The 141,728-nt window shown below is 38.2% G+C and overlaps 1 protein-coding gene across 1 annotated transcript; it reads left to right on the top strand.

Moving 5' to 3' along the window:
• The first annotated feature begins 43,009 nt into the window (after nucleotides 1–43,009).
• Nucleotides 43,010–119,651, top strand: prep.L (prolyl endopeptidase L homeolog). Its single transcript, NM_001090845.1, is given in 15 exon segments — nucleotides 43,010–43,197; nucleotides 44,578–44,652; nucleotides 45,455–45,588; nucleotides 46,960–47,090; nucleotides 49,629–49,838; nucleotides 51,347–51,468; nucleotides 63,473–63,575; nucleotides 73,026–73,217; nucleotides 79,450–79,647; nucleotides 84,956–85,059; nucleotides 101,412–101,548; nucleotides 108,279–108,373; nucleotides 113,945–114,076; nucleotides 116,587–116,743; nucleotides 119,128–119,651. Coding segments are annotated over 15 exon segments (2,139 nt in total). The 5' UTR covers nucleotides 43,010–43,143; the 3' UTR covers nucleotides 119,423–119,651.
• The last annotated feature ends 22,077 nt before the right edge of the window (nucleotides 119,652–141,728 follow it).

Raw genomic sequence — 141,728 nt, forward strand, 5'->3', positions numbered from 1 at the left:
GAAGTCGTAGTTGAAGGTCGAAGTAGCCAATTCGATGGTCAAAGTAGCCAAAAAAATACTTCGAAATTCAAAGTATTTTTCATTCTAATCCTTCACTCGAGTAAATGTGCCCCTGAAAGTGTATTAAACTGAATAAACATGTTTAACAGCTGTTGTTGTTTTCCCAAACATTTGTACATAGTTCGGAAACTGAAAGGGACAGGGGAGTGTTTGGGCATAATTGGAGAGTGTATATATTGGATCAGGGATTTAACCATGCATGTCAGTAGTATTTTTTTATTGGTGTGCCATATTACATGTTGGCAGGGCCCATCTCCCAGGGAGCCCAGGAGGCCAATAATTGGAGTCCATTGTGCTAAATTTACGAATACGAATCCACTAATTCACTGAAAAGTGAAGTTTCATACCGGGCATCGAATGCTGGTGACTTTTCGCTAGCGTTACTTCGGCTGTGCGCTCATTTCATAGCGAAGATGCGCTAGCTAGTGATCTTGCTCTTAGGTCAAGGAAATTTAAAGTTGTATGGACGTCTTTATTATAAATGTTGCTGCAAATGGTTTCTTACCGGTTTATATTACACATGTCCAGGGAGTTAATATAATGCCCTACACATGAGCCCACTGTTCCATATGTTAGGAAATGTCTGGAAAAAAACGGTTCCCCAAAAAAGTTTGTTAGGTCTTTTGCAGGCAATCACTCTGAAAAAAGGAAAAGTCGCCAGCGTTTTTTGAACTTTGATGCATTTTCGGCTCACAGAATATGATGTAAGTGACAGAAGATTGAGGAAGATCTAGCAGCTTTATAGCACTTGTCTGGTCTGAGGTGGCGAAGGCAACTCTGGCAAAGGGGTAAATTTGTAAATTTGCGGAGTAACGTTCGTTCGCCAGAGCGAAAAGTCGCCTGGCGATAGAGTGCGAATGACCAATATCGACGGTCTGTTTCACTAGCGAATTGGCGCCTAAGCCTGTTAGTAAATTGGCGATGTGCTTGCGGGTGGCAATGCTGGCAAAAAGTCGCTAGCGTTAGCCACTTCACTCTTTAATAAATCTGCCCCATAGTCTATTAGAATACCATGCAACAACTTATTTAAATAGGGATACATAGCTTAAGCAAAATTTTCCTGCATTTTCATTACCCATTTTAGGAAGATTGTTTTCTAAATACCTTATATTAAAGCAAAACCCCATTACGGTGTTACATTTGATTTTGAAAAATACACTTTCATTCCTGAAGTGTCATGATGATAGGTCAGAGATTGTTCTTGTTATGGTATAATAGCGCCACCACGTGGCTTCAGGTTGATAATTCTACAGTAATTCCTGGATGTAGTAGTAGTAGTCTTGCATAGATTTGTGCTGTGCTGCTCTTGGAAAGGGGCATAAGTGATCTAAAATACTGTATACAAATCATCCCATGACTTCCTCTTCTGCATTTTATGTAATTGTAAAGACTGGGTTGTGCACTAAGATCCATTAAATAGTAATATAGCATTCCTACCTAGACTTTTCATTGAGTTGGTGGCTTCTCATCAGGACTGGAAAAGCAACTTACAATATAGAAAGCATTTCTTAGTCATGCCAGTAGGGATGAGAAAACGAATGCCCTTGTGAACTGAAATTCTGTTTTTGAGATCACCAAGTTATTTAGAAAGGACGTGTTTCTAATTAACATGTAACAAGCTCAGCTGTATTCTTCTCCTTCTATGTCAGTCCTTGTTGAAGCATGTTCAATTAAGAGTGACTTGACACAACCTCAGCAACTAGTACATAAAGATGATTCATCCAGTGAATTCAGTGTCATGTGGCACCCTAAAGGTTTAATTTAAAAAAGGTGTCTCACTTTGGATCTTCCCAGATTTGCAAAAGGTGACTATGACATTATTCAGAATAGTTCTTACATTTACTGTGCTTAATTGGATTTACTTACTACAGATACATAACACTACTTTTCATAGTAAAGTTGCTGAAATCTATGTTTGTTTTATTAAAGGGGTGGTTCACATTTATTCAGTATGTTTACAGCGGGAGATGAGATGACCGATATCAGCAAAAGACTTGGATATCGGTCGGCTAGTCAATTGGCAGGTCGGAAAATCAGCCATTGTTTCTACCTGATATCTGACAATTCAGCTCTAAATGTCTGTAATGAAAAGGAATAATCTTTCCTGCAACCAATTGTAGGAAAGAGCATAATTGCGATGTTTATGGCCACCTTAATTCTAAGCAACTTTTCAATTGGCCTTAATTTTTCCTTTTTTTTTTTTATATAAAGTTTTTGAATAAGTTTCCTCCTTCTTCTGACTCTTTCCAGCTTTCAAATGGGGATCACGGTCCCATTTAAGGCTACATATGTATTGTTAGCACTGCTTTTTATTACTGACCTTTTTATTCAGGCCCTTTCCTATTCATATTCCAGTGTTTTGCAGGCAGGTGCAGGTAGGTGAGCCCAAGGCATACCACTGCTATTTTCCCAGGATTTTGATGTAAACTTTAGTAAAATATCCAGACAAATAGCAATAGAGCGGGCAGTCAGTGCTCAGTGATTGGAAAATATTGCTATGTGTCCTCTATATAATATATATCAATCCTCAGACTTCTCCCTCATCTCTGTATTACCACCCTCAGCCCTTCTTAACTTATTTGCCCTCCTTCATCCTCCTTCAGTTCTCCTCTGTCCATTTCATCCCTTCTCTAATGTGCTCAGACCTCCACCTTCAGTTTCCCCCTCGCAAGAGAATGTTTGGAGGGACTGGGCTTAATGTGCTGAGTTCTCTACACCTCCCTCCCACCCCGTTACTGGCTGCCTGTGTGCCTGGCCCGCTTGCCTGTTTGCGGTGGCAAATTAGAAAGCAGAAGGGGCCAGGTGAAGGAAATTCAATACAACAGCCCCCTGTGGCCCAGGGCCCCCCACCAGGGTCTGCTGTATGTTAGTTAGTTATGCCAGTGTTCATGGCTCTTGTGTATTATTCATAAAGTTAATAGAAACTACAGTATCTCATCATATTATAAAACAGGGCATACATTATTAATTATATAATAATACAAAAGTTTCAATGAGTCACATGATAAATCACATCACTAAGCACCAATTATAGCCATTGACATCACTAAGCATTATTTATAAGGATATCGTTTACAGGATGTTCATGGATCTTGTTTTAGGAATAGGTATGAATCCCGTGAAAATCTTATCCTTCATTGGCATAAAAAATTTATTTATTCTTCGGGTAGAATAATGACACATTTAGAGTACAAGCTGTTGTTCCAATAGGCAAAAAAGCTTACTCTGTGAACTTTTTCTCTACAATGTTAATCTATAGCATTTTCAATAATCCTTTAATGGCACTGTCACCTTCGCCTCCCAAGTCAACAAACAAGGGGATTTATGAGTCTAGCTCTGAAGATACCTTAACTAATCTGCTACAAATGAATCCCTCACCTTATGACTCAGAAGATGAAATCTTATCCAAAGACATTTGAAAAAGGAAAGATATGCCAGTGTTCAATAGTATTCAGTTTTTAAAAAAAAAAAAAAAAAAAAGTTCACTAAGAATGACGATAAGAGCAAATTGGTAGAGGTAAGTGTATGTTCAACATGTATGTATGTACTTTTACCTTTAAGTTAAATATTATAAGGCCCTGTTCTTAGCAACTTTTCAATAATTCTTAGTTTTTGAATGATTTGCCTTCTTCTGCTTAACTAAAAGCAATATTACTCAAAACCACACATTTTTTTTAAAATAATTTGCAGAACAGCAAATTGTCTCAGGGCTGCTACTGCCATGAAGCAAGGTGAGAACCTTACCTCGGGTGGCAGCGAGTAGCTAGTTACCAGGGGAGACGAAAAACTGCCAAAAAAAGTCCGGGCCCAGATGGCTTCACTGTATCTTATTACAAAATATATAAAGAAAAACTGCTACCATTTATGTGCTCAGCATTCAATAGCATTTCTACAGGCAAAACCTTTGACAAGTCATCACTAGCAGCACCACATTACTCCTGAAGTCAGACAAAGACGCCACAGACCCAGGCAATTATGGGCCCATTTCACTGATAAATATGTACATTAAACTATTGGCGAAGATTCTTTCTCACAGAATTCTGACCTGTCTCCTCAGCTTAATACATCCAGAACAAGTGGGATTCATCCCAGGATGAGAAGGTAGGGATAATACCAACATATTAATCAATCTACAATTTTGGGCCAAAAAACATAAAATTGAGAATATGCTTTTATCTACTGATGCAGAAAAAGCATTCGACAGAGTTAATTGGATATTCATGTTCACATGTTTAAAACACCTGGGACTGGGACCAAATATGTTAACATGGATTTCGGCACTATACAATAACCCCAACGAGGCAAGGATGCCCTCTTTCCCCCACATTATTCATACTATCCTTAGAATCCTTGCTATGCCACATCAGACTAAACCCACACATAACAGTACGTGTACGTGATACACAGCATAAAATAGCCACATATGCAGACGATCTGCTGTTCTTTCTTACCAATCCCATAACATCCATACCTGCACTCAACCAAGAGTTCCTCAAATATGGAAACCTAAGTAATTTCAAGATAAATTTATTGTCAACGGCTCTAAATGTCTTTATTCCTGATACAATGATGCATGTCCTGTCCATGGGTTTTCCATACAAATGGACTCCACGAACATTTACTTACTTAGGCCTCCAGATCACTAAAGATACCTCAAATTGGGCTGAGCTCAACTTGAAACATGTAATATCAAAAATCAAAAGAGACTTGAACAATTGGAAAGATAAACCTATTTCATGGTTTGGGAGAATGAACATAGTAAAAATGAACATCATGCCTAGAATCCTATATATCTTTCAAACGCTTCCACTACAGATAGGAGATACGCAATTGAACCAAATACAAAAAATAATAAACAATTTTGTATGGCAAGATAAAAAGGCAAGAATTATTTACAAAACGTTGACTAAAACCAAACGACAAGGAAGAGTAGCTTTGCCGGACTGTCGAACATACTACTACTGATCAGTTTTATTAAGAATAATAGATTGGTCCCACTACGCAAATATAAAACTATGGGTGGAAATTGAACAACAATCAGCATACTTCTATTTATTGCACTTACCATGGATAGACCACATATATAGATGACTGAAACACTCAGACCACCCTCTCTTATCTAACACCATGACGATATGGGATAAATGCCGCACAAAACACTCGCTCACCTTTTATCCATCGCCTTTAATACCCCTGATAAATAATCCTGCTTTCCCTTTTGGGTTACAACCCAACACAATTCAATCAAACGGACCACTTAAAATACACGCAAATATCTCACTACTTTCACAGCTTGGGAGGCACACAAACTTTAGGTGGAGACCTTACCAAATTTGAAACAGCCTGCTCACTACACGACATGTAATTTCTCTGTTGTACAAAATGCTATAACCTCCAACTAAATGGGAGTCAGTTTCATTTATAAACAGATGGTCCAAAGATTTAAATATCCAACTAGGAGAAGTACAGATTGAAAATATTTTCTCTAAACTACTTAAAAAAATTTTGGGAAGAGGTATGCTCACTGGCTAGTCAGATCCTGGGGGTCACTATACCTGTAGACCCTTCACAAGTACTGTTATTCCACAATACACAACCAATTGCAACTTTCAACTCAGGCTTAGAACCACAACCAATTGCAACTTTGAACTCAGGCTTAGAACCACAACTGCTGAATGCAGCAAAACGTTTAATTCCGCTACACTGGAAAACCACAAATATCCCCACCATAAAAGACTGGTTTAATATAATCACAGAAATATATAGATTTGAGGAAATTTCATCCTACAACCTGGATCAATTTGCTAGATTCTCAGCTGTCTGGTTACGATGGCTTCTATTCAAAGAAACGGATGTCTACAAAGCATATCTATAAAAATGATCAAGTCCCGCTTCATCCTGCTGCACTCCTTTACCCACCTATCTATCTTTATCTTCTTCCCCATTCACACTCTCATTTCATTCCTCACAATACATAGACCTCTTCTGTAGAGAGTAGTACTGACACTTGGGCATGCTACCAACCAGGGTAACTTTGTTAAACAAACTTACCTGCAATATTGTGATGATAACAAATATGTTGATATTCTATTTTTTATTAACTGTATTGTTAATGCATTTAAAGCTTTTTATTGTTGGAAGTTTACAATAAAGCTTTTTGAAATAAAAAAAAATAAAAAAGCTGCCAAAAATGGAAATTAGGCTTTTCTAGTGCAGGGAGCTCTCTCTAGGCTGGTGATGCCCCTCCTTGACTTGCGCTAAAGTGTGGAAATAGTGAGGGGGGGTGGTAGCAGCCCTAAAAATGGCCCTGCACAACTACAACTCACTAAAAGTTTATTTAAAGGTGAGCTAACTTTAAGTAGACTGCAGGTTGACTAATTTTACATGCAACACATCACACCTACACAGAAAATTAAGATAATTATGTACATTTCTGTTAATTATTATGGAGTCATTTTGAGATTTGCATAGTAGATACCACTGGCACTGATTGTTAATATTTATGAATGACTTGTGAGCCACCCTTTATAATTTGTACTGCACAATGGGGACACCAAAAAATGTAGTCATTGGTGCCAATACCATTGTTACACACGATTCCTCCTTCTGCTCTGTTCCACAATCCACTGGAGGAGCACATGCAACTTGGAGTTACACCTCTCCATAAGTAGGAAAACTCAGTAGGCATTTCAGCAAACGATCAAGGTAATGTAATCCTTCTTAGTCCCTGCATCCAGGTCCTGATGGGCGTGTGACCCTAACACCTTGTTGCATAATAAGGTATGCCTCCTCCATGCAGCAACATTATCATTGTTATTATTTATTATGTGCTGCTGGTAGTCAGGTAGCTGTAGCAACATTTATCAATCACATTCATGTGTTGTTGATTGTTCTGTTTTTGGACAATGTATTTAGTGCTATGTGCTAAAACAATAAATGAATTCTAGCATTGGATCAGCTGTTAGTACTAACTAACTAACTAACCTTGCCACCCAGGTACTTATTGAGATGTATTTATGCCCACCAACATTTAGAAGCAATAGGCTGACCAAAACCAGTAAGTAAAATTTGTGTCTAGACAAAAAGTGGTTTGTTGCAGACTATTAGGCGGAACAAAATTGAATAAACATTATTGCAGTGTGCTTCATCAATGGCCTCTGCAAGATTATTACAATGGTCAATGTATAGCATTGTATAATGTATATAACTTGATCATAATAGGTGCTATAGAGTGCAGTAAACCTAAACAGATGCAGTTGATTAAAACCCTCATAGTTTCCTTCACCATCATTATATAATTAATATTGAAAATGAACTATACGATTAGTAAAGAGACAGCTACAGTCTTCATGAAATATATACTTCAGATTTAAGGCTAATAGATTGTAAGCTCTTGGGGCAGGGACCACATCCCAACTGTTTACTGAAAGCTCTAGGCTCTTAAGCAAAGATGCATCTATTTTTACTATATAACTTAATAAAAGATACCGCTGTGTGGGTTCACACCTTGTACAGCACTGGGTACAATTGTGGTGCTATATAAAAAATAAATACAAACATGCATACAAGACCTACCAAATGGCTTGCTTATGCCCACAAAAAGTCAGAAACAGTGTCAGATTCAAAATAGGTCACTCCGATCCCTTCAACTGATCTGAGAGTGACCTGAGAGACTCGAAGAGACGGATTTTTAAGGCATATCTTTACATTTGGGAATTTCTTTGCAAGATGGAGATCGAGGAAGAAGATGCAGGTATGGACTATCACTTGAAGGTTTACAAGGAAAAGAATGGATGCAAGAAAGATCATCCTTAAATGTATGCAAAGATGCTACAGATGCTACAGATGCATCTTCTTTTGTTGCGGTGAACAATCTCAGTACCATTTAATTAAGATGAAACAACATGGGAAAAATTACTGTGTATTTCAGAAGATAATTCTGAAGAAGAAGATGTCATTTTCTATAGAAGCCAATGCATTTTCAATAGAAGCCAACGTTCCAGATCTGCAGATAATGATGGGTCCAGTTCTGCAGAAAACAATTGGTCCAGTTCTGCAGAAAACAATGGGTCCACTTCTGCAGAAAACTATGGGTCCAGTTTTTCAGAAAACAATCGTTCCAGTTCTGCAAAAAAAGATGGGTCCAGTTCTGCAGAAAACAATGGGTCGAGTTCTGCAGAAAACAATAGGTCCAGTTCTGCAGAAAACAATTGTTCCAGTCCTGCAACAAAAGATGTGTCCAGTTCTGCAGAATACAAAGGTTCCAGTTCTGCAACAAAAGATGGGTCCAGTTCTGCAGAAAACAATAGGTCCAATTCTGCAGAAAACAAAGGTTCCACTTCTGCAACAAAAGATGGGTCCAGTTCTGCAGAAAACAATAGGTCCAGTTCTGCAGAAAACAAAGGTTCCAGTTCTGCAAGAAAAGATTGGTCCAGTTCTGCAGAAAACAATAGTTCCAGTTCTGCAACAAAAAATGGGTACTTGCTTATGGCCACAAAAAGTCAGAAACGGTGTCAGATTCAAAATGGGCCACTCCCTCGAAGAGACGGATTTTAAAGGCACATCTTTACATTTGGGCATTTCTTTGCAAGATGGAGATTGAGGAAGAAGATACAAGGTATGGACTATCACTTGAAGGTTTTACAAGCAAAAGAATGGATGCAAGAACGATCATCCTCAAACGTATGCTAAGATGCTACAGATGCTACAGATGCATCTTCTTTTGTTGCGGTGAACACTCTCAGTACTGTTTAATTAAGATGAAAAGACATGGGAAAAATTACTGTGTATTTCAGAAGATAATTCTGAAGAAGAAGAAGATGTCATTTTTGATAGAAGCCAATGCATTTTCGATAGAAGCCAACGTTCCAGGTCTGCAGAAAATGATCGGTCCAGTTCTGCAGAAAAGATGGGTCCAGTTCTGCAGAAAACAATGGGTCCAGTTCTGCAGAAAACGATGGGTCCAGTTCTGCAGAAAACAATGGTTCCAGTTCTGCAAAAAAAGATGGGTCGAGTTCTGCAGAAAACAATGGGTCGAGTTCTGCAGAAAACAATAGGTCCAGTTCTGCAGAAAACAATAGTTCCAGTTCTGCAACAAAAGATGTGTCCAGTTCTGCAGAAAACAAAGGTTCCAGTTCTGAAACAAAAGATGGGTCCAGTTCTGCAGAAAACAATAGGTCCAATTCTGCAGAAAACAAAGGTTCCAGTTCTGCAACAAAAGATGGGTCCAGTTCTGCAGAAAACAATAGGTCCAGTTCTGCAGAAAACAAAAGGTCCCGTTCTGCAGAAAACAAAGGTCCCAGTTCTGCAAGAAAAGATGGGTCCAGTTCTGCAGAAAACAAAGGTTCCAGTTCTGCAACAAAAGATGGGTCCAGTTCTGCAGAAAACAATAGGCCCAGAGCCTGGTGGTATTTTTACTGTATAACTTAATAAAACGATACCGCTGTGGGTTCACACCTTTTAAAGCACTGGGTACAATTGTGGTGCTACTGTATATAAAAAATAAATACATGCATACAAGACCTACCAAATGGCTTGCTTATGCCCACAAAAATTCAGAAACGGTGTCAGATTCAAAATAGGCCACTCCCTTCAACTGATCTCAAATTGATCTGAGAGACTCGAAGAGACAGATTTCTTTGCAAGATGGAGATCAAGGAAGAAGATACAAGGTATGGACTATCACTTGAGGGTTTTACAAGGAAAAGAATGGATGCAAGAACAATCATCCTCAAATGTATGCAAAGATGCTACAGATGGTACAGATGCATCTTCTTTTGTTGCGGTCAACAATCTCAGTACCGTTTAATTAAGATGAAACAACATGACTCAGAGGGAAAATTACTGTATATTTCAGAAGATAATTCTGAAGAAGAAGAAGATGTCATTTTTGATAGAAGCCAATACATTTTCGATAAAAGCCAACGTTCCAGATCTGCAGAAAATGATGGGTCCAGTTCTGCAGAAAATGATGGGTCCAGTTCTGCAGAAAACTATGGGTCCAGTTCTGCAGAAAACAATGGGTCCAGTTCTGCAGAAAACAATGGGTCCAGTTCTGCAGAAAATGATGGGTCCAGTTCTGCAGAAAACAATGGTTCCAGTTCTGCAAAAAACGATGGGTCCAGTTCTGCAGAAAACAATGGTTCCAGTTCTGCAAAAACGATGGGTCCAGTTCTGCAGAAAACTATGGTTCCAGTTCTGCAAAAACAGATGGGTCCAGTTCTGCAGAAAACAAAGGTTCCAGTTCTGCAACAAAAGATGGGTCCAGTTCTGCAGAAAACAATAGGCCCAGTTCTGCAACAAAAGATGGGTCCAGTTCTGCAGAAAACAAAGGTTCCAGTTCTGCAACAAAAGATGGGTCCAGTTCTGCAGAAAACAAAAGGTCCAATTCTGCAGAAAACAAAGGTTCCAGTTCTGAAACAGAAGATGGCTCCAGTTCTGCAGAAAACAATAGGACCAGTTCTGCAAAAAACAAATGTTCCAGTTCTGCAGAAAACAAAGGTTCCAGTTCTGCAACAAAAGATGGATCCAGTTCTGCAGAAAACAATAGTTCCAGTTCTGCAATAAAAAATGCGTCCAGTTCTGCAGAAAACAAAGGTTCCAGTTCTGCAACAAAAGATGGGTCCAGTTCTGCAGAAAACAAAAGGTCCAATTCTGCAGAAAACAAAGGTTCCAGTTCTGAAACAGAAGATGGCTCCAGTTCTGCAGAAAACAATAGGACCAGTTCTGCAGAAAACAAAGGTTCCAGTTCTGCAGAAAACAAAGGTTCCAGTTCTGCAACAAAAGATGGGTCCAGTTCTGCAGAAAACAACAGGCCCAGACCCTGGTGGTATTTGTACTGTATAACTTAATAAAACAATACCACTGTGTGGGTTCACACCTTGAACAGCACTGGATACAATTTTGGTGCTATATAAAAAATAAATACATACATGCATACAAGACCTACCAAATGGCTTGCTTATGCCCACATAAAAGTCAGAAACCGTGTCAGATTCAAAATAGGCCACTCCCATCCCTTCAACTGATCTGAGAGAGACCTGAGAGACTCGAAGACACAGATTTTTAAGGCAAATCTTTCCATTTGGGAATTTCTTTGCAAGATGGAGATCAAGGAAGAAGATACAAGGTATGGAATATCACTTGAAGGTTTTACAAGGAAAAGAATGGATGCAAGAACGATCATCCTCAAATGTATGCAAAGATGCTACAGATGCATCTTCTTTTGTTGCGGTGAACAATCTCAGTGCCGTTTAATTAAGATGAAACAACATGACTCAGAGGGAAAATTACTGTGTATTTCAGAAGATAATTCTGAAGAAGAAGATGTCATTTTCGATAGAAGCCAATGCATTTTCGATAGAAGTCAACATTCCCAATCTGCAGAAAACGATGAGTCCAGTTCTGCAGAAAACGATGGGTCCGGTTCTGCAGAAAATGATGGGTCCAGTTCTGCAGAAAACAATGGTTCGAGTTCTGCAAAAAAAAGATGGCTCCAGTTCTGCAGAAAACAATGGGTCGAGTTCTGCAGAAAACAATAGGTCCAGTTCTGCAGAAAACAATAGTTCCAGTTCTGCAACAAAAGATGGGTCCAGTTCTGCAGAAAACATTAGGTCCAGTTCTGTAGAAAACAAAGGTTCCAGTTCTGCAAGAAAAGATGGGTCCAGTTCTGCAGAAAACAAAGGTTCCAGTTCTGCAACAAAAGATGGGTCCAGTTCTGCAGAAAACAATAGGCCCAGGTCTGCAACAAAAGATGGGTCCAGTTCTGCAGAAAACAAAGGTTCCAGTTCTGCAACAAAAGATGGGTCCAGTTCTGCAGAAAACAATAGGTCCAATTCTGCAGAAAACAAAGGTTCCAGTTCTGCAACAGAAGATGGGTCCAGTTCTGCAGAAAACAATAGGTCCAGTTCTGCAGAAAACAAAGGTTCCAGTTCCGCAGAAAACAAAGGTTCCAGTTCTGCAACAAAAGATGGGTCCAGTTCTGCAGAAAACAATAGTTCCAGTTCTGCAACAAAAAATGCGTCCAGTTCTGCAGAAAACAAAAGTTCCAGTTCTGCAACAAAAGATGGGCCCAGTTCTGCAGAAAACAACAGGCCCAGACCCTGGTGGTATTTGTACTGTATAACTTAATAAAACAATACCACTGTGTGGGTTCACACCTTGTACAGCACTGGGTACAATTTTGGTGCTATATAAAAAATAAATACATACATGCATACAAGACCTACCAAATGGCTTGCTTATGTCCACAAAAAAGTCAGAAACTGTGTCAGATTCAAAATAGGCCACTCCCATCCCTTCAACTGATCTGAGAGAGACCTGAGAGACTCGAAGAGACGGATTTTTAAGGCAAATCTTTCCATTTGGGAATTTCTTTGCAAGATGGAGATCGAGGAAGTCAGGTATGGACTATCACTTGAAGCTACAGATGCATCTTCTTTTGTTGCGGTGAACAATCTCAGTACCGTTGACTCAGAGGGAAAATTACTGTGTATTTCAGAAGATAATTCTGAAGCTGAAGATGTCATTTTCGATAGAAGCCAATGCATTTTCGATAGAAGTCAACGTTCCCGATCTGCAGAAAACGATGGGTCCAGTTCTGCAGAAAACGATGGGTCCGGTTCTGCAGAAAACGATCGGTCCAGTTCTGCAGAAAACAATGGTTCCAGTTCTGCAAAAAAAGATGGCTCCAGTTCTGCAGAAAACAATGGGTCGAGTTCTGCAGAAAACAATAGGTCCAGTTCTGCAGAAAACAATAGTTCCAGTTCTGCAACAAAAGATGGGTCCAGTTCTGCAGAAAACAAAGGTTCCAGTTCTGCAACAAAAGATGGGTCCAGTTCTGCAGAAAACAATAGGTCCAGTCTGCAGAAAACAAAGGTTCCAGTTCTGCAACAAAAGATGGGTCCAGTCCTGCAGAAAACAAAGGTTCCAGTTCTGCAACAAAAGATGGGTCCAGTTCTGCAGAAAACAAAGGTTCCAGTTCTGCAACAAAAGATGGGTCCAGTTGTACAGAAAACAATAGTTTCATTTCTGCAACAAAAAATGGGTCCAGTTCTGCAGAAAACAAATGTTCCAGTTCTGCAACAAAAGATGGGTCCAGTTCTGCAGAAAACAATAGGCTCAGTTCTGCAGAAAACAAAGGGTCCAGTTCTGCGGAAAACAATAGTTCCAGTTCTGCAACAAAAGATGGGTCCAGTTCTCTGCCGACACCAAAAAATGAACGGAATTCATCAGTAATTTAATAAAGTATTAATAGGATTTCAACAATTCCTAGTACATGAGAATTACAAAAAATAGGTTTCTGAATATCGACTAGAAGCGATCAGTTTGTATATTGCACATAGCGCTAATAAAAAAAACCTCTCCCAAATGGCAACAAATAAAAAAACAAAACAAATATAAATCTATACACACAATCTCCCTTAAAATAACCCAGTCATTTTTTCAGGAGATTTTAACCAAGTGTTGGATGGGAAGGATAGAACGGGGAAAATCAACATATATGAAAGTTTATTTTTCAGGAATTTGATTAAGGAAGCTGGACTGATAGACCTAGCAACATATGATGGTAGAAATAGCTGTCATACATATAGATGCAGCCCAAGGAGTAGCAGGATAGACTTTGTCTTCATAAAAAATGGAGAAGTCTTCTCTGAGTTTAGAGAATTTATAGTGGAATTTTCAGACCATTTGGGATTAGCCTTTCATTATGGCGGAACAGGAGGTATGGGAGTTGGTAACGGCCTTTGGAGATTAGGCAAAGAATTACTAGAGGAGGAGGAGGTCAAAATGTATAAGTTGCAGGTTTCAAAAATTGATTTTGTTTTTGATTCTGTTGCGGAATGGTGGGACTTGGCTAAGGATTCTTTCCGGACCTTTTTCGCTTCTACCTCTTTTATGAAAGGGAGGGCTAAAGAAAAAGAGAGTTGGTCTTTAAAAAGGAAACTTGAGATCTGTGTTTCGGCAGGGGAGGAAGGGGAAAAAGTAAACTGGCTTAAGTATTTGTTGAGACAGCATTAGTACAACCTGCTTAAGTCCATGGTTCTGGAGAGGGACTACAGAACTTTGGTTTCCCCGGACCCTTTTCAGAATTGTAAGGAGACCATTAAGAGAAAGCAGGTTGAGAGCCTTTATGACTCCAATTTAGAAGTATCTAGGGAGGGAATCCTGGGGGTTGTAGAGACTTACTATGCTGACCTTTACAAAGAAAAAGCTTTGGATTGGGAAAAGATCCAAGCTTTCCTAATGGCAACCCCAGTATCAGACACTAGGAATTTGGACATTCCCATGTTGATATCAGAGATAACAGAGGAGGAAGTAAGGCAGGCAATTGAAAAATCTTTAAAAAATGGGATATTTGTTCAGAAGATTTAAGATCCTTACTAGGAAATCTTTGTATTGGAAAACGATAGACCTTCACTTTGCCTCTGAAATTAGCACTAAAGATTGTCCTAAGGAAATGTTAGAAGTATAAAGTATGTGATAGAAGAATGTCAAAACAGTTTTGGGACACATCATGGCTTTCCCTACAAGGCAAGATGTTTGTAAGAGCAAACATGAAACATCTTAATGTTACAAACAGAGAATGTCCTTGGTAGTGTGAAGTAGAAGAAACTCAGCAACATTTTTAGTAGATTGTCCAGTCTCTTGTTCTCTAACGAAAAATGTTGCAAAGCATCTAAAGCTGAATCTAGTAAAAAATCTAGACTTCTCAGAATTGTCTTATGGAATAGTAAAAAAACAGAGAGTTGGAAAAAGAAATAAAGCCACTTTATATACAGTATTATTATTGCAGTAATGCATTATCATTTGTGTCAAATGAGATGCAGGCTGACTACTGGGCAGATACACGTATCAGTCAAAACAGTTACAGAACCAATTTGCAGAGACATTGTTTTCATAAAAACTAGAGAATCTGAAATTTCAGAAGCTCAAAAGAAAATGTGGGAAAATCTATAAATTACTATGACTTTATATCTGTTTTGATGAATCATGTGATTGATTGAAATGTACTCTTTTTGTACCTTTGTTTGAATTTCTGGTTTATGTTTATTGTATTATGAATATTTTAAATAAAATACCCTCACACAAGATAACAGCTGCCTGGTAGATCTAAGAACAACACTCAATAGTAAAAACCCATGTCCCACTGAGACTCCTTCAAATACATTGAGAAGGAAAAACAGCAGCCTGCCAGAAAGCATTTTGCAGGCACAAGTCACATGACCAGGGGCAGCTTGAAATTGATGAAATGTCTAGACAAAAAGTCAGAAACCTGGTTGTTCTTTAGTTATGATGTTGTAACTATGTTTAGTTATTTGTGGCCATGAGAGTTGCTGAAATGTTTTTGGATAAGTACTAGACAATGGCAGTCCTAACTGAAGCTTGTATAGGGAGCATGGCAGAGACAGTGCTTTTCATTTTTCCAGTGAAATAATATCTCTGCTTTTTGCAAACCTCACGGTTATCACATGCTTTCTGGTTGTGGTATTGAAAAAATTCCCCTGGTTGTCTTGAGTTGAATAGACCAAACATAACTCTTGCATCTTGGTAAATAATGCCTTAATCCGTCGCGCTACTCTGTTGTAACTTGTTTTCCATGGTTTCATTAGCTACTATTTACATTCTAATATATATATAGATAGTAAGAAGTTTCAGGATTACTAAATTATCGGGAGATGTGGGTGGGGAGTTACCAGGTTTCTTTTGCATCTTAGATAAAAACAAATTTGGTTTGAAAAACAATGAGCAAGAATGTAAAGTACAGTTTGAATAAACTGTACTATACCTTTGTTAAAGGGAACTGCTCCTACGTTACTCAAAATATGAATAACACTTATAGGTATAAACATTCCAAAATATGGATTTTAATGTTTTTCAAAAGTAGGAACTGAAATTGTATGTGCAGTTCTTGAGGGGGAGTAGATTTCCTTTAGAATACTATAATGACTATCCCTTCTGCAGAACAGGAAATTGTGCTCAAGCTCCTATTGTATGGCACTTGTAAAATACAAAATTTGTCCTGAAGAGATCATAAAATTATCAAAAAACTACAACTTTCCATTTATAAACATTGCAATGTACTCTTCCAAATGTGAAAATTAGGTCAGAAGCAATATTTAATATCCTAAATAAATAGATAATGTCAATGTTACATAACGTCAAATTCCTGTAACAAATTTTAAATTCTGTTTAAAATTCATACCTGTGATACTTGATAGTAGGTGAAGGTTTGCTTTCATTTCTAAATAAAAGGTAAAGCAGTAAATGGGTATTGCCGGCATACTTTCATTAAATTAAATGTTTCCTGGGACGTACCCTTAAATTACCTCTGAGTGTCTTAATTAGTTTAGAAATATACAAAGCCCCTTTTTTTTGAGACAGGCAAAATGAGAAGAGATAAGAAAGAAATCATAATACTTTGAAACAGAGGGGTTTTGGAGAAGACACTACTGGCCATTGAATGAGGGTACACTGAGTCCTGACATAAGGACATTGAGGTCTTTGTGATGATAACAGGAAAAACTCTGTAAAAAAAATCTAGAAAGAGAAGTGGTGAGGGACACATGCCAGAAAGGGAATTACGGGTTAGACAAGTGCAGGGAATGGGGAAAGAATGATGAAGATGAAGGAGTCCTGGAAGTGATTGTTGTTTCAAGAGATGGCCCTGATATACTCAATAGAGAGCGTGGCCAATGACCTTTAAAGTTACATGGAGTCATCTTACAGCACCTGTCACTCTTAAAATGTAAAGTTAATGTCCCACTTCTACTAGCAACAAAGATCAGCCAAGGAACTTATCTCTCTCTCTCTCTCTCTCCCTCCCTCTCTCTCTCTCTCTCTCTCTCTCTCTCTATATATATATAATGTTTTTTTATATATACATATTTATATATGTACAATAATAAGAATAAAAACAATGCTAACTAACTCTGAAAATTAAGAAGATTTAAAGAACAGACAAGATCTCCACACCAGTCCCAGACCATGTAAAATTAATCTCTTTGTCTATACATTTTGAAAACTGTTTTCCTTTTTTTCTATATTAATTAAACAGTACCTTGTACTTGATCCTAACTAAAATATTATTAATCCTGTGAATAGAAATATACATTTGACAGGAATGCACTTCAACTGTCTTCTTTACCATCACATTCATTCTGTATAACGTATTAACATAAGTTGAAAAGTGTAAAAGAAGGTTATGTGGGAGGCTAGACACATGTGCAGTAGGCAAGTTTTTGTAAAGAAAATTCCTGACAAATTGAGAATTAACTGAAAAGAATCAGGTGTCTATGAAAATGACAGATGAGAGGAGGATGTTTCGCCTTTTAAGCTTTTCTTGTGTGTAGGCCATAACGTAACCTTATGTCCGATACCACAAATGAATCATTACTTTTTTTCCTTTATATGTACTATCCAGTAAACCAGTACAGGTATGGGAAACCTGTTATCTAGAAAGCTCCACATTACAAGAAGGTGAATTCCCATAGAGCCCATTTTCATAAAATAATTCATTTTTAAAAACGTATTTCCTTTCTCTCTGTACTAATAAAATGGTAACTTGTAGTTGATCCAAACTAAGATATAATTTCTAATTGACAGAAAAACAACCCTATTGGGTTTCTTTAGTGGCACATTTATTAAAGGTCAAATTTCGAATTCATGTGAGTTTTTTTAAACTCTATAAAATTCAAATATACTTGAAATTCGAATGGGGGGTTATTTATAAAAATAATCTCAAACTCGGACAAATTTGACCAATTAGAAAACTCGAATCAAACCAAAAAAAACTGTCATGAAAGCTACTAAGATGTCCAAATTGGCCCTGAACCTCTCCCATTGACTTATAAATGAATTTGGCAGGTTTTAGGTGGTGAATAGTCGAATTTGAATTCATAAAGGGCCAGAGATTGATAAATTTCAAAAAATTAATTCAAAATTTTTTTAAAAAAAATTTTGAATTCAATATAAATTATTTACTAGTCAACTTTTACAGTTTGGACCATAAAAATTTGAATTAAAATTTTCAGTTTTTTAATAAATCTGCCCTCTAATTTTTAAGCATTCTAAAGGCATAGTGATCCAAATTACGGAATGATCCCTTATCCAGAAAACCCCAGATTCTGAGTATTCTGGATAATAGACCCCATACCTGCATTAATCTTAATATTATATATATTTTAGATAAAGCATGCAATAATACCTGTCTTGATTTATAACAAGGCTGTCAAATTTCCATCTGTTTATAGACTCCCAGGATGCACGAATGAGTGGGGTGCTGAGAGTTTGGTTACACAGCTTCTGGCAGGTGGATATATCTGGAATGTGTGTGTATATAGATATATATATAGATATATATATATATATATATATAGATATATAGATAGATATATATATACACCTTGTGACAATTCTTTGATTATGGCTATGGTTATGCTCTATGAGAAAGGCTAAAGCATTGATGATCCCCGCTTCAGGGAACAGTTATATCAAATAAGCTGTTCAGCACTTTTAAAACATCACTCCTAGAAACCCTTGCCAGCTGGTGACATTAATGACATTCAGAATCATTACACATTTATTATTCTACAAAATGTTTTACTGCTCCACTTTATGGCCAATGATTTGAAACATGCGGCCCTTTTTCTTAAGAGCCCTGATTTACTCAGGATTCCACATGTTGTAGCTTATTTTCAAAGTAGCAGGAAAGAAATGTATTCATTGTATTTGTGGTGGTGGCTAATTTAATTTGCTTTGATCATCCTTGTGCACCGGAACAGCTTTCCCAGGTATGCAGAATGATGTGGCCTTGCAGTAACCTCTGTTTTGTGAGAGTAAGACAACTTAATTAGGCTTGACGATACAGATGACCCTTTCAAGTTCTGTAAATTGAGCTGTTGCATCTTATCACAGCTACATAGCTATTAATATGATGTGCACAACAAAACAAGAGAGAAAGGGTACTTGTTTATTTCATGTGTTTTTCAAGGTAGCTAACTTCTAAACCCTGAGGGCGGAGCTAGGAAACAATGAATGGGCGTGACAGTTTAGCCCAGCAAATTTAAATTTATAAACAAAAAAAGGACACCGGTGGGCGAAGAAGAAAGAGATGTGCAATAAAAGAAATTGGAAATTAGATTCTTTGTTCCAAAACAAAGAGTGATGTTGTGTTGACATTTTAAAATAAAATATATACAGGTATGAGAAACCCGCCATCCTAAAAGTTACGAATTATAGAAAAAGCATCTCCTATAAACTCCATTTTATACAAATTTTAAAAATCGATTTCCATTTTCTCTGTAATAATAAAGCAGTGCCTTGTACTTGATCCAAACTAAGATATAATTACTCATTATTAAAAGCAAAACCAGTCTCTTGCATTTGTTTAATAGTGATTTTCTTAAGATATGAAGATCAAAAATGATGAAAAGATCCGTTATTCTGAAAACCCCATGTCCCGAGCATTGTGGATAACAGGTTCCATACCTGTACCTCCTCACTGAAAAAAAAAAACGTAGCTTGATTTTTTTTGTTTGTTTATTTGGAGTGCCAAAAATCCTCCAGTAAGAGATGATCAGAAGAAGAGAAGAAAAGTCCTTCCTTGAAAAAAGAAGATGCTAACCATTGATTAGAAACATTTTTTTTTAGCAGAATCTAACTGCTATTCAGTTTGCAGCTAGTCCCCTACAGAATGGCTGCATTTTATAGATGATGACTGATAATCTTAGATGGATGAAGAGTAAAATGCAGGTTGCAAGAACAAGAATAACTAGCATACTGTAGTTTCCTTTAAAAGAAAATTTGCACTTTGTTTATTGTTCTGCATGTTAAGCTGTGAGGTGCTCCTACAATGGAATGCCAAGTGTTGCATCTTGGCAGGATGGGGTGCAGCACATCGGCTTCCCTGGGGTACCCCTAGATTGAGCATTATTTATAACTTGTAAGCTTGGTAACACTGGGGGGGGGGGGGCTCAAGAAGAAAAACAAATGGTGGTTAAAAAAAAGACATTGCTGTTTTGTAGAGCTTTGTGGATATAGTATCTATAAGTGCTGTTTTTCACAGGGAGGAAATAACTTCAAATCAAGGCCTAACCTGTAATTTTACATACTTCAGTTCTCTCAGCTTCTGTCAACTGTGTACTACAAATGTCCTTTCATGTATGAGAAACCTGTATTTTAGCTGCAATTTTCCTTTGATTTGTTGACCTTGTTGATTTATATGACCTTTAGTATTGCTAAATAGTCTACATGTTGTTTTTTACTGTTTAAATACTATAAAAAGCAGGATGCTGCTCCTTTTAAATGATGAAGAATTATTCGTGGGTTCTAATGTTAACACAATTTTGCCAAGAAATCGCTGTCAAATAAGAAAGATGAGCTTTGTATTGGAGTGCTTAAAGAAGAAGGAAAGCTACGGAGGCATTTTATTGGCAATAGATTAGCTGAATAGTGCAGGCTAGAATGCAGGCTAGAATGCAGGCTAGAATGCTATATTTATTCTGTAGAATGTTTTACCATACCTGAGTAAAAAGCTATAGAAGCTCTCTGTTTGTTTAGGAAAGCAGCTGCAGTATTAGCTTGGTCACTTATAGCTTGGGCTCAGATTACAGCAGAGAAAGGAGCAAACTGAGCATGCTCACGCCTGGGGTAAGGAGGTTTAAGATGAATGCAGGAAGTCTGATACAGAAGCCCATGTATATGACTTATCGAAATAATCCACATTTTTCAAAATGATTTTCTTTTTCTCTGTAACAATAAAACAGTAGCTTGTACTTTATCCCAACTAAGATATAATTAATTCTGATTGGAAGCAAAACCAACCTATTGGGTTTATTTAATGTTTACATGATTTCTAGCAGATTTAGTTATGAAGATCCAAACTATGTCTGTTATCCAGAAAACTCAAGGTCCCAAGCATTCTGGATAACAGGTCCCATACCTGTATTAAATCTGATTGTTATGATACTGAGCAACAGATCTCAGCAACTCTGCCCTGATGTACAGGAAGAGGCACATGCCTAGGACACAACAGCAGTGGGGTGCTGGGCGCAAATCTTTTCTGTCTGTATATCCCTAGGTTTGCCCCCTTGGAGCTCCAAATTTCCCCTCGCTGCATGGATATTTGGTGCACAATTCACTGGGTGAGGGAGGGAGTGGGCAAGGTGTTGCATGGTGGGGAGGCAAATAAGGCAGGGGCTAGCCTTGGGAATTATCACCTGTAGGCATTGGTCCTAAATGGCGCAGCCTAACAATGTAGGACTCCATGGCATCACTCTCATGACACTTTAACTAAATCACTAATCACAGGTAATGCTATATAGATTCTGTTGGTACAAATAATAGTACTGTATTTAGGGAACAATGGACAGCCCCAATTTATAGCTATTGACAGCACAGACATATTTGTAGGATAAAAACAAGATTTCTTGCACCTACTTTTCATTAGTATAGAAAATGTTACTTATTAACTATTGACTGAATTGTCCTGTTTGCTCTCACACGCCGTTTCCTCATTTCCTACAACAGACATCTCTAATTCATAAAGTTTTATGACCCACTCTAGAATTATGGGTTCTTGATAAAGTGATGTCCTTGCACATTACACTTTGCAAAAAGTAAACAAAATCTTTGCATTCTCAAAATGGAAACATGCTGCATGCTCATTTTTAGGCAATTAAACTGAAGGTCACTTTTGCTTGGGATCAATGAGTAACTACAATGCATACAAGTGAGGGGGAGATATGAATGTAATTTTCACTGAAAAACGTGCGGCATGTCAAAGACTGACTCAGGTTTTGCAACAAGCTCCTACCTATTCAAATTGAGATATGATTGTTTCATGAAACACAGTGTCATAAATTGACTTAAAGTAAATGAGATACCCTTGTATAACACACATTTATACCTGTTATAATAATGCTAAAAATACTAGAAATACTAACACCAAAAATCAAACCTTCTTTTGCATGTAACATTGTCTTTGCATACTATTTATAATTTTGCCTTAAATGTATTTGCCCAATGTTTTCATAATACCTATTATCCTCCATGAGGTTAGGAACTTCCAGTAACAATTATTCACAAAAGCAGACAGCAAAAAACATAACATAACCTATGGTTAACTTTTAGGGGCATGTTTGCTAAAACTCTAATTAATCACATTTTTTTATGAAAACAAATCCTACCAAACTCCCTTCCAAGATTTTAACAAATTTTTCAATAATTTTGCTCCAAAAAATCGGAGTGATTTTATCAAGTTTTCGCTGCACAAACTTGACTTTTTCAGGATTATCGGCCAAAAACCAGCACTTCAGATTATCCAGCGCAGATCACAATGTCAAGAAACAACTGCCGGAACATCTGCCATTGACTTCTACATGCCCTTGATAGTAGTGATGTGTAGGCCAGACTAAACCCGCGGGACCCCCGGGTTCGAACCGGCTCTCTGAGAATGTTACCTCGTGGTATAGGGGGGTGCAATAGTGACGGTCATTGCACCCACAGCGGAGACGCCCGCCATGTTTCCTTTCTTCGCTGCAGTCCGGCTGATTACTGCGCCGTTCCTGGGTGTGATTTCCAAGTGTTCTGATCTGTTCTCGACCCTGCCTATCCCTGACCTTGTCCAGTCTGCTGCCTGTCCTGACCTTTGCCTATGTTTTGACTATTCTCTCGTATCCTGCTTTGTACTGTGATTTTGGTGTGTTTGACTCGGCTTGTGACCTCGACTACTCTCTTGTCTCTTGAATCTGTACTGTGTCTCCTGATTGGTATTGACCTGGCCTATTCTTGACCACGCTCCTAGTTCTCCATTCCAGCATTCACGTTTGGTTCCCTTTCCTGCTCAGAACTTCCTCCCTGGTCCGCGGAGGGCTCCTCCAGAAGCAAAAGGTGGTCCTTATAGGCGGAAGTGTGAGTCGCGACTGGGACCTTGGCACTAGTTTTGGGTTTGGGACTCCTTTTATAACAGTAAATGGGCCAGACATGGACGCTGAAGGTGCTAACACTTTCTTTGCCACCACAGAAGCCATCCTGGTAAGTTTACTTCAGCGTCTCAGAGAACAAGAGTATAAGCAGGACCAGATAGTCCAGTGCTTGCAAAGACTGTCGGCAAGATTGGACACCATCCAGCAACAACCTGTTGCTCCTCTGGTAGGCTTCCCACTGCACCATCCTTTAACACTATGATGGAGCCAAAGCTTCCCTTCTGCGGAGACCGAAGCAGGTTTCTTGCTTTTCAGGAGCTTGTAAGCTCCACTTCAGCTTTCTACCCTACTCCTTCTCTACAGAGGAGTCAAGGGTTAACTGACTGCGAAATTTGACCCCAGTTTCCTAAGGGTAGAACGTATCCTCTCTTTCTCCCAGAGTAGCAGGCTATGGTGGAATACATTAAGAAAAACCTGGAGAGAGGGTTCATAAGGCCCTCGTCCTCTCCTGCAGAGGCAGGTTTCTTTTTCTTAAAGAAGAAAGATGGGGGTCTCAGGCCATGTTTAGATTATAGGGGTCTTAACAAAATCACGATGAAGAAGGGTACCACTTCTCAAAACTTGATCTTAGGCGCGCGTATAACTTAATTCAAATCAGGGAAGGGGGACAACCTTCAGCACTCAGGATGGGCATTATAAGTACTTAGTAATGTTCCTCGGTCTATGCAATGCCCCAGCTATCTTCCAAGAATTTTTGGGTCGGTATGTCGTGTTATATTTGGACTACATTCTAATTTATTGATAGTAGTGATGTGTAGGCCAGACTAAACCCGCGGGACCCCCGGGTTCGAACGGGCTCTCTGAGAATGTTACCTCATGGTATAGGGGGGTGCAATAGTGACGGTCATTGCACCCACAGCGGAGACGCCCGCCGTGTTTCCTTTCTTCGCTGCAGTCTGGCTGATTACTGCGCCGTGTCCTCTCTCTTCCAGGTTTGTGCACTTGGGTCTTTATTCGGCACAAAAGCTTCTGACGTCATCGCACCGGCGAGAAATTTAAAGGTGCAGGTGTCCTTTGTGCATTGCCCAATGTAAGGTCTATTTTCATAGTTCCTGGGTGTGATTTCCAAGTGTTCTGTTCTCGACCCTGCCTGTCCCTGACCTTGTCTAGTCTGCTGCCTGTCCTGACCTTTGCCTATGTTTTGACTATTCTCTCGTATCCTGCTTTGTACTGTGATTTTGGTGTGTTTGACTCGGCTTGTGACCTCGACTACTCTCTTGTCTCTTGAATCGGTACTGCGTCTCCTTATTGGTATTGACCTGGCCTATTCTTGACCACGCTCCTAGTTCTCCATTCCAGCATTCACGTTTGGTTCCCTTTCCTGCTCAGCACTTTCTCCCTGGTCCGCGGAGGGCTCCTCCCAAAGCAAAAGGTGGTCCTTATAGGTGGAAGTGTGAGTCGCGACTGGGACCTTGGCACTAGTTTTGGGTTTGGGACTCCTTTTATAACAGTAAATGGGCCAGACATGGACGCTGAAGGTGCTAACACTTTCTTTGCCACCACAGAAGCCATCCTGGTAAGTTTACTTCAGCGTCTCGGAGAACAAGAGTATAAGCAGGACCAGATAGTCCAGTGTTTGCAAAGACTGTCGGCAAGATTGGACACCATCCAGCAACAACCTGATGCTCCTCTGGTAGGCTTCCCACTGCACCATCCTTTAACACTATGATGGAGCCAAAGCTTCCCTTCTGCGGAGACCAAAGCAGGTTTCCTTCTTTTCAGGAGGCTTGTAAGCTCCACTTCAGCTTTCTACCCTACTCCTTCTCTACAGAGGAGTCAAGGGTTAACTGACTGCGAAATTTGACCCCAGTTTCCTAAGGGTAGAACGTATCCTCTCTTTCTCCCAGAGTAGCAGGCTATGGTGGAATACATTAAGAAAAACCTGGAGAGAGGGTTCATAAGGCCCTCGTCCTCTCCTGCAGAGGCAGGTTTCTTTTTCTTAAAGAAGAAAGATGGGGGTCTCAGGCCATGTTTAGATTATAGGGGTCTTAACAAAATCACGATGAAGAAGGGTACCACTTCTCAAAACTTGATCTTAGGCGCGCGTATAACTTAATTCAAATCAGGGAAGGGGGACAACCTTCAGCACCCAGGATGGGCATTATAAGTACTTAGTAATGTTCCTCGGTCTATGCAATGCCCCAGCTATCTTCCAAGAATTTTTGGGTCGGTATGTCGTGTTATATTTGGACTACATTCTAATTTATTGATAGTAGTGATGTGTAGGCCAGACTAAACCCGCGGGACCCCCGGGTTCGAATGGGCTCTCTGAGAATGTTACCTCATGGTATAGGGGGGTGCAATAGTGATGGTCATTGCACCCACAGCGGAGACGCCCGCCGTGTTTCCTTTCTTCGCTGCAGTCTGGCTGATTACTGCGCCGTGTCCTCTCTCTTCCAGGTTTGTGCACTTGGGTCTTTATTCGGCACAAAAGCTTCTGACGTCATCGCACCGGCGAGAAATTTAAAGGTGCAGGTGTCCTTTGTGCATTGCCCAATGTAAGGTCTATTTTCATAGTTCCTGGGTGTGATTTCCAAGTGTTCTGTTCTCGACCCTGCCTGTCCCTGACCTTGTCTAGTCTGCTGCCTGTCCTGACCTTTGCCTATGTTTTGACTATTCTCTCGTATCCTGCTTTGTACTGTGATTTTGGTGTGTTTGACTCGGCTTGTGACCTCGACTACTCTCTTGTCTCTTGAATCGGTACTGCGTCTCCTGATTGGTATTGACCTGGCCTATTCTTGACCACGCTCCTAGTTCTCCATTCCAGCATTCACGTTTGGTTCCCTTTCCTGCTCAGAACTTTCTCCCTGGTCCGCGGAGGGCTCCTCCCAAAGCAAAAGGTGGTCCTTATAGGTGGAAGTGTGAGTCGCGACTGGGACCTTGGCACTAGTTTTGGGTTTGGGACTCCTTTTATAACAGTAAATGGGCCAGACATGGACGCTGAAGGTGCTAACACTTTCTTTGCCACCACAGAAGCCATCCTGGTAAGTTTACTTCAGCGTCTCAGAGAACAAGAGTATAAGCAGGACCAGATAGTCCAGTGTTTGCAAAGACTGTCGGCAAGATTGGACACCATCCAACAACAACCTGATGCTCCTCTGGTAGGCTTCCCACTGCACCATCCTTTAACACTATGATGGAGCCAAAGCTTCCCTTCTGCGGAGACCAAAGCAGGTTTCTTGCTTTTCAGGAGGCTTGTAAGCTCCACTTCAGCTTTCTACCCTACTCCTTCTCTACAGAGGAGTCAAGGGTTAACTGACTGCGAAATTTGACCCCAGTTTCCTAAGGGTAGAACGTATCCTCTCTTTCTCCCAGAGTAGCAGGCTATGGTGGAATACATTAAGAAAAACCTGGAGAGAGGGTTTATAAGGCCCTCATCCTCTCCTGCAGAGGCAGGTTTCTTTTTCTTAAAGAAGAAAGATGGGGGTCTCAGGCCATGTTTAGATTATAGGGGTCTTAACAAAATCACAATGAAGAAGGGTACCACTTCTCAAAACTTGATCTTAGGGGCGCATATAACTTAATTCAAATCAGGGAAGGGGGACAGCCTTCAGCACCCAGGATGGGCATTATAAGTACTTAGTAATGTTCCTCGGTCTATGCAATGCCCCAGCCATCTTCCAAGAATTTTTGGGTCGGTATGTCGTGTTATATCTGGACTACATTCTAATTTATTCTTCTAGTCTAATGGAGTATCGTGCTCATGTGCAGGAAGTGTTACAAAGGCTAAGGCAAAACCAGCTGTACGCCAAACTTGAAAAGTCCCGTCCATGCATTTCCTAGGGTATATTATTTCCAAAAGGGGCTTAGAGATGGAGGCAGCTAAAGTCCAGGCCATCTTAGATTGGGCCCAACCCCTGTCTATTCATGCTATCCAAAGGTTCTGCCAACTATTATAGTCAATTCATTAAGAATTTTTAGTAGCCCCTGTCACTGCCCTTAATAAAAAGGGGATTGAAATTTCATCATTGTCTCTGTATTTTTCCCCTCCATTAGCCGCACTGTAGTGTTTTCCTGAATGCAAGATCTGTTTCTACCAGGTGGACATTTTCTATCGGCTACATATATCCAGCCATGCCTGATGACCTTGCTCAGAAGTTTTGTTTTGTAATGTAACTTTATTAACAAGTATATGTAATCCTACTCATACATATGCATAATATCACTCACTCATATGCATAATCCCACTCATACATGTAATCCCACTCACTTGTATGCATAATCCCACTCATACATGTAACCCCACTCACATGCATAATCCCACTCACTCATATGCATAAACTCACTCATACATGTAATCCCACTAATACATTTAACCCCACTCACTCATACATGCAAATCTGGTCAATAATGTTCCTAGTACGTTCTTGGCAGATAGAGCCCTTGCCTGCCAGCATATACAGTGTTAAAGTACAGGGCTCCATTGAGAACTTCAAACGCAGGTAGTACAGTACTCTTTGGGGAAGCAGGTCTTTGCACTTTGCTTTGGAGTGCAGAGATTTCCTGCAATTTTTAGTGCAGAGAAGGATGCAAATGCAAAACACAGAAGTGATCTACCATGTTTTTTTGCATGCAAATGTATCTACTGCAAATGCACCAGACTAGAACAGGGGAGGAAGAATGAAAATGGTGTTGTAGTGCCTATCATTACACAGTAAACTTGGGCTATAGTGTACAATGCCAGTATATGTAATAGGTGAAGTACATGTGTGCACATTTTATCCTGTCAGAGGGTAATCAAAACAGCAAGTGGATCAGATGCATGTGGATGTGCATGCTTATCGGGGTTTTTCAGTCTGATTTACTTACAAGACACTTTTCTCCTTGCCCGCAGGCTATACATAGCAGATTGGAGGTTATAGTAGAATAACTTGACAATCTTTAGATAATTAAATCCAGTGAATTCAACCAGTTGAGCACAGGAAGAAACACACACAACTCTTTTAAATGGCCCTCGTAGTGACACAGGCCCATGTAAGCACCAAACACAGACTGTTGCATTCCACCTGCATTCAGAGTTTACATGTGTCTGTAGCATGTGATGATTCTTGATGAAACACTCAAAACTGCACATCAAATGCATAAATAATACTCCAGTGTATGAGCCCTAGGAGAGAATTTTCTCTAATTAGACAATCTGATTAGTAATACTTTTGGTTTGCTATATATTATAGTATAGCCCAAACACACAGAGATTTGTTGCCTGTGGTAAATCTATCCTGCCACTGGTGACAAGTCTGCCAAAAATGCTTTCACTTACCTAAAATACATTATGCAGCAATCCAAATGAATCCCAGTAATATTGCCTTCTTTTGCTGATATTAAGCTGGATCACCGCTATGATTTTTTGGCAAGGAGAAAGCATTTTCTTTCTTATCTTTCCCATAGTAGACATTAACTACAGGTATGGGGTGCATAATCCAGAAACCCATTATCCAGAAAGATCTGAATCACAAAAAGACTGTCTCTCACAGACTCCATTCTATCCAAATTTTTAAAAAATGATTTCCTTTTTTCTCTGTAGTAATAAAACAGTAGCTTGTACTTGGGTTTATTTAATGTTTACTTCATTTTCTAGTCGATTTAAGGTATAAAGATCCAAATTCTGGATTCACTATCTGGAAAACCCCAGTTCCTGAGCACTCTGGATAAAAGGTCCCATACCTGTATCACAACAAATCTCCATGTGTGCCAGTACTACGGTAATTCTGATTTTGGCCAATATGTACAGGGGCGATTCTGGCTATAATGCCGCCTGAGGCGGCCTTCTTTCGCCGCCCCCACCCCTCCCCACGGCACTAACCTTTATAGCGCCGGAGAGGGCAGGGGCGGTCCGCGACGCTTAGTGCAGAGAGCGCAATAGCGCTCTCTGCACTAGAAGAGCCGAATTTCCGGTTTGAAAACCGGAAATTCGGCTCTTAGTTACCAGGAGCGGCATTTTTGCCGCCTGAGGCGAGTGTCTCAACTCGCCGCATTGGTGGAGCGCCCCTGAATATGTAATAGTAACCTACTTTTTGAAACCATAAAAAAAATCCCTGTAGCTGGTATTGTGTGTTGTTTGTGTATAAATTAGATTAAATAGCAATTTTATTAAAAGGAAAAAAAATATCACAGGCTATGGGGACTGACTTCTTACAGAAAACAGGTCAGTTTAAGTACTAGCAGCATTGTGTGCATATAAGTGGTATTCTCTGGTACAAGCAAAGGTAATTCCCCTTGGACAATCATTGATGCACAAACTGACAAACACGTAAAATTCACTATTGTCCAACAGGCAGTTCTTCTGCTATTGCCTTTTAATATTATTACTTTATATCCTGATATTTGCACAATTATCAGAAATCCCTTACTATATGTGAAAAGAAAAAAATATCAATGCAAAGTCCTTTCCAATTCTCTAATCAAACAAATATATATATATATTTTCCTTCATTGACACAGGTACACAGGAGTTGAAGGTTAATAATAAATCCCAGGGCTGTCTGGTATAATGATTATAGAGTAATTAATAAGAGAAATCCTCTTACTTCAGCAAATACTGCTAAAATGTAATGTATGTGACACAGGCAGAGTTGTGTTTGGAAAGTTAAAGTGTAGAGTCATTTGAGTATAGAATACAGACACAATAAGAACACTCTGTTAAGGTGATGTTGAATTGCTCATTTATTGGTACTACTTGTTGTTCAGAACATATTCCATTTTAAGTATCATGTGAAAGACATACTCCATAAGCAAGATGAAGACACCCTCTCAAGACTTATTCCCCTCTAGAAAATGGAGCCTGTCCAGTAACAACTTAACCCCCAAACACTGATGGGCCAATTCATTAACGTCGAGTGAAGGAATAGAAGAAAAAATACTTTTTTCGAAGTGTTTTTTTGGCTACTTCGATCATTGATTGGGCTACTTCGACCTTCGACTCGAAGGATTCAAGCTAAAAATCGTTCGACTATTCGATAGTCGAAGTACTGTCTCTTTAAGAAAAAACTTCGACCCCCTAGTTCACCACCTAAAAGCTACCGAACCCAATGTTAGCCTATGGGGAAGGTCCCCATAGGCTTGGCTAAATTTTTTTGGTCGAAGGATAATCCTTCGATCGTTGGATTAAAATCCTTCGAATCGAAGTATTTGCGCAAAATCCTTCGACTTCGATATTCGAAGGATTTTCATTCCCAGTCGAATATCGAGGGTTAATTAACCCTTGATGAATTTGCCCTTGAGAAATGTCAGCTGAGCCCTGTCCTGCCCTGTGAAAGTGACTGAGCTCTCCCTCCACATGAGACTATTCACCAGCACTACACAAGTAGAAAAATTACATTTTCTCTTCACAAACCCCATTATAACACAGCCACCCCCCCCCCACACACACACACAAAAGACAGAATTCTCCCTCTTCACATGTCCCACACAAGTGACAGACCTTCCACCCAGCCGACTTTACCTTCCCTCACACACAGACACTCCATGAAGCCCTCCTCCCTTCATGTGGATCAGTCACAGATCACTTGTCCCTTCACACAGCAGCTCCCTCTTCCCTCCTTCAACCCCACACAAGCCTGTGCCCCCTGCATCTTCCTCTTCCCTCCTGTGAAAATGACACGCTGTCCTCCCAACACACACACACAGAGCTAAACATTCAAGTCAGCCCCTCCACATAAGAAACATCACCGTGCATACATACTGCCACACTAAGTCCCACCAGGGACTCACACACTGGCCCAGCCCCGCCCTACAGAGCAGTGTCTATGCAAATTAACCACACTGACTAGGGATGAGAAGCAGACTGACAGGAGAATCAGCCAATCAGAGTTAAGCTTCAGAAACTGCTGCATGTGTGCACTTCCTGTTTCTGCCAGGAGTGTGTATGATGTAAAATAAGGAAGTACAACAGTCACTGTAGCGTTTTTGGGGGTCGGCGACCCCCCCACAGGGGGCCCATGATGAAAGGACCCCATCTGCAAAGGGATCCATCTGAGGTGAATATCTCATCAACTGCACATTTTTTGTTAAACATTTATATGGCAAAGCTTGTTATTTTTACATGAACTGTTAAATTTTTGAATGTTATATGAAGGTGAACAACCCCTTTAAAGCTGGCTAGAGCTTTACGACAGTCTTCTCCTCCTTCTCCAGTTTCTGTTGAAGGGCAGCCTATTTGGTGCAAAGATTGGTGGATTCACGTCTTTCTAGGGGTAAGCTGCAGTATTTGGTCTATTGGAAGGGCTATGGTCCTGCGGAGAGGTCTTGGGTTCCAGCCTCTGATGTTCATGTTGACCATCTCAAATGTCAGTTTCATGCTAGGTTTCCTAACAAGCCTAGGGGTCCAGTGGCCCCTCTAGAGGGGGGGTAATGTGAGAATGTTACCTGGTGGTCTAGTGGGGGTGCAACAGGGTCTTTCTGGTTTTATTCAGTGCAATAGCTTTTGATGTCATCGCACCGGCGCGAAATTCAAATATTTAAAGGTGCAGGTGTCCTTTGTGCATTCCTATGGGATTTTAAGATTTATTAATAGGTGAAAAGGTCATAGTTCACCATTTGATAAAAACATTGCTAAAAATCTCATATGAATGAAAAGAAAGTGGGTGAGTTTTTCTGTGATGAGCTCTAAATTCATACTTACTTACTTTTATTTTGCTTTTCGGCTAAGTGATAAACGGTATATTCTGAAATCCCACCTAGTTTTTGCTACTTCAAAATAGGCCCTGGCATTATATGTACTGAGGCCCAAACAGCCTGCCAGAATCTACAGATTGTCAGTCTGGGCTTGCTGTCATTGTATCCTGTCTGCAGTGCTCCCGTAACTGCCTTCTTCCTATGCCTGCAATTTTTCCCCCTGCTTGCTATGACTTTAGGTCTACAATCCTCTCCTGCCTGTATTCCTATCCTACCTGTGCAGTTCTCTACTACCAGCCCTCTTTTATTGTCTGCAGTACTCTTCCCTCATATAACCCTCTCTCCTGCCTTAAGTCCTTACCTGCCTTTCTGTCAAGATGCTATCCACTCTTATAATTTCCTAGTCATCCCCAGGCAGCATATTTAAAACACACGGGTTTGCTCCGCTGACAGCATGAACAGAAGAAAACGTCCAACTCATTAGCATAAATACATCCCCACAGCCTGTCTCACACATCTTTGCTTTTCTTCTGGCAGCTGACTTGGAGTCGGTTGCGCTCACCAGTCCCATGTTGGATCTGATGTGCAGTTCTGACAGATTCTCTCTACCCGAAGCCCTAGCTGTTAGCAGCCTCAGCTGTGTGTGCAGGAACCGGGGGGTTAGTTAGCCTGTTGGCTAGTCTAAGCATGGTGCCCTATTATTTTTCAGTCCGATCAAGCAGATTTCAAAATTAGCACTGAGCTGAGCTTGTGTGGTGCCCCTAAACGTGTCACATCCAGAGCTTCAGGGTGAGGGTAACCTACAGTGCTTCTACCGCCTTTCTTACTTCGAAAAGATCTTCCATATTGTTATAATGTTGTATTTATTCCTCCGTGGAAGAGCCAACTTCTAAAAGGGATAAACATCATGGGAGAGAGGATAAGAGAGGCACTAAGATTTGTAAATCCTGAAATAATCCTGCTGTCCAGAATAAAAGATTGTGTCAGGAATGCCTGAAGGATTATGTTTCTAGAGATTTGAATAAGAATCCCGCAGCTGTTTCTGTTGTCCAGTCTGACAATACTTCTGATCATACTTCTACATCATCTTTTTGGCCAGTGGATCAGACTACAATTAGACAGTGGATGAGAGAGGCTGTTTCAGAGAGTATTAAAGCTCCTTCTGATGGTCGAGATCCAAATTCTTAAACTAATGCCAAGATTAAGATATCTTCAGAGTATGAAGGAGAATGTTCCCTTTCTGAGGAAGATTCTGAGAAAGTCTTTGTACCCCTTTGCTTCAGAAGATTTAGATAATTAGCATCTACCATTGGGATAATTCCCCAATGGTAGATGCTATTGTAGCTTGCTTGTCTAAGAAAACTGCTTAACCAATTGATATTTTGGCATTAAAACATCCCATGGACAGACAAATGGAAACAGTTGTTTATGACAGCAGGAGCTGTCTGTAAACCCGCAGTCTCTATTATATTCCAAAACTACTGTATTTTGATCTGGGCAGATAATATTGAACAATCAATTGCAGAAGATTCCCCTAAGGAGAGGATTTCAGAGGCTCTCTTAGATCTGAAGAAAGTGGCAGAGTTCTCTCTTGAGGCTGCTGTGGATCTTGGCTCGTAATATGTTGTACTCTGTGGCTGGCCGTCGAGCTTTATGATTGTGTTCTTGGTGTGCAGATCCAGTTTAATAGCCTCAGAAAAAGATCATCCCATTTTTTTCCAAAACATCATCCAGTCAGGAAGTGGGAATGGATGCCTTTTATCAGAGCTGGAAGAATTCTCCCCTAATATACAAAGTTTTGAGGAAGATATTATGCTCGCAGGTGGAGTTTATAGTCATAATCAGTAATGAACTTTGAACCCCTGAAGTTACCTTTGATGGAAGATTTAGTAACTCAAGGCCCTTCTCTTCACCCAAACCTTGGCAGTCTCAATCTTGCGGCTTGGAGGTTGAGAAGTCCAGACTAAAAACTACATGGCTGTTCTTTCCAGTTTATTAATACTCTTATCAAGGCAAGAAGACCTGGAACTGCTACCACTTACCATAAAATTTGGGATTGTTTTTACTTTTGGGCCAAAGAGCAAAACCATAATCCTTTAGCACCGTCTTATTTTCTACCATTAGGGTTGGAGTTCGGCTTGAGCTTAAGTTCTCTGAAGGTTAGGATATCAGCGTCTTCGGCCATTTTAGGTAAAAGATGGGCTGATGGTCTATTGGTGGAACAAATTTTCAAGGCTGTTGTCAGGTTAGGGGTCTGTTAAAAGATCCTCACCTCCAAGGGATTTGCCGTTGATATTTTCTGCCCCTGCTTTAAATAACATTAAGAAGATTCCTCTTTGGTGGTTATCCTTGAGTATTTGTGGTGGCCTTAACATCAGCCAGAAGAATAGGAGAGTTACAGGCATTATCAATGGAGCAACCCTATACTGTCTTCCATGAGGAAAGGGTAATTTTGAAGCCAGTTCCTTCATTCCTACCAAAGCTTGTCTTGAGTTTTTATCCCAATGAACCGTTAGTTTTACCAACTACCAGCAAACAATCAGTGGAGTGCCTTAGATGTGAAGAGATGCCTCGAAATTTATATTCAGAGAACTAAGCCACAGAGGAAGTCGCAAAAACTCTTCATTATACCAGCAGGCACAAGGAAAGAGGAGGCAGCAGCTAAAGCCACGCTGAGTAGTTGGATTGTGAAATTCATCATAAGAGCCTACAAATAGCACGGCAGAGATTCACCTAGAGCTGTCCGGACATACTCAACCAGAAGTATCGCAGCCTGTTGGGCAGCAGAGGCAGGTGTATCGGCAGAGTCCATTTGTAAGGCAACTACCTGGGCTTCTTCTAAGTTCATTAAACACTGTAAGTTAGATTTATTTTCTGCAGTTGATGCACAATTTGGGCATTCAGTTTCTCAATAATAAAGAGTGCACATTCATGCTGCCCTTGTATTTGGTATTACCTGTGTGTTTTAAATATGCTGCCTTGGGATGACCAGGACAGGGAAAATTGATTAATACTTACTGTAATTTTCCTTTCCTGGTCATCCCAGCAGCATGCCCATCCAACTAATAGTTGTTCTTTGTTTTTCAGCTTTAAACTAAGACGCGTGAGACAAGCTGTGGGGAGGTATTTATACTAATGAGTTGGACATTTTCTTCTGTTCATGCTGTCAGGGGAGTGAACCCTGTGTTTTAAATATGCTGCCTGGGGATTACCAAGAAAGGAAAATTACGGTAAGTAATTCAGAAAATGTATGATCAGAATGTCTGACTGACAGGTGGAAATGGGGAGAAGGCGGCAGGGTAAGATGACTGCAGGCTGAAAGGGGAAAATTGTTTCATACTTACCGTAATTTTCCCCTTTCAGCCTGCAGTCACCTTACCCTGCCTCCTTCTCCTAGCTCACCCATTTCCACCTGTCAGTCAGACATTCTGATCATACATTTTCTGAACTGAATTATATTTTGTAAGAAATCTGCATAATGTCAGTTTATTTTTTACGGTGTAATAACCATAGTTTGCTAATTTATGGAAAAATCATTAGCTTTTGTATATATGAATCCATATATAATAATCCATACTAATAAATGCACATTTCATTCCACAAAGTAATATTTAATATTCTGTTTAGACTTTAGGTAGACAATGGGTGTTTCTAAAAGTAACCTTGTGCAAGGAGTTTATACATAGGTATGGGACCTGTTATCCAGAATGCTCAGCACCTGCGGTTTTCAAAATAATGGATCTTTCCATAATTTAGATCTTCATACCTCAAGTTTACTAGAAAATCGTGTATACATTAAATAAACCCAATAGGCTAGTTTTGCTTCCAGTAAGTATTAACTATATCTTAGATTAGATCAAGTTTAAGGTACTGTTTTATTATTATAATTTTTAATAATTTGTATTATTTTGATCAAATGGAGTCTATAGGAGACATCCTTCCCATAAGTTGAAAGTTTCTGGTTAATAGGTTTCCTGCTTATGGATCCCATACCCGATTGGGTTGCTCCATCCTGGTGAAGGGGGCAGAGCATTTCTTAAAAAATACTATTATCCTGCACCTCCAGAGGGCAAAACTATTTTTATGTGATAGTATCCTCTAATGATATAGTAAATGTACTATATGTAATTATTTGCTGCCATCTACTGTAAGAAATCAGAACTATAGTGTGAGAACTTATGATGTAAAATCACCTTTTAAAGGGGTTGTTCGCCTCTGAATTAACTTTTGATGTAGAGAGCCTAAATAGAATGAGAAAATAATAAAAAGTAGCTATAACAAAACATGTGCAGCCTTACAGAGTATCTTTTTTAAGATGGGGTCAGTGACCCGATTTGGAAAAAATCTGAAGAAGATAAAAACTATAAGAAATAAAAACTAAAACAAATAAATAATGGAGACCAATTGAAAAGTTGCTTAGAACTGGCCATTTTATAACATACTAAAAATTAACTTGAAGGTGAACTGATATGAGCTTGCCTCAGACGGCACTTTACCAGGGGAGAAAAATCCCACCCCTTGAATTTTAACTGCCCTGTTTTCATATTTTTACAGAAAATGTGTCTTTTATTGCAGATAACGTAATATGTTTACACATCAATCTTCCCAAGTATCTTTGAACCTGCATGTAGATTTTGTATTATATTTACTTGGTGCCACATTATGCACAAGGCTCCCTATGCTAGTGACTAGGGCCCTACAACTTCTACATGCCCCATCAGGGCTAGGAGACCAATTTACAGCAGCATGATAACAGGGAAATCTTTAGGAAAGGTCCAGGAAGAAATGAATTCCGACCTATGGTCTCTGAGATTTTGGTTTGTAGTTACACTTCTGAACAACTGAAGGGACACAGGTTAGCACAAATGGGCCGATTTATCAGTGGAGTTAAAGGTTGTGTGAAATAAATGGCATATTTATAAAAGTGTATTTAGGGGATTTTTTTTTATCATTTATCATCATCCCTTCAAAATAACTGGTCACACTATTTGTAAAGCTGTGTATTTCCTTCCTACATTGCTCAATCACAGTGCTTTACACCAATATTTTACATCCCTTTAGAGCTGGCAAGTCTAAGGGAAAACATTAGGCTTCATAAAGTATTCTACACAAGGGTGGTTGAGAGGGCCAGGACACTACCCCAGAGAAAACCAGAAATTCGGCTCTTAAAGTACCAGTAGTGGCATTTTTGCCACCCCTAGTACCTAGTGGGGCGCTGCAGTCTGAGGCGAGTTTCTCAACTTGCCTCATTGGCGCAGCACCCCTGATTCTAATGGAAGAAGCAATGTACTAATTGTGTAAAACTCTGAGATTTTAGACTGGGCTACACCATTGGGCATTGGCCAATCAATGCTCAGCTTTGTGCATATGTCAGATTTAATATGGAGAGTGACTGCATTACAATTCAAATTGTGACTACAGATTTGATCATCTTCCACTAACTATAATATCAAACAATAATACAGCCTTACATGACCTCACCATATAAAAAGGCACTTTTAAATTGTTAAATAATATATAAACAATATATATAATTCTAAGTAAATAATTGTTATGTGTTAAGGCTGCTGGACCATATATTAGATGTTCAGAGTGAGGAGGAAGCAGGAATTGTGGCACAGGCAGAACAGGTACTGTAAAACAGGCTTACACTTCATTGGGGTACAAACAAGTTAAACAAGGCAAGTTAGGTTGGTACATATAACAGGCACTGGAAAAGGCAGGGCAGGCAAGATATATACAAGAAAGAGAAAAGAAGTATTATGACAAAGTTGCTTTGGATTATGACTCACTTAAGCAAAATGGAAAAAATTTGAAAAAAGGCTAGTGTAAAAATGAGCCCTAAGCAAGATAAATGCAAATGGAATACTGAAAGTTGTGCTTGCTGCCAGCTTTTGCTTTGGTTAAATTGACAAATACCTGCTTTGGATCAATTCCCATTGATGTGTCACAGGCTTGCCCAGCATTGCAAAACACTGCTTTTTTGGGCAGTAACAGCTAATGCAGGGTGTTTCCTGACACCTTTACAGTGGAATCAGTGTTTCATACATGTAATGCAACAAACTCGGTAACACCTTTATAGATACTAGGTAAGGTAAAAAGAAACAATAACTGCATATTTATATAAGACAAATATAATGGAAAAACGGTATAGTGGTCCTTCAGAGGAACACAAATCAATTAATAATATTAGAAACAATACATTTTTATTTTGTTTTTCTTGCTAAGAGTGTTGCTGAGAGATGCTGGACCTCAATACTAACAGGAGCTAGATGTGTTTCACCCAGAATTTCGGTATTATTGTGCCTTTTCCAAATTGATGCTGAATTTCTCAAAACACATATTTGTACTGTTGTGTAATGTCTTGAAAATAAACCATATTGTTGTTAGAATATTCTGTTGGATACAACTGTGTATGTACTGTACATGAGCTTTTCACAGTAAGGCTTAATAATGCTTTCTTGTACCTGTGCTTTGTGACCCATTTAGATGAATCGAAGTGACAAATATGAGCTTGTTAATTTATGCAAATCTGCTCAGAAAGCTTTACATAGTGTCGATCCTGCCACCTCTTACAAATATAATGATCTGCCTGCATACTGTGACTTTCTAACAATGACTCAGACATCGTATAACTACAATTTAAATATTAGGCAAGTGGCACAAATACAAATAGCCCACAGTTCCGGTTTGAGTATATCCACATCTCTAATGAAGAGTAGGTATGGTAGTTTAACTGTCTTATAAATAGTAAATTGGCAAATGGTCATAGTAATTAGAACCCTTAGGTAATGCAGTGGTTAGGCCATCACTCATTTAGATAATAAACAAATTCTCTCAAATCAGTCTCATTAAATTAAAGCATTAATTTTAGTGCTGTTTGCCTTCTGTGTAAAATAACACAGTTTACCTCACATAAGAAATATCTTTTTATTAAGCCATTTAAAAGGGATGAATAACAAGACACAATCCCTTCCAGTGGCAAAATTGGCAGCCTGGAAACTACTTACCCCTGAGTATTTGTAGGGCGTTATTTTCTATATTCATCAATATTGATACAATTATACAGAAGAGTTCCATAAATATACATCATACTAATAAATACCAGAAATTCCTTGGGTACAATTACTTTAAAAAAATAAATGCCATAATTACACATATTATACTTACATAAGTCTCCTGCTCACCCATCTATTCCAAATTAAATAAAAATAACTTGATTTCCTTTTTCTTTGTAATAATACAACTAAGATATAGTTAATCCTTCTTGGAGGCAAAACAATCCTTTCAAAGCTGCTCTTAAAGATACTTATTCAGTTAAGAAACATAAACTCTAGGTTTAAGATTTGCATATTTATTAAAGACATTATTATGACAAGGATACAGTAACAAACAGAAACCTCTCAGCTATTGGCTACTACTATTGTTCTCTAAAATATAAAAGAAAAGTCCTTAAAATGCTAATTTCCTGAAAACTTTATCACACTTTTATTATACTTTATTATTATACTGTGCAGAATAATCAGTAATGCTTTATGAATATATGAATTGAAGATCAGACCGCCGCTTGGCACACATCCTCTGGAGTCACTGAAGACCAGAAAACCCACAAAGTTGCAGCTGCTCTGGTGGAGTGAGCTCTAATTGATGTTCTGGCAAACTGAGAGACTTGTAAGCTACGTTAATACAGGAGGTAATATATCTTGCTAAAGCAAATTTGGAAGCAGGAGCACTTTTTTTGGGACCACACTCCATTCAATGCTTCTGCAAAAACTCGAAGTGGCCGATTCACTAACTTCGAGTGAAGGATTCGAAGTAAAAAAAACTTCGAATTTCGAAGTGTTTTTTGGGCTACTTCCACCTTCGACTACGAATCAAAGGATTCGTAGTAAAAATCGTTCGACTATTCGACCATTCGATAGTCGAAGTACTGTCTCTTTAAAAAAAAAATCGACCCCCTATTCCCCATAGGCTTGCCTAACTTTTTTTGATCGAAGGAATTATCCTTTGATCGTTCGATCGAACTATCTGCGCTTAATCCTTCGACTTCGATATTCGAAGGATTTTAATTCCTAGTCGAATATCGAGGGTTAATTAACCCTCGATATTTGACCCTTAGTGAATCGGCCCCTAAGGTTTTCTTTTATTTAAGGTGAGATCCCAGCCCTAGTCCATACATTTTCCTTTATCATGTTTATCAATGTATCATGATCAGTCTTCCTTCCTTCCTCTTATGCTGTCCCTTGTCTTCCCTGCTCCATACTACATTCTACCTCCTCCATCACTATAGTATAATATTCAACTGTTTATCCCACCCTACAATGTGTCAACCATCTGGAAAAAGAAAGGGGTACTCATAAGTCTGCAATCCAATCACAAATCCTTTATTATGTATTGCCATTATGAACCATCCAATCCCTGTAACATACATATGTCCACCCTTTGTGAGTTCTGACTGTAATCATACATAAGATTGAATGGAGGAAAGCTGACAATGAACACAACATAAAATGGCAAAAAGGGGACCATACATGCCACATTCTTCGGTAAACCTATGCAGAATGGAACCCCAGGCATTCATATTTAAGATGTTCTACCTTAGTGCCTAATGATGTGTGGAGATAACTACATTGTGGAAGCTTTCAGACTACTTTCTAAAATTTCATCAAACGCCAAACTTTAGGAAAGCTTTGTGGTTTGTGACAAAAAGACATATTTACCCATTTTGGATCTGTGTAAAATGTGTACTTTCTAAAAGTAGATGGTTTTCTGCAGTAACTAAAAAGACTAGATCATATGGGAGTATTTTGAAATACTGAAAAGGCATTCACACTATTAAACATCAGGGCTCATTCACTTATGTAGATACAGTGAGCACATGTGCGCTTTGTCACAAATCTGAATATGCCTGAGTTGCTTCCGGTGTTTCTTATGTGAGTGACATCTGTGACTGATTTTTAGGACCAAGTGTGCAACGCCTGATTTGTGCCAGCCTGCTGTTTCAGAAGAAAAATGTATTGTAACCTTTCAACTATTAACCAATAAAGGAAAACATATATATAACTTTAAAAAAGTCTGTTTTTTTAATTTTATTTTTGTTTATAATTTGTATGACACAATAGACATTGTTGCCTGTCATATGTGATTCCGGTTTTCCGCTGTAATTCCGCCTACAAGGGTATGGGGGGGGGGGGAATAATTATGGAAGGCACTGCATTAGAAATGAAAAAAAAGCATAGTGTTACTAAGCTCTGTGCATGGCAGACACACATGGCTTAATATTTTGAAAAAAGTAAGAGCATGTTTGTGGCAATAGTGACCGTTGCATATGGAGGTTTTTAAGGTGTTCTTGACTTCCTATAATAATTGGTAATCTTTCCATGAGTTTTGTAATTAGTGTGTCCCCAGCAACTTTCTAGATATGCCACTGTACTAAATTATCCAAAACAAAAAGCACTTGGATACTCAAAAAGTGCCCTATCTCTTGTGGGTTTATGATCTAATTGACACAACCGGTTTGGTTGCATTCATGCTGCTGATCACATTCATTCTTCTACTGGATGCACCAAACAGTTGTCTAGTGCTTACTGCAATGCTTGCTATAGGGTTCTTTTATGCTACTGATTTTATTGAGTCATTTGATTTGAATCAGCTTCTGACCACTTAGAGCACACTCACACCTAATGTGGCATGAGCGGTAACTTATTGCTGATGCTGAAGCAGTGGGTGGTTCACATTCAAATTAAATTTTGATATTCTGTGATATTCTGAGGGCAGGGTCGGACTGGGCCCAGACCCACTCCCTGCACTCCTTCTCCTTACCTCCCTCCCTGACCCCGGTTGTACTGATGTGCTGAAAAGAGTTACGTGCACACATGAACAGCGGGGCTTGTTGGTGGCAGAGAGGACTTTGTGGCTGGGGACCCGGGGGATGGTGTGGCGGGCCTGAGGCTGCAGGCCTGGTGGGCCCTGGGCCCAGTTAAAGTCGATATGCCCCTTTAATACAAGAGTTACTCCTTGATAAGTTTAATTTAACACTAGAAACCGTTGTATATAAATATGAAGCACAGAACCCTAAATTTAACCCCATGTTTTGTTGTGGCTCTCTGACACTAAAACTAAAGCAACAAAATGCTGCCAGAAATGTAATATTTAGGACTGAATCGTCTCTACACTATGGGGCAAATTCACTAAGGCGCGAAGCGCCGAACGCTAGCGTTAATTCGCTAGCGTTTGGCATTTTCACTACTCCGCAAATTCACTAACGAACGCTGGCGTAGTTTCGCTAGTGTTACTTCGCAACCTTACGCCAGGCGAATCTTCGCTAGCGACGAAACTACGCAAATTCACTAACTTGCGCAGTGTAGTGAACGCTACCTTTTACGCTAGACTTCCTTCGCCACCTCAGACCTGGCGAAGCGCAATAGAGTAGATAGGGATTGTTTAAAAAAAAGTCAACATTTTTTCTAAGTCCCAAAAAACGCTGGCGTGTTTTCTACATGATGGCTGATAGGCTGAAAAAGATCGAAAATTTTTTGGGGCTCCCCTTCCTCCCCCCTACATTTCCTGACTCATGGCAACTTACCTACACAGTGGGCACATGTGTAGGGCAAAATAAAATTTATATTTGCAGATTTGAAGGTTTTCTAGGCATTTGTAGTGCAGATACGTGTTTCTCCATTGAAATTTGAATTTCGCGCCGTATGTAAATTAGAATTCGCTAGCGCAACTTCGCTTTATATAGCGAAACAACGCTAGCGCAACTCCGCAACCTTACGCTACCCCTGTGCGCAACTTCGCATCTTAGTGAATTTGCCCCTATATGAGGGAAGTAGTACACATTTGGAAAGTACGTTTAAATGTGTTTTTGTAACAAAATGTCACGCGTTTTCCCTTCCAGTCCCTCATTTGCATATGCAATTTCGGCAGTAAATTCCGTATCCTGCTGAAAAAGGCCGAATCATGTGTCGGCGCATCCCTATAAAAACAGAAACCAGAAGCTCAAAATTAAGATCCCTCAAACAAATCTGCATTTAAACTCCCAATAAATAAATACATTTACATAAATGTAATAAATAATTTTTTTTTTTTTCAGGGATTTTTCTTTTTGCTGCGCTCCCATTGCTTTCACGTCGCTCTGCTCCTAACAGTGAGATGGCCCTACTCCCCTCTGGCAGTTTCTGTGAACGATTTCTCAACTCCTGCGTTTGATTGGTTCGAATTCATGCGCTGGCCTTGGTGCCCAGCAGGGGTCGCTATGCATTGTTAGCTTAACACTGAACTTGGGCTGTACATCTCTCTTTATTTAACGAGGATGCTCTGCGCTCGCAGCTCCTCTTACCATTCCATCCGGCAGCCACTAAGCCACCTGTATCTCACAGCGAAACGAGTGTTGCCTGTCACTGTCTCTGCAAGACTCCTGTGTCACGCCGTTGTCTTCCCTCGCCCGTCCCTGTGCTCTGCCAGTCTCAGCATCTCTGGCACCATGCCGCAACAGCAGAAAATACAGTACCCAGAAGCCGCCCGGGATGATTGTGCAGTGAGTGCAGCCATGCATATTGTCAGAGAACCCATCTCCATTTGTTTTATTCACTCGTGCACAAATAAGCTTTAATTCCTTATCTTTACATTGATCCCCATCTGGAGCAGAGCTGCATGATTTCGCTTTAAATGTGTTTTTAGCGACTTCATCTTCAAGCAGTTTTAAAACTACAACTCCCAGGATTCCCCCTCCCGGAAGTAGCCTTTCCCATCCCTTGTACACATACATTGACTGATAAGCTTTACTTGCTGTGACATTCCTATCTGTCACATAAAGCTGCAGATTTGTCCTGCTCTTAGCAGCATAAATATCAACTCAGTGATGATTATGCTACACTATTCAGTGCTTGAGTGAAGCTGTATCTTCTTGTCCACAAAATGATGTGTAGTGCTTTCAAGCCTTTCTTTCCTTCCCCTAAAGTACTTTAAATATTAAAATGTTGTCAGGCTTCTACATATACAGGAATGTGTTTTTATATATATATATATATATATATATATATATATATATATATATATATATATATATATATATATATATATGTGTGTGTGTCTTTGTACAGTAGAAACCCCTTTTTACATTTTTTTTCAGGAGACCAGGAAAAAAAATATGTAAAATCCAGGAAAATGTAAAACCAGGGAAGTCTGTTAAAGTCACCTTATATTCAAGTACTGAAAGAATATAAGCACAGGAATCCGTTTTACTTTGAGATACAATATTCACTGTGTTAACAAGGGTTAAGTATTGTAGTGTTAATGTTACACTATGGGGGGCATGTGCAAGGCCTCTCTGTCAGTCACATACACAACCTAAAGCAATAAGTGATTGGTGCAGGACTGTATAAGGGGCAGACTAATTGGAATTGACCATTTACAGGCCGAACCATGGCAAAATATACATCTGGTTAGTATTTTAAACCACTTTATTTCACAAATAACATTCATTGAGGGAAAAAAAAGCAGTTTTTGGGTACATAAGGACAAAATTTTGATGTAAAATCCAGGAAAATGTTACTTAAAATCAGGGTAATGCCCCCATTGAAATGCATTATAAAGTGGTGGGACCATTCATAAAAAAAAAATGTAAAACATAAAATCAGGGTACTTAAAATCGAGGTTTCACTGTATTAATAGGTACATATCCTATCACAATTCACACTCCATGTTATGACATGGAGATACTCTAATACTAATGCATGCAGTATGCAGTGTATATGTATATTTGTGTGCAGAAAGAAAAGTATAGTAAAAATGATATAAATGAATGATATACATTGTAACGAAATGCATGTTTTGCAAGCCATTGTTAATCACCAATAAAGCAAACGATTACCAGGTAAAGTATTGTTTACAAAAGCAATATGTGTTTGTTTTGTAGGTTGACAACTATCATGGTGTCAAGATGTGTGATCCATACAGATGGTTAGAAGACCCAGACAGTGAGCAGACAAAGGTAACATTTGATACTACATTTTTATGGTACAATATTCAACAAGATGTAGGCATAGGGGCTGATTTATGAAATATCAACATGAACAAAAAAATCTGGTGTCTCCTATGTTTTGAGATTTGTCAAATCAGAAGCTCAATATTAAGATCCTTTTTTCTTCTTTTTTTATGCACACATGTGACCAACATGTGACTGCATTGTTTAGGAACCCTTAATTATGCATATGCATCTATGCCCAAGTGAGATCCTAAGAGGGAGACAGGAAGTGTACTCTTCAAAACTCTATTTTTCTGTAACTGCCGTAGACAGAATATTCATGACTGAATATAATAAATATTTATTGCATTTGGACAGATTCATAGTATGTTACATTTTCATAGTGGCGTCCATGTCCTCTATTGTTTGTTTAAATAGTTAACTTTCAGTCTCTCAACCTGCTTAACTCATGAGGAAACTTCGGGTGACTTTGGAAAACAAATAGCTCCGAGTGCCATCCCGCCGGCAGTTTACATTTTAGTTGGCGGGGAGATAACATGTTTTACAAACAGTTGTCCGTAGCATTAATTTTGCCTGTAACTTTTCTTAAAGGAAATAAATATATAAGTTGTATGTGACCTTTAAATGAGCAGTGTGGCGCTGCGGGCTTTCACCTCTCCATGTTTAATAGGGCTGTACATTGCCGTTTCATATACTGATTCCTATGTAATTTAATGGAAACAATTTGCCATCTTGCCTCTCAGTCAGTGAAACCACCTTTTCAATTATGTTTGTGCTAAACAATCTTATCTTCTTTCATGTTTTTTAGGCATTTGTTGAAGCCCAGAACAAACTTACAATGCCACTTCTTGAGCAGTGCCCAGTTAGACGTCTTTTTAAGGACCGTATGACAGAACTCTATGACTACCCAAAGTATAGCTGTAATTTCAAGAAAGGAAAAAGGTAATTGTGTATGTTTGTTAAGATGGCCAATCGCAAGCTGTGCTTCTGTTTGAAGAGTGACAGCATGGGATCCTCAAAGCAACTCTCAAAAAATCTGAAAATAAAGATTGTTCAATAGCATGGTTTAGGGGAAGGCTACAAAAAGCTATCTCAGAGGTTTAAACTGTCAGTTTCAACTGTAAGGAATGTAATCAGGAAATGGAAGGCCACAGGCACAGTTGCTGTAAAACCCTGGTCTGACAGGCCAAGAAAAATACAGGAGCGGCATATGCGGAGGATTGTGAGTGGTTAAAGACAACCCAAAGATCACCTCCAAAAACCTGCAAGAACATCTTGCTGCAGATGGTGTATCGTCTACAATTCAGTGCAATTTGCACAAAGAACATCTGTGTGGCAGGTAGATGAGAAAGAAGCCCTTTCTGCACTCACGCCACAAACTGAGTCGCTTGTTGTATGCAAAAGCTCATTTAGACAAGCCACAGTGATTTTGGAACAAAGTGCTTTGGACTGATGAGACAAAAATTGCGTTATTTGGTCATAACAAAAACCGCCTTGCATGGCAGAAGGAGAACAGTGCATTCCAAGAAAAACACCTGCTACCTACTGTCAAATTTGGTGGAAGTTCCATTATGATGTGTTGCTGTGTGGCTAGTTCAGGGACTGGGGCCCTTGTTAAAGTTGAGGGTCAGATGAATTCAACCCAATATCAACAAATTCTTCAGGATAATGTTCAAGCATCCGTCACAAAGTTGAAGTTACACAGGGTTTGGATATTCCAACAAGACAATGACCCTAAACACACTTGGAAATCTACAAAGTCATTTATGCAGAGGGAGAAGTACAATATTCTGGAATGGCCGTCACAATCCAGACACTCATCAAAGGCTATAGGAGGCGTCTAGAGGCTGTTACATTTGCAAAAGGAGGCTCCACTAATTATTGATGTAATATCTCTGTTGGGATGCCCAAATTTATGCACCTGTCGAATTTTGTTATGCATATTGCATATTTTCTGTCAATCCAATAAACTTTGTCACTGCTGAAACTTCTTTTTCCATAAGGCATGATATATATTAAAAGGAAGTTACTACTTTGAAAGCTCAGCCAATGATAAACAAAACTCCAAAGAATTAAGAGGGGTTCCCAAACTTTTTCATATATGCTGTTTTTTTATTTTTATTAATTTGGATAATTTTCTGTTTTTCTGTTTAATTTGTTTAACCCCTAGTGGTTTCTATTTCTTATAAATCATATTGATAGTTGACACCATAGACAAGGTGCGTTAAAAAAACAAATGAATAAAAGATCAGAAGTTTGTGTAAAAACTTGTAAGGTATAATGATGTTTACTTTCTTGTCTCTCACCCTGCAGATATTTCTATTTCTACAATTCTGGCTTACAGAACCAACGTGTGTTATATGTACAAGACTCTTTAAAAGATGAACCTAGAGTTTTCCTTGATCCCAATACATTTTCTGAAGATGGTACAGTAGCACTGCAAGGTAGGTTGTTGTCTACCAAAAGCAATTTATTTTTTATATAAGTTTAATAAAAAGACTTGGATTCTTCACCTTTCTAACAGAAAATTGTATAGATATGCTTATAGAGTAACTCTGGTTCAGTTCTTAAAGGATAATTACAATTGATACAAAATTGATCCTCAAGGGATCTTCAACCAAGACCTTTATCTTTATTTGGGTATATTGTTCAGTGAGTTATGTATATTCAGTTTTTCTGCTGTATTAATATTATTTTGGTTCTCTAAAGAAACCTGGAATTTGTAGTTTTACAACTGCTTGAAAGCTTCATAGTGGAAAACCATAACTATCATACATGCATGATATGTGAATGAATAATACTGTAAGCTCACATTCAATAATTCTACACTAAACTCTTTGTCTAGCTCAGTGCTGTCCAACTTCTGTTGTACCAAGGGCTGGAATGAGTCAGGCCTAGTGGTGGAGGGCCGATACTGAAAGCCAGTGTTTATCACTCACTGTTTTTAAACCACACTCACTTTAAACCACACCCATGTTACCCCCAGAACTTTTAAGACCATGTCCACATTAATGGTGGTAGCACACCAAAGGGATATTGGGGATATCACTCATGTGAAACAAGTTTATTTTGTCATATTAAGACCTACCCTTAAATGCATATGCCTTCTCCCCTCCCGTGGATAGCACAGCTCCCCAGCACATGATTAAACACCCTGGGTCCCCCCCAACAGAATATTTCTAAATGCTTACAAACCCTCACCAGACTCACAGAGCATGGCACACACAGACAGAGTAGGGCAGGCAGAGTATGGTACAGGAAGCATAAGGCAGGCAGTGTATGGCACACACATGCAGAATTGGGAAGGCAGAGCTTGGCACACACAGGGTGCATAGGGCAGACAGAGTATGGCACACACAGGAAGCATAGGGCAGGCAGAATATGGCACACACAGGGAGCATAGGGAAACTTAGAGTATGGAACACACATGGAGCATAGGGAAGGTAGAGTATGGACAAATACTACTTTCCCTTGTTTGTTAAAGGTAGAGTATGGCACACACAGACAGTTTAGGGAAAGCAGTATAGAGCAGGAGACTGGGAAACCTATCCGGACCACTCAAAGATGAACAGTTCATACTGTGCTACATACAGTGACACAATTCTGGTTCTGAGGTGTGAACAAAGTGGGCACTTTCAGTCTGGGCCGGAGATGTGAACAGTACAGGGCTTTGGGGGTGTGAACAATGGAGGTTTTACAAGTGTGAACAATGCAGGGGGGATTCAAGGTTTAAACAATTTGATCTTAGTGTCTGAATTTGAGGTGTAAACAATGCAGGGGCCAGTTGATTTTAGTACCGATACATTTTAAATTTTACACAAGGTTAGCAGTCACAGCCAGTAGACTTTCATGTGTGAGGGGGGCACACAAAGGGGGGGTCGCCAGTTGGACAGCACCGGTCTAGCTTATTAACTTAGTTGGTAAGTTATAAGCTAAATAAGTTAAAAGAATATGTCTTGTGCTGAACGAACAGCTTGTATTTTAATCACAATTAATAATGTTCTTTTTCTTGCCCTAAACAGGGTAAATTGATTTGAAGCTAACACATGTTTGATTCTTGCAATGTAGATAATCAGACTACTGCACCAGTGTACAGAAAATCTCCTCCCCATAAACAACTTCTGCTAACAAACCAGTCACCAAATGGGAAGGGTCAGCGTTGCATACCAGTATTCTAATTATCTACCTCACAAGGGCCAAACATGACACAGCTTCAGTTTCTCCGTTTGGCCAAAAATATAACAAAAAAAAAGATTAAAAAATAGACAGTGTGTTCCTGTACTTATTGATTTAATTCATATTCAGTGGTATACTTGGGGTATACTGGTTTAGCATTTGCTGTTTTTTTTTTTTTCTGGCACCTTGTCTTGACTGAACAGCAAAAAGTGGAAGCTCTGAGATAAGATGCCCCCTGCCTAGTGCATATGGCATGGATAAGGGCTATGAGACAAAGGGTACTCAAATGCCTGTACTGCCCAAACATTAGTCAGAATATCTCAAATCACCTTATCATGCAAAGTATGGTAAATGGTATTGGTGACAAGTAGCTTGTGCTCAGACCTTCTTTCTTTACCACAGTGTTTCCCCATACTACCCAGATTTAGAAAGCATACATGATATTTCAGCCTTTAACAGTAGATGCACTTATCATTTAGAATGAACAAAATTGTTTTAAGACAATCCATTTTAGATTTCATTTCTTCTGTCATGAGATAAGGTAAGAATTTCATTTTGTTTTGTCAACCAAGTATGTAATTGTAGAATTTTAATATTACAATTGTAATTGTAATTTTATAGGACTTATTCACAGGGTATGAAATGAGTTCTGTCCCTATGTTTTATTTATTTTTTGCTTGTGTTCACAAGCAAGCCACACTCTTCTGTATTGTCTCAGGTTTACACACCTATCCTTTTAATTGTTTGTTGTGGCCAATAGATAATCCTGACAACAGTTCATACAGTATTTGTTTATTTTATTATAGGCTATGCTTTCAGTGATGACGGAGAATATTTTGCCTATGGGTTAAGTGCAAGTGGTTCAGACTGGGTCACTATTAAATTCATGAAAGTTGCCAACCAGGAAGAGCTGCCGGATGTTCTGGAAAGGGTCAAATTCAGCTGCATGTCCTGGACCCATGATGGTGTTGGAATGTTTTACAACTGCTATCCAAAACAAGTGGGAAAGAGTGATGGTAAATTAGATTTTTATATACAAAGCAAAATATTTACATGGACGTCTCACCTGCTTCACTCGATGAGAAAAGCGTTGTATTTAATTTAGACAGCCCTTTGTTTAAAGTGGTTATTTACCTTCCGCACACTTTATTAAATTCAGGTTTTCAGTACATCTGAAATAAAGATTTTTTTTTTAGTTGCTTTAAATTTTTAATATATTTTTTCCTTATTTTAAATGTTAGGGGCAGACAGATTTATCAAGGGTTGAATTTCAAGTTCATGGGAGCTATTTTAAACTCCCATGAACTCGAAATTCAACCAACTGCAAATTTTTTTTTTTTTAAAAAAACACATTTTTGGTACTCGCGTGAATAGGATCAACCCGCAAACTCTAATCGAATGCGAGTTTTTCTAAACAACTTGAATGTTGAGAAGGCTGCAAACAACTCCAAATGGATCCCAGGACTTTCTCCATAGGTTAAAACAACTATTCAGCATGTTTAGGGGGCAAATAGTCTAATTCAGGTTCTTTAAAGGCCAGTGTAAAATATATTTTGAAAACTCAAATGGAATTTTAACAATTCCCTAGTTGAATTTGACAGTTTTTGGCCCTAAACAAACCCGAAAATTCGAATTTCGAATTTTCACTTCGACCCTTGATAAATCTGCCCCTTAATGTACTCTTGTGTTTCAGTCTGGCAGCTCAGGCAATAATCCAGGTGCCGAATCTGAACTGTTAAAATTTGCTACATTAGTTGATACATTTCTCAGTGGCATCTGTGGAATATAGCAGCTATTGTATCAATGGTAGCAGCTGCTCAGCATGGCCATAGATAAGCTCTGTATCAGCTAATGTTTTAAATAAAAACAGTTCACAGAGTCAATGAACCCCCAATGCAGAGGTGCTTCAGCAAGACTAGAGAAGATGGAAAATGAAAATTTAAACTTCAGTTTTAGAAAAACAAAGTAAAGCAATTGAAAGAAGTCTTTTTATTTTTGTGTACTAAATTAAAATGTATCTTTATTTCTCAGTTTTAGTTAAGGGCAAAATTCACAACTGGGAATGATTTGTGCGTTGTGACTTAATATTACAGGGGTAATAATAATAATAATAAACCCATTGAAAAGGGTTTGGTTGCGTCTATGAACAGAATGCATGATTTTTATTTTCATTTATTTTCTGTTTGCTTACTTACAATGAAGGGAAAACCCTGGCTCTGTTTTCTGTTAAAATACATGACAAAGTCTTGTCTAGCTTTATGTCCCAGATTCTACTTATGCACTCACAAGTCTTACGGGAAGAACCAGTGTATTTAAAATGCTTATTTAAATCTACAGTACTATTGGGTTGGCATCCCAAGCAACAGATTTAATTAGGATTGTGAAAAGAGGGAGATGAGCAATGCTTGCAGAGGCAGGAAAAGAGAAACAATAGACTTATAAATTAGACATTTAAATTGTACTGTTCTGCATGGCCAAAAATAATATTACTTCTACGTTTATATTGCATTTTCTCTATGTGAAGGAACGGAAACCTCTGCCAATCTGAACCAGAAACTTTTTTACCATGTTCTGGGGACGTCACAGTCTGATGATGTTTTATGTGCTGAATTTCCAGAGGAGCCCAAGTGGATGGGAGGAGCAGAGGTAGGAATTGGGTACTTTACTAAAGCCCTTTGTGTGCACTATTTATCCACTTCAATAATGTTGTTTTTTATACATGGCAGAACATGTGATTAACTTAAGAATTGTTTTTATAGTAGACTGATAATATTTATGTAGGCCCTTCAATATAACACCTGCACCAGTCTGCTTTATTTCTTTGCCCCACAACAGCCTCTAAGACTGCTGTCTGTATTGTTATGCCTCTCCATTAACTATTGGAGAGTTCAGTTATCAAAAGGAATAATGTTTCAAGGTACTGTAAAATAAACCTTCACACTAAATCCAGATAATTTATATTGTAAATATTTTAAATCTTACCATATTGGCATATACATATCAGTAAATATTGCCTTTTTTTTTTTTTACATCTTTTACCCAGAGCTACCATTTTGTGACCTGTGTGTGTGTCTGGGTTCTCACTCAGAGATCACAACAGGAAATAATGCAGCTCTGACGATAATAGAAACGTGTAGGATTAAAAAAAAGAGACCTTTCGCTGGGTGATCTAGGATGTTTATGTGCCCTTGGTGTGGGTGTGAGCAAAGTGAATTGTATGAGCCAAGGGGCAGCCCTAAGTACTTAAAATGGCAATTTTATAATTAGGATTATCCAATGGCACGGACTACTAGAAAATGTTATATTTTTATGAATAGCTTTAGACAAAGCAGTGCTTTACAAAGAGGTATAGGTTTCCTTTATAGAATATTATTTGCTTGCAATGGTAATATAAAATAGTAAAATTCAGTTTTGTAATTTCATAAACTTTATATAAAGTCCCACCACTTTTGTCCCTGGCTTTTTTTTTTTTATAGAGATAGTTGTTTTAGATTAGCATGCTGTATCTGTACTGTAAGAAGTAGAAATATTATTGCCATTCATTTCATTATTGCAGCATGTTCTTCCAACATCTTTCTGTGAATTCTACATTGTTTGAACCCAAATTTGGAAATTTTTAACTTTCTGAAAGATGCAATACTTTCAGTTAATCAGCAGAGGGCACTAAGACTAAAAGACATTTGGTTTCTGAACTGCTTAAATGAATGATGTTATGAAGTGATATTTTCCTTTTCTTTTTTTACATACATTGTATATTTGGATATAATTCATCAGAGGCATATGTTTTATGTTGGCTCATGTAGCATTTGTACCCTTGTAAACCCTTATTCTTTGTTAGTCTTTATTTATACCTACTTCTCCCATTCACCATTGTGCTTCCAAACACCTTGACTCCCAACTATAAATAACAAAGAGTGCAACCTTTGTTTGTTTGGCAATAGTCTTCATAATGATTGCAGATATTTTATATTGTCTGTAACGCTGCAGTGTTCCTATCTGAAAGCAGGCACTATAGGGGTGACCTTAATTTGCTTATTACCGTACTTGGGTTTTTTCTGTATCATGTGCCTGACAAACTGTGACCTCAGCTGTTGTGAGCTCCCAGTAGATCATACGAGGAGATGTGGAAAATGTTCAAGGTCATGTTCTTCTAATGTTTGTCCTTGTCTTTTACCTTGCCCTAGATTCATAACCAAGATGTTATTTTAAACGTAGCAGTATTTCGGTTGAGAATTAGTTAGGGACTTTTAGGATATCTCAATAGAACAGTGCTTTGCATTGGTTTAGTTTCAAGCAGGTTATTATCATTTATTCTTTATAGCTTTCCCAGTTATTTTATTGTGAGATGCAAAATAATAAAGGACAAAATTGGTCAATTAAAGATGTTCTTTTGTTCCCAGTTTTGATTGCTGAGTTTGCTTATATGTTATCTGATTTATCTTTTTCTGTGTGTTCAAACTCCTTGTCAGAGTTTGGTGTTTGTGTTTGGATGCATGGAGGGCCTCGCCAAGGCATGGAGGGGAAGTGAGCAGTTGTGATTTATAGTAAGCAGTTACCAGAGCGGACACGATCACGAATGGCATTGGCTGAATGACTGGAGTGCAAGTATAATTGCAGTGCTAATTGGAAAGTGATGTGCTGTAGATGAAGCTGGGTATGTGTGATTGGGGAAAGGTCAGCTTTTGCAGGATATGACAGTGGAACTATGACTGTAATGTTGTGAATGGAGAACTAATGGCATTGTTATTGGTCTGCAGCCCATAGCTCATGGCATTTAAATGTCGTCAAGGTGACTGATACTAACTAGTAGCCTCGCTTTAAAAGGATCACTTGATGCTACAACTGGTTTAAACAGATATGCCTGTTCATGTGCTAAAAAGAGATATTGGCTAACATCTACACTGAGTGAATTAACAACCATGGGCATTTTGTACAGTAGGGGCATTCTGCTTGGCACATATATACCTTTATTGCATCTACAGTACCGGACAATTCTCTTGGATTGGATTTTTAATTGGTGAATTGAGGGTGTTCCCCTTTAAGAAATATATACACATGCAATTTGAAATAGTATAGGCCAGGGTCGCCTTCAGAAATCACAGGGCACTGTACGGCAAAATTTTCTGGGCCCCCGAGCCCCATATCTCGCCCACCCCACTGCAAAAAGGCCACACAGACAGAGCTAAAACATTAAAACCCCACCTAAGTTATAAAAAGCCATTGGTTGCCAGCCTTCCCCCCCCACACACATGGTGGTCACGTAAAAAAAAAATACTGATGGCGTGGCCCCACCAAGTTTTAAAAAGCCATTGGTGGCTTGGGCCCCCCAAATTTTATAATCCTGGATTCGGTGCATCCATAGTTATTTTTAAAGTTTTGTAATCATTGATCTGTCATTACAGCATGTTTTTCCTGGGCAATATGCATTGGTCTCATCAGTGCCAAATATGAGAGTGTAGCAAGAAGTCAAGAACATAAAGAGCAGTCAATTAGACAAACAAAATAAAAAAAAGGAAGAGTGAGGGAAAGAGAGAGCGGAAGAGGCGGAAGGGATACTGTCGCATATCATAATGATACTAGAGGCCACATTTTTAAAGATCCCAGAACATTTTTCCTGGTAGAGGTGGAGGAGACAAGCACATTGTCACATTTGATCCCTAAGTTAAGTACGTTCCTTTAAAAGGAAAGCTTCTACCCACCTTTTAATGTATCGAAAGGGAGATAATAGTTTTTTTCGTTTCTGACCTTCCAGTGTGTCTAGGTACAGGTATGGGATCTGTTATCCGGAAACCCCTTATCCAGAAAGTTCTGAATTACGGAAAGGCTGTCTCCTATAGATTCCATTATAATCAAACAATCCAAATTTTTCAGAATGATTTCCTTTTTCTCTGTAATAATAAAACAGTACCTTGTACTTGATCCAAACTAAGATATAATTAATCCTTATTGGAAGCAAAACCAGCCTATTGGGTTTATTTAATGTTTACATGGTTTTCTAGTAGACTTAAGGTATCAAGATCCAAATTATGGAAAGATCCATTATCTGGAAAACCCCAGGTCCCGAGCATTCTGAATAAAGGGTCCCATACCTTTATCATAAAACAGGGAGCCATTTAGATTCTTTGCCTTATAGTTCCCAAATCCATTGAAGTTGCAATTGGGGATTGCTTTGTGGCAGTCCAACATTCCAAGATAGTTTTAACTGTTAATACAAAAGTGGGTTTGGGGTATAGCCCTAATAGTATTTACGGATTTGTTTGTCACAATGTTGCCCAATAAAACTATAATTTGTACTAATACTGCATCCCAAAGAGCATTTAACTTAGTACATGGCCATAGGGCATGTTCCATTGTACAATCAGAGTGTTTGCATTTTGTTCAGTTGGGTGTATTCACTAGGCCTATTTTGTGTGCTACCTTGGGTGAGATGTATGACCTATGAAGAGGTAAGGTTACCAGACTTTAAGAGCGAAATCCAGGGACAGGGTAGAAAATGGTGGCGCATGTAGTGCCCACTGTGCAAGAGATGCCCCCACTAACCACTCCCCATTTTGCAAATACACCCTCTGTGAATATAAAATGAACGCAGTGGCAATTCTGTGTATAATTCCCCCAGAACCCATAGTATGATGGCACAGAGATTATTTCATGTATACATACCATCAGAATTCATAGCAAGATGGCACAGAGGAAATTCCATCTATAAATACCCCAAAACTCATAGTAGGTTGGCACAGAGATTATTTCATGTATACATACTCCCAGAACTCATAAAGTAGGATGGCACAGTGGTGATAGACACTTAATTATGATAGACACTTCATTTTTAGTGATAAGACACCCCAAGCAGCTCAAGTCATTAGTGACTCCCCAGTATGGCATTCCATGTATAAATACCCTAAAACTCATAGGTGGATGTCAGAGTGGCAATTCCATGTATAATACACCCTTAACCCATAACAGGGAAAACTGAGGCTAAAGAGCCAAATTGCAACAAGATAACAGTGATAAGGGAGGTGGCATGCAGACAGAGTAAATAGTAAACACCATTAAAGGGGAAGGAAACCTAGTCGGCGCAAACCCCCCACCCCCCTCCCGTTTGTTGCCCACCCTCCCTCCTCCCCCCTGGCCTACCCGTTTCGCTGGGCAAATGCCCCTAACTTGTTACTTACCCTTCTGCGCAGGTCCAGTTCAGGGAGTTCACAGACGACATCTTCTTCCACGCGATCATCTTCGTGCTGTGAACGGCGTTTTGGCAAATGTGCAGTAGGATCATTTCGCCGGTATGGATCTACTGCGCATGCGCCAAAAGTCACGCACATGCGCAGTAGATCGTACCGGCGAAATGCTCCTAATGCGCATGCGCCGTTCAAAGCAGGAAGAAGATCGCGTGGAAGAAGATGTCGTCTGTGAACTCCCTGGACTGGACCTGCCAGAAGGGTAAGTAACAAGTTAGGGGCATTTGCCCTGCGGGACGGGTAGGCCAGGGGGGAGGAGGGAGGGTGGGCAACAAACTGGAGAGGGAGTTAGGGGGGTTTGCCCCGACTAGGTTTCCTTCCCCTTTAAGTAGCAGGAAATAGTAGTTTTTTACCTTTTCTCTCTCTGTACATTTGGGGGGGGGGGCGACAGTGGGAATAGCATAGCAGCAGCAGAAAATCCTCTCCCTCCCCTTCACTAGCAGGAACCATTTGGGCGGAAAATTCAAAGCACTGCAAGCTTTTCCCTGTCGGGCTCTTCAGCTTCCGTCTCACTTCGGCTTCTGTGCCCCCTAGAAAGGTCTTACACGGACAGGCCCTGCTTTACTGAACTTCTCCACACTCTGCAGGTACGCGCACACACAGGGACTTTTAACTGTGCATGTGCCAGACGGGAATGGTTCTTGGAGTTGTTTCTCCATGGGGACCTAGCTCCTGAAACAGTACGTAGGTATGAGAGGTTGATTCATATTTTTTTTTTTGTTATAATATTAGTGTAGGCAGCCATCTCCGGTCATTTTGCCTGGTCATGTGCTTTCAGAAAGAGCCAGTGCTGCACTATGGAACTGTTTTCTGACAGGCTATTGATTCTTCTACTCAATGTAACTGAAGGAGTCGCAGTGGGACATGGATTTTTACTATTGAGTGTTGTTCTTACATGTACTAGTGTCAGGGAGCCGGGAGCCCCCTCTGGGGAGTAGTCCGGATCTAGGAGGAAGCCCCTCAAGAGGGATCAGGGTCGTGGTATCCAGGGGTTAGGCAAGAGAATAATCAAAGTCCAAGCACAGGTCAGAAGGCAGGCGGAATACAAACAAAGTCCAGGGCAAGGTAGGGGGTCAAAGGCAGGCAGAGTAACAGCGAAGTCCAGGTCCAGGCAAGGGGTCACTCCAAGGAATCAGGCAGAAATAGCAGGGAAAACAGCAAGGGAACCCAGGAATCACTTAGGGAACAGGATTCTATTTTCAGGCGCCATCTTGGCGCCTCAGGCGTCCTTTTATCTTTGAATTTGGCGCCCTTGCGCCAGCGTCAGCGCGCCTGCGACCGTCACGCCATGCTGGCGTCACAACGCCGGCGTCGGAACCCACGTGGGTTGCCTGGGCGCCGCCATCTTGGATTCTTCGCCGCCGGGAGCGGACGCGACTCCTCGCGCTCCCGGCGGTCTTGACAGTACCCCCCCCCTCACGGGGGGCCTCAGGACCACCGGGACTTGGTTTCTGGGGAAACTTGGAGTGGAAGTCTCTTACCAAACGAGGAGCATGCACATCACGGTGTCCCTCCCAAGAGCATTCTTCGGGGCCAAAGCCCTTCCAATGGATGAGGTATTGAAGGGACCCTCTGGAGATTCTGGAATCAAGGATTCTCTCCACCTCGAATTCTTGTTGACCCTCCACAGAGACGGCAGGAGGAGGAGATTGGACACCAGAGAAACGGTTGGAGACGGTGGGCTTCACCAGGGAGACGTGGAACACGTTGGGGATTCTCATCTCTGGTGGGAGTTGAAGTCTGATGGCTACAGGGTTAATTATCTCCAAGATGGGGAACGGACCCAGGAACTTCGGACCCAACTTGGGAGATGGCACCTTCAAGCGAATATTCCTGGAAGAGAGCCAGACACTATCACCCACCTTGTAGGGAGGAGAGGGCCTTCTACAGCGATCCGCGAAAGTCTTGTGGACTAGAGCACTCTTCTCCAGATTAGACTTGGTTGCAGCCCAAATAGCAAGCATATGGGCTGCCAGATCATCTGCAGCCGGGACGTCCGACAACACGAAGTCCTGAGGAAAGGCTTGAGGGTGCTGTCCATACACCACCATAAATGGAGACCTTCCTGTGGAGGAATGACATGCATTATTATGAGCAAACTCTGCCCACGGGAGGAGGTCAGACCAATCGTCCTGGCAAAGAGACACGTGGTTCCTCAGGAACTGTTCTAAGGCTTGGTTCACACGTTCAGCTGCCCCATTCGTCTGCGGGTGGTAGGCAGACGAAAATTGAAGTGTTATTCCCAAGTCTTTACATAGGGAACGCCAGAACTTGGCGGTAAACTGGGTGCCTCTGTCGGAAACGATCTCCACCGGGAAACCATGCAGGCGGAAGATGTACTTAATAAAGAGTTGGGATAATTCCAACGCAGAGGGTAACTTCTTCAAAGGGATGAAATGGGCCATTTTGCTGAAGCGGTCTATGACAACCCAGATCACAGTATTCCCACCGGAGGGAGGAAGTTCGACAATAAAGTCCATAGAGAGATGCGTCCACGGACGAGAGGGAACCGGCAAAGGCTGTAACAACCCGCTGGGGCGGGAATGGCTAGGCTTAGAAGTGGCACAGACATTACAAGCAGCCACAAAGTCCTTTACATCCTTGCGGATATCAGGCCACCAGACTAGGCGCCTCAAGAGTTCAAGGGTCTTGGCCGGACCAGGATGTCCAGCTTGCCTGGAGCAGTGGGTCTGTTGCAGGATGGCCAGGCGAAGTTCTGGAGGGACGAAGGCCATGCCAATCGGAGTATCTTGAGGAGCCGAGGACTGCCCAGCCAAGATCTGGTCGGCAAATTGGGGATACAGAGAGGCAATGATCTTGACTGGTGGAATGATTGGTTCCTGCCTCTCAGGGTCACGGTCCACCGGAGTGAAGCTACGAGACAAGGCGTCGGCCTTCAGATTCTTGGAACCTGGGCGATAAGTCAAAACAAAGTTAAATCGAGAAAAGAAAAGGGCCCACCTGGCTTGTCTGGGATTTAGCCTCTTGAGGGACTGTATAAACTCCAGATTCTTGTGATCTGTGTAAATCTGGACAGGAATTTCAGAGCCCTCCAGGAGGTGACGCCATTCTTCAAGGGCAAGCTTGACTGCCAAGAGTTCTCGATTTCCGACATCATAGTTCTGCTCTGCGGATGAGAACTTCTTGGAGAAATACGCACAGGGGTGCAATTTTCCATCAGTGGAGTGTCTCTGAGAAAGGATAGCTCCGGCTCCGACTTCTGAAGCATCAACCTCGATGCAGAAGGGTAGTGCAGGATTGGGATGTCGGAGAACAGGAGCGGACGTGAAGGCCTCTTTCAATGACTGAAAGGCTTCTATGGCAGATGGAGGCCACAGGCTGGGTTTACCCCCTTTCCGGATGAGGGCCAGGATAGGTGCAATGCGGGAAGAGAACCCCCGGATGAACTGTCGATAATAATTAGCAAATCCGATGAATCTCTGGATTGCCTTGGTACTCAGTGGGAGAGGCCACTCCTGGATGGCCGACACTTTCACGGGGTCCATCTCAAATCCCTCTGGAGAGATAATGTACCCGAGGAAGGGGATCTTGGATACCTCAAAGACACACTTCTCCAACTTGGCGAAGAGAGAGTTCTTCCTCAGACGAGAGAGTACCTCCTTCACCTGGGAGCGATGACTTTCAAGGTCCTTGGAGAAGATCAGGATGTCGTCCAAGTATACGACTACGAACCTTCCTAGGAGATCTCGGAACACATCATTAACAAACTCCTGGAAGACGGCAGGAGCATTGCATAGGCCGAAGGGCATAACAAGATATTCATAGTGCCCATCCCGAGTGTTGAATGCCGTCTTCCATTCGTCACCCTCCCGGATGCGAATGAGGTTGTAGGCCCCCCGGAGATCCAACTTGGAGAAAATCTTTGCTCCTTTCAGCTGGTCAAAGAGCTCGGCAATCAGGGGCAGGGGGTACCTGTTTTTCACGGTGATCTTATTCAGGCCCCGATAGTCTATACAAGGCCGAAGGCCTCCGTCCTTCTTCTCCACGAAGAAGAACCCAGCCCCTGCAGGAGAGGTAGAAGGGCGGATAAACCCTCGCTGGAGATTTTCTTGGATGTACTCCTTCATAGCGGTAGTCTCTGCAGGAGAGAGAGGGTAAGTGAGCCCTCTGGGGGGCATGGCTCCTGGCAGGAGTTCAACCGGACAGTCATAGGAGCGATGTGGGGGAAGGAACTCTGCAGACTTTTTACAAAACACATCGGAAAATCCCTTGTAAGTGGAGGGCAAAGTCTTTAGTTCCGCAGTGGAGACATTCACCTTCTCGAGGGGTTTTGGCGGAAGGCAATGTTGCAGGCAAAATAAACTCCAACGAGAGATCTGCCCAGTGGACCAGTCTATGGTGGGGTTATGCAGACGTAACCATGGAAGACCCAATATTACTGGAGTAGAAGGACAGGGGATGATGAAGAATGAAAGTTTTTCTTGATGCAGCGCCCCAACTTGTACAGATAGTTCCGCCGTGAACATTGTGACGAATTCAAACTCCAGGGGTTTGTCATCTATGGCGGTAATTCGCAGGGGTGAAGACAATGGAAGCAGGGGAATCTTCATGCGTTCGGCAAAGAAGGCGTCCATGAAATTGCCATCCGCTCCGCAGTCGAGGAAGGCCCTTTCGAAGATAGACTTACTTGCCAGGTGAATCTGCAAAGGAAGGAGAAGTCTGCGTGAATTTTCTTGATACTTCTCCTGAGGCCCTCGAGTGATGCCCCCTACATGAGAAACCTGAGACATACCTCGGGGTACAAAACTCTTGGCTTTGGCAGGACAGGCGTTAGCAAAATGGGAATGCCCACCACAGTACAAACAGAGCCCTGCCATACGTCTTCGGAGTCTTTCCTGCTCGGAGAGGCGAGCTTTTCCTACTTGCATAGGTTCCTCCAGGGGAGACGTGGACACATGAGTCACAGGGACAGCGGGTGCTTGCAGAATCGGCCTTTGAAAGCGAGGGGCCAACATGGGAGAAAATCATCTGCTGCGCTCTCTCTCCACCTGGTGTTCTCTGAGGCGGGTGTCCACCTTAATAGATAGAGCGATCAGTCCTTCCAGGGTGTCAGGAGTCTCTCTGGAGACGAGATCATCTTTGATGCGGATGGATAGGCCTTGGTAGTATACGGCCTTGTAAGCGTCATCACACCAGGAAGTCTCCGCCATCAGTGTTCGGAAGTCTATAGCGTACTCATTGACACTGCGGCTTCCCTGCCGGAGCTGCAAGAGACGGGCAGGGGCGTTCGTGACCCGACCTGGAGCATCAAAGACTATGCGAAAAGCTTGGAGAAAGTCTTTTAACATCATAAGTCACCGGGGAATTCTTCTCCCAAAGAGACGTTGCCCACTCCAGTGGCTTGCCTTCCAATCGAGACATCACATACCCCACCTTAGAACGCTCACTTGGAAACTGTGTGGGTTGGAACTCAAATTGAATTTGGCACTGTGTGGCAAATCCCCTGCAGGCTTGTGGATCCCCACTAAAGCGAAGGGGAGGTGGAATGCGAGGCTCACCTGTCGGGTAGCTTGCGTTCATAGAGGCTGCCGCCATGGGGGAATCTCCAGTAGGTGGAGCAGCGGAGGGCGCAGAAGGCACTCGAGCAAGCAGGACATCAAGTGCTTGCCCAATGCGAACCTGCTGGTTTTCGTAGTCCTCCATGCGGGATGCCAGTCCGCGGAGTGCTCGTCCGACATCAGGTGTGGCTTCCTCAGAAGGATCCATGGCCCGAAAATAATGTCAGGGAGCCGGGAGCCCCCTCTGGGGAGTAGTCCGGATCTAGGAGGAAGCCCCTCAAGAGGGATCAGGGTCGTGGTATCCAGGGGTTAGGCAAGAGAATAATCAAAGTCCAAGCACAGGTCAGAAGGCAGGCGGAATACAAACAAAGTCCAGGGCAAGGTAGGGGGTCAAAGGCAGGCAGAGTAACAGCGAAGTCCAGGTCCAGGCAAGGGGTCACTCCAAGGAATCAGGCAGAAATAGCAGGGAAAACAGCAAGGGAACCCAGGAATCACTTAGGGAACAGGATTCTATTTTCGGGCGCCATCTTGGCGCCTCAGGCGTCCTTTTATCTTTGAATTTGGCGCCCTTGCGCCAGCGTCAGCACGCCTGCGACCGTCGCGCCGTGCTGGCGTCACAACGCCGGCGTCGGAACCCACGTGGGTTGCCTGGGCGCCGCCATCTTGGATTCTTCGCCGCCGGGAGCGGACGCGACTCCTCGCGCTCCCGGCGGTCTTGACAACTAGAGGCTGTTATCTGGTTACCTTCCCATTGTTCTGCTGAAGGGCTGCTGGGGGACTAATGTTTTTTTGAAAAAAAATGTTTCCCATGACAGTATCCCTTTAAAGTATATAGTGTTTTTCCCCCTATCACCAACTATGCATAGCTATTAACCTGCAAATATGCAGAGACGTGGCTAGAGAAAAACTTACCGTGATTCTATCAAGTCCAAAGTACAGTACACTTGTTTGGTAGGCCCAATTAATCTTTCCTTTGCATAAATTGGTAATGCACAGTCCTATTAACTGCAGTGACCTTGCTAGTCATGAATATTATTTTATTTAATGGGTACAGGTGCTTTAGATACCAACTGCAATAATGTGCAAGAAGCTTCATCTGAAAGAACAGACTTTTTAATTACAATTTGGAATAGCTAATCGCTTACATCCTTACTGAATTTATACAGTTTATATGTACATCTCCTCTGCATCTGCTAAAACCTATTTTTTTAATAAATACATTTTTACAGCACTGTACTATTTTGCTTAAATATGTGTAATCTTTCAGACGTAAATACATTATTTTTATAATCTTCTTTGATTCTAAAATCTTGCACAATGGGCTCTTTTTTCATGGCTTGTCTGAAAGTCAGGTGTTTGGCAACACCCTCAGTTGTTTATGTGTTTAGACAGGGTGTCGGCTTCACCTCCGGTTACACTCTCACAGGGATGGAAAATAGCCAACTGCAAGAAAATGCCAAGAAACGTTACTCGTGCATCAATAGAATGCATGGAAATGTTGTATTGTTTTATAGTGATGGGCGAATTTGCGCCGTTTTGCCGGAAAATTAGCGAAATTCGCGAAGCGGCGCCGGCGTCTTGTTTTTGACGCCAACGCCAGTTTTTTTGACGCCGGTGCCCGTTTTTGACGCCGGCACCCGTCCGTTTTTTCTAAAAAAAAAATTTTTGACGCCGCGAATTATCGCGGGCGTTTCACGAATTTATTCGCTGGAGGCGAATCGCGCAAATTCTCTGCGAATTCGCGCCTGGCAAATAAATTCGCCCATCACTATTGTTTTATACTCCTCTGGTGCATGAGATCACAGGAGCATGCATTAAACTATTAATTTGCCCATTCGTTATACATTTTGTATATATATATATATATATATATATTCTCATTTATAATTTTAGGTTACGGACGATGGACAGTATGTGTTGCTCTCCATTAGAGAAGGCTGTGATCCAGTAAACCGACTCTGGTATTGTAAACTAAACAAGAATACTGGCATTACTGGTAAGTTACAGTATTCTTTGTCACACCCATAAAAGTGTCATTTTCAAGAGATTTATATGAGCAGTTTTCATTTTTTTTTAAAATGTATTTGGTGCAAATGTCTATCTGAAGCAAATTATGTAAAGTCCATTTGTACGTCAACAAGAGGATACCGTATCCCTGTTGATGGTTTGACTTCTAGGTTTTTTAGTTTAACATTTGGAGGCCAGTACTGAGTCTCGCAATAGTTTTAAGAGTTAAACATGCATTGTACTGTCACCTCATAAAGAGCTGGAAGTCTTACCCTTTGGAATTCATCATAATTTCGTTTTTAAAATAGTTGTAGGTAATGAAATTTGTGATTTTTGTGTATATACACGTATGGGATCCTTATGACCTTGAATGGCTTTTTTTTAACTTTGTGAAGTATTGACTTTTTGTTTAATAAAGCACAACGCAAACAATATAATTAGTGTTACAACGTGATGCCATGCACTGTCACCAAAATGCTACCCCTTACCCTGCTCCTTGTGCCTGTAAAAAGAATATGTTTAAGCTGTGCCACGTTATTTCTTGTATTTGACTGGGCACATATGCAGAACATTGCCATAATAGACATGGGAAGACTCATAATGCCACTGCACTGCCAAACAAAGCCTACAAGGCTCTTTACATTTTTTATAGAAGAGATGCGGCAGTCCAGGGTTAAGGTTATCAATTCAGTTCAATTCAGTTCAATGGAGGTGCCTAAAATATTAGAACTCCCCCCAGTATTTTTTACTTTGATTGTCCTTTACACTTAATCGAATGTGGGATATATAGTTGCCTCTGTATGGTTCAACATCCACTACTAAACATAAACACATGGTGGATTTTACCACTCATTTATAACCATTTGGTTGTTTGCCAGTTTTTCCCAAATAAATGCTTAAAACTTCCGTTGAGTTTTATCTAGTTTCACAAAATCGATGTGTTTACCTCATCAAAGAGCAGGTTTTTGTTTTTGCTGATGTTGTCAATTTGGAGCAATTATGAGCAGTAAGTTCATGCTTACGGGGGAAAGAATTACTTGCTTAAAATGCTGATTTTCTATTGATCTTTTACTGAGCAGACCATAAACTATGAGGACATATCTTATAGTGGACAGAATATTACCTCTGAATATTTGATTCTGTTGAATTAACTTTTTTGTTAACTGTTGTCTCCTCAACAGCCCTAGCTGTGCTACAGATGTATATTCTAAGTTAATGGCAATTCCATCAAATATAAGAGGTTAAATAAATGTTTACAGACCTCTTTATTAAGAGCAATATAAAAATCAAAAAAAAAAATACCAAGTAGACATTTTTCATGAATGGCAGTTCACTTAAAAATAATCCAGATTTAAACTTAAGGCCAAGAGAGATATAAATGAGCAGGAGAGAGTGCAGAGACATACAATTAAACTGGTTAGAGGGATGGAAGACTTAAATTATGAGGGTAGACTGTCAAGGTTGGGGTTGTTTTCTCTGGAAAAAAGGCGCTTGCGAGGGGACACTTTACAAGTACATTAGAGTACATTATAGACAAATAGCAGGGGACCTTTTTACCCATAAATAGGATCACCGTACCAGAGGCCACCCCTTTAGACTAGAAGAAAAGAACTTTCATTTGAAGCAACGTAGGGGGTTCTTCACAGTCAGGACAGTGAAGTTGTGGAATGCACTGCCGGGGGATGTTGTGATGGCTGATTCAGTTAATGCCTTTAAGAAAGGCTTGGATGATTTCTTGGATAGACATAATATCAAAGGCTATTGTGATACTAAACGCTGTAGTTAGTATAGATATGGGTATATAGAATTTATGTGAGGGTATGGAGGGGTGTGTGTATGGATGCTGGGGTTCATTTGGAGGGGTTGAACTTGATGGACTTAGTCTTTTTTTCAACCCAATTTAACTATGCAAGGTGTTTAACTGTATTCTGCTATGTTTTTAAATATATTTAAAACTTTGTACTTTTAATATTTTTAAGCTTACATGGTTTTGGTCCTCTTTTAATCTCAAACTGCATGGGAGTGTAGTTGAAAAATGTTATGTATAGAAAACAAAATCCTCCTTGTAACGCACTATAAAACTCGTGGCTTGCTGATTTGCAATTAAAGGCTTTACCTCAGTACCATCATTCTTTGCCAAGACTTGAGGAGAAATTAAAATTCCATTAAAATATAACATTGGATGTTGTCCCTACTGATGCTCTCGCTTATGAATTATTTACTTCCCTCTGTGTCTGTGGAGTGTTTTATTTTTGAATACCAGATTTGAATATTCTTTTATTTATTTTTTTACAAAAACAGCAGAAAGCATGAAAATTTCAACCTCGTCATTTAAAAATAAATTATTGATGGTGAATCCGTTACAAACTTATATTATATTAATATTATAGTGCTTTTTAAAACTTGTGGTATTCTGTTCATGTGACTAGGAAAAAACATTACTGTAGTTTTCTGTTATTTATGTTGCATGGGCACTACTGCAAATGGAATATGCTGTCACAACTGGAGTTTTAAGGCATAATAATATTGACAATAAAAATTGTGCAAATCTCTATTGATGCTCAATCTTCATTTAGGAGTCACATTTGCTTGCTTGTTTGTTTGTTTGTTTGTTTGTTTTTCTTTGCATCCCACTCCCACAAATTTTACCACTCTCATGACTAGAAGGTCAACTCTTTAGCATCAGCTACAACAAACCAGCCTAATTTTGAAGCCTAACAAAATTGAAGATGGTGAGCTCCTGTGCATAACTACAGTATGAAGTATTAGTCACTACTCCTATAGAGATGCTGAATCTTGTGCAGTAAGTTCAGTATATAAGTATATAAAATATTAAATTTCTAGCCATATCTCTCTTTAAGGTTTAGTTCTTCTTTAAATCTTCTCCTTTTTTTTTTTTTTTTTTTTTTTTTTTACTACACCACCCTTTTTTTTTCCTTTTGGGAGAAGGATTGCCAGCTTTAAGAAACAACCATATACATAACTATGGTAACTGCAATTCATGGTTAGGGGATTATGGCCTCCAATAAAAACATCCCTGGTGTTACTCTTCCTTGGAGTACAGCCCACAAGTGATATGCCTACAAGAAATTTTCTCCAGTAGTAATAACCCAATTTCCTTGTAGAAAAAACTGGATTGCTCATGATATTGCTTGAAATTACATGTTTTCTCCTTCTCCAGGCCTCTTTGCCCTGGCTATGGAGCCCCTGACACCAGTCAGAGGATTTGGACTAGGAAATCTTATAAAACATATTTCCCTTTACAAGCAATGACATTCTGATCCAGGTGCTTCTCTTCAAACAGTACTAGATATGATTAATACACATGACCAAGCTTGAAGATGTATAATAAATCCATTCTAAATCCATTCTGCTGCTCCTGTATTTGATGTGCTTTGCCCGCAATAAAATATCTTGGGTTACATATACACCCTCAACACCCAGTTTAGTACTCTACTTTATTAATACTGTTATTGCCATACTTATGGTGAACACCTAGGGGGTTATTTACTAAACTCTGAATGCAAAAATCAAATTTTTTTTTTTTTTTTATAAAATCGAACTTTTAGAAAAATCAAGATTTTTACGGAATTTATTAGAACTCGAGGATGGAAAAGTCAGAATCTGAAAATCCAGCAACTAAAACCTGTCAAGGTTGCATATACGTCAATGGGAGAAGTCCCAATGATTTTTTGATGTGCGCTGGGTTTTGTGCAAAAATCTGAGTTTTCAGATGAAAATTTTGAAAGAATTGTGAAAATCGGATGAAAAATCCAAAAAAAATGTGAAAATCAAATTCGAAGGATTAAGCACTAAAATAGCATAAGATCGATCAAATAAAAATCGTTTGATCGATTAAATCCTTCGAATCGAACCATTTTTAGCGATCAATCGAACCATTTTTATTCTATGCCAGTGCTGTCCAAGTTCTGTGGTACCGAGGGCCAAAATTTTACTGGCCTATGTGGAGGAGGGCCGATAATGGAATTCAGTGTTGGCCACTCCCCCTTTTAAACCACACCCACTGTAAACCACACCCATATTACCACAAGAACTTTTAAGATCGTATCCACATTAACGGTGGTACCACACCAAAAAACCAAATGGTTGGTGCTCACTGCAGGGAAATCCCTCATCACTCATATGTGAAAAATTAAAGTCATGTTAAAAACATACCCCTAAATACATATGCCTCATCCTCCCCTGTGGATAATACAACAACCCCCCCAACAAATGATTAAACACCTTAACAACAATTTCCAAATGCTAACAAACCCAGTGACACAGTGCTGGTGCCCCATTAGCATTTTGAATAAAGTGTGAACAGGTGAACACTGGGCAGTTTCAGTCTGGGTCTCGGGTATGAACAGTACAGGCCTTTAGGATATAAACAATAGAGGTGTCACAAATGTGAACAATACAGAGGGATCACATGTGTGATACAGGGGATTAGAGTCTGAATTTGAGGTTTAAACAATGCAGGGTGCAGTTTATCTCTACAGTGATACCTTTTAAATTTTACATATGGTAAACAGACACAGCATCTGGGGGCCCAAAGAAGGGGGGGGCCGCGGGCCACCAGTTGGACAGCCCTGTTCTATGACAAAAACGTTAAAAAATGCACTGTAAGGTCCCCATAGGCTAATATAGCAATTCAGTAGCTTTAATTTGGCGAAGTATTGAAATCAAAGGATTTTTAAAGAGACAGTACTTCGACTATCAAATGGTCGAATATTCGAACGGTTTTTACTTCGAATGGAAGTTGAAGTAAATTCGAAGTCGTAGTATCCTATTCGATGGTGGAAGTATCCAAAAAATTACTTCGAAATCCGAACTTTTTGGACTTCGAAAATTCACTCGAGCTTAGAAAATCTGCCCCGTAGAGTAAGAAAAATACCTTCATCTTTTTTGATGATTAAAATTTGAAAGGTCAGTGAGATGTATTCATATGTAGCCCTCAAGTTACATACACACAACTTACACTTGCAGAAGGGGGCTCTTCTTACAGTAACATACTATGGTTTGCTTGACTTATTAGCATTTCATTTTAATAAACCACCTGCCCCAATCCCCTATGTTGTTGTCTACTGCAGAGCACAGAAAGGTAAACATAAATATGGAATACGTACTATGTTAAAACAAACATCTGTCTAAGTTGAATTTAATAAGTAAATGTATAGGTTTCAATTTACATACAAATTCAACTTAAGAACAAACCTATAGACCCTATCTCGTTCGTAACCCGGAGACTGCCTGTATAGAGTTATCTAATATTTTACAACCATCTATAATCTCAGAATACTGCAGTGAAATGTGTAGATAACATTGGCTCTGGACCTTCCTTTACCAAATGTCTACTAGAAAATCATTTAAATAAACCCAATAGGCTGGTTTTGATTCCAACAAGGATTAATTATATCTGAGTTGAGATCAAATACAAGCTACTGTTTTATTATTACAGAGAAAAAGGTAATCATTTTGAAAATTTTGAGCTTTCTGGATTGCAGGTTTCCAGATAAAGGATCCCACACATGTTTAGTATATCTTCTCTGTGCCTCTTTTGTTTGATCACCATATTTCAAATATTCAACCTATATGTAAGTTGTGTGCCCTGCATTTCTTTTTTTTTTTTTCTTTCCATGCTCTTTTACTATATATGGACAATGCAAGTAGTCTTGACTTTATTATTAAGATGTGAAATTCAGTCCCCAACCAACTATATTTTATTGTGCTAAAATGGGATTGAATTATAGTTAATTTATGGCCAATATTTAATATATTGAGGTTAGTCAGGTAAAATGTTTTTTGGCCACGCAATCCATTTTGAACTGTTTATAGTTCTGCTTTTACTTAACCAGAAGCGCACATCATGGGTTTATTCAAAGACATGTATTTTATTTAAAAAAACAAATGCATTTTAAGACTAGGTTTGTTTAGCAGCAATAGTTTTCTCATAGTGAATATTTTGATTTAGTACATTCAGGCAGACAGACCAGAGAGGTTCTTATCATGAACTTTATCATAGCAGGGCCCCTAGCAAGAGAAATATATTGCCCTTCTCTCTAATGTCTTGAATCATTTTTCTTCTTACAGCAAAATTATACAGTATTTTAACTGGCTATAAAATGTCAGCCATCTTATATTCAGCATTTGCCTTAGTGAAAAATAAAAAATATTGATTTGAAAAAAAAAAATAAATACATTTCAGCACTTCCCCAATATGAACATAATTTTTATCCTCCAGTATTTGAGGTGATTGAAATTGTAATCTCATAGCAAACCTTCAGTGTATTAATAGTTTCTATTTCCTCTGCATTCTCCAAGAGTGCCTAAAGCTTGCATACTCTAAAGCAGTTTTATTAAGGTTCGGTTTTGCAAAAGCAGATGCATAAGGGTTTGAAATTACTGGACTCTTATCCAGCTTAGAAAAATAAAATGCAAAGCAATACTGTATATGATGGTAGACTCAATGAAATTGTATTGCTCAATTTTTTATAATTTAGAACTTCTTTTCTCTTTGAAGGTAAGATGTTGTATAGACATTTTATGAATAAGTTTAAATATTTTTTTTTAACATATTTAGTATGCCTCTTTTGTATGCTTACAAAATTACTTCTACTGTCTTCTAAAAATAAAAAAAAGAATATATATATATATATATATATATATATATATATATATATATTCTGCTATTATAATGGGATAGTCTTAAAGCTTTACAGTATAACATCAATATATCATATCTGTGCCTGTGATTAGTCGTCAGATGCTCTTATGGTTTTTTGGCAGTGCGGCTCTGTTGCTGCCTGTCTAAGTAGGTTTGTAGCATTATACACAATGGAACCTTTAAAATACACAATAACCTTTAAAATTCATAGGGCTCATTTACAATGGCAGCACAATGTGCAAAGGACAATTATTGAATGCAAATCTCTGTGGTACTCACCTGTATTTTTATTAATAATGGCATTGGCATCCAATTCACTTTTTTTAACGATTAAAAAAGGGGTTTTACTAACTTTCTTTATTAAATTGTTTCGTAAAAATACAGTACACGCAAGGATAAAATTAATCGTAGAAAGAAGGAAAGAAAAGAGAACCTTGCTTCGTGACTGCAAAAAGCCTTCAACGATTAAAACCAACCCTCACCTCTATATACCATATATTTATTCTTTCAGCGGCCAACTTTTTCATTCACCATTCTTGCCCTGACGCGCGTTTCGCCACAGCTTTCTCAAAGTACTTGCCTTTTGAGAAAGCTGTGGCGAAACGCGCGTCAGGGCAAGATTTGACTCTTGATCTTTTTTAATTACTTCACATTGGTGAACAAAAATTGCACTTTTTAAACGAATAGGAACTCTTTCCTAACTGTTTCTTAAATCTGTTTTCCCTCCACGAACTGAATGGTCTGCGGTTTTTTAGGGTTAAATAGCCTCTCCTTTTAGACAGCAAAGATTAACTAACGAGACCGCAGCCCTTTTCAGTTTCTGCCTTCTCCTACTTTGTGGTGCTCCTAGGGACTTAGAAAAAACATAACTAGTAATCTTGGGAGCAACTCCACCAACTATCTTTTTTCATAATTCCTCTCTTATCCTCAAGGAGCGGTTGGTTTAATTTGCAACTGAGTAGTACTGTTTTTAAATCTACTCAATCAACTTTTTTATCAATAGCACCAGTCACTTTTTTATATTATTACCTCAAGTATTGCGATACAAATGATGTAAGAGGTTCTTTATCAATTATTGGAGCACAGGCACTTTATAAAGTATATTAATGAATTATAATTTTATTTCTAATATTAAATACTAGAAATTGTTAAATTAACCAATATTAGCGTTTATTAGAATTAACAATTGCTAAAATATACACAGAGTTGGTGTAGCGACAATTAATACTTTTAGTCGTATTTATTCAAGTAATGCACTTTACGTCTTTGGTATAAGTTGAGAAATTTATATATCCTCACTAACTGAATGGTGAATGAAAAAGTTGGCCGCTGAAAGAATAAATATATGGTATATAGAGGTGAGGGTTGGTTTTAATCGTTGAAGGCATTTTGCAGTCACGAAGCAAGGTTCTCTTTTCTTTCCTTCTTTTTTTAACGATTCACATTTGCACAACCTGATAAGAAACCATAGAATTACCATTATGTCCAAGCTTACAGTAATTTTTAGGTTTCCCTTGTTGCACTGCATGTACATTATAAATAATTCACCAGAGCAGATTGAAAGGGTGGGTAGAACATCATATAACTCCTTTGGGCCACAGTAATAGCTGCAGGTCTTTTTCTGCCGATTCCTCTTGTGAGAAATGCTCAAGCTCTGTCAAACTGTGAATCACAATTTTTAAAGGGGACCCGTCACCCTAACAAATAATTCCAAATCCTTTTCTCTCGTGTTAGTTAAGATAAATAAACTTCACTTACGCTATATAAATGATTACAATATTGTTTCCTTCAGTCTTGCAATTCACAAGCACAGCAAGTATGAAGACACCATTTTGTGGACACTAAGGCAAACTTTGCATTATCCCAAAATCTTGTGTCAGAATGGGGGGACCTAATGCCCATGCCAATTACAGGCTACACGATTATAGACTATGATGAGGGGGGGGGGAGAGTGGGGAAATTCAATGACATCTAGGAAGTGCCTAATGGGATGAGGAAGTAATTGACTGCCCTCCTCTATGCCTAAGTCATAGAGGTGGGGCAGGTAATATATGATTGACAGCTCAGGTTTTTGAATACCTTTACAACAGGTATGGATGTTTCTACAAAAATTGAATTTAGGTTTTATGTTTAAATTGCCAAGGACTTTAAGGTCCCCTTTAAGTCTTGCCGCTGATTCTCAGTTGGACTGAGGTCTGGGCTTTGACTCAGGTATTCAAATACATTCAGGTTTTAGTTATGGCTGTGTGTTTGTCTTGCAGGAAGCTGAACCTTTGCCCAAGTCTCAGGTCTGTTGCAGACTAAAACAAGTTTTCCTTTAAAATTGCCCTGTATATATTTGTCTTCATCCATCTTGTCCTCAGTCTTGCCCAGTTTCTTAATGTGTGGAAATAAAACTATCCTAAAGCATGATGCCACCGAACCAAAATATTTCACAAATGTAACATAGCATTGTTTTAGTGTGGCTGAAGGACAAGTTAAGAACAATTGTACATATAGAAAGAGTTTGGACTTGTGTATTATAAAAAAGGACTGTTAGATGAAGTGTTTTAGCTATTCATTGCACTGCCAAACTTTGCATTACTGCAGGTGCAGAATTTATGCTATATTACTGAGGAGCTGTCCACTAGGGAGCCTGCTCTCCAAGGTGCTGAAATGATGTTGTTTAGCCATCAGGGAAAGCTTTCTATAGTTAATGGAGGAGCCAAATAGTTTCATAAAATCAGTAAAGTATGTATGTATAATTTTATTATTGTTTCTTTCTCTCTATAGGAACTCTCCCTTGGGTAAAACTGATAGATAATTTTGAAGCGGAATATGAATATATTACTAATGAAGGCACTATTTTCACGTTCAAGACTAATCGCAATGCCCCAAATTACAATCTAATTAACATAGACTTCAACAATCCTGAAGAGTCCAATTGGAAAGCACTTGTTCCAGAGCATCAAAAAGATGTGTTGGGTAGGTAAAGAATTTAAATTCTTTGAGTGGATGCTGCAGAAATGATTATTGATGATGTGCATTTGCTTCTTTGCTATATTTTATTATTGTAGGTTTATTGCTTTCCCTCTGCTTTCAAGTTTTAAAATGTGAAACTGAAAAGTCAAGAGTTGTCTGTTCAAACAGTATGTGTATTTGTGTAGCAGCATGCAGCTCCATATATACATGTATCTACTCTCTTTGTCCTGCACTGCATTCTTTAAAGAATCAACTTAAGCGAGCCATAAATGACAAGATCCACATGAGCAGATAGTAAACACTTAGCTTGGCCCTCAGGTTAATGACTGATTCATATTAAGAATCTATTTAAAATCATCAGGAGAGAACTGCATCAGTGGACCAATGTAATCCTCGCCTGATGAGATTTTAAACCTGCCCAATAGATGATCAGTAGAACAGGCTGCTGGTTTTGTGCCATGATACAATGATAAATAATCTGCTGGCTCAGACCATGGCTTCTTTCATGCTGCAGATTGAAAAACACCCTGTGGGTGGAATAACAAGCAATTTTAGTATAATCTCCACTCTGTGTAACTGCACTCAGGCCAGGTTTGGGTGAGAAAACTATGAGCTCTGTTTTGCCTAGGTGTAGTCTGAGGTGCCGTTGATAGGTAGTCAGTTAGTTCTAGGTCTGAATGTCAGCTGTTAGTTAAGGGGTGTATATGTATAACTGGAAGTCATGTACGTATAAGTGATATCTAAGGTTTAATGAAGAGATAAAGTCCCTCTGGATACCATCACACTATTTTTGTTAGCAAAAACAACAGTAAAGATACACCTGGAGAGTTAAATGTTTTTGTTTTTTTACTCCAGACTTTAGGCAGTGTTTTGCTGAAGTAAATGATTTTTATACAAATTTCTCAAAGCTTGTGTTTTACAGCACCATATCTGCCACATATGGTTATGTACAAAGTTAAAACATCCTAAATATGAACACCAAGGGCCACCTTAACAGTTTGATACCCAATATATGTGTAGGATTACCAAAATATGTGGCAATTTTATAGGGATGCATCGAATCCACTATTTGGGATATGCCGAATCAATGAATCATTGTTGAAAGATTCAGCCGAATACCGAACCGAATCCTAATATACATATGCAAATTAGGGGCAGGAAAGGAAAAAGTGGGAAAAAATTCTTCTTTTGTGAAGAAAGGCACGTGATTTCCCTACCTGCCCCTAATTTACATATGCAAATTAGGATTTGGATTCGGTTCAGGCCAGGCACAAGGATTCGGCTGAATCCGAATCCTGCGGAATCCCGAACTGAATTCTGGATTCGGGACATCCCTACAATTTTTACAGGCAAAGGCATGCAATTTGAAACCATGCAAAATGCAACTAAAATACAATAAAATCAATTACAAAAATGCACTGCAGGCTCAAAAAATTTGCTTAGCAATAAAATTGCAAAGAATACAAAAAAAATGATTGATAACTGCCTGCAGTTGCTTGTAGCCCCAGGAACCTTTCCTTTCCCCGTCTGCTTATTGCCTAGTGGTTGGGGTCGATGTAGGAGCAGCAGTTGCTTTTTCACTTCCAAAACTGCAGCTGCCAGAGATTGTGAAATTATAGTGATGAGTGAAATTTTTCGCAAGGTTTTGCAGTGAAAAAAACACATAAATTCCAATGTATTGTGCGCTGAAAAAGTCACTACAAAAAAAACCAAAACAACTTTAATGTGTTTTGCTAATTTCCGCTGTTTTGACAGATTTGCTCATCACTAAAAATGTATAATCTGTGTAAAATAAGGGCTTTCCACAAATCACAAATTTCACAATTTATGGCAGTTAAAAAGTTAAAGCTTAGTTAAACCTTTTCTGCATAAATAGGTCAATTTGGTGTTTTTTTAAAAATACTGTTTCTTTCAAGAGTAAAACACAAAAAACGGATGAAGCTGTACTTTTAAATGAAATGTCAGATAGAATTTACATAATAGTTTTTAGACTGTGCTGCTTTTGAACACTGTTTCTGTATATTGAATATGGCTAAATTCTTCAAATTCACATAATTGCCCGCTTCTTTACAAGGTTAATCAAGGGACTAATCATTTGTATTCTTATGATAGTGAATCAGCCTTTCGAAAGCAATCAGAAGCAGTTGGGGTTAATTAATTCTACAGGGACTGGCTAAATTTAGACATCCTTGAAAGTGAAGTTCATAAGCAAATACCCATGGAGAATTGAAGCAAGATGCTTATTATTGGGGAAAGAGTACATTTTGGGTCACATAGTCTTCATAGAATATTTTAGACAAAGAACTGTTCATTTTGGATTTAAAAATGTGTCCTATATTGACAGGAAATTAATTAGTCGAGCTTATGTAAAAAAGTTGCATAAACACTTTCTGAACTTCCAAAAAGTAATATACATTTTCTTTATATTACATACCTGTTTCCACAGATTGAAAGGAAACAATGATACTCATCAGAACCATATTCCAACATGTACTGTGATGGATCTAGGACTTGAAGTCCCTTTGCTTTCCAGGGGCATCACTCACTATAGAAAACAGAGACACTTCAAGTCCCAGATTTTGTTACTTCACAGTGGAACAAGTTGCGTGTGAAGTTGCATGGATGACATAGCCCATAATTGCTCATCTTTAGATTTCCATGTGTTTACTCCGTTTGTAACTACATCTACAGTCATCACTCAAGGATCAGGTTAAGTATGGTGAGACAGTGCCATACTTTTAAAATACCAGCAACGATAACTATTCATTTTTTGCCCAACATTCTTTCTTCTTTTGTTTTTAATCATGTATAAATCTTTGAAGTACACTCCCAGTTTATTAGCTTTGCAGTTTTCAGCCATCAGTTATCTATCTAATCAAAACCCAACGCAGTGGAATACACGTAAACATAAACAAAGCCATACCAAAGAAAAAATCTGCCACTGCGATTTCAGATGGTGTCCTATTTAAACTTTTCCCTCTGTAATAATAAGACAAGTTTATAGCATTTAAAGTTCACCTTTTTATTTCAATGGTTTAATTATAGTCGTAAAGGGGTTGTTCACCTTTGAGTTAACTTTTAGTATGATGTACTGATATTCTGAGAAAGTTTGCAATCGTTTTTCATTTATTATTATATTACATTATTATTATTTGTGTTTTTTTTAGTTATTTGGCTTTTTATTCTGTGGCTCTCCAGCTTGCAGTTTAAGCAATCTGGTTGCTAGGGTCCAACTTACTCAAACAGCCATGCAATAATTTGAATAAGAGACTGAAATAGGAGAGGGCCTGAATACAAAGATGAGTAATAAAAGTACCGTGCTAGATAGTTAGATTCTGTACAAGAATTAATTGTGTGATGTCAGTCAGGATTTCTCATTTGTGTGCATTGGTTTTGTTTTAAATAACATAGTACTGTACTGTGATTTTATTTGTTATAGTAAAAATTATGCTTCCATAATTAATGCTTTGTTTTTTGAGTAAAGTAATATATTTATCTGTAAAAAGCATTCAAATTTATAACTTTCCTGTTGGTGCTAAATTATAATAGGCCAAAAACTTCATTTATTTTGCCCCCTGCCGACTTTGAAACGGAGCTGTCAAAATGTTATATGGTTTTTTTTTTCCAAAATTTTAACTCTTACCATATAAAGTAGTATAGAAAATTATCTTGAGCTAAGCACTGATTTCAAAGGCTTACAGTTATTAAGTATAAACACTTCAAATGCATAACCAGGGAAGCTGTCGCATAAGTGGTACCCTTTACACCTTGTATTGTAAAAAGGAAAACTGTGTTGTATCTACTGGTTACTAAATAAAAAACAGATACAGTGTTTATATTTATATTTAAAACAATTTCATTGAGTCTGACTAACAGATTATAAATGATCACATGAATGAGCACCATTAATTAGGATATATTTTATAAGACTATCAAACATATTGAGCATACTGCAGCTTTGGTGAAATAATCCAAGATTGATTGCATAATAAGAATATATATTGCAAAGTCGCACAACAACAATCTGTATGACAACCTGTGCAGTTGGATATGATTGGAAGCAATGACAGTTGGTTAACAGCACTGCTTTTCTTGAATATCATTTGAAGTTCAAGGTTTTCTTCAACATAATATATTAATGGAGTTTTCTAATTCTTTAAATAAGAAACATTGCATTTGACACTGACATTATTTTATGCCAAAGAGCTTATGCCCTGTAGAAGCTCACAGCTATTTTTTATACTAACTACAGGTATGGAACCTGTTATCCAGAATACTTGGTACCTGGGGTTTTCTGGATAAGGGATCTTTCTGTAATTTGGATGCCCATACCTTAAGTCTACAAAAAATCATTTAGACGTTAATTAAACCAAATAGGCTTGTTTTTCCTCTAAAAAGGATTAATTATATCTGTGCTGGGATCAAGTACAAGGTACTGCTTTTTTATTAAAGAGAAAAATGTTATAGTTTATAAAAATATGAATTAATTGTTTAAAATGCAATCTAATTCCAAGTATCAACATATTTGCTCTATATCGATTCTTATTTCTTTAAATCAAATCATAGAACAACAGTATTATCAAACAGAGAATATATTGAATCCTTCATTTGGTTGTTTAATATCAGATCTTGACTTGGATTTTAATTTTCCTATTTATAATTGATAGATAGTAAATTCAGTATGCAAAATTCAGCTTCAATGAGAAAATAATTTTTTTTTCCAGTGGCCAATACAGTAATAAAATTGGCTTTGGGGTAATTTGAATTGTCAAAATGGATGGTAATACATCTTTTTTAAAATGTCCAGGTAATTTTAAAACTCAAATCTGTACACAATGTAATGTCACTTTCATGTTGCGACAAATATATATCTTTTTTTATGGATCTGTTATCAGCCTTGTCAGGCAGGCATTGTCAGTTTTGCTAAAAGTACAGCTGCGTGTCTCAAAATGATTTGCAGACCGTTTTAATATGTTGTTGAAATTTTAGAGGATCTGTCACCCTAATAAAAATAATTCCAAATCCTATTTTATCATGTTAGTCAAGCTATAATAAGTTACTAATACCTGTACTAAAAACGTTTCTAAATCTTATATACCTGTACTACATGAATTGTAAACATTTTATAAATCTATGTCTCGCTCAATCTCTCTTCTTTTGGAATCTACAGTAGGATCTTACTGTCAGCTCTATTTTGGGGAAACGGCACACAAGACATTGTCCCCCAAAGTAAATCTGTGACATTACAGGTGTCAAACGGTCCCTAGTTTCCTTCCCACCATAAGTGCCGGTGAAAAATCTTACACTTATGCCTTCCGAAAATTTGATTTTCTTTGTATATGGTTTCCCACTAGAGTGACATTACTGCTGGTGGCCCGGAAACTAAGGATGTTTTATCACCCATGGTAGAGCAGATTTATCAAGGGCGACAAAATGTCCAATGTACCATTATCAAAGTAAGCTTTGCATCATGCGAAAGTCTAAAGTATGTGTCAGAAAGGAAGGCCTGATGTATGTTCCCATGCACAGGCTACACAATTATAGACAATGTGGGGGAAGGGTAAAAGTGAGAAGTGCAAAGCCAGAAATGTGCAGAAGTGAAAGTAACTGCTATGCCTAGAGGCAAGGAAGGCTTATTTTTTTTTTTTAAGTTATACTGCTTTTTATATATGTGTGATAGGTACCCTTTAAGGAGCCTGGGTTTCTGTTGGTGGTACTTTAAAACATGCTATCAGTACCTCTATTTTGTCACCTTCTTGAAAGAGCATCAGTATGTTTATTAGTACAGGTATGGGATCTGTTATCCTGAAGCCCGTTATACTGAAAGCTCTGAATTAAAGACATGCCATCTCCCATAGACTCCATTTTATCCAAATAATCTAAATTTTTAAAAATTTCATTTTTCTTTGTAATAAAAAAACATTACCTTGTACTTGATCCTAACTAGGATATAATTAATCCTTATTAGAAGCAAAACCGGCCTATAGAATTTATTTAATGTTTACATTATTTTCTACTAGACTTAAGGTAGGATGGTCCAAATTATGGAAAGATAAGGTATCTGGAAAACCCCAGGTCCTGACCATTCTAAATAACAGGTCCCATACCTGTATTATGCTTAGTAAAAGGCTTTCTCAATTTCATCAAATAGCAAACTGTGTACATTATATGATAAAATAGGCAATAAATGTATGAAGAATGTCCTTGAAATGTTAAATATTGTTGTTCTTTGCAGAATGGGTTTCATGTGTTCATAAAAAATTCCTGGTATTATGTTACCTCCATGATGTGAAGAACATTTTGCAACTTCATGATCTCGACTCTGGATCTCATTTGAAGACTTTCCCTCTGAATGTTGGTAGTATTGTGGGATATAGTGGGCAGAAGAAAGATTCAGAAATATTTTATCAGTTCACTTCGTTTTTATCACCAGGTAGGTGATCTTTCAAATTTCGTGGCTTAAGATTTAAGGGAACCTTTCAATGTAAATTAACAAATATATTCTGACTGTTTTCCTTTCCTGTGCTTACTTTTTCAATTTTTCCAGTTTTGCTACTTGTGACCAATATGTGAAGTCTATACCATGGGCAGCAATGCAAATCCCATCCTACAACTAGATTTCTAGTGGTACAAAAATATACTAAAAGGAGCTCTAAGGCTTAGTAGATTATAGATGCATTCGAAGTGCTACTGATCAGGCCAAATTGACTACAACATACTAAAAAGGTGAGAATTGATCAATGCACATCCCCTGGTCCCATTTGACTAGTAATTTGATATCTGTGCAAGTGTATATATCTTCAAAAAACAGAGGTTTTAGTTACAAAGTTATCATCATAAAATTGCCAAGCCACCTTGCAGATATCAAATAACTAGTAAAATGAGACCAGAGAATGTGCATTGTTCAACCCCCTCTCTTTTTTTTAGTTTCTAGTGGTACCTCAGGTGAAGGACATTGCTTGCATATTGTTGTCTTAAAAATGTGTCTGAAAACACGAACAATCCAAGCATTATTCTTTAAGCGTGCTGTATATCTTTTTAACCTGGTGTGAAAACAAAAATGTGAATAAAATGCAAGTAACATGACCTTTTAAGAAAATGCCAGTTATTCAAAGTGTAATTTTATAACTAGACAAATTAATCATAATCATGATTTATTAATATAGTGGCGTCAATTTACATGAATTTATGACAAACGGGTTTACAATGATTTAAGAATTGAGGGTTACAGTTGCAGTTGCTGTGTATTAAATCAATAAAACAGACCAAAGTTTACAATAGTTCTAGAAACTAAAAGCAGCCAGTCAGCAGTTAGTATTTACTGATATACTGAAAGCAAACATCTGGTTGGTTGCTATGGGTCATTGGACCTGGCCAAATAGTTTTCCTCTTAATATACTGTATATAAATGACTTTTCCAACTGCAATGTTATATATCTTGAAAATCTTGCCATACAAAATATGTACAATTCAGCTGAATATAGGCTGATTTCCTAGAATGTGCACATTAAATTTTATTTAAATTAATGTGGACATGGTCTTGTGGTAACGTGGGTGTGGTTAACACTGGCTTCCATTATCGGCCCTCTACCATGTAGGCCCTCGGTGCCTGCCCTGGAAGAATAGCAATACTGCCAATAATAAACCAACAGCAAAAGGAAGCATAAGACAGGCTCATTTTTTATGGAACCACAGTAATTATGGTATATGCCCAAAATACTTCTTTTGAAGATGCCTCTCTTAAGAGGTTTATCCTGTTAATCTATGCCTTTTATCTTGCAACAGGTAGTCAGATCATCCCTAAATTATCCCTGTGAAGATCCTTTTATAAGCATTTTTAATGCAATAATAATGGCTTCTATATTCCCATGTGTAAATGGGGAAAAATTGTAATATCTGCAGCCTTTGTGTTATAAGGATTCAGTGTCATTGTTTGTGTTAAAAAGACCAGAGAAATTTAAAAAGAGATTCCAAAAGCATAAAAGAGGCTTATGAAAGATATTTGCAGGGACAAACGAAGGGGACTTGCAGTGGGACTTGGATTGTTGCTATTGTGTGCTTTTCGTATCTACAAGGGAGCTGATATATTGTGTCATGGGCTGTTATCTGGTTAGTTTCTCATTGTACTGCTGCTGTGGGGGAAAGGGAAGGGGGATGATGTCACTCCAACTTGCAGTGCAGCAGTAAAGAGTGACTGAAGTTTAACATTGGACCTCATTTTGCAATTTGCTGTCCAGTTCTCCAGTTCAGCCTAATCTCTCTACAAAGTGGAAGCATCCTGCATGGAACTTAGTTTTTTACAATTTAGTATGATCAGCAAAAATAAAAACAGAACTCACAATAGTCACTTTCAGGTCATTAATAAACAAGTTAAAAAAAAGAATAAAAGCACCAAGGTCGGAGACCTGTGGTACTCCACTAATAAAACTGGTCATGTTAATGTATTCTATGAACCACCGCAATTTGGAATGTGTCCTTCAGCCATTTCTCTATCCAAGTACAAATACTATGTTCCAAGCTAATATTTTTTAATGTATTCAGTAATCCCCTGTGTGGTAAGATATAAGATTGGTTCCTGCAATGATTGGAGCATTTCTGTAGCAGTACTATTTGTCAAAGTTTTTCTCATGCTGTTAAATTCAAACCTTTGTCACCCCCACTACCAATATGCAGACTTTGTTAATAAAATATTATTATTTTATTATTGGGTTTGAAGTATATTCATAAATGTAAGTAAAATACTAAAACGTGTATCCCATTAACCAGATGCTGCATTTTGACACCTGCTTGTTGCCAATGGTTGGCAGAATTTGACCCCAATATACTGTATAGCGGTACTGTCCTGGCTTATTATGCTTACTGTAAACTTCAGTAAATGTATGCTACACAACTTTAATGAGTATATACTAATGTGAATGCAGAGTGTAAACAGACGGCATAAATTGATCCTTCAACTCAGACTCCTCAGTTTATGGTACCAAAAACTGTATCAGAGTAATTCAAATATAATTTACTGTTACTCAGCATGGGTACAACTGATGTATTTGCTTCAGAAACACTACTATAGCTTATATAAACAAGCTACTGTGTAGACATGGGGCAGCTATTCAAGCTGTAAAAAAGGGAAAAAAAACACCATTGTATTGGACAGGGCTTATCTGTTATGTGCTATCTACCCTGTGCTTTTCTCCTTTTTCCAGATGATTGAATGGCTGCCCCCATGGCTACACAGCTTCTTGTTTATGTAAACTATACTAGTCTTTCTGAACAAACACACAGCTTTTAACAGTGCATGCTAACAATATATTGTATATTAATTACTTTAAAACACTTTCATTTTCTTTTTATCGCAAAAATGAAAATGTAATATAAGCATCATTCTGAAATAAGAAACTTTCTCAATACAATGAATTAAAAATGCTGTACCGTTTCTGAAATAATCAAGTTTATCTGCACTATTCTTCTCTCCTCATTCTGTCTTTATTCAGGAGTTGGGTGTAAGATGAATTATCAAATATATCTTATAGGGGGGCTCCTTTTGTCTAGAAGATGTATTAGAGCTCCCTCTATTAAAATACCCAGAAATCCTGTAGAAATCATGCAGAAATTGTGCAAAAGACAGTTATTTTGTTAGATTTTGTTTGTACTGGAATTAGTGATTTGAAAGAGCTCTAATATATCTGCTAGGAAAGGGAGCCCCCCTATAAGATATATTGGATCATTTATCTGACACCTAACTGCTGCATGAAGACAAAATGAGACTCCAGATACCCAAAATTGCTTACGACTCCACGACTCCGACTCCATAGCTCTGATTGCAGAATATACATTTATTAACGGACAGTTCCTCTCCCTAAAGCCACTGTTAGACTGGCCTCAGAGCCATGCAGCTTATAGCAATTCACTAAATCTACTCTCACTATACTGTGCCTATCTCTGTATTTCAGTAAATGCTTTACTTAAACAATTTGATGTATGGAAACAATATAAGCTTCTTAGTCACTTACAGTAGTGTGAAAACCACTAAATAGTGTCATTCCCATGACCCTCGGCTTTTCCTTGAGATACAAATATTGTTTTCCATTGCTTTGTACATCTTATAGAAATCCTTTTTACTCAAGAAGTGCTTTAATTTTGCAAAGAGCTTAACGATTATATGTTTCAAGTGAAATGCTTTGTAAAGAGACAAAAAAAGAGCGAGTGTCCACAGGGAGCATGCATTCAATACCTCTAGTGATCTTTATGAATTAAATCTTTCTACTTTGTATTTCATGCGATATAACCAGTGGTAGTCCCCTAATTATTTACCTGGAATGCATCTTATTTTTTAGGAAATTGTGCATCAACTATTAAAGGTTTTTAAGTGAACAAAAGCGTACGTGTCAGCTTTTGCGATACAATGGATTTGGATTAATACACTTTAGTTTTATCAAAAAGTGAGATTAAAGCTCACCACATAAAAACTCAACCACTTTCTTTCATTCCTATGGAATTTTTGGAAGAGAATTTATGAAATGGTGAACTTTCACCCACTGATAAATATACTTCTAAAAAAAAAAAAGCCAAGGAATGATGTATATTAGTTATAAAGAAAAATAACTCTGATTCAAATATAGCCGGAGATTTCAATCAGTGTAATGGTTCTGATGTTAACAAACTGTGGGTTACAGGTATTGACAGGATAAAAAGAGGACTGAGGGGCAGAGACCCAGTCCCTAAACTTCTGCAACTGGAAACAAAGTGGATTTTTTACTTACCTACTAGAATGGCAGATGGCTTAAATAGCAAATATGTGACTTGTTTCTTTCTCTAGATATGCTCTTTAATATAGAAAGCCCCCTCTTTTTACAGTAAAAACACTGTATCTATTCATACGGTAAAAGCACTGTTTTCTGTATAAATTCCTTTAAGCTATCTAATACTATTAGACATTACATGTTTTCTCAAGAAATTTTGGCAATGAACACTAGGCTCTACAAACAGGTCTTATATAAGAAACTTTGGCAATTAAATGTCGCTTGCTACATCCTATGAAAATTGTTGGTATTGTAATTATTTATTTTAATTATTATTTAATTTGTATTATTTTCCTAATTTTTTTCTTACTTTTTTTCATGTGGTATTTAAGAATATCCAACGATTAAGAGTTGTCCAATTGCACTTTATAGCTGTTTTACAACAGTTTTTGTATTTGTTTGTGATTATACATGAGATTTTCTATTGGTTAAAGCACTGTGTGATGTAATGCTTTTTGATTGGATAATGACTTTGCGTGATGTAACTCCTCCTGATTGGTCATTATCCCTATGAAATGCTTGTACCATTAGCCTATGAGTGAGTGCCAATTTGACAGAAAATGCTTCAGGCTATTATGCCTAATAAGTAATCTTTACTTCATATTTACTTTTGCAACTGCATTTTTTCTGTCAAGCTCGAATCTCACATTTTAATAAATCTACCCCTTAGAAAAACAGTCATTTTCTTTGTGCTAAAATGTGCAAGATTACTACTGACACACTGAAGAGAGTGCTGGGGCATACTTTACTATTGCAGATAGATAGATAGATAGATAGATAGATAGATAGATAGATAGATAGATAGATAGATATTTAATGTGTAGGGATACTTGAATTGGATTTCCACACTGCACAGCTTTAGAGTTTTATTGTTTAAGTTTTATAGTAGTGGGTTGTTTAATAATTAAGTAATGTACAACACTAATTTAGCCTATGTCCTTTCAGGCATTGTTTTTCACTGTGACCTGACCAAAGAAGAGCTAAATCCAACAGTTTACCGTGAAGTATCGGTAAAAGGATTTGATCCGTCAGACTATCAGACCATACAGGTATATATTCCATTTTCTGACCTATCCATCTATTTCAGAATCTAATCTGTTTTGTTTATTAAAGCTAAGCTAGTTGTTATCTGAAGTCGGATAACTGGAGCTCCAGAAGCTCTGGTTGATTCATTTGCATCAGCCATAGTAGTATATATTCAATTTTAATGGAGACAGACAGCTCACAACATAGTTTGCATTTCTACTTCATTTTGCTTGGACAAGCCATTCTCTCGGAATCTGTCATTTCTGCGGTACACAATGTGATGATTGCTGTATAATGACACCTGTCAACTCTAGAGAAGAATGAAAGTTAATAGATCAATGAACACGTGTTGGAAGGGAATGACCTCTGGCCTGGCAGATAATCCTCTGGCAGGCTATATGAGGTAAAAGGGAAAATCGCTGCCCTCTTTGAAGCATCTTTTTAAGGTCTTAGCTGCAGCAAATGTCTCCATTTTTACATTAAGCATTTAGATATTTGGTGTTTAAATATACAGCTGCATGAATGTCAATTTGCCATATGCTGTTTCTGATGTTAATCTCTTTGGCTAGAGTCCACAATTATAATGCTCACTAAAGAGTACATTCTGTGTTAATGTATTATAAGGGTTTGCTTATGCATATATGTACTGAACTTGTAGAACAGTTTCAAGGTGTTTAAGGCACATCTTTATTGCTGTTACTATTCAATAACACATCGCAGGGGTCATTTAGAAATCTCTCTGCAAATTTGCCCTGGGCAGTAACCCATGGCAACATTGCTGTAGCCATCTAAATATTAGTGGAAATCCTTAAATTGTCTATTTATCATGCTGTGTAAAAAGTGGAGTGAAACATTACCAGTGGTTTTGCTTATAGCAACCAATCAGATCTTTGCTTTTGTTTTCTAACTGTTGAAATATAATTGCTGATTTTTTGCAACATCAATGGTAATGCTTCACTCAACTTTTCACACAGCATGATAAATAGCCCCAATATACATTATAGACTATTGTTCTTACAATGAAGTAAGAAGTGGAAAGCACTAGCAATATTCTTGGCAATGTACTGAATTCTTTAATCCTTTGAAAATAATTTCTGGTCATTTTCTGGTGACCTAAGCACAGAAGAACAATACAAAACCTTTGCCATTTACTTCATTGGATCAGTTCTGCAGATGTGCAAACCTCTCTCCTTCTGAAGAATAGATGACAACAGTGGTTATAAATGTCAAAAATTAGCAGAGGACTGTGTGATAACATCAGATGGCCTGGGCAGAGCTTTAAGAGCATGTGTTTCACACTGTAAGGGATATATTTTTCTGTTAATGTTGCAACTATTCACAACTCTCATGATCTGCCTATGCTTGTCAGATAGTGCTTCTCTATCTATCTACGTCATTTTGTAAGATCTCTCATTTTTATTTCATGTTTTCAACAGTAACAATTGACATTGGCTTATGGGTGGCCATTATGCAAAACAAATAACTTAACTGAATAAACCCTGGTCCTAAGGATTCTGAATAATAGATCTTATGTAGTACAACAGTTTGTCCTGTTGCCCCAGTACCCAGTTTTGTTTTATAACAGAATATTTCAATACAGCTTGTTCTTTTTAATGGATGCTTAAGAAGTAGCAGGAAAAAATATGAATTATTTACATCTTTGCATAGATCGCTCTTTAGACAGAACTGCTGCATGCTTGTTTATATTTAAGAACACCTGTTTTGAGAGAATATGCTTTCCCAGCTCTTCTATAGAAAGTGTTTTTCAAAAGCTTTTGTTCTAGATCTTAAAAAGTATGATGGGCTTTGTTCAAAAATAATTCTCTGTGCAGTTGTTTTCCTGCTGCTCCAATACTTTGAAATTAAATAATGAAAAATGTGCTCCTGCAAAGTATGTATTGTCATACTCCAACAGAGAGAAGGTGTTCATCTGTGGTTCCTAAGGACAAAAGTGTTGGTTATGTGAACATCTCTGCTGCTTTCACACTATTGATCTTTGTTTGAGGGCTTTTGATGTTTAAAAAAAAATTGCTATTTGCTGTTAATGTTAGAGAAAAAAACAGGTTTAGAAGCTCAACTGAATAGATCTAACCATGAAATGATGCTATTCTAAGATAACTAAGCGAGATATTCTCCACCATTTTTATTATTATTGTTGTTTCATGTAATTTTCCTTCAATAGTGCAGTGCGCCTGAATTACTCTTTAGAAATCCTACTGACTGCATGTAAGTAAGTGGAAGATTTAGCACAGGTATCTGCACATGTATATAATAGGTGCATAACATGCAAATGTAATTTGAATTATTCTGTGCTCTACATTTCTCTACATAACTATTCAATCCCTGTGTAGTGGGCTGACTTTACACAATTAATTTGTGATAGGGAATACAATCACCGGTGGGTGCCTAACTTCTGGTACCCCCCCCCCCAGTAATTGTTGACTTTCCTTCTTCTTTAAAGTTAGCAAAGGGGGAATTTGGGAAGTTTTACCCCCTGGTCAAATAGTGTCAACAGTTTGGTCTGTCTACAAAGGCTGTATCCTGCCCTGCCTCTATTTCTGCACCAGCCCCACTCCAGGTGCTACTGAGTTAGTCTCAACTTCTCTGATCTGCCAATGAATTTGTTCTTGTTGATCATGTTTTGACTTTGCTTCTGGCTTCCAGATCTAGTTTTTGGCTATGGGCACACAGGCTGAAGGCTCAGCTGCAAAAATATGCAAGCTGAGATAAGCCTGTGTGCCCATAGCCAAAAACTACATCTGGAAGCCAGAAGCAAAGTTAAAACATGATCAACTAGATCTGCTCTCTGCCTCTCCTCCATTGTTTGAATCCTATTAGTTTGCATGTGCACTCTGACAGCAGAGTGAAGTGGCGGTCAGCCCTGAAAAGCCTCCTTTTGCGTATTTGGACCTACCTCCACAGGCTGATCAGATACAAATCAATGGATCAGGGGCAGAGAGCAGATCCACTTCTCTCAGCCTGCAAAAATACACAGACTGAGAGCAGCTCAGCCTTCAGCCTGTATGCCCACAGCCTTTGTCTGCACCTTTAGTACTTTGCCAACGTTCGTGCATGCGGGGGGGGGGGTTGCAGAGGTTTTGAAGTCAGGAGTGAGCCCCCGTGGACTGCTAGGAGGGCCCTTGGTGTCACAGCCCCGGTGGGCCCCCAATGCTCCAGTCCGACCTTGCATACCAGTTAGCTCTCCTTACTGTGCATCTCTTCTACGCATCACTACTGTCGCAATTTGCAGTGCTCAAACACTGCACTACACATGTTCTGGGGTACATGATACTGTGCGCATAACATAACAAAAATGTGAATGTCCTACACTACCATAATCCAAGGTGCATAAACCTCTTAACAACCAGGAGCAAATCTTACTAAATGAACTTGCAAAACTGTGAAAGCTGGAACATATCTTTAAAAAACTGCAAAAGTGGCTCTGCAAAATAATGACGTTTTGGAATTGAATACTTATGCAGACAGCAGTTTGAGTTTCAGTGCTTTGAGATATCACCAAGATCAAAAAAGCTTCTGAATACTTCTGCAAGCCATAGATTTCAGTTTTCTGTATTGCACATTTGTTGCACAGAAACTTCTTAAAATGTTATGCTCTTTCTCTTTAGGGATATATTGTGGGGGCAATTTGTAGCTTACCTAAGAAAATGGTATATATGTAAGCTTTCTAAATATGTCCATAATTCCTCTTATGTAAAAAGATCAATGTATCTAAGTATGTTTAAATAATTAGAATTTTTTACAAAGAAATGTAATTGTGAACACACAACTGGGTTTCAAAGTCCAGGCAACAAATATGTGTAATTCTTGAGTGCATAGATGAAAAACTTGCAACAAGTAAGTAATAATTTCAAAGCACAGTATCAGAATTATTTCACATTGCAAGACAAAAATGTGATACATTTCAAAATATGCCCCAGTAAAATCTGACTGAATTACTAGTACAACATCATAACCTCTTACAAATATTTATCTCCCACATGTTCATAGTACAAACTGTGGGACAAGGTGCACATTTTCTATGGCTTCATTAATAAGACCTCACGTCTCTAAACAAGGTCATAACATAGCTAGGCTTTACTACATAAAATTATATATTCCTAGACTTTGACACATGGCAGATTGAAATATGATGATAGGGGGAATTAAGTAAGTAAAGAACACAATGCTAGTGTAGGCAAGGTTTAATCTTCAATGAGGCAGTCTCACAACATAAAGTCATTATAGTTACTAGGGAAGTTTCAGTGGCCCTGTAAGGACCGTGTGGAGTAATAGCCAGAAGCAAAAGCAAGCATAGTACTTAGATACATTGTATTGTTGCTGTACTGTGTGTAGTATGCTTTGTATTGTTGGACCCCTTTCTTTAATTGATCACTTTGTAAATACAGGTATGGAATAAGTTATCCGGAAACCCGTTATCCAGAAAGTTCTGAATTACGGAAAGGCCATCTCCTATGGACTACATTTTATCCAAATAGTGCAATTTCATGTTTCTCTAATAATAAAAGAGAACCTTGTACTTGATCCTAACTAAGATATAATTAATCCTTATTGGAGGCAAAACCAGCCTATTGTTTTATTTAATGTTTAATTGATTTTCTAGTAGACTTAAGGTATGAAGAGCCAAACTACAGAAAGATCCATTATCCGGTAAACACCAGGTCCCGAGCATTCTGTATAATAGGTCCCATACCTGTATATGGCTATATAAATTAAGTCTCACATGACCACACCCAATAACACATTTCTTTTGTTTTAAAAGTAGTATGGGTTCAAATAATATAGCTAACTGCTATTTAAACCTATTGAGCACTTTGAAAGACGTCTCATTAAAGGCAGCGCTGCATGAAATTGCTTGGTGATAAATGCTGTTGAGCAATTTCCATCAGCTACGATAACTGGATTTTCTTATGAACTACAAATAAACTACCAGGGTAACCAAGGCTTGCTTGTTTTCTTCTCCCATGGGCAATATCAGGAACTACTAGCTCATAAAGGCCATAATATACCCTGTTAAAAAAAGCTAAAGGTTTACCTTCTTAACAGAGTAGCTGCAGGAAAGCCAGAGGATTATTCATTAATTGGTTTGCTTTCTCAAAATATATAGGGTAGACAGTAAAATATAACTGCAATGGACATGATTCGCAAGACTAGAAAGGGTGCTAAAAACAGCAAAATAAATAAATGTTTCTCTAGTTATAGGTATGGGATCCGTTATCTGCAAACCTGTTATCTAGAAAGCTCAGAATTACTTTTTCTCTGTAATAATAAAACAGTCCTTGTACTTGATCCAAACTAAGATTGAATTAATCCTTATTGAAAGCAAAACCAGCCTTTTGGGTTTATTTAATGTTTACATGATTTTGTAATAGACTTTAGGTATGAAGATGCAAATTACCAAAAGATCCGTTATCTGGAAAACCCCAAGTCATTCTGTATAACTGGTCCCATATCTGTATTACAGTTTAATTTACATACAGCATGATCAATCAATTAAAGGGCAAGTCAACCCCAGGATAAAAATTTTCCTAATGAAAGAAAACATAATTGTAAGCAAATTTTTACTCTGCATTTATTAAAAATTGTCAGCGCTTTTAAAGTTATTTGTAAAAACGGTTGCTATTGAGTTCAACATTTGCCTAACTCCCAGCTGTTACCTTTTAAACAATGTTGCAAAAGTCTTAGTTCCCCAGCAAAGATAGGTCTGGTATTGTCTTACATTGTACAGGTATGGAACCTATTATCCAAAATGCTTGGGACCTGGGGGTTTCCTGATAATGGATCTTTCAGTTTACCCAAAAGCAGTTTACACCAAATGGTACCTTACTTAGAGCTTGAGTAATTGATCCAGAAACAATATTCCACATTTATTTTAGCATGTATGCTCTGTATGTATTTTATGCCAACATATGTTAACCTGCTAAGGGTAAAATAATTTTTTTTGTCTTTTAACATTCTTCTCTTTCACCCATTTCTTAACTCCTTCTGTTGGCCCATTCTTGGTAACAAAGTTTTTCTTCTATTTCATTCTTTTCTTCTCAGCTTTACTCTCCCCTAGCTATTTTTCTGCTCTCTGCCCTTCCTCCATTTTCCAGAAAATTGGATTCTGTGTAGGTATGGATATTTAGAGTATGTATTTGGAATGGTGCAAGGGCTTTTGATGCACAACAGAATTTTTACTTTGGTTTGGTGCGCTAAAGTCTTGTATATAGAATGCCAATTTATTTGAGGAATTGCTGAACTTCAGACTTTTGTTATGCTTGAGAGACCAAAGTCAAAGTGCACAAAAGGCACACTTCAACTGAAAAGTAATTTATTGGCTGGAAAGGCCAATACCTTTTGATGAAGAATTCTATGGGATTTTTTTGTACATGCTTCAAAAGATCTCACTGGAAAGCACTCCACAACTATAATTGATTTAACTGTTTATTTTAATTCCAGTTTCCCTCAGATATAAAAGGGCATTTTGCCTGAGTATTACCAATTGCCAAGGGATTATGATAAAAAGGAAAACTACTGCCTTAAACAGAACTGTATTTTACTAGAATTCTTTATTTCTAATTATATATCCTGTTGGATAATATGTTGGGGCCAATAAAGTTGTATGAACATTTAGAGGGTTATTTATCAAAGGTTGAATTGTGTTTTCCCAAAAAATTCAAGTTTTTCTAGGTTAGTTTCAGTAAAAACGCAAATTTTTCCAGATTAAAAAACATAACATTTTATTCAAGATTTATTATGCCCAAAGCTGCAAAAAGCTCAAATCCAAAAATACTTCAGCTAAAACCCTTTGAGTTCATGTAGAAGTCAATGGCAGAGGTCCCTTGAACCATTTGAAGATGTTTTTTAGCCTTCATGATTTACGTTTTGTTTTTTTTTTTTTACGTTGATTTGCGCTCGCAAAACATGATCAATTCGAGGTATACAAGTTTTTTTTTTTTTTTCACAGATAACTCTATCAATTCAAGTATTCGAGTCAATCAATAAAATTGTTGCATTCATTGTTCTACCTGCAGCTGGCTATGGGTTACTGCCCATCAGAAAATGTGCCTAGTGCTGATAAATAAGCCCTAGTGATGTTTTCCCAGGTTTAGTAACCCATATGAACCAATCAGCAGCTTGGTCACATGTTTGAAAACATCTTATTGACATATGGGGTAAGTACCCAGCTAAATTTGTAATTTACCCTCTGCTAACAATCTATCAGACAGTTTTTTTTTTTCTACATCCCTAAAAAGTGCTCAGTAGACCGCAAATGCAGGGAATATACTGTACTTTTTGATATCCCTGTCTTAATGGAATGCTTAATAGGTAAAATCTTATTTAGAAAAATGGAGCTTGAATTACTTTGTTCTCTGTGTTTCAAGTACTAGTAATGAATTTATGTTTCAAGCATCCTGGTAAGCCACCAGCCATAAAAAATATAATATAATATGTGTACTTTACCATTAGTGGGGAAGGGTGCAAAACTGGTGTGGTTTTTGCACTGGCACAGGCTCAAGAATGGAATGAAGGGACCTGCCCCCACCAATAGTGTGCTCTGCAGTGCAATAAGACCCTGTCTTATTGTGATCCCTGATATCCCCTAGGTCATGCCAACTAGTGGGCACCAAAAAGTGATGCAAAACAAAAGGTGATTCTTCTTTCTCCTGACTGGAGAAAGAAGAATCCAGCTGACATAGCACCACATCCAGGGCCGGATTTACATAGTGGGCGCCCCTAGGCCCACTGCCGTTTGTCACCCCTGTCCCCTCTCCTTTATTCATGCAAATTTTCATCATCAATGCGGATTGGCGCATAGGAAATTTAAAAAATGATTGTATCTCCAGCGCATTTCCATTGTTTTTGTACCTATGTGGGTGTGGTTGGGCAGCATGCGCCCCCCTAAAATCCTGCTGCCCTAGGCCCGGGTCTAGGTGGCCTTTCCCCAAATCCGGGCCTGATCACATCTATGTTTCTGCTGGGGTTTTGCTGTAAACCATTGCTAGCTATGTGTGGGCCGGCCCAATACCCCGGGATCTGGGGGCAAGTTCGGGTTGAGTTCTTCTTCCTGCTCTCCCCGCCCACGACCTTACACTGCTGGTTTCCTGCTTGCAGCATTATTTTTTTTTTATATACTCTTCTGTTCTCCCCGCCCATGTTGTATTGTCATTGGCAGGGTGGTGCAAATCTATATATAGATAGGGAGAAGCCAGGTTTGAGTTGGGTGCAGGTCGACTTTTTCTCTATTCACACATCACTACATTGTACGTAGCATCAGGCAAAGGCTGTGAAGTTCTCAGATGTACATGATTATGAATATCAGTTAGTACACTTGGGAAGGCTCCCAGCTTGCAGCCAAGAGATGATCTTCGCTGCCAATTAGCCAGAGGTTTGTAATTATGAGCTTACAGTGATGCTGCTCATTGCAATTCAACATTTTGGAGCTTTGTCATTTAGCCCTGTGTGTGTTGTATGACAAATTTAATAGCTTTTTCAGTAGATACATATATGCAATGTTTTAATTTCCTAACAATAAATGCTAACTTGTTTATCTTGAGCTTGGTGAAATGCTTTAAAAGAAAAAATGTTTTATAAATTGCCCTTCACTGGATGACTGCACATGGATCAAAGGCAATGAACATTTCTCTAAGGCACAGAGATTTCAATATTGTATCACTATACCTGTGTATGCCTTCTGACAGATGCTAATGTTAGTGTGATATTTTGGTAACCTGCCTAGTCTTTATTCTGCATAGAGATGATTTTTCATAATTGCTGGATATTACTATTTTAGCAGCAAGGCGTGTTATTTCATCATTTGTAAGGCGCTAAAAGGATCTGCAGGCGGTGTAATTGATTTGTCATGGCTGGTGTGATTTAGAGCTGAGCTCTTTTGCACTTGAACATGTTAACTTGACATCTAATGCCATATGTAACTGGGAAATCTCTGCAGTCTATTATTTTTTTTACCATCATCAAATATCCGTTTTTCATGCATTTCAAATGCATTAGCAGCTACTTTGAATTTGTTTTGCTTTTGTTAAAGCAGTCAGATCATTACATGTCCATATCCTTTATATCCTCTAGGGACTTTAGATATGAATGGGAAAAAGTAGGCCATCTTTTCCAATATCTGATGAAAACACTGTTTATGCCAATATTGAAGCCGTTCTAATCCATTTATAATAATTGTACAAGTCCTGTTAAATCTTTTTTTTTTTTTTTCAGTTTATGTAGTGAATATGTAAATGTTAATTTTACTAGAATGCGTATCCATCATTTTTAAGTCATAGTTTACTATATTATTCTCTGAGCATGGTGTTCGTTGTGGCTTGGCCACAGATATATGTTCCTTTTTTGTAGCAGATATTTTTTTGTTGATATATAAGCATGTTTTCAGTTTGGCATTCACCCTCCAAGGTTCTGGGATGGTACTACTTGTATGGGACCTGTTATTCAGAATGCTCTGGGGCTCTCTGGATATTGGATCTTTTGTATTTTGGATCTTCATACCTTAAGTCTACTATAAAATCACGTTAACATGAAATAACCCAGTAGACTGGTTTTGCTGCTAATAAGGATTAATTATATAGTTGGGATAAAGTACAAGATACTGTTTTACTATTACAGAGAAAAAGGAAATCAATTTTAAAAAAATTGGATTATTTGGATAAAGTGGAGTCTGTGTAAAAAGTAAAAAGACGCCAGTGTTTTTTGGGACTTAGAAAATGTTAAGAAAGGTAGAAACTATTTTTGAACAAACTCATATCTACTCTATTGCACTTCGGCTGGTCTGAGATGGCGAAGTAAACTCTGGCGCAAGAGATAACGTTCAGAAAAATCCGCATCTTATTAATTTAGTGTAGTTAAGTCTCTTCACCAGAGTGCAACTTCGTCTGGCGTTACGGAGCGAAGTACCGCTAGAATCTTATCTCCTTTGCTAGCGAATTTACGCCAGGGACACTTAGTAAATCGGCAAAGTAGCAAAAAGACATCACGCTGGCAAATTTTCGCCAGCGTTAACCACTTCGCACTTTAGTGAATTTGCCCCATAGTCTCCATTATTATAAATTAATCCAAATTTTTTAAAATGATTTCCTTTTTCTCTATAGTAATAAAACAATACTGTGTATTTAATCCAAAATAAGATGTAATGAATCCTTAATATTCATATATATATATATATATATATATATATATATATATATATATATATATATATATATATATATATATATATATATATATATATATATATATATATGAATTTCTTCAGTATAGAACAGTATACAACACCAATGATAATCCCTTGTGTTCTTCATACAGCCATTTCTGAAGCTGATGTAATCAGAGCACCAAAAATAAACCATACCAGTTTCGCATGTTCATTTGCTGAATTTCCTAGTGTCTTTTAATTGTTCTAGGATCGCTCTTGTGAATTAGGCTTCATTCTGTTGTGTCCTCTGGGGCTGTGGATGTTTTTAAACAGCTGATACCTTGTGAAATAATAGATTCCCCTTTCCTGTGGATTTACATTCACATCCTTATCGTACTTAAGAGCCTTATCCTGTCGGAAACATAATTTTCGATATGGCTCATAGGTGTAGATTACTGTTAAAGCGGTAGTTTACCTTTGGATTAACTTTTAGTACGATGTAGAATGATATTCTGAGACAATTTGCAATTGGTTTTTATTACTTGTAGTTTTTTACTTATTTAGCTTTTTATTCAGCAGCTCTCCATTTTGCAATTCAGCAGTCTGGTTGCTAAGGTCCAAATTCCAAAGGAGCAAATTGGATGCAATATTTGGGACTTTAAAAAATGTTAACATTTTGTCAAGTATTAGGGCTAAACTCCACTAGAGATTTGTAAAATGAGTTGGATTGACAAAACACATCCTACAAGTCTGATGTAGTCGCATGGGTCAAAATATAATGGGACTGATACAGATGTTTGTAGGCATTTTGCCACATGAGGAAGCTGACCCAATGCTGTTGCCCTCATCCCCTTTGTGCCTACATCCAGTTCCACTCCTGGGGGAACTAGAGTGCTTACTAAGGTAAGCTTCTCAAATTCATTCAATGGCTGTCCATCTACTACCTTCCTAATGTACTCCCACACCCTTTCTTATGTATTCCCACACCATGCTTTAAAGGAGAATTCAACCCGTAAAATAAAAAACCCTGCCCTACGTAGACCACCACCTCCCCTCCAGCCTAGCTGCCCCCCTGGGCAAATGCCCCTAACTTTTTACTTACCCCTCAGTGCTGATTCTGTCCTCAGGAGTTCACGACAGCCATCTTCTTTTCTCCATTAAACTTTGGAAGCACACCAGCATTTTCTGTGCATGTGCAGTTGGAGTAATATTCCAGGCCCGAACAGCAGCTGAAAATTTCTCTGATGCATGCACAGAAACTCGGGACCGGAATATTACTCCAACTGCGCATGCGCCGAAACTCCATGCTGCTTCCGAAGTTTAATGAAGAAAAGAAGATGGCTACCGGAAGTCCTGAGGACAAAAACTGCACCAAGGGATAAGTAAAAAGTTAGAAGCATTTGGCAGGAGGGGGCAGCTAGGCTGGGGGGAAGGGGGTCTATGTATGGTAGGGGGGTAGGGTTTTTTTATGTTACGGGTTAAATGCTCCTTTAAAGTATTCTAATTCTTCTGCAAGAAGTCAGTGGTGGGTTATGGTCTAGTGAATTGGAGTAATGATAATGTCATTGGGGTAATGCTATTCAAAAGCTGGCTATTGTTTGTTCACCTTTAACTTTTATTATGTAGAGAGAGAATTCTGAGACAATTTGGAATTGGTTTTCATGTTTTATTATTTGTTTTTTGAGTTATTTAGCTTTTTATTTAGCAGCTTGTATGTTCAGAAATCTGATTGCTAGGGTCCAAACTACCCTAACAATCATGCATTGATTTGAATAAGAGATTGGAAAATAAATAGGAGAGGGCTTAAATAGAAAGATGTAGCAATAGGGGCAGATTTATTAAGGGTCAAAATGCTCAAATTCGAATTGTGAATTATCCAAACTCGATTCGAGTATAATTGAATTCAGATTTCGAGATTTATCAAACTCTGGCCCTTTAAAAATTTGATTTAGACTATTCTCCACCTAAAACCTGCCAAGTTCATATATAAGTCTATAGTAGAGGTCCAGTGACCATTTTTATGCTGTTAGTAGCCTTTCTGACATTCACATCATTTTCTAAGAAAAAACTCAATTCGAGTTTAGTCGAATTTGAATCGAGTTTTCAGGTCGGGAATATTCGTCCGAGTTTTAGATATTCAATTTTTTAAATAAATAACCCCCATTCGAGTTTAGAGTATAATCAATTTAATAGAGTTTTAAAAAAACTCAAACTTAATTTGAAATTCAAACTTTAATCAATGTGCCTTCCAATGTGTAACCTTACAGAACAATTTGTTTTATAGGGGTCATTGAAAAGCTGGAAAGTAAATGCAAATAGGGTCAGAAGATGAAGGCAAATAATTAAAAATAAACTATAAAAAAAAAAAACCAAGGGCAATTGAAAAGTTGCTTAGAATTAGCCATCATATAACATAATAAAAGTTAACTTAAAGAAGAAGGAAAGCTACAGAGACAGTTTATTGCCAATAGATTAGCCACAAGTGCAAGTTACAAGTTTTATTATAGAATGCTTTACCGTACCTGAGTAAAAAGCTTTAGAAGCTCTCTCTGTTTGTTTGGGATAGCAGCTGCCAAATTAGCTTGGTGTGACATCACTTCCTGCTGGAGTATCTCACTGCTCACTCATATCTCTGGGCTCAGATTACAGCAGGGAGGGGAGGGGAAGAGGAGCAAACTGAGCATGCTCATGTCCTGACCTTGGAGGTTTAAGTTTAAAAAAGGAAGTCTGAAACAGAAGCCCATGTGTATGAAATAGGACAGAAATGCAGTGTTTCTTTTGACAGAGGTCTCAGAGCAGCATTACTTGCTTGGATTTATTGGTGTATTTATATAGACCTTTCTGATAAAGCTTACTTAGTTTTAGCCTTTCCCTCTTCTTTAAAGGTGTACCACCCCTTTAAAGTCAGGCAGATTAGTTGCATGATACTGATGTATTATAAAATGAGTGACATGTTTGCTAGATACAGTTTGCTTTATCTGTGTGCTCCATACTGGTACTGTCATACATGTACAAGTTTGTTCTGCTGGAATTTCTATTTAATATGTTTGCAAAATGAGCTGGTTTAGCCTTCAAGCAGTAAGACAGACAAGATCATCCATAGGACTAATGTTTTATCCACATTTCTGCCATATTCATCGCCCTTCCCATTTTTATTAAGAGCGAGAAATAAAGCACTATTGTTCAATGGCAATGTGGTCTTTGTCAGTTTCACAAAATTCTGAGTTGTCTGTAGTTCACTCTCCACTGAGTGAGCAAATTATATGTTTTCTTAGACAGGTAACGGTAATGTTTGCATAATGTCTGAAATCTAAACTGATACAGATACCTCTGTAATAATACCGCATTTGGTTTATTCATAAGGATATCCTAAAATTATACAGTACTTTGCAGAAACACTGTTTCCTGTAAAACAACATTAATTAAGAAAATATTCTGTGACCTGTAACAATATTTTTGCTCTATTTTTTTTAACTCTGCGGTAGTTACCTAAAGCCAAAGGTTTCAAAATGGACATTGATTTGCCCTTGCACACAAGGATGAAACTAATAAGGTGTTTCTTAGCGTGATCTTGAACAAGAGCAAAGCATCTCTAGAGGTTTGGAGTTTTTTTTAGAATAATTAGTAGTGTGTGAATTGCAGGATTTAACCTCACCTGAGGCATTATTATGGCATGAAAATATTCAAGGACTAATGCAACACTTGCAACCTGCCGCATATTGGTTCTGTACAGGTAAAAGACCTGTTATCCAGAATGCTCTGGGTCTGGGTTTTTTTGGATAATGGATCTTTGGTGTAACAACCTTACCTGGTGGTCTAGCGGGAGGGGGTCTGCAGGGACGCCTGCAGCCCCCTCGGCGGGGATGCCCGCCACGTTGCGCGGCGCGTTTCTTCCTGATTTATGTGCGCATGCGCGCTGGCGTGTGACGTCAGCGCGCAGTGGCGCGAAATTTAAAAGTATTAAAGGCACAGTTTGGATTTTTCACATTGCCCGTGATAGGATTTTGTTTCCTGGTGCTTCTGAGCCTTGTGCTATTTTCTGAACCTGTTTGATTCCTGTTTTTGACCCCTGCCTGGCTATTTGACCATTCTGGATTCTGACCCTTGCCTGATTACCGACTACCTCCTCTGATTAACCCTCTGATTGACTTCCTGGTTTGACCCTTGCCTGCCTGATAACGTTTATTCTCTGCCTGCCTCGACCTGATCTGACTACTCTTTTGCCTAAACGCCTTGTACTACGATCTTCTGTCCAAAGACTTTGCTTTACTGTCGTGCCCCTCTGCTTATCCAGAACCCTCATCTTGCACCTCTCGTTTAAGTCCAGGTGGCATCCAAGTAAGCCGAGGGCTCCTCCCGAGGCCCAAAGGCGGTCACACTACTGGTGAAGCACGAGCAGAGACCAGGGTGCCTGGTGTTTTGTTCTGGTGTTGGGTGCCGACCGTGACATTTGGATCTTCATACCTCAAATCTACTAGAAAATCATGTAAACATTAAATAAACCCAAAATGCTGGTTTTGCTTCCAAAAAGGATCATTTAATTGGGATCAAGTACAGGGTACTGTTTTAATATTACAGACAAAAAGGAAGATGTTTTTACAAATTTGGATTATTCAAATAAAATGGAGTCTATAGGAGATGGACTTTCGGTAACTCTGAGATTTCTGGATAATGGGTTTCTGGATAACACGTCCAATACCTGTATATGGCAAATTTTTAGTTGTGTGTTCAAAATGAAGAGTATGTATTTTTTTCCATTTATTGTGCTATTTCCTGTAGTAATTCCTGTAGTTAGAAGGGATGGGGGGGTAGCACAATCAGGGTGTGGTTTAATGTAATGGGGAAATGGCTAACTGAACAGTTCCATAAATAATGCCAAACCAGTGCTACCATTTAAAAATATGTCCACCTTTACTTTTGTTTCATGTGTTTCGGATTCTACAGATGCTTCTGCATAATGTATGGCAGCTCAAACTCGTTGCTATAAGCATGCAAAAAGTAAAAATTATTTAAGGTCTATTTCTATACACTATCTATAGAGATTTATATAGCTGTTTTTTCAGCTTACAAGCAGGGGTCTCTGACCCCAGCCAGCCAAAAAAACTATTGCATTGTGGGGCTACAATTTTTTTGATACTTTTTATTATTTATCTTTATTTAAGCCCTCTCCTGTTTATCTACCTGTTTCTTATTACAACCACTGCATAGTTGTTAGGGTAAATTACACCCAAGCAACCAGCTGTTGAAATTCAAACTGAAGAGCTGGTGAACTAAAATCTCAATAATTCAAAAAACAAAAACAAATCGGAAAAAGATTAATTGCTTGAGGCAGATTTATCAAAATGTGAGATTAGAGATTCCCACTTTCAATTCATTCCTATTGGATTTTTAGAAGTGTATTTAGCAGTGGGTGAAACTTAAAGTTCACCAAAGTTCACCATTTAATGAATACACTTCTAAAAATCGCATACAAATTATAGAAAATGTGGGTTTTTATGTTGTAATCTTTAATGTTTTTATAAATCTGCCTCATAGTGTCTTCGATTGCGCACAGTAACAAATGCCATTCTTATGTACCTAATTATGATGCCACCATTAATTACATGGTGACTCTTAGCTAGGTTGTGTTGCCTCTCTTGTCGTCTTTTAGTCACCCACCCGCTGATGTTTAAAAAAAACAACAAAATATTGAATTAAAAATATTCAGACATTACTTTAATTAAAGTAAACTTCTAATTTGCTGAAAATGCCACACTCTGAAACTGTTTCTTTTGTAGCTGTGATATAAAAGAGGAAAAAAGTCGTGATTGAGAGCTGCTACCTCTGGTGTTGATAACTCTCTTCAGTTCCTGTGCTTGAGAGAGTGTTAGGTTGTCATTGTTAAGATGGCTTTCATTGGCATTCAACATAGCTACAGAATTCTTAATGAAATTACTCAACCAGGCTTAGAATCAAAGGAAAGCCTCTTGCTAAAAACAAGTTCATTTGTATTGCTTTCATCTGCTACCTACAAAAGATCAGAGGCAGTAAAGTGTTTGTATGATCACATTTTACTTCATCACTTTTAAGCGCCAAGGCATGTTTTCATACCTAATATTATTAAAGATGAAAATGTTTCTGTTACACATGCATTAGCACTGATTCTTTTTTTCATTCTCTATCACATTTCCTGGGTGTTTTCACATTCTTAATCAAAATAATGTTTCTTGTCTGCTTCAGGTTTTTTACCCTAGCAAAGATGGCACCATGATACCAATGTTTATAGTCCATAAAAAGGGAATCGCCCTGGACAATTCTCATCCTGCTTTTCTATATGGCTACGGTGGCTTCAACATATCCATCACACCAAGCTACAGGTATTGACATTATGTATGATCATTTCTAAATAAAAGTTCACATATTGAGTAGGAATAGATGATTGTGTTCTGTGTTTGCCATTTTTTTTAAACATTGTTGGTGGGTTGATTTCATAATTATTAAATATTTACAAACAAAAAGTATTTTGAAATCAGTAATACTTTTTTTTTTGTCTTGATTTTTGTGCTTTTGAGGCTGGTGCATCTGTGTTTTTATCAAGTAAACCATTGTTGTCCCAGTGGCATTAATGGACATATTTATTAAAAAGTATAAGATTTTTTTCTACTTCGAATAAACTCACAATTTAAAGACCTTGAATGTTTACCTTTTTATTAAAAAATCTGAATAATAAAAACTCAGTTGAATACAATTGTGATAAACAAAACTTGAATACATAGAATTTGTGGGTTTGTAAGCTTAAAAAGCTGGAATTCGTGAATTTACAAACTCAAAAATCTTGAATGAAAAAGGCATGAATTTTTGCCTAGGACAACTCCCATTGACTCCTGAGTTTTACATTCAAGTTGTAAAAAATTATTTAAAAAATGTTTTTTTTTTGTGCTTAATAAGTATCAAACATTCACATTTTTGAATATATAACTTGAACTTGTACGTTTTTCTGGCAAAATAAATTTAAATCAAGTGAAAAATTTTAATTCGAAAGTTGATAAATCACCACCTAATTATTCCTAATCTGTGCATGACTTTTGTAAGTAAGACAAATATCTAATAAACTCATTTGCTGTTTTCATAATTGGGCTGTTTAGAAAGTGTTGATGAAAACTGCATTTATTTTTTATTTTTTTTGAGTGTGTGTTTGTATGGGATTGTTTCAATTGAGGCAGCCCCAGTTAACTCTTACAAATATTTAAATATACAGAAGCTGTTATTTCTTTTTCACCTTTACTGGAACTGAGGTTTGGCCCAAAAGGTGCTGGATATTCTTCTGTGTTAACCATTAGAGCCATTAGTTTTCTGCTTAAAATAGGGATCATCAATCAGCAAAACATTAGGCCAGCGCCCTCAGGAGACTAACTGTAATGATTAAAGAGAGCAATATACTGTAGCTTTACTGCTGACAAAACCTGTCCCACAAATTAAATTAGCTTGATAATCAAAGTGATAGAACAGGATGACATCAGAGAATATAGCTTCTTTATATCTCTACAACTTATTGTGTTCCAAAGAACTGCTGCAAATATGCCCAAGTTTCAGTGGATAAAAAGATACCGGAGTAGCATTAAACAACTTATGCCATTACTGAGGAAGCCTGTCCTGTGTAAAGTATATGAGATCTTAATCTTGTGTTATATAAAACTCCAACAAGTCTTTTATTATATATATTTTTTTTTTTTTTTGGAAATGTAGAGGCCGTCATTTTCTTGCAAAAAACACTGGGAAATAATATGTTGCTCTTTCTATATGATTCCCTGCTATGAGCGAATATGTCATGTGCCATAGGCCATCAAGGGACTGCAGTACTGCTTCACAGAGTTAACAGTGAGCAATAAAGTGTTTAAAAATGAACTACAGACAAATAAAAAATATGAACTTCTATATACTGTTCTAACAGAACTTGGTAATTATTGTGCTTTTAAAGTAGAAGAAAGGGGGTTAATCACTGTGAGGGCATCTTATCTTCACTGAAAAATTCACTGACCAGGGTAACATTGACCATGATCACCTTGCAATCATCTTGCCTTTCCTATGGATCCCTTGTGACTGGTTTGTGCACATGTGCAGTAGAAATCAGAATTTATTGTAAAATAAATATCTTATTGTAAGATGCCAACCAGACTTCATATTGTGGGTGGGCTGAAAGCAAATTAACTGACTTGAGAAACAATTAATCTTTCCCTGCTTGAGGACAGCTATGACTGGCTACCCACATCCTACTGTGCTTCTAGCGAATAAAGTTAGGACATGTTGATTAGGATCAGATGAGATCCAATAAAGGTGCAATTATTAAAAGTTACGGGTGTTTCTTAGCCCAAATTTACTTTGCTGTCAAATATTATTTATCATGTGCTATGTGATGAGGGGGATTTAAAAAAAAAAAAAAAAAAAAACAACTCCCTTAAATCCCTTTAATAACCTGTCTGTTATACTTCTATGGCAGACTAACCACAGATAGAAACATAGTTTCTACAATATATCACTGCAGTTACCTATAATCATCAGTCAGGTTTTTTATTTCATTCTCTAGCTTATAGTTTGGCTGTTTAAAGTTAATACCTGATTTGTTGTTGTTGGTAACCATACTACAATTGAGCCCCTAACGTGACCTTTTTGGTCCCTTATTTGATCTCATGAAAAATATATAATATCTTACATTTCAAGTTGAAGTGAGTCAAGTAGTCTGTCTTTTTTTTTTTTCCCCAAAAAACTTAAGGCTAGAAGGCTAGTGACACACGAAGATACAGGGAGATTTAGTCGCCCAGTGAAAAATGGCTTCTTCTTCGGGAGACTGATCTCCCTGAAAAGCCTTCTCCCAGAATCTTTGCGTGTGTCACCACCCTAAAAGAGTATGGTAATCAGGATACTTACAGTATGTATATTCATTGTTCCTATACCACCTAAATAATGATACAGGTATCTTATTGCGTATCTTTAAACCCATTAACCAGAAAGTTCTAACTTACAGGAAGGCCATCTCCCATAGACTCCATTTTAAGATAATAATTCTTATTTTTAAAACGGATTTCCCTTTTCTCTGTAATAATTTAACAGTACCTTGTACTTGATCCCAACTAAGCTTCATAAATCTATACAAGTGGTAAACCAATCTTATTGGTTTTATTTAATGCTTAACTGAGATTTTTTGCAGACGTAAGGTATGAAGATCCAAATTACTGATGGACCCCTTATCTGGAAACCCAAGGGCCCAAGCATTCCAGATATCCTATACTATATATCCTATACCTGTACTACATATATTTGCTACAAAAATCCTTTTGACTAGGTAACACAATTTGCTAGAGAAGGCTTATAAAGTTTGGTATGTAAGATGTGACACAAATACAATGAACATATTTTATGAAAGAAACATTTCAGGTACATTAATGTACTGTATATAGTGTTGTATTAAATCGACTTTATTATACACTAGCATTGATTTTTCTATATTATCAAGTCAATTCCACTTGTAAATCAGATGAGGGCTTTAAATCGTAATAGACTTAGCAAAATAGTTTATAGTCTATTTAAAAAAAAATTGTTCTCGTGTAATTAATTATAAACACAATATTGCTTAGCTTGTGGTTTCTAAGAAGATAGAAAATGTAATTTCAACCATAATAATGTAAATCAAGGCTGCATTAACAAATAAGTACAGTATTTTAACAGATAGTATTGGCTTTTTATTTTTTTTAATTGAAGCCCGAGCAAAGTCAAAAATCACATACAAGTACATAAAAACACACAATGTGTTAGAAAGCAATCCCATTCTCCTTCAAAAAGGAAGAGCCCATCAAATGATGGGTCACCTGGCAAGAAGGCCCACAATGAGAAGGAATCTTCAGGCATACTGTCATCTGAAAAACTGGGGTGTAACCCTTTATTCTCAACCTCCCAGGCCTCTGCAGAGGACAAAGGTCTTCAGACCCCCTTAAACATAAGCCTGTGGCGTAAACTTAATCCATCACCCTCCACCCAGAAGTTCTACAAGTACAAGAAGCCATCTTACTTCTGTGCTGGTGGGATCCCCCTACTGATAATGACAAATTCAACACTTGATCTTAGCTAAATGGCTGAGAAGCAATAACAAGACCAGTTTTTTTTTAATTGAACAAATATAATTTATTATAAATTATATAAACAATATATAAAAACAAAAGCTTTACATGAATCATATAACTCTTTTTAAAATACAATTATAGACAATAATAAAGCAATTTAGGGAGGGGGAGTGGATGGGGAGAGGTAAGTGGGGAAGGGATAATGGAGTTAACTGGGCCACAGCTTTATTTTCCAAATAAAAACACAGCAAAGGGAGGATAGGAGAAGGAACCCTAAGGTATAGAGGTGGGGCAGGCTATTTTTTTTTTTTTTTTTAAACTTCAGTTTTATTTGCTCAGTATAAAAGTGAAAAAACAGTGGTTAGACAGTTTCTTACATCAACCATGGTTAACATTACAGTCTTTTCACCTGACCGCTATTTTTAAATTAATTTATACCAGGTATGGATGTTTTAATGAAAAGAAAACTTTGGGGTTTGTTTTTAATTTGAAAAGGACATGTATTGTACAGCTTTTTATCTCTGGGTGATGGGTTTCTTTGTCTGTGTTGGACCACTTGGATAACTAACATGCATTGAAGCACATTTTTACTAATGACAATCAAATGCGTATATGCTATATAGTTAAAGCCATCATGGCTAGGGTGAGATGGGCAAAAAGGAGCGGAAATGCTCTTCACAGTACAAAATGTATTGAAAGCCTTTTTGGAAACACATACTTTATGCTACCCTCATTGCACGTTGGTTTTGGTTTTAAAAGCAAAAACGAGAAAGTTTAACCCTCACATTCGGATTTATCGGCAGGGATATGCAGATTATCCCCAGGATCGGACTGGCATGTGCTAGGTCCATCGAGGCTACTACCCCAGGTTCCCCCAGACCCCCTATGGTCCCAGCCACCTGCCAGCTCATCTACCTCCAGACCTCAGGACCCTCCCTCATGCATTATCCTTATACTTAACTTTTTACATGATTAGGGGAGGTGGGGAGCGACGGGGATGCCATAATCTGGTCTGGATTGAGGCAGAGAGAACAGCAGCAAGCCATGATCGAGGGAGGGCAGTGGGGGAGCGATGGTGGGAGGCCGTATTGGGTGTGGGACTGCGGTGCCCATGAGAGCTGGGGCTCACCAGTTTGTTTTTTCCCGTTGGCCCAGTCCGATCCTGATTAGCCCTTTATGGCCCTGTGACTGTCTACCTATGTATCTAGAACTGCTTGCTTAATACTATAGATACAGTCTTATTCAAAGCCATATATGCAAGTTTGAATATGAAGAGTCTTTGCATTAATAAGGCTTCCATTAAACCAGGGGACAGGGACACAAATAAGTCCCTTTGATGTCAACACCTATAATTCATTAAAAACCCACTCATTTTTGGTTTTAATGTGTGTAGTATGTGTAGCTTTCTCTTTTAGGAAGACTTTGACTGCATAGGGTCCTGGGTTCAATTCTGGCCTGGGCACTGAGTGGGTTTCCTTCCACAAAATTGATATTTTGAAAATCCATCTTGTGTTTCAGATTTTGTGGTGAAATGTCCAATAGTTCTTTGCTTAGCTCTGATAGTTTGGTATTGCTATATTTTGATAGTAGGTACAATAAAATCTGTATTGCAGTAGTGTCCAAGAGATGCCAGTGACAGCAAGCTAATAGTGTTTCAGTGTATAGTGTCCCATAATGTTACAAAATATACTTAAGTCGGTTTTGCGATTACATTTCTTTATAAGAATTGAATTTTATGGGTTAATAGTACAAGTAGAACAACTGACAGACACCATTAAATATATCTAGGGATTTAATAAAGTTCTAATCTTTCAATAAATGCATTTTTCTAGAGCTTCTAATTGCTGCTATTCCAGTAATATTAGTGCTCTTAGACCGAGAACTGCAAAGTACAAAAAAGCCAATTGAAGAATAAAAGAAAGTCTGCCTGAAAACTAGTGAGACAATTATTTTGACCCTTATTTCTACACTTACCTATATGGAAGAGTAATGCAAAATAATGTATTACTCAAAATGAACTATGTGAAACCTCATCTGGCGTTTACCAAAAAGCATAAAAGGGACCCAGTTACAATGTTAGCAAAGGGTTTGCAGTCAGATGAGAGCTTTGTGCTCTAGAAAAGAAATATATTTTATAAATCTAACTGTTCAAACCTCAAAAAAATTGGAATGGATCCCTTATTCAGAAACCTGTTTGTCAGAAAGCTCCAAATTACATGAAGGCCATCTCCCACAGAGTTGGTTTTTTAAGTTTTTTTTGTTTATTATAATAAAACAGTAACTTGTACGGTTGGTTGTGGGGGCAGGCGTGTCCTAACTGTCCCTGCCAAAAGCACAGAAGGAGGGGGATAGCCAATCACAGCCCTGCAAAAACAGGCTTCAGTTCCCTATCAGGTCAGCCTAATTGCTGATTGGATCTTGTCCTAGAGTGCAGAGCAGCTAGTGCTACCAGCTCCCCTGCACAGCCTGGAAAAGGAGGCAGTAGGAAGTGGACAAGATGGGCAGGACTAGTAGGATTTTTGGAGACATTTTCAATAAATCAACCCAAAACACTACTTTTTAAGCCAATTCTTCCTATATTTAACATAGTATAATGCACTGGCACATTTGTGTTTTTGTTTTGTGATCCAAATTACAGAATCCCTATATCTAGAAAACCCTAGGTCTCAAACATTCTGCATAATCGATCCCATACCTGTGTCACATTTACTGTGCAGTATAGTGGGACAAAGTAAAACATATCAACTACAATTTAAATCTGTTTATAGCAATAACAATTTCCCATTAAGGGGATAAAAGGTGCACTGTTTGATCTTTCACTAAATACTAAAGTCCCAACACCACTTTTATCCTTCTGTTAATAGGTGTTCTAAATAGTTTTTTATAGCATTTCCCTGTTCTAGTATAGTAAATATCATGGCATTTGGCTTTGCAGTATTGTACATATTCATATTTTCTAGAACTGCATTATGATTAATGTTTTCTGTTTCAGTGTGTCAAGGCTAATTTTCATGAGGCACCTTGGTGGCATTCTTGCTGTTGCCAACATTCGAGGTGGTGGTGAATATGGGGAGACTTGGCACAAAGGTAAGACATTTGGATTGTAGCAGGGTAGGGTTTTATGTCAAGAAAAAACCCAGTGGGCCCCAGGGCTGAATGCGTCAGGTGATAATTTACAGTGCGCTGGTAGTTGCGGTAATAGTCAGGAGCGGGGTTGTGTGTTGGAGCGGTGTGCCCTTAGCAGAGGGAGGAAAGCAAACAGAGTGGCCCCTCCAGAGGGGAGGGAGCGAGTAGTGGGCAGGGCTCTATTTAGGGCTCTATTTAGGTCTGGTGCTGTCCTAGGCACAGGACCTTACAGCATCCCTCAATGAAGTGCAGAATGAAGGGTTGTAGGCCATGCATGAGACTTCACTTCCGGCGTTATGGCATTTAGTCAAGGATTTATTTTATTTTAAAAACATTTTTTCAAATATTTTAGCACATAGGGTGCCTATATGTATATGTATATGTATATATATATATATATATATTATATATATATATATATATATATATATATATATATATATATATATATATATATATATATATATATATATATATATATATACATATACATCTTGAAAAAGGTTCCAAGAGGGACCGAAACGTTGGAGCACTGTGATGTGTGAAAAATAAAATCACTTGACAGCAGGGCTGGGAGGAGGGAGAGGAGCAAACTGAGCATGATCAAGCCCTAGCTCTGGAGGCTTAAGCTGAAACAGGAAGTCGGATAAAGAAGTCCATGTATATACAATAGTATATACAATTTTTGCCTTTCCATCTCCTTTAACATTGGGATGAAATTTAATTCCAGATATTTGTCTAGGTTATTATGAATGTGAAGTTTAAGATATTTAGAAGTATCTGGCCAATGTTTTTGAACTTTTGAGGGTCCAAAGTAAAGCAGTCTTTTGAAAATATCTGTTCAGGTTATCTTAAAGGGGTTAAATGAAGACCAGTTAATTGAAAAGTTTAGAATTAGCCATTCTATAACATACTACAAGTTAACTTGGGGGCAGATTTATCAAGGGTCGAAGTGAATTCGAGTAAAAAAATTCGAAGTAATTTTTTGGATACTTCGACCATCGAATAGGATACTACGACTTCGTATTTACTTTGAATTTGATTCGAAGTAAAATAGTTAGAATATTCGACCATTCTATAATCGAATAAAAAAAATTTGACCTCAAAACAAATTAAACCTGCAGAAGTGCTATGTTAGCCTATGGGGAACTTCTACAGCATTTTTCTAAGTCTTTTGAAGTCAAAGTAAAATCGTTCGATTCGAAGTATTTAATCATTCGATCGAACGATTTAACTTCAACCGCAGAATGCACAAATTCGATGAAAAAAGTTCGAATTCGATATTCGAATTCAAAGTATTTTAATTCGATGGTCGAATTTCGAAGTATTTTTTTCTTTCGAAATTCGACCATTGATAAATCTGCCCATTAAAGTTGAACCACCACTTCAACCTGAAAAGGCCTGAATAACCTATATGCTGAGCAGTGGTCACTTGGAGAGTAGTGCTTAGTGCATCTTATGGAATGAGAGTACAGGTATAGGATCTCTTATCCGGAAACCCGATATCCAGAAAGCTCTGAATTACGGAATGGCTGTCTCCCATAGACTCCATTTTATCCAAATAATCCAAATTTTTAAAAATGATTTCCTTTTTCTCTGTAATAATAAAACAGTAGTTTGTACTTGATCCCAACTAAGATATAATTAATCCTTATTGGAAGCAAAACCTGCATATTGGCTTTATTTAATGTTTAAATGAATTTCTAGTAGACTTAAGGCATGAAGACCCAAATTACGGAAAGATGCGTTATCTGGAAAATCCCAGGTCCCGAACATTCTGGATAACAGGTCCCATACCTGTATTGTCATCATACTTAACTATTGTTTTAGTGATAGGCCCAAGCTTTAGACCTTTGATCTATTTTCCACACTCTTTAGGAGGGAGGCAATGGAGTCTATGATGAGTAGTGAAATGTTTTCAAGAATATTCAGAAATTCCAGTTGCTGTAGACTTATCTATACTAAATACAGGTATGGTATCTGTTATCCCTTTTCTCTGTAATAATAAAACAGTACCTTTGAACTTGTTCCAAACAAAGATATAATTAATCCTTATTGGATTCATTGAAGATCCAAATTACAGAAAGATCCATTATCTGGAAACCCCCAGGTCCTGAGAATTCTGGATAACAATCCCATACCTGTACTGTATATCTTGATTATTGAAAATCTTTCATGACTAATTGACCATTTGCTCATCATTTGATATGGATATGTGGCTGTTTGGTTGGATTGGATGGATTGTTTGATGTCTCTGAACAATAGCCAGTAGCACCAAAACAACATTTTGTCAACATATTTAATCTTTCTAGCAATGCATCAAGACCAGCTTTTCTGTAGAAAAGAACTATATTGCTGTGCTCTTTAATGAGCAGTTTGGCATTTTCCATTGAATACTACCACTGATGAAAGGAGAAGAGGCTGGAGCAGGGCATTTCAACCTTGTAATTAAAAAAAGATGTGGAAATGACAGATGCTGACATTTTTGCTAAAATGATTCTTCCTCAATAGCTTCTATACAACAAAGTAGTTAGTGGCTAAAAAAAATGCTTTTGTATTTAACCCTTCCAAGGCTAGGCACATTTTAAACCAGATTAAAATAGGTGTCTTTTCTATATCTACATATCCTTATGATTGTAACAACTGTTGCTACTGTACCAATACCTTAGCATAGCGATTCCTGTGAATTCTCTGCACTCAATAGGTATAATAAAAGCACCTTTCCTGAAAACGTCACATTATCAGTTTATGACATTCACAGTCTGATCCTTGTCCATTATGAACTTTGCGTTTAATCAGCCAGAATATGAATTTTCTGAAGGGAATGTAGCAGATAAAGAAGAATGCCATTCCTCCACCCTTAACTTTATTCCAAAATTCTCATGTTATAGGCAAAAATGTTAGCTTGTGGAAATACAGTAATAAACTATGTATATCTTCATGCACTATAAGGAGAAAAAAACAAAACCTATATTTGTAAACAATTGTTTGCATCGATTACAGATTACAGTATTTTGGATTTTGTGTAACAGTGAACGTTCGATTGTAAGCAATATTAGGCACCAATGTTTCCAATCCACTGCTAGTATTTCATAGTTTTTTTTTTCTTCATGGACATTTGAGCATTTGGTGCATGGCTGTATTTAGCATTAACTAACTATTTATAAATATAATTAATATAATATATTATTATATGATAATTATTAATATAATTAATACATATAATTCACTTGCAGATAAAAGGCCATTGTTATGTTTAAAGGGATACTGTCATTAGAAAACATGTTTTTTTCTAAACGCATCAGTTAATAGTGCTGCTCCAGCAGAATTCTGCACTGAAATCCATTTCTCAAAAGAGCAAACAGATTTTGTTATATTCAATTTTGGAATCTGACATGGGGCTAGACATATTGTCAATTTCCCAGCTGCCCCAAGTCATCTGCTCTGATAAACTTCAATCACTCTTTACTGCTGTACTGCAAGTTGGAGTGATATTACCCCCAGCAGCCTAACAACAGAACAATGGGACGGTAACCAGATAGCATCTCTCTAACACAAGATAAAGCTGCCTGGTAGATCTAAGTAAAGCACTCAATAGTAAAAGCCAAGTTCCACTGAGACTGATACAATTACATTTAGTAGGAAAAATAACAGCTTGCCAGAAAATAGATCCATCATAAAGTGCAGGCACAAGTCACATGACTGAGGCAGCTGGGAAACTGACAGTTTGTCTAGCCCCATGTCAGGTTTCAAAATTGAATATAAAAAAATCTGTTTGCTCTTTTGAGAAATGGATTTCAGTGCAGAATTCTGCTGGAGCAGCACTATTAACTGATGCGTTTAGAAAAAACATGTTTTCTAATGACAGTATCCCTTTAAGAACACTGTCATGGCCATAGAATGGTGTGTGTTCTAGAAAAGTCCTTTAAGAAGTACAGTATATTTGTAATGAACTGATTGGGTCTTTCTTCGTGTTGTGTTAACATTTTCACATGGTGATTACCTGAATGTTTTCTAATTTCCATTCAGGCTGATATGCAAAATAATTATGATTTTGCATCCAGAATGTCTGTTTTTATCATTTTACATTCTTGCATTGCCTGCTTTCTTGATTGCACATCTGTTCCCCTGCCTCTGATTTTACTATTTTAAGAAATGAGTGATTCGTGTTTTTGACTGTCCCCTCTATTTCTGAAATATTGATTATTTTTATAGTTTTCATTTTGAGCTGACAATTAATAGATCACTTATATTTTCAGCAGTACAATGGCATAATGAAGTATAACATGTCCCATACCTGTATTTCTCTGCTATGAACACATGATCAAGTCAATTGATAGAAGGTACAGCTTAACTGGGACCTACCATTCTTGGGTCTATAAAATACCAGTATTTAACACTGAGAAGCCAAATGTCATTGTTGTACAGCCATAGCTTCTTCGTAAATACATTTTAATGCATTTTTGACAAATGTATGGGAAATCGTTGTGTGCTGCTCTCCATATGGGTTCTTGGGTTACTACTTTTCAATGGTTCTTAAATGAGTTAGATATCCCCATATAGACCCACATTTCCATGAACCAAAGTTGCATAGGAGTTTGATCATGTAATTCAGTGATCCCCAACCAAGGACTCCCAAGCAACATGTTGCTCACCAACCTTTTGAATGTTGCTCACAGTGGCCCCATAGCAGGTGCTTATTTTTAAATTCCTGGCTTGGAGGCAAGGTTGGGTTGCCTAAAAAACATGTGTACTGCCAAACAGAGCCTCCTGTAGGTTGCCAGTCCACATATGGGTTACCAACAGCAAATAACAGTCCATATTTGGCATCCCCAGGAACATTTTGTATGATTATATTGCTCTCCAATTTTTTGAATGTGGCTCACCGGTAAAAAAAGTTTGGCAGTGACCTTTGCCCTGTTACATACAAAAAGACTAGCAATGGTCTTTACACACAGAATGGGCGCAGATGCTTAAGTTGTTTCTAGCGTCGACGGATTACATCTATTATATGTTTTAAAATTATACACACTAGTGTGAAAAGACTATAAATCCTATTTTCAAGAACCAGTAGCCAAGTTCTGTTTAGGCTAACTATCATCACATATAGCCTGTGATCACTGGCATATGCAGAAAGTCAGCAAACCCTCTATATGCCAAGCTCTATAGGCCAAGGTCACACTAGACTGCTGCTTCCATAATAAGAAGCAAAGCTCCCAAATCAGCCATAGTAGCTTTAAATTGAAATAATCTGATCTGTCAGCGCTTGTTGGACAATACTAGTGTTTCCATACAGCTGTCGCCTGACTTACACCAAAACAGATAAGTTAACATGGAGAGAAAGATAAACCTGGCACATGGTGACATGCATGCGAGAAAACCTCACCCAATCTCACTCAAAATAATTAGAGGCTGCATTGCTTACTGGTACAGAAGACAACATCTGGGTGCTATCCTTCATCTTTTTTTAACTTTTATTTTTTCCCAACATTTACATTGGTATCACATGTCACACTTTTTCTCCCCCCCCAGCTGGAAGTCTGGGAAACAAACAGAACTGTTTTGATGACTTTCAGTGTGCTGCTGAATACTTGGTCAAGGAAGGGTACTCATCAGCTAAGAACATCACAATCAATGGAGGTTCCAATGGTGGCCTGTTAGTAGGTAGGTTCTTTATGTATTTGCTTTTGGCACAAAATATAAAATGTTCTTTCTTATGGAGATTGTTTATTTGTTTTCATGATACTTGTTTTGTTTTCTGCAAGGACATTTTTATTCTCATGTTTTTTCAAGCAAGAGCATCCATGAATATATGAAAGCGTGCATATAACAGTTTCACACCGAACTGTAGATTAAATATTATGATCCATCTTTAAACAATTCTCACCATCATGTTGCTCTTTGACAGTCGCCTCTATATATATATATATATATATAACATGTATTACTTATTATACATTATCTATCATGACTGTTACTGTGCAAACTGATTTGTAACTTCATCATAGGCCACTTATAAACACGCTTTGTTCAGGGTTGAAATGTATAGATTCCTATATTAGCCTTATTTTACAAATGACCCCAAATTAAAGCATTTTGTTCATGTTTATGGTTACATTGTGTCACTTTATTATTTTCAGAGCAGCAGAATGATTAGTGTGAGTACACATTGCAAACAATTAGTCAGGACTGACCCATTAGTTAGGGTTAAGGGCAACAAGTGGAAGCTAGAAAGAATGTTTAGAAAGTTATTATAGATTGTAACAGGTGTAAGAAAGGCACATCACCTATTACTCTTACTAATTACAGATGGGAGAGACTATATCGAAACCTTTAGCTTCCCATGTCACTTTATTTATACACAATGAAACCTAAATTTTTCACCCCCTGATAAGTTTTCCCTCATTTTACATAATTTTTCTGTGGTCCCACTAATATATAACGCATAATGGATCCCATGATTTTACATTTCGATTTTTTTTTCAATATTTTTTATTAAAGGTATAATTTTGATTTTGGTCTTATAACGTTGCATATTTCCATCACAACTGCAAATTCGTACAATACCACATATGTCAATTTTAGGTATCATGTATTACAAGTGCATTATACACTTTTGTAGGTTGGCGGAACTGTTAAAGGAAAACTATACCCCCAAAATGAATACTTGAGCAACATTTAAATATCATATTAAGTGGCATATTAAAGAATCTTATCAAACTGGTATATATATTTAAGTAAATATTGCCCTTTTACATCTCTTGCCTTGAGCCACCATTTCGTGATGGTCTGTGTGCTGCCTCAGAGATCACCTGACCAGAAATACTACAGCTCTAACTGTAACAAGAAGACTCTGTCTCTGTCTGTTAATTGGTTCAAGCGACATAACAAAAATGGTTTGTTTGTGTGCACTGTGAATCCTACGATCCCAGGGGGCGATCCTTATTTTTAAAATGGCAATTTTCTATTTATGATTACCCAATGGCACATACTACTAAAAAAGTATATTATTATGAAAATGGTTTATTTACATGAAGCAGGGTTTTACATATGAGCTCTTTTTATATATCTTTTTATAGAGACCTATATTGTCGGGGGTACCGTTTTCCTTTAAAATGCCATAATCACACAGAACAGAGCTTACATAACATTGTTGTAAGAGAAAGGGGGTAAGAAGAAGGTTGTAGTAGTATATAAAGTACCGTATATACTCGAGTATAAGCCGTCCCGAGTATAAGCCGAGGTACCTAATTTTACCTCCAAAAACTGGGAAAGCGTATTGACTCGAGCATAAGCCTAGGGTGAGAAATGCAGCAGCTTCTGGTAAGTTTCAATCAAAAAATTGAGGGTTTCTGCTCCCATTGGAGGTGCTGGTGTCTCGTTTTTGGATGCCGGCGACCATTCTTGGACGCCGGCGAATATTCTTGGAGACTATTTTTGGATGCAGGCGACTATTCTTGGACGCTGGCGACTATTCTTGGACGCTGGCGACTATTCGTAGGCGCCGGCGACTATTCTTAGACGCCGGTGACTAATCTTAGACGCCGACGACCGTTTTTTGCGCTTGACCCGAGTATAAGCCGAGGTAGAGTTTTTCAGCATATTTTGGGGGCTGAAAAACTCTGCTTATACTCGAGTATATACGGTATATAAAATAAGAGAGAAAGGGGAGTAGAAACACTCAAGGAACATTTTTCCCAGATTTTACACTATTTTTGTCTGGTCTTCAGCAAAATGTAAAGTGGGGGTTCTGCTGTAAATCATCCTCACGCCTTTTTTTTAAATTAATGCTGATGTAGGTTGTGCCCTGGTGCACAGTGTGGAATGTATGAGCTCTGTTACATCAAAAATAGATACATTTGTTCCCTGTGTGTTTTATTGCCCCTCCTCCTTCTTTTTCAAAGAAGCAAACCAGTACAGACTGCCATGTTCTGATTAGTTCCACAAACTATGCTTCCCTGATTCCATTACCTGAGACAGCAGAAACTTGAGACACTTTGAAAGATTAATGAGAAATTCATTAAGCATACTGTATAGAATATAAGAGTTCAGAGAGTATAATAATATTGCAAAATGTTTGCGCGTGAGTGTCTCTTTAAGTTATATAGCCACTGTTTCTATAATATATTCTTATACATTATGATTTATGCTTATTTTTTCCTCCTCTCTTACAGCGGCATGTACCAATCAGCGGCCTGACCTTTTTGGATGTACCATTGCTCAAGTTGGTGTAATGGACATGTTGAAATTTCACAAATTTACAATTGGCCATGCGTGGACAACAGACTTTGGCTGCTCAGACAACAAAGAGCACTTCGATTGGCTTATCAAGTAAGTTTTCGTTTGCCTTCCCAGTGAGTGCTGTAGAAACTGATACACGACGACTGAGGTATTCAAACAATAGACACATTAGTACATTAGTTTTTAATTCAGTGCAGCTAATTTCATATTCCAGGTTTAACAAAATTCTACTTCAAACAGGTCTAGAATGCATCTTTGTATTTTATATCTATATAAATTTTACATTTATATATGTTCCATATTAACGTTAAAATATTACTGCTTACTACTACAAAATGACCTTTTTTTCCAAGCTATTCTATCCATTAATTCATAATCTCTTGCAATAGTAACCATATTTTTTCATTTGCCACTCGCTGCCTTTCATCGATTGACCAAAGATCACATGATAAATTGTGTGTCACTACCCCAGGGATATAATTATGTAGCAAGTATTTGCTTATGAAGTTTAAAATGGTGTCATCAATTCTTTTGTGTAACAAGATCCAGTCATTCTCGATTCTCCCTTTCTGTTCTGTAAATGGCTCCCTATTACAATAGAGGACAAAATGGCAGTGTTACGTTATTCCACTGTTTGTGTTTGATAACAAAGTCTTATCTGTTGTCACGTCCTTATTTCTCTGTATTCAACTGACAAGATCCACTTGTGATCTTATCCCCTCAAAGTTTAAAGAACCTTTAAGTGTAAGCACTTATTGATTTTAGCTCTCATTATCATGGTATAAAATATCACCAGTGCAGCAGAAAGGTGTGCGAGAAATCTGGGAGCCAATCTGTAGAGCATATTTATAAAGGTTTTTTTTTTTTTTACAGCAAACAAAGGTGTTAAATTTAGGTGTGAAATAAATAGCTTATTTATAAAGCTGCCATTGTTGACTTTACCTCCTGTCTCTCTATCACGGCATACAAAGAAGCAATCTAATAATAAATCTCTAAAGTATTTAGCGATGCTGCTACATAAATCTTGGAACCACAGATCTCACCTGAATAGCAACATAACTGCACAGCTTACAGTGCTCACCAACTACGCTTCTGTATACCACTCAATGCTGGCAGTTGGTCTGTATGTCTTTCCACAAACATAAGTTCAACCGGCACAAGGTTCCGTATTGTGAAATATTGTAAGATGTCAGCAATGCTGTTTTCCGGTGTTCTTTATGCTCTGTATTATGCAATTCAGTCATGGTTCGGTTTCCCTTTTTCACATCCAGACGCTGCCAGTAGGTACAGGTGTGGGACCTGTTATCCAGAATGCTTGGGACCTGGGGTTTTCCAGATAACTGATCTTTTCGAAATTTGGATCTTCATACCTGAAGTCTACTAGAATATCATGTAAACATTAAATAAACCCAATAGGCTGGTTTTGCTTCCAATAAGGATTAATTATATCTTAGTTTGGATCAAGTACAAGATACTGTTTTATTATTACAGAGAAAATTTTGGATTATTTGATTATAATGGGCTCTATGGGAAATGTTCATTACGTAATTTGGAACTTTCTGGATAACGAGTTTCTGGATAACGGATCCTATACCTGTAGTATAAAAGGCACAGGTTACATAGCACTTAACAGATAAGCCTGGTAAAACAACATTCTATTCTACCCGGTTTATCTGTTATGTGCTATGTAACCTTTCTTCCAGCTTGAATGGCTGTCCCCCATGGCTACACTGAAGCTTGTTTATATAGACTATAGTAGTCTTTCTGAAGCAAACATAGAACTTTTACCAGTGCAGGGCAGCAGTATATTACATCTGAATTACTTTGATACACTTTCATTTCTTTGATGTTTCTGTTAATAAGAGTCATGGCAGTCCATTTTTCTTCACATTCTCCAACGTCTCTATGAAGCCAAAGCCCCAGTAGGACACAGCAGCACTAGTCACTTATGATGCCCCCTCCGCAATAGTGACTGGTGCAAATTCAGAACCATAAAAAAACTGAAAAAATGATTGGAGTAAAGCCAGTGAAAAACAAGATCAATACAAGCAACCAAATCCCCCATATTTATTAAAAAGCACTAAGTAGCCATAACCCATAAAAGGTTTGCTTTTAAACAGGGGACTAATAATTCTACCTGTTGACTGGTTGCTATAGGTTACTGCTCCTGGGCAAACGTAGTGGCTTTTATTACACAACCCGCAAACAGTTTAGTACCCTATGCTAGTACCCCTCCCCCATAGGTGTTTCATTTTAAGTAAGCTATTTAATCTTATTGATTTTGCAAATAACTGTTTTTTTATACTGCTCCATTGGGATGCCTTCTTCCACCTTTGTGTTTTTTGTGTTTCTGATTTAAATATTAATTGGCAATCCATTTACCAAAGTAAGTTTTTTTTATTTTTTTTTAGTTTTTAAATGCTTCATGGAAGACTGGTTTATTTATATCTAATGTATTGTTGTTGTTGTTGCAGATATTCCCCACTACATAACATCAGGGTGCCAGAGAAAGATGGAATTCAGTACCCGTCCATGCTGCTACTTACAGCAGACCATGATGACCGAGTCGTGCCCTTGCACTCCCTGAAATTTATCGCTTCCCTGCAGCACATTGTGGGCCGTAGTCCGAACCAAACAAATCCGCTACTTATTCATGTGGACACTAAGGCAGGTCATGGGGCAGGGAAACCAACTGCCAAAGTCATTGAAGAAGTATCTGATATGTTTGCTTTTATTGCACAATGCCTAGGTCTCCAGTGGATAGAATGATACTTTAAGGGTCCCAGGCTGAAAACAAGGGCTTGTCTGTCCCGTTGTGTGTAGTGATGTATCCTTCTGAGCTGGATTGCATTCTACAACTAGAGAAAAGCTAGTGGGAGGGAGTTATCTGTTGCTTATACTGTTTCCTCCTGCTACTTGTAACGATTAAATGTACTGATATTAATTTGGGAAATATTTATGGATCATATCAAATAAACCAATGTGCTTTTCCTCTTTTTATTATGTCTTTACTGGCCATGATTTAGTATCCTATCTGTATCTTTGTTGGAGGCTGTAGACTCAATGCTGTCTAAAATGTTTTCATTGCCTTGAAGTCTAAAGGCAGCCCCTGTGTAACTTCAACTTTGTGACTGATGCTTGAACTGCATATGCCGCTTCTGTATTTTTCTTGGTGTGTGTATATATATATATATATATATATATATATATCCTCGCACGTTTTACAATATTTCAATCACATCCAGCGCAATTTCAGTAAACTAAAGCCATTAACTAGGATAAGTATCAGAATACAATTTGCTATGTAAATGTTTGGAATGTACCCACAATTTGTGTAAGTGGGAATCTGGCTTAACAACAAAAGCTTAATGGTCCTTTCTAATATTCATTAGAATTATTGGATATAAAAAACGGAATTATGAGAATTTTTTTGTTTATGTGCTTAGAGCAAGTAGTATTATATAGTATTTATTATACAAACTACTTACTCTTTCTTGCAGACAGCACTCTGAGTTAATGAGCTTTATTTGACATGAAAGCCCCAGACAATACAAACAGCACTTCTTTCAGTATATCTAAAAAGCATTTCAGAGACTGATTTATAGTTATTCAATTTTACGGGCCCTTTTACACTCGTCAGCTCTTTGTTCATTTCTTTACTAACTTCCAGTAAGGTCTGAATAAGGGACAGCCATTTATATATTATTCTTTCACAAGATAGGGTTTGAATACAGACAGTACTTTACTCGCTGATTCGCTCAATGTAAATTGGTGAACATTTCACCATTGAATATTTTCGATGGACTGATACACAGAGGAAACATTTACCATGATGATGATTGTTTTAGTATGCAATGTATCTCTACTTTATTGTTAGTCGCTATTGTAATGTCACTTTATTTGGTTGTGCACCTTATTATTCTTATTTGTATATTTTGCTTTACAGAGATTATGTCAATTTGGGTAGCCCCCTGCCCCAGTGAACATTAAAGTCGAAAGTCCCTATCATATTCACATAGAACACACAGTAGGGTCAGCAGTCAATTTTGTACCTGGAAGACACCCACACTTCCTAAGGCACTTCCTAAGACCATAATTCTCTTTGGGATAATTTACCAACTCAGACTTTGGCATGCCTCAAGTTGCTAGGCCATATACTGGCCATCATTTGATCTTTGACAATTGCAGGGATTCTGTTTGCTCCACTGCTTTAATGTTTGAGCACTTCAGGTTGCTCAATGACATTTTTGTCGAGATGTAGGTCATGGCCTATCCAAATTTTTTTCACTCAACAACCACTTTCATTCCAACTTAAAAATAAAAAAAAGTTAAAGACCATCACAAGGAAATTTTGTCCACCAGTTTGGTCCAAAAAGGCTGACTGCCACATGGGTAACCATTGAATAATTAGACAGAAAAAATGGTGGTCTAGGGAAAGTGAAATTACCATGAAGCTAGTAACATCTAAATATATTGCAACGTCTGGCAGATTGCTGTGTCTGCATTCATTTTTTTCTATGGAGTTACAGGTGCCTTATAAGGACTTGTACAAAAAAGTTTATTTGTATCTGTTAAAGCACAAGAAGTTGTTGCTTTTGCTTTAAAGTGCTAAAAAACACTAAACTGATGCTAACCTCATCAAAATGCCTATTTCATTGGAAAAGGATGGCATTTAATATGTCCCTGTAGTACTGCCGGTTATATTTCATTTTCAGGCCAGACAGAAATGGAGGGAGCTACTCACCAAAGCAACAACAATATGCCTGTGTAAAAGTTTCATAACAAGCTTGTTGTCACTATTGGTAATGGACATTTTGGTTAAATTTTGTGTATCTTCTTTAAGTCAACAACAGCTTGGTGTGGTGTCACTGAGTCTGAAGTAACCAGACATGCAAGGGGCAAGAGCTGGGCTTCAAGCACCACTAATGATCTTAACCCATAATCAGTGGATGTCAGACAAATCTGAATCAACTCTGTGTTGGGCCACAATTTTGGTGGAGGATTCAGTATTCGACTAAATCCAAAAATTACAGATTTGGTGCAACCCTTACTGCAGGGAGCATAGAGAAAGAGACCCTGGAATTGAGTGCCTGCCTTAAAAGCTCCGGATTCATGCTGTAACTACACAGGCAACTTTATTGAGAAATTTTAAGTTGCCTGACAACAGTAAAATTCAAAACTGTAAAATGAAAAAATATAGATTTAAAAAAAAATAGATTAGTAGCGAGAACTACTACAAGAGAAGAAACCGAAGAAAGAATGAAGTAGAATGACGGAGGAAGGGGAAAAGACCAAACAAGGGGTCAGAGGGAGGAAAGAGAGGGAGCCACCAGTGGCGTAACTAAATATTACTGGGCCACACAGCAAATTCATTTCAGAGCCCCCAACATATCCAGAGGTTGTCCTATTTTACAAATATATGTTGAAATTGTTCATTAATTATGGCCTCATGGGGCCCCCTATACTTCCTGGGCCCCCCTGCAGTCGCAGGGTATCCTTTATAGTTACACCCCTGTTCAAGACAATGAAAGGTTGAATACCATTAGTCCTTTAATAAATGCAAATAGAGCATTGCCAAGAAAGAAAAGACAGTATGATCATTGTTGGTTTGCAGGATGTGTACCAAGGTTTCCAGTTAATTATTCTGCTGAATGTAGTCTTGCTGACATATATTTATATTCAGAGATATACCTGCCACTAACTGTTCACTATTTGGAGGTTGGGATTGTTTCCAGTTCCAAGCTAGGAGTGAGCAGACTCCAAAACTGGTGAAAAACTATAAGCAGATGTTTTTGTGTCTGTATGTCAGCAATTGCTAACCAAGCTGCTTCTGAGCTGATGGAGCACTGACCATTTTATGCTGTTATAATGCTGACCATATATTTGGTTTTAGCCCGAATTTTTGAGTAGAAGGTCATGGCTAAAAATATGGGTGTCCACTGTTCTCTCCAGCCTGTGTGCAGGTGTTTGAGACTTTGAGACTATGTGGGTTGGCAATTACAACATTACTTCATTACTATTACCTTAAACTACTTTACTTTAATTGTAAGGAGGAAAAACCTTTTCCTAAATCAATCATTTGGAAAGATTACAGAACTCCAATGTGGATTTTTAGTAATTTAGTAAATAGTGTAGAAAACTACAGAAAACAACCCTCTATAACTGTATAAGTAATATTCTCCATATATATGACCTTTGAACCACAATTCTTACTCTAGTAGAGCTTTTTTTCCCTGATAACTACTGACTTCCATAGAGGAGGCTAAAATGGTATCATTACATGGTCCAACCATGTTCCCACCATGGCATCTCCGCACCTGATAGATCCTCACTCCTGATAAAAATAGAATATTTTCTGACAAATAACACAACTAACTGATATAAGCATGAATTCCCTCTGGCGTCCCCATAAATCAGCAGTCAGGAGCGAGCTCATAAAAATAGGTACATATCTCAAGAGACAATGCAGTCATCACCTTCTATAACTGTACAACTTACACAGCTGGAAAGGTATAAAGATGGACTACGTCAACGTCATCTCTGATCTGACCAGTCCTACACTCAGTTTCATCTGATTCATTAAGAATTCTCCTATTTCATTACACATTTTACACAGGGACTAAGTTTTGCCTGCAACTTACTTGCTTTCATGGTTCCAAATGCCTAAATGGCTGCTCACCACTGAGATATCCTGACTATAGCTGGAAAGTGTGGGAGCTACAACATGGAGCTGGTCACTGCTCTTTAGTGGTGATCACAACTTTCCTCCACCCAAGTTATTTAGTAGAACCTACTGTATATACTACTCTTGTACTAGCTGTTTTATAGAAGAGAATACGCACTAAAACTACTGGTAGTAAGATAAGCAAGACAGGAAAAAGAATGTAAAACTATTTTCCCTTGTGCACCGATTAATCAATCTACAAGAAACTTCCATATGTTTTTGACTGTTTCTGGCGGTTCATGTTTTATTCCAGGATAATATGTTTTGATTAGACACTTTTCTCTATATGGAAAGTAGCTTGAAGTTCCATGTCCTGAATAAAGGACATGCAAATGTACTGGCAATGTATTTGCATCGTTATTCTTCCCCTATTAACATCACCAACCGATCCCTCTCCATCAATACGGTTGATTGCCTATAGATTCTGTATGGCACATGTAAAATATTATTATGCTTGGGACCTGGGGTTTCTGGATAATGCATCTTTCCTTAATTTGAATATTAATAACTTGTCTGCTAGAAAATCATGAAAATATTAAACCCAATAGGCAGGTTTTGCTTCCAATAAGGATTAATTACTGTATATCTTAGTTTGGATCAAGTACAAGGTTCTGTTTCCTGGCCAAAGAAAAGATTTTTGAGCAACTGATTTTTAAATAACTCTCTGAAATATCCTACGAATGGAGCCACTGAAGATTAATTATAAAGTATATGTGGAAGACCATGAAGTTTCTTTAGCTCTCAGGGGAGACAGCCTTATACTCCTGGCTTCTATTAATTTCAAATATTTTACTCCTTCGTTCAGTCCATAAGACATTAGTTAATGTCTTCTAAGTGATTTGTTTTAATTCATCATTTTCAACAGAAAGCTCAGTACAGATAACAAGGAGAGGTGGGGATGTCATATACATATCTGTAACAGTACATCAGGAATACTTTTAATAGTACAGGCATTGCATTATTATTGTATGATATTGCATATACTCAGTATTGCTCTTGACATAATTTTATGGATTTTGCCTATGCAAATTTGTCTCCTGAGTTATCTTTGTTACCTGATGTAACAGGCCTCCAAAGTATGATTGTATGGGCAAGACTTTACAAATTGGATTCTTTTTTGCATAAACAGAGAATAGAAATTTGTATTAAATGTCTGCCTTTTGATTACGCTTCTTTCAAATGTGGGTGTTTATTTTAAAAAAAGACAAAGCAAGGTACATCACAAAATACAGGCACAAACATAACCCACTTAGCATATCATGTAGAGACACAGACAACCACTATAGTATCGCTTCAACCACAGAGCTGGCAAGTTCAGTATCTAGTGGTCTTTGTCCACTTGAAGGTAATGAATTTTTTTTATAACTCTTTATTGCAGTTTTATTTTTACAAAGACAAAATCATACATAAAGAAAAAAATAAACAAAAAATGGAAAAGGGAAAACAAAGTAAAATGAAAGCATATTTAGAACACAATCTTATGATGAGTATTTCCATTTCTACATTGGACAGTAATTTATCCCATAATGACCAAATGGTTGTATGAAGGTTGAGTTTGTCATCAAGAAGGGCAGAGAAGGTAATGAGTTGTTCCCCACTAATAAGGCAGGTTATAGTTAGATCTAATGTTTGGGGAAATGTCAGCAGTAATTCACAGCTGGGTTTGTTTTGGACAGTTTGGAAGTCGCATGCTGAGAATGGTGTTCATGTCCAGTAGGGTTTAATAATGGGACAGGCTCAGAGAACATGTACAAGATCACCATTCTCAACTTTGCATCTATGGTACAGTGGTGAGCACTCCATATTCAGTTTACTTAAATTTCACAGGATCAGGCTCTATAGAAGATATTTAGTTGAATGAAGCTATATCTGTATTTAGGTAAAACCTTTAAGGAGGCCATCAGCCCATTAATGCCACATAGCATCATCTATGTACCCCAGGTCTACCTCCCATTTTGCCTTCTGACTTCGCTTACTTACAAATTTAAATGTGTCAACAACTGATGGAGCCTCAACATCCTGATACATAACAGTCTTAAAGCTTAGAGCCTTTTGACAGATGCCTGCCATTTATAAAAAATGTTGCCCCCCAGGGGCGTAACTACAGAGGAAGCAGACCCTGCGCCTGCAGGGGGGCCCCCATATTTAAGGGGTTTGTTAACCCTCCAGCACTTTTTCCAGTTCAGTTGGTTTCAGATAGTTCACCAAAAATAAATACTTTTTCCAATTACTATCTATTTATAGCTATTTTTCTAATATTGAAGTAGCATTTTTCATCATCTTATGTGTTTCATCTTATGTGTTTTCTGCGAGGGGGTCATCGACTTTGCAAACTGCTCTAAATTTAAATACAAAAAACGGAGGTTGTGGGTGCACACCTAAGGCAAATTTCAAAATATTTAAAGCCCTATCTAAGTAATTCAAGTAAATATGCAAGTGCATGTAATTTTAAAAAAATATATATTTTTTTTGTTACAAAGTTATGATCATAAAATTCATAAGCCACCATACCACGTCAAGGTAAACCCCACAAGCTGGTCCCTAACTTGTTTACCTCTTATCATAGTATAAAAGGTATTTTATCTTTGCTTCATAGCATTACTTTGTATGAACATCTCCTGCTCTAAATTGATACATTTAGTTAATACATTTCTTATTTTTGTCCCTGCTGAGCAGAATTCAAGTGTTTCATTAACTGTAGGTGTAATAATTGATACAATAGTTGCTAATATTCCACAGATGCTGCTGAGAAATGTATCAACTAATGTCGCAAATTGTAACAGTTCTGAATTTGCACCTGAATTACTGAGCTGCCGGACTAGAGACAAGAACATTAAACTTTAATTTTGTAAAAATAGTAAAAAATGGAAAGCGGCACCACTGCACGGAGAACCCAGTCTCTCAGGCTGTCTAACAAAGTCCAATATACAGGTATGTGCAAGTTAGGGAGCACCAGCAGCACAGACCGTTGTCCATTTAGATCAGTTACCCAGCCAACAAGATTGATTCCTGCGATAAATGAAGAACAGAATTGGACTTTGTATTCTGCACACACTTTAAATCTTATGTTTTATGAGTATGGTGTCAATTAATTTTTTTCATGTTATTTTAAATCGAAGTGATTATACAGGCATATTTGGAAAGCTAAGGGATGTTTTTGTTTCAGATATCTTTTATTATCCTCCCAACAACATTTACTATGTCTCATTTTGCATTCATGTTATTTTCCATGCTCCTGATTTCTTGTTAGAGTAAATTAAGAAATGTCATTTCTGCAAAGATTACATTGTCGCTTTCATAAGCGACACAATGAACAATACAGAAAAAAACAGATGAATTGAATTGTCTTCAAGCGAGTGAGTTATCATTTTGGTTTCCCACGGAATACTTTTTTTTTTTTCTTTTTTTATTCTCCTTTTGTGAGAATTCGAATTGAATATGTAGGCTGCCTGCCAGCAGGAATAAGATCCTACAGGGGGATTCCTGCCTCATGTCAGCCATGGATTTTCACCGTTTGACCATTATATCCAGCTTCTGTAAATAGAATATTTATTGGCAGCAACAATCTTATTTCTTATAAGAAAATAATTTCATCCTGTGGATATGTAGAGAGCCCTGGATGACATTATAAACTAAGGTCCATTGGTTGTTGGTCTTGGACGGAGAGTTGGATAAAGGTTCCTTTACAAAAAGTCTTCTCTGAACTTTTAACAGGGAGGTAATAAAGTAAAGAGTAGCCTGATTGGTGGAAATTAACACAATGGGGATGTCCATTACCATGCTCTGGCTACACAATTAATGGTAAAGAGAGAGGGGAGGGCAGTATGATCTAGGAAGTGCTGAATGTAAAGTGGCTATAATTGCCTGCCCCGCCTCTATGCCTAAGGCGTAGAGGAGGGGCAGACAATATTTGACTGACAGCTGAGATTTTTAAATGAGCTTACATCAGCTATGAATGCTTTAATTTAAAAAAAAAAGAATTTGAATTTCATGTTTAATTTGAAAACCACTTTTATTATACAGCTTTTTATGTCTGGTTGACAGATCCACTTTAAGGCAGGAGGGTACTGTGTGATCATATTATATCAATATATAAGGGAATTGTAAAATAAATTCTCAAGGAAGCCTAATGATCCGTGTCTTTCTGAAAGTGTCCCTTGAAAGTACTGACCCATTTTTTCTGCCTTCAGCCAGTGTTTAGCATGTTTTACCTATTTGTATACACTGCAGTGAATAAAATGTCCTTTTTTTAACCTGTCAGCTGTCAACTGTGTCTCCTATGCAAGAAGTAATGTCTCACAGTTATGGCAAGGCTTCCTCCTGAAAATGGGTCTCCTGGTAGCTGCCAGGGTCTGAGCAAAAAGCTTGCAGCCCGTGAGTATTCAAAAGACACTGCCTAAATTTTGTAGGGGACATACTCTTTCAACTTGATACAATTATTTTTTTAAATGTAAACTGGGAAATGTCTGCTATGAAGCCTTATCCTTTAAGTTTTAATGGAAGCAAATGGAAAATCACCTTGACAGCCTTTGTGTTACTGCACCTTTTCAACACCACCTTGCAGCTGATTGAGTCCTCTAGCAGCTTGTTCTTTTCTATTTTTTTTTCTATCTTTTCTATCTTCAAATGGTTCAAGGGACCTCTGTTATTGACGCATACATAACCTCGACAGGTTTTAGCTGGAGTAATTATTTGGATTCAAGCTATTTCCAGCTGCGAGACCAAATAAATCTTGAAAAATTTGAGTTATTACAAAACCCGAGGATTCCAGTTTTTCACTGAAAGTTACCCTCGAAATATGGTGTAGTTCGGATTTGAGCTACATTTCCAGGGTCTAATAAATCTCAAAAATGTTTACTTTTTTAACCCAAAAATTTGATTTTTTTTTTTTGCCAAAATAATCAAGGCCGGATTTACATAGTGGGTGCCCCTAGGTCCATTACCGTTCGTCGCCCCTGTCCCCTCCAGGGGGACAGGAGCAATGGGGATTGGCGCACGGGAAATTAAAAAATATTATTGTATCTCCAGCGCATCCCCAGTGTTTTTGAACCAATGTGGGTGTGGTTGGGCAGCATGCGCCCTAGGCCCAGGCCTAGGTGACCTTTCCACAAATCCGTGCCTGAAAATAATAACCTCAAAAACTCAAATTTTTATTGAAAGCACAATTTGAACCTTAATTAATAACCCCCTAAAGTCATCTTTATCATCTTTCTCCTGTACATCAAGCCCAATATTTGCAAGCTGCATTACAGATTAGATTCAGAAAGCTGCTCAACAGATGCTTTATTTCAAATACATAATATGCCACAGTTCAAAAGTTTAATTACAAATAAGGCATCTGATTGCAAACACAGGAGCATAATTGTTCCCTTCGATGGTGTGAATCCAATGCCAGACCTGTTCACTAATCCTTTTTGAAATCATTTCTCCATTTTCATTCCGCTTGCCTGTCTTATTGTATTTGGTCAGAGGTGCTGGAGAGAAAGCTCTTTATTTACAGATTGTTCTTCCAGTGATGTTATCTGCTGGAGGAGTCAGAGGACGAGAGAAAAGGGAAGGCACATTCATTCAGAGACATAATGGAACAGCTCAGGAGCTATAACACAATCCTAGCAGGTATGGTTTCTTTTCTTAGAAAAAGGACTTGTCACATTGCCATGACCTCATGACATGATTATATATTAAAGGGCAATGTACGCCTATGCTTTACACAACTAAATAAACAAAACCTGTAATGAAAATATATTCTGTCCAATATTTTAATTAAAAAAATAGTTTTTAATTTTAATGGAAAAATGCATTGTTGTAGTGAATGGAAGAAACCAGAGCAATCTGAGCTTTGGTAATAAATTCTATTTACTGTGTCGTGATATTTAAGATATGACTTTGGGGTGAGTATTTCTGTACTCTCTTTGTCACTTGGATCTCCCTAGAGATGTATTAGTTGCTCTTGCATTTTTTATACTTCCCATTGTGCATTTTTCTCTTTTCCCGGTATATCTCAATCTATAACCACACATATGGTTCAAGAGAATACTCCTGTGCTGAACTAAAGGTGGCCATGACACTATAAGATCTGCTAGTTTGCCAAGGTTGCCAAATGAGCGAATCTTAACCCGATATGCCCACTAACGGCTGGGCGATATCGGCTGAATCTGAATGTTCAGCCCTGGGGCCGAACGATCGGATTACAATACTACGAATGGGCTCTGATGGGTCGCAGGACTGCATCATCTAGCTGATGCGGTCCTGGACAAAAAATCAAACTTGACTGATCGATATCTGCCCGATTTTTGGTCTGATATCGATCAGGAGGACCCCTTGGGAGCCCCCACACATGGGCAGATAAACTGCCGAATCGGTCTAAAGGACCTATATCGGTATCTTTTAATCTGCGCATGGCCACCTTAACAAGTGGACAGGGATGTTATATGTAAACATACATACCCAGCACTACCCTGGAGACTCTGCACGTGGCCTTATATTAGTTGTCATTTAACCATGTGGCCACACATGAGCATGTTCTAGAATTCTAGAATATCTGTTCTACTGGAAACACAGTGATAAAGTAGTCCAAAATAAACAGTTCAATTATTCTGTTGCCCCTGCCATTTACTTGCATTTCTGTACATAGAGTTCCTTGACTATAGAAAAACACTAGGACACAGGCTGTGCTTCTAACAAGGTCATGATGGAGCTCCGAGGTTACCACTAATAGCCTTTTACATTTTAAAAGGGGTTATTAAGCTTTGTTATCTACACTAAAGTGAAGCAATGTAAGTGTCTGTTTCAGATACTCTGGGAGAAAATAGAAGAATCGGTACGATTCCTAATCCTTATTCCTTCAGAGATTCTACCTATGAGAATGGTGGCCGTCCATTCAAATGTACTTATTTCTGCTCCATACCCTCACATAAACTGTATATAATCAATATCTATACTAATTGTAGATTTTAGTATCACAATAGCCTTTCATATTATTCTTGTCCAGATGCCAAAACCCACTGTTTATAAGAATGTATGTTTGGTGCACAGGAAAGTGACCCTACTATAGACTATTAGTGAATCATGCTCTCCCCTATTGTCAAATGTCACCTAGAAATGACATGACCATAAAAAGATAATAGTTCAAAGGATTGTTGTTTTTATACAGTCCATCCTCAACAAGGGGTTTATGATTTTTCATTATGCACATGTTTCAGTTATGTAAGTATTGTTACAGAGCACTGATTATAAGGAGATCTTTTGCAGGATATTGAAGGCTTTTGTGTATTATATAGTAAATAATGTACCCTCTATTTTAATATATATAAGGATTTTATAAGTCACCAAGGAGTTCCATGACCATATTTATGAGACTAAAGGTTAATGGGATTGTTTGCCCACCCGTATGAATTTATTCATCTTAGATATACCTACTGTTTTATTATTACAGAGAAAAGGGAAATGTTGAAAAAAAATCCCCCTTTCTATGTTATAATGCTGTTTTGTATCTGTTATTATTCATAGCTTTCCTTTAAAATTGACTCTGTGGGAGATAATCTTCCCATAATTTGTAGTCTGCCACTAACTGACTGTACTAAAACTAGTGTCTTGCCTGCCCCCAACTCTTCTATTAATTTTATTTTTAACTGTGTCAACCAACACCTCCTTTTCAGCCATGTCCCTGTGATGACTGTAGCAGGGTTGTAACTACAGAGGAAGCAGACCCTGAGTCTGCAGGGGAGGCCAGGAGGTATAGGGGGCCCCATTAGGCCCTAATTAATGAGACATTTCCACATACTGTATATTGGTAAAAAAGGACAACCTCTGTATATGTTGAGGGCCCTAAAAGTAATTACCTACGGGGCCCATTAACATCTAGTTACACCACTGACTGTAAGGGTGAAAGAGTTGGCAGGGAATAAGTGTGTAGGTGTTTAATGTAAAAAAAATATGGGTTCAAACCACAACAAATAAAGCTTATATACAGTATAATATGAGAGCCTTATACAGAGATTTTCATTATTGCTTTAAGAGATGAATTATAGTTGAATTGAGCACTAGACTTTGAAACCCCAATCTCCCACCCTCTCCCTGTTGCTTTGTGCTCCATACACATAGGGTCCTAGCTAGGAGCCAAGGAAACCTTGTGCAGAATGTGGATGTGTGCCTGCTTATAATAAGGTAAGAGTAAAAACAGCTCTTACAATAACAATAGTAGTGCGCAGAGAAAATTCAAGCAGTGATTAATATCAATGTTTGTTGTAGTGCTGAGTAAGCTTCATGTCACAGGCAGAATACGAGGGAAGCGACTAGAAAACTGTAATGAAATCACTGATGCAGGCATAAGATTATGAACTTAACAGCAGCGTTTTAATATGGAACACATTTAACTGAACCTTCCCTTAACAAAAAAAGTAATTACTCTCTCGGATTTTACAGCATTCTTTTATTAAAAGTTTCCAGAGAAAGGTTTTCAAGAAATCGATCATTTATTGTCCTTTCACTTTACTACTAAAATTCATTTCTATTTAAACAAATGCTTTCCTATGTTATTAGGCAAACTGTATCAGCAATATCACTTCATTTCACAGAGCGCTGGAGTATGACAAGTTATGCAAATCCCTGGCACGGTCTCATTAACTGTACATAATTTCATGCATGAATGCACTAAGCAGCAACTCTACCATGAATGTTATAATTAATTATTTGTAAACAGGCAAGTTATGCATGAAGATCTTTTCTAACGACACCATGTTTCTTTATAATAATGTATCCTGGTGGCTAATATTAACTCAATTGGCAGTAAACATAATAATGCAGAATAAGTGTAAGTAGGAAAGCAAGAGACAGGGACAGATGATACCAGAGGGGTCAGGGGTGTAACTACAGTGGAAGCAGACCCTGCAGCTGCAGGGGAGCCCAGGAGTATAGGGGTCCATGAGGCCCTAATTCATATACAGTTTCAATAAATATTGGAAAAACCAATCCACCTCTAAACATTTTGGGGGTCTGAAAAATAATTTTTCGGTGGGGCCCAGTAATATCTAGTTACACCACTGAGAGGGGTTGTTTTTAAGGCTGTGCAATTGTAGATTTTTTAAATAGTTTTATGTGTGGCAAAGTTATTGTCAAAGGAGAACTAAACCCTAAAAACAAAGATAGTTAGAAATGCCATATTTAATATGCTGAACTAACTGCACTAGTTTCAGAATTTCGATAACAATAATGATTTTGTTTTACACTTACATGCAGGGTCGGACTGGACTGGCAGGAAAATGGGGGGGAAAAACCCCAGTGGGTGTGGCCTTTGTGGGTCCCACCTAGACCAGCTCCCTGCCCTGGTATCTGAACCCTTACCTCCACCCTGACCACGATCGTAATAAGATAAAATAAGTAAAGTGGAGGGGGTGCCAGAGGTGGAGGGGGGTTGTGGCTGGAGTCCTCCAGTCTGAAGCTGCTCACATGCTCAAGTATGGTCCTAATAGAACCCTGCAAAATCATACCTAGGATTTCACATGTACTCCAGGGGACAGCTATGGCGTAACGGCTCCAAAAGTTAGAGCCACACAATTTAAAAAACATTAGTGCAGGATTTTATTAATTAGGAAAAATTCACCTGGTGAATTATTTAGCTTGTATTCTATGCATTTTAACTCTTGAGCTAAAAAAAAAAAATCTCATGAGAATTTTTACTAATAAACATCTAAAAAATATTTCATTCCAAAAATGGCAAGCGTCATTGGCGTGAGAAGAGAAAAATCCAATAAGAGCTGTTGATATTGTGGATATCATTAGTGTAGTATTAAAACAAAACTATACGTAAAAGCAAAAAAGTCATCAATATGCTGTAAAAAGTAGGGATGCACCGAATCGTCTATTTTGGATTCGGCCGAACCTCCGAATCCTTTGCGAAAGATTCGGCCTAATACCGAACCAAATCCGAATCCTAATTTGCATATGCAAATTAGCGGTGGGAAGGGGAAAATATTTTTTACTTCCTTGTTTTGTGACAAAAAGTCACGCGATTTCCCTCCCCACCTCTTATTTGAATATGCAAATTAGGAATCGAATTAGGTTCGGCCGGGCAGAAGGATTCGGCCGAATCCGAATCCTGCTGAAAAAGGCCGAATCCAGAACCGAATCCTGGATTCGGTGCATCCCTAGTAAAAAGATACCTTAAATCTTGCCATTAGGAAAGGCTTTTGGAATGGCCCACATAGTAACCTGTTTTAGAAATTACTGAAAATCTATGGTAGATCTTACACATGCAAGATGGCTGAAGAAAATATCAGAATTAGAAGTGATCTGCAAGGAAAAGTGGGCAAAAGTCCCTACAACAGGAATTAAAAGACACTAGCTGGACACAAAATGCATTTACAATATGTGCCCAAGGGGTTGTTACTAAATACTGAGTATCTGGAACATGCCACAATTAGTTTTCTTTGTTCCTTTGCCTGTGAAATACAATGTAATTGTACATACCATTTGTAGATATGTTGTTTCTTAACACACTGATTCCTGCAGTTGTTCCTATGAATAAAACTTTTGCTTTCAACTGTATTTGTATTAAACATGCAAATAAGTTCTTGTTGAACAGGCAGTAACGGCCTGAAAGGACTTGCATTGTGCAGTGCTGGCTGTTTCTGAAAGCACAGGATCGTTCATAATGAACTGAGATGACTGCCCACACACCATTATGAAAACAAGGAAAAAGTACATTAAGTAGGTTAACAAATAATATGAATAATAATGTAAATTATTTGATTGCACACAGTGTAATACAGTACTAAAAACTGCAACATAAAAATAATGTATCCCTTGCAGAGACTCATCTAATACTGATTAGTATTAATCTAAGGATTAGTAAGTGGCCAAAAGATTTGTATAGATATGATATGGCTGCAGTGCTGTCCAGCCCAAGAAAAGATGATCCATTTAGCCCACAGGCAATATATCCTGCAGTGTTCATGAACAAATGACACAGCTGACACAAGCTAATAGTCTTTGCAGAGATGTGTACAGAAGAAACAGGTTAATTGTAGCTATATGATAATGTTAGAGACCACTAATGAAAATGCAAAGGAACAAGGTTAGACATAAAAAAAAGCTGCTGAGTTGGATCAGGTTTAATCACAAGGAAATTAATTACCCAGAAATGAACTGGTGTAATGAAACTGGCAGATATCAAAGAGCAGCCTTTTTTTTCCGCAGGGAGATTTCTTATGTGAATCACAGAAGCTTGAAAAGAAAAGTTACTCATATGGTTTAGGTGATCGTGCACAACATATGGCTTATTTCAAATGATCATGGAAGGAAAACATGGCGAACAGTGACTGTAATTTGCAGCAGTCTAATCTGATTAAAGAGAGGCCAAATCAAAGAAAAGGCTAACTTTAAGCAAAGATAATTTAACTATTTTACTAACAAAATAGTTGTACAGGCTGATACATTAGATAGCTTTAAGAAGGGGTTGGATGGCTTTTTAACAAGTGAGGGAACACAGGGTTATGGAAGATAGTACAAGTTGATCCAGGGACTAGTCCAAATGACATCTTGGAGTCAGGAATCAAATGAGGCTTCAAAAGGGGTTTTTGCTTTCCTCTGGATCATCTAGCAATTAGGCAGGTTATTTATAGCCGTAAAAGGTTGAACTTGATGGATGCGTGTCTTTTTTCAACCTAACTTACTATGTTACTATGCTTACCATAATAGACTGACATAATTCCTTCTTTTGTAAAAATAAAATGATAGTGAAAAATGTGTAAGTCCGACAGGGAGAGTAGAGGTAAACATTAAAGAGGTTGTTCAGCTTTTCATTAACTTTTAGTTTGGCGTTGAGAGTGATATTCTGAGACAATTTGCAATTGGTTTTTGGTTATTTAGCTTTTTATTCAGCAGCTCTCCAGTTTGCAATTTCAGCCATCTGGTTGCTAGGGTCCAAATTACCCTAGCAATCATATATTGATATGAATGAGAGACTGAAGTATAAATAGTAGAAGCCCTGAATAGAAAGATGAGTAATAAAAAGTAGCAGTAACAATACATTTGTATCCTTACAGAGCATTTGTTTTTAGATGGGGTCAGTGACCCCAATTTGAAATCAGAAGAAAAAGGCAAAAAAATTTAAAACTATTAAAAAAAAAAGGCCAATTGAGAAGTTGCTTAGCATTAGCCATTCTATAACATACTAAAAGTTAACTTAAAGGTGAACTACCCCTTTAAAACTTCCATGATCAACCACCCAACATTATATAATGTAAATTATATCATATATATTATATAAAGATATTATATTAATTATATTATATAAATATATTTGAATGATTCAAGTCTGAGGCTATTGAGACATTAAAAAATGCCAATTAGATGGTTATGGTGATAATAAGTAGATATTATATTTTTTGGGTGGTCGTAGTGCAGAAGGCTTACCGCACACAATATTTCCATGGTTGACACAAACATGCACCAATATCATTGGGAAAAAAAAAAACACTTGGTCAGATGGAATACATCCACAGATACTATGTGGGAGTGGCTTTGCTGTGTCTCATATTCCCTCCTGTAAAGTATGGTGCCAGGAAAGCAGATGGAATTACAGTGCTCAGAAAGCAGAAATTGTATCAGCTAGGAAGTTTTACAAATTTAAGTTTAACATCTATAGCGGGAAAGATATTTGAGCAATTGCTGAGAGCTCATTTCCCAAGGTATATTTTGGAGAATTATATCGGAAGTAGCAGCATCGTTTTATGAATGAATTGAGTAGAAAGTTGTATGGGTATGTTGTTGCATTACAGATCAATTTACATTTTTCAAATGCTTTGATAGAATCCAACGTATGTAAGGTGTAAGGCAATCATTATCAAGTTACAAGTAAAACTTGAGGTGAACATACATGGGCCAGTTTTGCGGTTGCCATAGCTGTACATTATGTAGTTGGCCATCCTAAATATTTTATGCTGCAATGTATAGAGACAATTTTATTTGGGAAGGCCATAGCTCAATGTCCTATAATAAACTGAGTGCAGAAGATAGTTATTGTACAAACTATGGTATCATTGTCTTTGAAACTCTATGAACATGATCTTAGATCTCTATGAACATGGACTTATCTAGATATGACATTACATAGTTAAATGGTGTTGAAAAAAGACAAATGCCATCAAGTTCAACCCCTCCAAATGAAAACCCAGCATCCATACACACACCCCTCCATAACTTCACATAAATTATTTATACCCATACCCATACTAACTATGGAGTTTGATATTATGTCTGTCCAAGGAATCATCCAAGCCACTCTTAAAGGCATTAACAGAATCAGCCATCACAACATCAACCGGCAGTGCATTCCACAACCTCACTGTCCTGACTGTGAAGAACCCCCTACGTTGCTTCAAATGAAAGTTCTTTTCTTCTAGTCTGAAGGGGTGGCCTCTGGTACGGTGATCCTCTTTATGGCTAAAATTATCCCCTTTGAATGCAAAGTCATAGTTTTTGTGGAAGGCAAGATACAAGATGGATTACTTTTGGAGGGGATTCTGGTACACTGGTTATCTATGAAACATATAAGATTAAAAGACGATAAATCAAAGATTATGCAGTTGGACATGCAACATACCAGTGGCATAAGACTTACCAATAAGCAGTGAAAATTGTCCCTACATCAATCATCTGACTTTGAGATTACCTTGCTGTTATTTGTTTGCCAGCATTACATTGTAATCAATCATCAGAAGGGTCACTATAGAGCTACAAATATATTTCTCTCCTCCAGTGATGATCACATGAATAAAAACAGAAGGATTAGTGCACTTGCATTAAATGTGCTGCTGAATCTGGAAAGCTAGGAATAAGATTTATGAAGAAGCCAAGCCCGATGTTGCTAAACTACAGCTCCCAGAATGATAGTATGTTTGAACATGCTTAGCAGTAACTTTTGGGTGAAGATTTATGCCCCTTTTACTGTTTTCCATGAACTCTATGCTAGGAGTATATGAAAAGCAGCTTAACAGCAACACCAGACCTTCTAGCACCGAATGGCAAGACATACACAATTGCTTTGCTGATATCTGTACTACACATGCCCCAGCTTCAATAGAAACAGTCTGAGGTTCCTGCCTGGGACACAAACAGAGCAAAATGATGGCTTGGCATTCACAGGAAAAGTACCCCAGGTCGGTGCATTTTTGAAGAAGAGGAGTGACGGTCCAGGGTAGAAAGTAGAATCAATGGGGTGTTTCGAACAACATTGCACCCCCTGGTGATTCTACTTTCTAAGTGGCGTAAAATATATGACCTACTTTTAAAAAATTCCCCCCCTGCCCTGCTGCCTTTGATCGCAGCTCCAGTGAACCCCAAGGGCGTGTGGGCTTGGGTGCAATCCAGACGCACCCCCAGTAGTTACTCAACTGGAAAATTGGTAAAAGAAGAAAAGGCAAAACATAAAAGTGTACCATCTAAAAAAGCAGCAGGAATGCCCAAATGCATTTCTCTATAGGAACCCAACCAAAGTTGAACTCAAGCTTAAGCCCCAGCGAGTGTGGGACGGCGGCCCTTAAGTCGGACGGCGGGCGTTAATGGAATTTTCATTAGGCAAATACTGTAGCACGTTATACCAGTGCAAAGACTGAAAAGTGCTGTTTTGTTTGACATTTCACCAGACACCAGTGGATAAATATACAGGAAAAACTGTCAATGGGGCCCCCAACCCCAAGTGCTAAAGTGCAATATTGTTTCCTCTTGTAACGCCAACCAGGACTGCCTGCTTTTTCTTACACAGCCTGTGTTCACTATGTAACAAACAAAACCTATATTTACGAGGGGCTCTTACCCCAGCAAATATGTAGAACAAGGACATTGGGCTCTCCTCATCTTTACAACAGCTCTCTTAAATACGCTGAATTTACCTTACTCTAACTATGGTTTGGTTCACTTTATATCAGATACATATCAGATATATATTGTAAATCAATACAAAATTAATGATACAAAACCCCTATGCTACACCAACTGAAAAGTTGCTGTCCCTCTATAATATTATAAGTTAATGTAAAAGTTAATGTAATGGGAAACCTCTTTTAACTGGCAACACATTTTAAATAGGTTTCTTTTTAACAGGATATCAAGAAGGTGCAAAAGAGCCATGTATAAAATAGGAAAGGTGCTAGTGTTTTTAAGGTTTGGTGATTTTCTTTCTGTTTTTTTTTACCCTTTCTATGGGTAAGAAAAAAAAAAAGTAAGTTTGACCTAACTTTTCATTCTTCTTTGTTGGATGGTCTGAATGTATACAGGTATATGGTTGGAGACCGTGAGTCCATGTGGCTCCCTAGGGTCCAGGGCCTCCATCCCTTCCCTTTGCCCCCTTTCCACTACTCATATATAACACATATTCTGTACTGCATTGACAAAGGCAGCTATAGCTCAAGTAATTCCTGCAATGTGCCAGTTGATTTCATCATTCAGAACACAAATTTACTTCTCAAACTGAGTGTACCTTTAACATGGACGATAGGGACAGACAAAGGTTATTTTTTCACCACTGGTTTCCCCAATATATTCTTTGTATGTTGTTTTGTATATGGTTTATCTACAAGTTTGATGTTGAAAGGCTAAAATGTGATAGACATCATATAGGCATATGGTGGAAATAAGTATGAATTGATGTGAATCATCCTTGGCTAGGGCCCACCAGGAGATCCTCTGAAACTCTTGCAGGCCAGTCCGACCATAGTAATGGCCATGGGTAGTTTTATATTTATTCAAGGCAAAGTGTGGTTCTATATGCTTCAATTGACCCTTAGATATAGGGCCTCACCGAATGCAGTCTGGCTTAGTAAATAAGTCACATGTTCCACATTGTGTCACACCTGTAATTTGGCCAAAGAGTATTTCAGTTGTTTAGGCCCCAAATGCTTATGGTGTTCTGGATGTAAGGTTGGCATGTTTCCCCTGCCATAACTCCAGGCAAGGGGCAGGGCCGTGACGTAACTGGGGGTGGATGAACAACATACATTGGGGCTGATAAAATCAGGGGCAGGGCTATTACGTAGCGATCGGGCCAATCCGGTCAAAAACAGACAGGTGGCAGCACTAGCTTGATGCCTATAAAGAAGCACCTTGATCATATCTTAAAATACCAGTGGATGCCAGTATGATCTCCTGTATAACAATCTCAAAACTTCACTTAAGAAATGAATGACATATAATCTTCTGTAAAGCTGGGCTGCTTCACCACTGAGTGCCCAGCCGATGCTGCCCCCTTCGCCCAGTTTTCTTGCATCGGAGTGGGTCAAGGGGGGTTTGCACTACTAGTGCAAAAATCGCTCTGCACTAGAAGAGCTGAATGTCTAATTTAAAAATCTGAATTTCAGATCTTAAAGTAACCAGGGGCGCCCCCCCCCCATGTCAGTGCTTTATGAAAATAGCAGATTATGTTTCAGCAGTCAACTCTAAACTGTATGTTTTGTAGCATAGCTGCTGTCCGAGGTGCTGAAGTCTCTGAGCCAAACCTCTCTATTTCCCACTGGAATGTGTGGATGGATTGTAGCAGACAACACAACTGCTGTATGGAAGGCCTGCAGACATACTGTTAATTAAACTGTGGAATTTAAATTATGTCTCAACTATAATCCTTTTAAACAGGATTAAAGATGCAAAACAGCTAATACGAAAACAATCCCAAAACCTTTCATTATAATTTTTGGAATTCATTTCTGTTAATTTGCATTTTCTAGTCTCTGAAATTGATATTAACAACTCCTTCACCCGATCCATCACTGTGTTTTCTGTCTTGCAAATTTAGAATGAATATATATTAGAAAGTGACTTAGAATTGAATTTACTTTCATTATGCAACAAAAAAACCCTTTTTTTTTTGTTGGATTTACTCGTTAATCCTTTTTTTATTTAACCTGATTCTTCAGTTTCTTCAACTTTACTGTAATCCAAATTCTTAATTTCTATATATATATATATATATATATATATATATATATATATATATATATATATATATATATATATATATATATATATATATATATATATATATATATATATATATATATATATATACAGGGTCATACAGAAGTTAACATACTCCTGCTGCATGTTAGCAGTCCTGCCCAATATAGGCACGAGGGTTACTTTACAAACAGAGCCGTAAATACGATTGTACTAAAATAGACATAAATGTTACAATTATTGATGCCATCCATTAAAGGAGAACTAAACCCTAAAAATGAATATGGCTAAAAATGGCATATTTTTATTACTGCACTTATTGCACCAGCCTAAAGTTTCAACTTCTCAATAGCAGCAATGCTCCAGAAGGGGGTCACCATCTTTGAAAGTTCTGATGCTAGTTGTACTGGTTTCTGTGCTGCCATGTAGTAATTATCTGTATTAATTACTAATCAGCCTTATATTGTGACATTTATATTCTATATGTACTGTATATTTTGAGTTGGTCCCTAAGCTCAGTAAGTGACAGCAGCACAGAGCATGAGCAGTGAATCAGTAGAAAAGAAGGGGAGCTACTGGGGCATCTTTGGGGACACAAGCCCAAAACATAATGTAAAACATTTCTAGCCCACTTCTTTAGTTAAGCTTTATTTCTATTGCAACCACACATGCTACTTGCAATTCCTTATGGTTGCAATAGACACTATGTCTGTTGTGCTTCTGAATTGTGCATCCAGCTACGTGAATGTGACAGTAGTTCCAGGGTTCATACAGCAGGTTGTGTCAACAGTCACAACAGATTTTAACTCAAACAATCACAATTACACTGGATATATGAGGAATCAATGCATTAAGGGTAAAACCCACGGCAATTTGAGACTGAAACAGCACTTTGCACAATGCACTTGAGGTTTTAAATGAGCCCTTTGGAAAATTAGGCTGTGGCCTTTTTCAGAATATAATATGTTTTTTTAGCAAATACCTGAATATCTGATTTTTTGACAGAGTAGTAAAGAAAATTGCATTTTTGGGCAATTAAAAAAGAGGTTTGAAAACTAGTTAGCTAAAAATAAATGGCATGTTTAGGACACAGCCCACAGTAAACTAATTTTATCTCCCTGTGTCTAATGAGACAAAAATAAACTGCAAGCCGTATGCCCCTACTGTGTCTGTACTGACAGATGTCACATGGAAGTTTTCCTTGACACAAACAGCCCAAGCGCTACAGTAATGCAGATGTAAAACCTGGGGTCTTGATCTGAATAACTAATGTAGGAATGAATGAAGCATTAGACAAATAGGTTAGAGGGAAGGTGCAAACATGGAGATGAGTATGGAAGTAGTGCAGGATAGTTGAACATAAAGATACTGAGAATGGAAATGTTCAGTGTAAAAAGGGAGCAG

Source organism: Xenopus laevis, chromosome 5L, assembly GCF_017654675.1.
Source record: "Xenopus laevis strain J_2021 chromosome 5L, Xenopus_laevis_v10.1, whole genome shotgun sequence".
In the NCBI taxonomy this organism is placed as follows: Eukaryota; Metazoa; Chordata; class Amphibia; order Anura; family Pipidae; genus Xenopus; species Xenopus laevis.